We start from the raw sequence: 117113 nt of genomic DNA on the forward strand, positions 1-117113 counted from the left end.
CTTGACAAAGCGGCTCCAACCCTTGGTCATCACGTAGCTCTGGCTGCTGTTCCAGTAGGAGTAGCGGAACCGCCACGGCTTCCCCGTCCGGTCCTCGAAGCTCAACAGCATCCCCTTCCCGTTGGCCGACATGTCGAGCGGGAAGTACTTCTCGGCGTGCTGCTTTGGGATCACCAGCCGGTTGAGCTTGCCGACATCGCTCGGCGTCACCACCTTGTCAAACATGTGCTCCTTCTCTACATAAGGAGCATCGCTGCTGCTCCCCCCTCCGCTCCCCGACGCTCCACCGGACCATCGGAGCACGGTGGAGGAAGAGGAAGGGGAGGAAGAAGAAGAAGAAGAAGGAACAAGAGGTGGGTGCTTGGAATCATCATCCTCACCGTAAAACCTATCTCTTCTTCCATGTGTGAAATCCATCTTGACTTTGAGGTCTGAAAGAGCTGCTGAGGAACCAAAAATAAAAACTAGTGCTGCTTCTGCTACTACTATTACTCACCTGTGGTATGATAGATCTTTCACTTTCTTTTCTTTTCTTTCTATACTTTTCTTCCTTCTCTATTCCTGTTGATGATTTGTCTTGAGAGCGAGAGATCTGATGGGAGGCCAAGGGAGAAAGGATCGGTCGGTGCCTTCAGCTTTGACTGGAAATCAGGGAGGGCAGTAGATTCGGCGGGTTACTGCTGATCCCTTGGGGGAATAGATCGGACGTGGGTGGTTTCCTGGCGCTGCCAACCGATTGCCTCGAAGGTTCCCCGAAGGGCGGGGAGGGTATTTTAGCTTCCAACAAGCCAAATGGGAGGATGGGGAGAAGCACAGGCCGCTAGGGGGGAGGGAGGGAGAGAGACGAAAGATAGGATTGGTACGTTAGCTTTATACCGGAGAGAGGGGAGTGGGGGGCTGAGGGGGGCCCATGAATTATCTGGTTGGGCTCATGTGGAGCTTGTCCCTCTCATCATTTGGGAATTTATATATGGCTCGCGATAAGCCCCAAAAAGCCAGTTATTCTAGGGAACTTGATCTTGAGACTGATTTGCTATTGTGTCAAAAAAAAAATTAACATATATCTATCTACACATGCAATATTATACAGGGCTCATAAACAAAACTATGTGATACCCCAACTAGTATATATATTATGATGGTGTGTTTTATATACAAGGAATATAAAGCTCGTGATTTGTGGAGGGAGCAATAATAGTGGTGTCAGTGTTTTTGTGTCCTGCTTCGGTTTAGGGTTTCTTTGACTTTTGGAAAACTAGGGAGGAGGTCTGCATTGGCCTTGCGTTAGCTTAAAGAGTGTAGAGGGAAAACTGAAGGTACATGAGAGGGTAGGGAGTCTTCTCACACCAACCTGACCCCTTTTAATTTAAATATTAAGCCTCCCTCCCTGCCTCGACGCATGGAGAAAGGAAAGGCAATAGAAACATGTGATCATGCGATGGCCACGACTCCAAGTGCAGAGTTTAATATTATTGACGGAGGAGATCGGCATCCGAGTCCGGTGTAGTAACCCTGGCTCTTCTCTCATCCCGCTTGGATTTGGACGGGAGGGCGTTCTCGCCTTCTCGTCCATGCATGACGTGTCTGATGACATGAACAAGGTCTCAGCTGATAGCTCTGATCAGAGCGACCTTCGGGTGAAATAATAAAATAAGCATTTGGTGGTTCAAAAGATGTGATCTTTCCCCTGTTTTTTATCTTTTTTCTCCGTGAAGAATGGGGTGTGTTTTCTAACCTGAGGGAAACGAGTCCGTACTGGAAACCCAACGCCATCGCCTATCAGGATATTGTGGCTATTTATGGCGCAAATCGTACCAAGCATTCAGAAAATGTTAGAAATTCTATTTGATGTGTGCCACCTTTTCTATTTTCGGAATATGAAGCCGGCACCTCAACCGGTATTGTTTCGAACAAGGATATGTCATCTTGTCATTGGAGCACTGGGCATCTAAATCTGCTCAATTAAATCTTCCATGAATCTTATATATCTCCAAATCCCCAAAACGACCTCAACAACCCCAACTTATTCCACTTGGCAACATATTTGTAATTGAATCTAGTCTTAGTTCAGCAGGCATAATTAGGAAGAGATTTAGGATTCGAACCCTAGTTAAAACACGCCCACTGAGATCTTTTTGGATGAAGTATGAATTTAAATGTAAAATGGTTAATAGATAAGGTATTATTCATTAGGAAACATAATGTTAATTTCAGAGAGCTAGGGGTTCTAATCTCTCAAGATAAGTTGGAACTTCCAATCAGATTTTGACTGGTTATAAATGCTATTCTCAAATGAATTTTAGATATGTCTGTAAAAATTCTATCTTAAAATCTAGATATTTAGATGGATGGCTCCAAGACTATATATATGCGTACAACAAGAGTTCTTAACCTATCTGATATGAAACTATTGTTCCTCGATACCTCCTCTCACATGGGACAAGGGGTGACATATGGATTAGTAAATGAGGACATGGAGGTTTCGATAAGCAAAAAATAGGTGGGCTCTAATACCATATTAAATCTTATCTAAAAATCCGAGCATTTAGATGGATATACCCAAGAGTATATACGTATCATAAGAATTATGAACCTATCTAGCGTAGGATTATTATTCCTCAACATTGTTAACATGATCCTATTTCCCATTCTCCACTGACTTGTTTTCTTTTCTTCAACTTCTTTTTTTTATTATAAATGTGTGAGGATCCGTACGGGCGTGTGTTTAGTCCCACATCAGTTATTCACTGGGTAGATCTTGGGTACTTATACAGGATCAAGGAACCCAAATAATACCTTCCGACTAGCCATTTTAGGTGAGGTCCTGAGTTGTTACAAATGGTATCAGAGCGGACCCGGCCCATAACCTATGTGGACTAGGGGACACTGCAACACGGATCCATTGGGGCTGACCACAGACCAATCGTGGTGTTTGTGATTTGATTTGAATAGATATGAACTCTTAGCCTGACGAGAACGCCAGGACTTGAACGGGGGGAGTATGTGAGGACCCGTGTGGGCGTGTGTTTAATCCCCCATCGGTTATTCGCTGGGTAGATCTTGGGTACTTATACAGGATCAAGGAACCCAAATAATACCTTCCGGCTAGCCATTTTGGGTGAAGTTCTGGGTTGTTACAAAATGCCTCTAAGATGGACATGGTGGATGTGGCAGATTCTAACCCATTCATAGATAAGAAATCAAAGGTACACATGTAGCACCTAACGAAACCCCTCAAAAAAAAAAAAAAACCCGAGGTAAACTATCAATTGGAATCCCGTGCATGCACAAAAACAAAAGCAAAACCCTATAATATAAATCCACATAGTTAAACAAGTAAGCACAAAGAAAATAAAAAACTCAAATCATCAAAGGTGAAAGGACAATAAAGACCATCATTTTAGTAGAAAATCAACTTGAATATCATCTAATCCATCACATGCACAAAGCTTCAACAAGAGACCAAAAAGGCTAAGTTAATTTGAAAAAATAATAAAACAGAAATTAAGTTCCCTCTAGGAGTAAAGAAAGCAAATAAATTTTAGAAACTAATGGCAAAGAATAACTAAGCATACTAAAGGCAAATTAAGAAGACCTAGCAACTGTTTATCTAACCATCAAGACAGCCTTATTTCCATCGAGATCTATCACACTCGTTCAAAGGGCACCATGATCAACAACTCCACCCACTATCTATATTAAAAGAGTTATCCTTACATCAATAAGCCATGGAATGATATTTTTGTAATTATCTCAAACTTTGTCAAGAATACGTCAGCACAACATTCAAGATGGTTGGAAAGCTAACTCAATACCAGATATAATGGCAGTGGCTTGAGCTTTATATCCAATCTACACTGAGCAGAGTGAAGCCATTTTTTTAATTGATGTACATGAAAATATGACTTAACCTAATTAAATATTTGCATGTTAGGTCACCACATGTACTCCCTTTCTCGGTTATCGGGCAAGTCTAAAGGCCATCTCAGAGCTTCGTGACACCGAAGGGTATGGATTCGACCATCGATCTTGTTCCAGCACAATTTTTCATGCATCCCTGACATTTTCCTCTCACTGGATGTGACTGAACTAAGTCTCTAGCTTCCTCCAATGATACCTTCGATCACTAGCTAAATTGGATGCGAGGGAGACCAAGTTCATATTATTAGAGGGTGGTACATTTCGGTCCTGTGTACTTTCATTTGTGGACTCAATGAAACGAATTCGGAGCTGTGTTGCTTTGTTGTTGGAAAGTAGTTTGTACAAAGGCACGTAGTAGAGGTAGTGTTAAAAAATGTTTTTGGTAATTTGAAGAAATTTGGATTTCATTGTGCGCATCATCTTCACGGTTGAGGAGTCGATATTTTCCTCCCATTGTCAGCCGCTCTCCTCCTCCAAAGCAAGTTTATGTTTTTTCCCTAAACTATGTCTACCGAAGGAGGAACTTGGAGGATCTATTTGTCCCTATAAAAGTCTATAATGATGCAACTTAATTGAAATAAAAACCATTCTTCCTCCTAGTTGTTTTATCATTTTTCTAAGAAGAGAAAATTATTTTACATATGAACACAATTCACTTTGTAGGTACTTGCAAAACAGATGACATGTATTGCACACCATAGATGCGGAAGGGATCCATCTAAACTGCATGCCATATATGAATTTAGACATTGCAATTTATGAGATTCTATTTTATAGAGCGAAGATGGAAGGAGGCTTGGCTGAAATTGAGATGACATGCTAAATTAGAATGTAGGTTCACTACAAAAAAAACAAGAACAATCCTAACGCTTTTTAATGCATATACCGACGCTTTAATGCATATTCATCGCAAAAATATCGGCAATGTTAGAGTAGAAATTTTATTTGTTGACGCTTTTGAAAAACGTTGGTAATAATGAAAGCTTTCCTGGCGCTTTTAAGCATTGAAAGTACTTATTCTAATAGAGTTATTTACAAAAATTATTTAAATTTTTTTTTCTAGGGGCCAAAAAAAAATTCTAAATCTAGCTGGAGAGAGAGATTAACAAACATTCTAACCTCGTCTTCTTCTAATAGCACAAGATAAATAATCCCAAAAAGTTTTAAAAAAGAACAAAATTAGAAAAGAAATAACACAAGAGGAACAACAGATGCCCAATTTATTGATGTTTCTTTTACAAATTACAATAGGAAACATATTACAACAAATACCCATTTTATATGATGTTTCTTTTGCTTGTGTCAAATTATCTTTTATAATAGAAATAACACATGAAGCATATTTACAAATTACAAATTAAAAATTATAATAGAAATAACACAGGAAGCATTCCCTAACCCCCAACCCCAACCTCAATCCAACCTCCGCTTTCGACTCCACCGCCCAAGGCCCCGTGGCCGTGCGACGATCCACCTCCTTCCACCGCCTTCGACTCTACTGCCCAAGACTCCACCACTCGGGGCCCCGCGCCACACAGATTTGAGGAGGTAGTGGTCGTTGATGGGGTTGTTGCAAGGGTTGGGCGGCGATCCGATGACGAGGAGGATCTGGGGCTTGCCTCCAGAGACCTGGGACTTAAATTCGGGATTCTCACTCAGCCACCGGCGTCACTGCTTCTCTCTGCTTCTAGTCGAAGATCTTGGGCTGGATCGCCATCAGATAAAGGAAAGGGGGTTAGGATCGGGAAGGAAAAGGGTTGGGCGGCAATCCGGTGATGAGGAGGATCCGGAGCTTGCCTCCGGCAACCTAAGACGAAAATCTAGGGTTCTCACTTAGCTACCGGCGTCGCTACTTCTCTTTGCTTCTAGTCGGAGATCTTGAGCTGGATTGCCATCAAATGAAGGAAAGGGGGTTGGGATCGGGGAGAAAAGGGGGATTGGGATGATGATGGCTGGGTTGGAGGGGGTTGGGATCGGGGAGAAAAGGGGGATCGGGGTTAGGAATTTTGTTGGGGCGGGGTGGGGGGGGGAGGGGATTAGCCTTCGACGATGCTTTCTAAATCATCGTCTTAGAGGGCAATTAGGCCTCCAACAACGTTTTATGAAGCATCGTCTTGGGGGAAGATTAGGCCGGCCTCTGACGACACTTTCTAAAGTGTCATCTTAGGGGGCGATTAGGCCTCCGACGATGCTTTATAAAGTGTCGTCTTGGGGAAGATTAGGTTCGAGACGATTAGGCCCCTGACTCTTTCTAAAACGTCGCGTAAGCGCACTAAGGCTTCCGACGACGCTTTTAAAAAGCGTCGTGTTAGCTTAAGCTTCCAACGATGTTTATAAGCGTCGTCGTAGTTCTACTTCCACTCCTGATGCTTTTAAACGCCGTAATATACCAACGCTATTCACTAGCGTTGGCAAAATTTGGCGCAATGACTAAATTAACAATGCTTCTTTATAGTATCGGCGGATCACCATCAGAAAACCCTCTTTTTTCTGTAATGGTTATGGATATCCAAGATTCAATAACTTTATCGATTAAACTTATTAGCATCCATAGGATAGAGCAATTTATAAAATTTTTGAACTTGTTCTTAGCAAATATGGCATGCACTGTGCAGCTTCTACTTCACATACCATGTCCCTTAATATATAAGTGCTTCAGCTCTTTAGGGCTACAACTTTAAGATCCGCTGCAGGAGTCCCACGAGATCTACTCGTTGGCCCTAGTGTTAAAACTCCAATAAAGCGACATCACAAAAAATTTCACCACATGCAGCTAATCATTATTGGCATTTTTATTGGTTTTAAGAACCGGTCCTTGTTACCTCAAAAAAAAAAAAAAGAAGAAAGACCAGCCCCTGACAACCCAATAATAGTGTGCGTTGGATGGTCCTGACTTGGTCCATCCTAGCCTCCTAGGGCATGATAGCATATGTACGCCAAGCCACTCACTCCCTAATAAAAGTTTCCATGCATACACGTAGATACACACCATAGTTATTTTCATCTAATTTTTCCGTGTCTTCATGATCTGTTCCCAGTTTTCCTGTATCTTCTATTTCCATGACACCCAACTGTCACCATTAATATGCATTAGCTTTGTTAAAACCACATAACCTTGTGCATTATATGAGGAGTGCCAACTTGCTTTAGCAGCATGTAGTGGCTATCGTCAGCACCCAGCGATGGCCCAATACCAAAGCTCAACGCCAACCTCCTTTATTTTATTTTATTTTATTTTTATGTTTTTTGGTAGACTGCTCACCGCCCACCTTTGCCGTCAGATTTTCGACTAGCCTAATAAGCAAGGGATAGGTAATAAATAAATAAACTAAGCTTAGTTGTGCTCTTATAAGTTGGCCATTTTCGCTTGGTATCGAATCTAAGAGCTCATTTGGTTCTCTCTCTAAAAAAAAAAAGGTATGATCAACAAGAAAATAAAGAAACATTTCAAAAAATAGTATTTCCATAAAAATAAGATTCTTATATTTAATTGAAAAAAAAATCCATAAAAAATATGAAAAATCTACTTTTCCACTGATTAGGATTAGAATGTTTTTTTTTTCTCAAAATTACCGTTAAGCTATTCAAATTTATGGATAAAATCTTTTTTTTTATTAAGGATATAATAGACATTTTACACATTTTTTTAGAAAAATAGATGCTCAACTAAAAATACGCCACAATAAAATGGCTACTTTTCTATGGTAAATCAAATATGTCAAAACTATTTTTTCAAATATTATATTTTTAGAAATCAGATTGGCAGAAAAAATATTTCAATAAAAAAACAATCTTTCCATGAAGCAAACAAATTAAGTTGGTGCTAACCTTTGGGTCCCATACAAACACCCACTTTATATAAAATAACTATTTAAAAGGACCACTTCGCAGCCAGCAAACTCAATTGCAATAATATACCACCTCAAGTTGCATAACTTTTCCAAGGTATGGACATGTTATGTGCCATGGAAACATGGATCCTAGATTAGCCACATCACACCCGTTAGCTCCCTTTGTCCTTTGCTCGTTGGTGCATGCATGCCATGCATCCATTCTCCAATGCCTCTAGATGAGGTACTCGAGGGGAACCAACACATCTATTTCCTCGAAATAAACTTGAGAGGTTCATGGAATTGGTTCAAACTTCATGCTTGGGTTATTGCGAGCAAAATCCCGGACCACCAACGTCAGCGGGCCATCTCGGCCTGACGTTGGTTTATGAGAGCAATAAAAGGGCGGGAAGAGGGAGGATTAGTCTAAGATGTGACAACTAACGCTTTCTTGACGTTATAAACAAGAGGGGATCACACGCCCCCATAAAAGCCCAGCGACACCGCCTGCCCCTCACCTAGTTTAAGAAGGCACGGTACTCGTTTATTTATATTACAGAGACCTCGTTGGTCTCGTCCTTGCTTCTTTTTCGGTACAAATTCTTTTTTTATTACTTCACCTTTTAAGTAATATATCTTTAGATACAGTACTGACCAGCCGCCACAGTTTTGGACTCTAATGGGATTGGGGGCAAGTTTTCTACTTCGGCCTTGCAAAATTAGATCTCTTGCCTTTTTTCCTTTCCTAGGAAAAAAATTATTTATATACCTCTTTTTAGGTGTAAATGTTGGAATAGGTCATCCAAGATGAGACATGTATAGTTTTTTTGATGGAACATATAAAACCATTCTCAAAGCATGGAGCTCTCGTTCCAAACCAACTCTTTATAGGGACGGTAGGTGTGAGGGATTTGCAAGCACCAAGGGCTTTCCGTAACATGTATCATTAAAATAAGAGGAATTGTGTTTGCAGCAAGGACTTATGAGTTATGGCAACATTGATATCAGAATCTTTCATTTATGCCTTTCAATCTGAAGGAGTGTTAAATCCCTCCGTACCTATGGATAGCTTTCTTAAAACACTGGTTGAAGGAACGCTAGCTATGAGAATAGGTCTAAGCTCTGACCTCCTTATGCATACCTCAACTCGTGCAAAATCTGTCAGCAACAATATATAGACATGCCAATGATTTTCTATTGGATATTTGATTTATTTATTTGACTGGAACTGTATTTGGCATTATATTGGTTAAGATAGTGGGATAATTTGATTGAAGAATATTTAATAGTCTTAATCATGGCATAAGCACCTTATTAAAAAAAAGTGACATAGCTAATATGCAACTTTCTTATTTATTCTTTCTCTAATGGCTTGTATTGTGTCGCATACAAGCTGTCATAATCAGAAAATTATATATCAAATGAGTAACTTTTACTATAACTTCCGTGCTATCGAAAAATATCTCAAGATGAGATTTTTAAGCGATCGGATGATTAGATGGATAACTCAATACTTGTATACAAAGTAAAACAACAACTTTTGTTCCCTCTATTTACATTTAAACCATCCTTTTTGGATGATACTAGTAGGTCAAATTTCAAATTGTGATAAACTTCATAATTATCTCTATCTATTCCCTCAAAAAAAAATCTAAAATTTTCGAGAGGGATCATTAGTTTCTCTCTTAGGAGGAAACACTCATTTGTAAGCAGATAAATAAGCAAAAAGTTTATACAAACATTATCCCTTCATGGTTTATATGTTTTTATTCAAAAATAGGATTCTCCTAAATCAAATCATGGCTTGTTGTTGTTGTAGAATAAGAAAAATTTACAAAATTACATTTTGACAGGTTTTAGTTGTCCCGAGGCTATGATGAAGGACTTTTTAACAAATTGGAATTTAATGTTAGACAATGACTAGCCATCTGATAAACAACTAGAACCAACAAAGTGGCTTAGATAGATAACAAAGATTCTGATCAAGCAATTCCTCCCCTTTTGTTTTTTCAATGTTGGATAACAAAATAAAACCAGATTATTAAGAAACTCTGAAAAGATAATGATGGAATCTAGTAGTTGACTGGGACCACCATATCCTTATGATGTATTATGAAGCATTTATCCCAGTTATGGCCCTTCTAAGGCTAGTTTAATTTAACTAGAATTAGCCCTACTTTCTTACTCCTACCAATCTTTTCTTGAGTGGGGACCTAGGTCGATCAAATACATTTGTTTTTGAAAAGAGATTGAATGAGATTGATATGGTAAAAATGTCGCACTTCTTTCCATATAGTAACTTGAACAAAACATTACATCATTATTTATTGTCATTTGATATAACTATTAAAGTCATTTGGGCAATTATACATTTTTTGTAGGACTTTGATTACTCATGATGGGTAGATATTTTGAATAATTTGATGCTGTGTTGATAATTTTTACATTTTTCAACTAACTACTAGACTCCAAAAAAATTTACAATACATGTCAAGTTTGACAACCTTCACATATGCGATTTGGTTGACGCAATGGAGGGATAAATAAGTTAAAAGGATTAAAATTAAATAAAAAATTAACTTGGAGAGCATTTGAACTCACATTCTCTTGTAAATCTAAGCTCTAATGCCATATCAAGTAACCTCCAACACCAAAAACATAAATTATTAACCAATGGTTCGAAAATTTATCAATAATATATATTACACTTAACATTTTTGAGTAGACAGTAAGTAATTAAGTGTTTACATGTAAAAAAATAAACAACTAGGTTCATTGGTGTAAGAGAAATATATAATATAATCAAGTAACTTATCTGTTGGATTGTACCATCATTAGCATAATGATATGTAAAGCATGATAAATTTTCTTGAGCAGTGTCTTCTGGGACCAATCAAAAATACTTTATTAGCATCAGCCTGAATAAGTTTTACCCAAATTCTTAACAGGTCTTCATATGCAAACCACGACATATCAACAAGATGTGCAAATGTCATTACTTTCTGGGACGAAGCACTATTTTGGTGGTTACCGATAGAAAATTGATGCCTATGTTTATTGCGACATGCATTAATTTGTGATACTCACAATTGGACCGTAATTTTTCAGACCAATTTCTGTCTACTTCTTATTATTAGCCAACCACCTTTCTTTTTGGTAGATAAGATGCCCCAAATTTTGTTATGATTGTGTTGATGTAATTAAATATTTAGAAAAAAAATACTAAGAGAACTGAGAAAATGTTTTTAGGGTGTTTTGTTTTTTTTTGCAAATTAACCATATTTAAAGTATGGGCTAAAATAGATAAAAGATTTTAATTCATAATGAAGTTTATGAAAAGCAAGAGAAAGGGCAGATGAATTTAGAAAAAAATAAAGAAATATGAGGCTTTAGAGGCCTATTTGATGCCGTACCTTGAGCAATGATGCAGATACTCTACTAATGCCATGAGGAAAGGGCACATGAAATAGGACAAATAAAGAAATATAAAGCTCTGGAGGCTTATTTGAAGTTGTACCTTGAGCAATGATGTTGATACTTTACGGCCATGCATGCAGCTTTCAAAGGCCAACGGCTACTGCAATCAGATGATGCACTCCTCCAACTAAGAAAGGCCAAGGGCATTTCACGTTTGGCTGCCAAACCTATCAAATCCCACCACCCTTCGGTAGGTTACATAACAAAACTGTGCTGGCAAGGCTGATAGAAGTACAAAGAAGATTTGTATCGTTAATATCAACCGGCATTTGGTTTTTATTTCTCTCTTAGGACACTTGGTTCGCATAAAAAAAAAAAAATTCTTATCAAAATATTGTTTCTGAAAAGCCCATTTCTAATAATATGGTGCCTGAAAAAAAAGTTTTTTATATATATTTGATTGGCTACACTTTAGAATTGCTTTAAAAAATTAGGTAAAATATCTATGATATCTTTAATAAAGAAAAAAATGTTATCCATAAATATTGATGACTTAAGAGTAGTTTTGAAAAAAAAAATATTTCTAATTCTCAACCGGTAGGAAAGTATCTTTTCTATATCGCTTTTTTTTATGAAACATAGAAATCTTATTCCCATAGGAATACTACTTTTTCATCTCTGTCATTTGAAAACTCTCACCAAATAAGAGGTCTTTCTTTGTTTTTCATTGACCACACTTTCTCCCCTTCTTTTTCGGCAAATCAAACGAGTCTTTAATGTATGTATCTAAACTTGGCTACATTTGAATAGATCTCCACTCAGATTTGGTCGGGTCTATATACAACAATAAGAACCCTACATTGATGATACAAGCCGTTAAATATGATTTACTATCTCTAAATCACCTATATACTACAAATCATATAATTTAGAGACTCCCAATTTATGCATCAAGTGGTTAAAAAATTAGACAGTCTCAATAAAATTAAATTATATATATATTTTGATCACTTGATGGGCTAGAAATCTCAAAATCAGATGATTATTTATGTATAAGTAGTTTAGAGGTTATAGATCACATCCAACAGCTTGGATTATCGGTTGTGGATCCGATTACATGTTTTCTCATCGAAGGTGGAGGGTAAGTTTATGGCACATGTTTCATGAAATTGTCATCCTAGAAAAATTATTGCTAGGCAATTAGGTATGACTGTTGGGGTAAGTCCAAATTCACTTCTTTATTCCAGATATATATGTCGGTAAATCATGTTTCGTTGGAACGTGATAGACCACTAAGTTTTGAAAGGACAAAAATATCTAATCATTTTATACCTCTTATATAGGTATGATCGATAGCTTGTTATGTCTACAGCATACGTCAAACATATATATAATTGGTCTCTTTGAATAGGACCTCAATCCTTAGAATAGGAAATAAATCAATCATATTCAAGGAATTTGATATTCACTTTACTTTGGAGCATTCTTTGGCAAATGGATTTTTGCATCTATATACAAGGGTTATAAGCTGTCGTATCGGTAGAGATAACTCCAGGTTGCGCATCATATGGCATTGTCTCAAACATTAATTTTTGAATTAGGTTAAGTTTTATGATGCGAATGCTTGGCACAAAAGGTACTGCAAAGAACTGAGCAGGATGATGAATATTTGCTAATGTATTTATTTCATCCATCGCTTGTGTACTATTGTATACTGTTCATTACTGATTTTAATAAAAACAGCACAGTAGCATCGAGACCTTCAGTGAGTAGGATGGTAAACACTGTACTAGTCACTTCATTTCATATTTTAATATCATGTATTAATGACGTATTACCTCAGCAACCATAGCCACAAGTCTACTGCCTATATTAGTTAAAAAGAGGATGGCATGCCGAGCTCGACAGAGATGGAAAATTAAGTAGGCCCAACAACACACTTAAGCATTTACCTGCATGTATTTAAATAGATAGCTAAAGATGGGGTTACACTAATTCGGCAAACGGTGAAAAGGAAGTCATCTTAAACGAAAGCAGTAGACTTTCTTCATCATAGAACTGCATACTGAGGGCTACCTTCCAGCAGAGAATAGAATAAGAGCGTTCCATTTCCATGTAGCTCAGAAGGGACATTACCTAATGCGCGTCTCCTCTTTGACAACTAAACATCCATTCCCCTTCCCAAACTCCGGAAAAGGACTCCTCTCCTACCACCCGCAATCCTTGGGTGTGCTCGTAGAAGACAACAGTACCCATATCTCCTAAGATCTATGTATACGGCAAATGGGAAGCCAAGGGGCTGCGCCACTGCCAGAGATTGCGACAGGCCCTGAGTGAATCTTAGGCATCCCAAGAGACCACTCTAGCTAGGGGCTCACCGTGATGCGTGCCTTCCCTCATGAAGGGGGGGACCTTCTTGGAAGATGACAGCGGGGTTGGAGGAGATGGTGGTACAATGGCACATGTTATCGTAGGGACACCATTGATTAGCTTTAGACCCCATTGCTGCTGGTTAGTGATGATCCTGTGGGACCCGGCTATACACCGAGAGCGAAGTTGGGAGTGATTTCCATAGGGGGCCACCAATCATGGGCAGATGAGGTGCGAGTCTTGCACACGAAACAGGCCTGAGAGCTTCCCGGTAGCTGGGCCGGGATCGATGGCAGTTGCTGGGGATGCCGCTGTTAAAAGGCAGGGCATTTGCCAAGTTATGGACTAGAGGAGACATGGACTTCGGAGCCATGTACGTAAATGCTGCAAGGGGTGATGTTTGCCTGGCCGGTATTGGGAGCCCCATGCCCTTAGCCTGCAGGGTATCTCTGTCGACCAGGATTGCCATGTGGGGGGTGCCACTTGGAATGTCCCCAGAAACAACTCCTATGGAAAGGCATGGAACCAACCCATCACTCTCTTGTAGATGTCTGCATTATGATCGATCCTAGCTAAGCCACTTGAAGAGAGAGAGAGAGAGAGAGAGAGAGAGAGAGAGAGAGAGAGAGAGAGAGAGAGGGAAGGGTCTTCTGAAGTGGACACCTATGACCCAGATGGGCATTGGCCCCAAAGATTAAAAGCTGGCTCGTCATGGGGGGACCTATCTCCTCCTCCACCTCCCGCTACCTCCCTCTCTCTCTCTCTCTCTCCTTTTCCACCTCCTGCTACCTCCCTCTCTCTCTCTCTCTCCTTTTCCACCTCCTGCTACCTCCCTCTCTCTCTCTCTCTCTCTCTCTCTCTCTCTCTCAACCCTCTATCATCATTTATTCAGATGGAAGGGCCTTGTCTTATATATTAGCATGAGTACACGGGCATCATGGTGTGCTTAATTTCGTACTCATTAAATATAAGACACCACTAGCTAGGCCTTGGACCACATCCCCTCCAAAAACAAAAAAAAAAGTTCCAAACTCCATCCTTTTCCCCCCATAATTCTCCTCTCGGCCGTGTTCACTCTCCATTCGATCTGTCAACTTCCCTCTCCTTTTATTCCCCTTCCCCTTCTATAAAGAAGAGTGTTAAAATATTTAAAAAATAATAATAATAATTTTATTTTTTCTCATCATGTCCAGTATATTTTAATAGTTATATATATATATATATATTTGTATACAATGTTCATATAAAAAAATTATATAGACTAATATAGGATCTCACTAACAACGAAAAATATTACTGATTGATACAAGTTGTTATATAATCACTCTAAAGTCACTCTAACATAATTATGCTAACAAAAAAAAGTAATATAAGTTGATACAGAACCGTGCTTATAAAAAATAAAAATTATAGCTGAAATTATGCTAACATAAAAAGATCTTAAATCTCTTATTCCAAGGCTTGCCCATTTAGCCCATACTCACAACCACACACACACATATGAAGTGTCAGCGTCGAATGAGCAGCTAGAAATAAGAGAAATGCCCTTCAAACAAACAGTTATAGCCTAATTATTGTTTGTCCCTCCGCCAGCAGTAGCAGCCCCCACACCCCATACCCCTCCGAATCCGATGGGTAGCTACTTGACATTAGGTAGGATAGGTGGCATCTCGTAATTTAGGAGCGGGGCTGGCCCTTTCACATGTGTACGTAGATGGCTAAATGATTCCTGCCCGTTTCCAGTACGCGCGCGGCAGCCCGCCGGTCAGCTCTCCCCACCCCACCCTTCCTCCCCGTGCGAAAACCGTTGAAGCTTCGCTGTTGGGTCGCTTTCTATCCTCGCGGCTAGCTTGAGAGAGAGAGAGAGAGAAAGAAAGAAATAAAGAAACTCTCCACAGCTAGATTTACTGCTGGGGGAGTTTCAGAGTTACTTTTGTTCATCCAAGCTGTTAGGTAGTGTGGAAAAAGAAGAAGGCAGAAACAAACTGTCTTTGTTGCAGCTGCTGCTGCTGCTGCTGCTGGTTGCAATGCTCTAAAAAGGTACTGGAGATCACCGGCAGCAGCTGCTCAGCTGTTCGCTCTGCCAACGCGCTCCATTTATTAACGCCAACCCACCATTTAAACTACGGATTAAATACCTCTTCCCTCTATTTTAAAACGACGCCTGCTGTTTGCTGGCTATTTTATTATTATATGTACATATATGCATATATACTAACCCCCCTTCTAAATCTTCTTCTTCTTCTTTTGTCCGGTTTGGGCTGGAGTGGCACGCTGTTATCTTAAGGAGTTGTTTGACGTACGGAATGAGACAATTACAGGCATAACATTTTTTATTTGGTCTAAGATAATTCTCTTTGAGCTCCCTTCCCTCGGATGCCGACTATCGATTTGCAGAAGATGCAGGAAATACAATTTTGAGTGCTGTCAGCTCGTATAGATTTCTATCCGCACATGTACCTGGACTTTCTTCGGATTGGTCTGATCGTTTCTGAGTTGAGGGTTGCCTAAGAAGTTTTTGGGATCGGTTGGTTGGGCCAAGAAGTCCAAATCATGGGATTGGTTCGTGGGCGAGGACTTTTCAAAGGTACGGTGCTGGATGACATCTCAGTTCCTGTAATCATCTTTAGTTGGCGGGCGAGATTCGGCGGTGGAGTGTTTGATGTGAAATAATTTGGCAGCCCTTTCCTTTCGGCCCCCACCTTCTTTCGTCGTGGGCCTTCTCAGTGGGCGGAACCCATGGTGGTGGCTTCACAACAGCAGCCCACACTACCGATGTCAAAGGCGTTGCTGTTTGAGGGGACCAAAGTTTTCGGCTTCCCTCGCTATCTCTCGCTCTTCGGTCCTTGCACAGTGGAACTCAACAATCCAAGAATTTGTCATTTCCTACCTAGACATCTAATAATGCGCATCAACTGTACTACGAAAAGCTAACCAATAAACGTTAGCTACAGTTTCAAACTTTCAGTTCATTCCTCGGCTGATTCTTTTTGGTTAACAAGTATCACCATATTAAGGAGAGTGTGATAAAGAGTTCAAAGATGGCAAGACCGGCGAGTTCCATAGTCACATCAATAATGAAAGAGATGGATAAAATTTGGACTCTATGGTATTGATGGAAGCTGTTTGGAGCCCATAACGTTTCATGAAAGCATTCTACAAATATAGTAATAATTTATTACTATTTACCATAACTATTATATGATGTATTTTATTTATTGGATTGATAATAGACCAAATATCGCATCGAGTGGACCTTCTCATATTGTCTCTCCTTTCGTATTCTCTGCATGGAATTAGGGCACTTACCCTTACCTTTTTTTTTTTTTCTTTTAAACCCACCATCAACCAACTCCTACTTTTCTCTGCTGTGAATCCATGGCATCCAATGAAAACCAGAATTATTGAGTTATTAATGACCCAATAGAGCCGGTCAATAAGGAAAGAAATAATCGAAAATTTTGAAATCTGGTCCAACCCACAGCCTAACACCCAAGTCCAACCCGATTCAATCTGGTCCGCAACAATAATAATTGAAAATTATTCATAAAAATCATAAAATTTTTAACAAGAATCGAGTCCGAACATTGTGATTCTTGGATTTGGTTTCACTGGGAAAAAAGGAGGCTTATTTCTATGAAAAAAAATCCGCCAATCCCGATATTCAAAAATTTCTGCTATGCCTGATGATGCGCCCTATGATAGAAAAAATTAACTTTGCTCGATCCATGGGGAAAAGAAGCTGGAATAGATTTGCAGCTAATATTGTCTTCTAACCTGCTGATATGGCCGGAAGGCTGTCTTTGGGCAGCTCTATGTTCCTAGAACCTACTTTTACCTTTATGACATGCTTTATCATTGTTTTCTTGAAACAAAGGATCCAAAATATTGCTGGCCAAAGCTTGTCTTTTGCTTTTTACAGGGGATTCTCTGAATGCTGACTTTGAATTGTTGTTTTGATATACAGTTCAATTTCATCATTGGCATTTGTATCAAGATGCAAGATGCTGGATGCTGGAACTGCTCTTTGGTACTGAACTTCTGCTGCCTTCATTTTCAGACACGCTGTTCTCCTGCATGAAGCTCGAGTCGGCAAGTTTTGCTAGATTTGCTGGGTTCAACTTCAGATACGCTGTTCTTCTGCAGGAAGCTCAAGCCAGCAACCCTTGTCAGCGTGTAATTTTCTGACTCTCTGCCTAGCAGTATTTTTTAATTTTTGCACCACTTGAAGAGTAAGCTGCACAAGGCATCTCTTCTTCCCAAGCAACCTTCAACGTCTACAGAGTGGAGCAGCATAGGATGCTCCCCCAAATTGATAGAGTTAAATTATCAATCCATCCTTTTAGAATTCTGAGTCAGGCCATGACAGAGGAATCAACCTCATCTGCCCTGTACGTCTTTACATCACGAAGCCTACAACTGCTAGGTTCATCTGGAGTATATGCCTACTGATTCTGCTGAAAAAAAGCCAAATCAGAAATCTTTGCTGGCGTAACACCAGCTGTATTTTCACTACTATCTAAATTAATTCTGCACACAGTCTCTTTTGTTTTCAAGCAGCCTCAAGCATCCACAGTCCAGTTTTTCTGGATACTCTTATGCACCGGTAGAGTTTGAAGCATCTACTCGTCCTTTTAACTGTCGAGTCTAGCCATAACAGAGGAATCAACCACATCTGTCTTGTTTGTGGTTACTTCACAGGATTTCAAGTAACTGCTAGGTTCATCATGAGCACATGATTGTTGGTTCTGCTGACTAAACCCCAAATCAGCAAGCTTTGCTGACAGCTAGGTTCTGCTAGGTTCAGTCCAGCGGCAATGGCTGCACAGAGCTTCTTTTGTTCCACCACGACCTCCAACAGTTACGAAATTGATCCGCCCGGTTTGTTTTAACTTCATGAGGTTTCGTACTACTATTTTTGCCTCCATCAGCCCCCCTTGGTTGAAGTATTGCTGCATCGTTTGGTCATCATTCCAGTTAAGGTAGTTCATCGAATTCAAACTTCTAGTTTGGTCAACTGTGAAGGCTTACATTCCACATCTGATGAATCATGAGAATTTGCTGCAATGAGAAGCAAACTTTTGTCAGGGATGGAACATGGAAATCCAATAAATCATCAGTTAATATCAAAGTTTTAATAGTTTTGGTAGCATTTCATTTTCCATCTCAAGCTTCATGTGTGCAAGTTCATACTTACCAAACACAACGCAACTTTGGCCTCAGGCTACTGAGTCTTGTAAAATAGTCTGAAGGTCCTCTTCCTAGTCAAAACCTCCCCTTGAAACCTTATTAAGGCCTGGAGAAAATGAATAGGCATGTATCATACATGCTGATAGGAAGAAAAGATGTCACACGCTCAAGCAGTACCTGGGCCATGTGTGTCCTGGAATCTGTATCAAAACCTTCAAAATTGTTTGACTTTATGATTGTCAACACCAAGCCCACTGACTCTTACACTTCATGCCTTTGGCCCCTGGCACCTTTATTGCTGCTCATTTTCAGACCATTATCAGTCTTTGAAACTTCAAACTGAGGTGGTGCAACCTCAATCCCAAAAACATTAGAACTTTCCCCGGTGAAGTCCTGAGAACAGTCATATGGAGGCAGAATTCATTGCAGTGGATTTGGCGAACATAGCCATGCAAAATGAACATATTTCTGAAGCATCAAATAAAGCAGGCAAAATGCATACCAGATAAAAGAACCATTTTTATTATGTAACCTGTAAAATGAAATTTATATTGAATATTCTCAGCAAAAGATAACAATGTACAAGATTAACCAACACTCGAAAAGAAAAGTAGAGCTCAACAATACAAAACAGACAATGAGATCAAACTTCTCTTTGGTTGTTGGAAGATGTTGTGATAGACCTCCCATGCTTTAATTTTTCATCACATGTAAAAACTGCACAAAAAACAGGACGGATTCATAAACATGGACATATCTGGAATGCTGTAAACAGGATTCAACAGTGCAACCAAGTTCTCTGGTGTAAAAAACAAAAGCACAAAATTAGATTGAGCATGCAGCATATCAAGATTGTGAACATTATAATCAGATTATCCATGAAGATTTTGCAAGTCAAACAAACTCATTAGAAATAAAGACACATGATTCTAACAATAGAAATTAAATAGTTGAGATGAAATAGAACCATCTTATTCTAAAGAAGATTGTTTCCCATGTTTCTGCAACAAATTTTTCACCTTTAAAAGCTAATATAAGTGTTTTGGCATTTATTACATGAACCGCGATAAGCTCTCTATGTTTTGCTATTCATATAATGTCCCTGGTAAAATATTCTTGCTGAAATTTAAAACCCTGCTGTAATTCTTCACTACCATAAATGGATCTAGATTGGATATCCTTTTTTAAGTATTTTGGTTGGAATTATAAGAAAATAACTTGAATGTTTCTCCCAGCAGGCACACCTGAGTCTACTGCACATCTATTATCCTTCATTGCTGAAGCCACCACAATGATAAGGGACGCTAAACTTTGCAGCAACCAAATCTTGCTGCCTCTTACTCCATCCAGCACTTCACCTCCACCAACAGACTATCCCCATCCATCATCAACCATCACCAGGCCCACCATTTCAGCATTCCTATCAAACCCCTGCTACTCCAACATGATGAGGAATTTGTCAAGGGAGATGGGAGGACTAGGCTGATATGGACAACCAACTAGGCCTCCAACCCATATCTTGGCCTCGCCAATATAGAATCAAAATGTCATGCTCAGATGTCACCTTTGTAGATTGAAGGACTTTGCTTGAGGACTCGCAAGCAACATCAATGATGTATTTGTCACCTTAAGCACCCATCTAGCAAGCTAAAGGCCAAGTTCATGAAACATGGAGACAGGATGACTTACCCGGCTATGGAATCATACAAGACCACAATCACTCTAATGGAGAAGGCAGTGGCCTTCCAAGCTCTCACAATCATGGAGCACCCAAGAATTGGGTCCTACACTTAATGAGCTCTTACATAGCAAAGCTGAGAAAGTTGACAATCTCATCGTGGGCGCAATGCTTTGGTGGAGCTAATATATCAAGATTGAGATTTGAGACAGGTGTTTGATCCACTAGTTTGGATAAGATGTGGCAGGAAATATAAGCCCAAATCCCAATTTATCACCTGCAATGAGGAATTCTTGCACACAACTAGACAGCTAAGAAGCACAATGGATCAAGTTCTACATAAAATTCATAAGGTTGGTCAAAACATATTACCAAGAAGATTCAAGAGGATTGGCTCTTAGATAGTTTGCAATCGTAAGTGACTCACAATTTTAAAAGTTCTGTGACCTGTATGCTGAACATTGTCATGGCTATGGTCCAAAAGTAAATTGTATCCTTCTGTTCCCAACCACCAACACTATACATAAGAACAGCTAAGGAGAGCAAGAAAGCTGCTCATAAGAAGCCTCTCATGAAGATCAAAATAAGAATAAGCCATCACTTTCACCATGCTGAGGAACGCAGGGGCATCGAAGACCCAAAGATAGCATTATACAGCAAAATTATAAAAACGCTCCTGTAAGGAAACAAGATCATCTTTTCAAAGGATTTAAGGATTTAGAAAGTGGAAGGAAAGACTTTGGTAAAAGTGCATGGAAGTTGCACAAGAAAATTTGGAAAAGCTTAGAATAATATCAAAAGCAACTTTTGATAGGAATTATTGGAAAATGTGAATTAATAAAGCTAACCCCAAATAACTGAATGAGTCTTATCGGTCATGGTAATGGTTACATGAAGGGGCAATCATAAGATCGAAGGTGGACAATTACTTGAGAAAGATGACACTCATCAACTATGAATCATAGCAAGACAATGCTATCTTGCAGAAAAGATCACTTGAAGACACAATGCATATCTTCTACGATACTAATTGTTCCTTTGATGCAGCTAAGGGTCCCCATATCTGCCAGTCGTCCAAGTTAGAGATTCAGAATCGTATTAAGAGATCTCACTAGAGCAACCCATATAAATGAGGATTGTCAAAGCTTAAAGTTTGTATTTTAAAGTTCATCTCAAACCTCATTAGAAAAGATAATTCAACCACATCGGTCCAAAAGGAAGCTTCACTGACATCAGCAAAATTATTAATTTTCTTATAAGTCACTTCCATAACGTCCGGCTATGAGTTAGCTTTCCAATGCATCTTGGATCATGCAAAACAAGGATCGATGAGGAAGTTATTGATGATAAATCAAACACACATCAATGCCAATGAACTTCTAGAAAATTTAAAAAATGCCATTCCATTGCCTATAATTTATTAGACGATTTTTCTTTTATTTTTCTCCAAATCTCTATACTTCTTTCTTGCAGAAACTAATATTAGATGACTTGGAAGTATATTATGAATTAGGAATCTATTTTTACTATTTATTTAATATTTATCTCTTATTTTCTTTAAGAATTTGTATCCTACCGGAACTAGAAAAGCCTATTGGCTTAAGGGGATCCCACCCATGAACAGGTTGTAGTTGTCCTCTTTTGACATAAGTAATTACAAATAAAGTTTTGAAGCTTTTCTTCAATTTCTTGCTCGGAGTAATTCCTTGCATGTTGGTGTAAAACTGTGATCCCATGAGAGGCGACTGGTGCAAGGTCGGAAACTTCAAGTATTGTCCGGAGAAGTTAGAGTTGCGAGGCCAAAAACCAGCAAAGAGTTGACATGAGGCCATCAACTAACCTATCTTTAGATGTGCTTCCACGGATACCACACTCTCATGCGGACTTACTTGGCTTATCTGCATCAAATATGGTAACGGAACCAAACTTATTACCCTGTTTGTTCCATTACTTCAGCATATTCCTCTTCCACCTTCCCCCTCCTACAGAGCCCCACCCCTGCTTTCACCATCGGACTGGTTTGGTACAGTATGGCATGCCCTGTCTGAAACTCTATCTTTCTATAAATTCCTACCAGTGCACCTCCGGTACCACATACCGGTACCAAACCGATATGGTACGATACACTCCATTCTGCTCGGTTCGGTATGGTATGTCGTACTTTGCCTGAAACCCTATCTTCCTATAAATTCCTACCACCACTAACAAGCCAAACCTCCCACCACCACACCTGCATGCAATCTCCCTTCCCCTTTGATTCAAATTGATAGAAGGCCCTAAATCAGCTCCCAAACGAATCATGGACCATTAAGTACTTGGAAACTCAATCTAAGTTGCAACAAATGCATCATTTCAAGTGAATGGGATTCTTTCAATGATTAAATCTTCTAATCCAATACATGAAGAAGACTAAGCATTATCAAGTACAATATACATGTCATCTCAGTGGGCATTGAATTGCATTTTTGTATTTATAATGGCCTTGGTGAGGGTCGCTTACTATCACCAAGCACCTACACGACCACCCATGAAAACTAGGTAGGTAACCGATTTGCTATCTTGGCCCTATGTAAACACAAGTATAGTTATTATATGCTTCAAAAAAAATTTGACATGTTGTTTTTCAGGCGTGGTATCTTGAAGATGGTGATCTCAAGCAAACAAATAACCAGTTCAAGGAAGAGGATAACATTGATAGATACCATTTGGATTGTGATTTACAACTTAAGGATGGAAAGATGTGTATTCCAAAGAATAGCCAGCGGAGGCTAAGGAAGTTCGTGCCTCTTTATTTGTAGGGCATTTCGGTGTACATAAAATGCCATCAAATTTGCATATGATGCCATTGGCAAACATGCAAAATGATGCAAACTCTAATGCATACAACTGTGTTTGGTGCAACATTAATAAGCTGAATAATTGCAATCTAGTTAGAAAGTTTATGATTAAATCTTTGTGGTCATGGCTGATAGAGTAAGATGGCAATCTGGATTACCTGTAAAACTTTGGATGCCATTAGAGAAGCAGAGTTGTTCTTTATACAGTTTGGATTGTGCAAAAAACATCATTAATGTGATACAGGGTATTTAAGTAGACTTTGATATGCATTATGCAGTACGCTAGACAAAAGGGTATCAAAATGTGCTGGTTTTTTGTCGACAAACAAAAGGGCAAACCAAAGCTGTTAATAAGACCATTATTCAGGTACTTCAGGGGTTTGCTCGCTGAAGAGCTGGGGCAAGAATTTGCGATATGTGTAGTACTTCTACGGCTAGGTTATTCATTGATATGCAAAACAATCTTTATGGAGATATTGCAGGAAAAAAGGTCGCTTCATAATCGTAAACCAAAACGTTTAATGACAATCATCAAATAAACACAATATAGGGTTTTAACCAAAGCAAGCAACGCATTATTTCTCAACAAAAAAAGGAAGAGAGATACCTTCATACAACAAGGAGGACAGTAACTCGAAGAGCGGTCCATCCAAGACAAACTACCGCCAAAACCCTTCTCTCTTCCCCTTTCCTCTCCACGAAAGGGTCCACTCCAAAGGACAGAACCTATCCCCGTGACTCTCAAGACCTGGCAAATGTTGCAGGCCATCATCGCCGGACCCCGGCAAGCCACCGCCAACGGAGCATAACTAGGGTAAATACAGAGTAGCCGATTCGAAGACACTACTGCTTGGCATAGAGCGGAGACCAGGGGTAAGAGAGGAAAGCGGTAATGCCGTGGCGGAGGAGGGAGGCCAGTCGCCGGCGGCGGAGATCGGCTAAGGGAAGGCGGGGTATTGGCTACAGACAGTGAAAGGAGGAGCCAACGGCGATAGGATGGAGGAGGAGGAAGAGGAGGAACGAAGCGGTGACGGTGGTCCGCCGCTGTTGGTCGGCCCACCGCCGCCGATCGGGAGCATCCGAAGTTGGGCGCGGAGGGCCCTCGCGAGGAGGAAGCAAGGATCGAGATTTCAAGAATTCCAGATCAAGAAACGGGGTGGAGAGGGAACCAAGGAAGGACACGTGTGGTGTTTATTGGATTTAACCGTCTTGGACTCACAAAATGGGCCAAGTTGGCCTGTGAGATACTGAATTTTAAAATGCCCAATTCAGATTTTTGGGTTGGACTTGGACCATTTTGTTTACTTTTCCTCTCTTTGATTAATAGTAATTGGTTGGGATGGAGATCGACATAAATGTAATATAGAGCCTGGGTTTTTCTTTCTTTTTTGTTACTGAAAAGCAATTAATTTGCATATTGATGACCAAAACATTCATTTCCTTCTCTATGCTGCTAAGTTGTGAACTAGTTGAGTTAGCAATGTCTCTTACATTGATATGATATAATATATTATATATATATATATATATATATATATATATATATATATATATATATATGTTCGAACAATCTTTACTCTATTATTAGGTCATACTTCAATCTATCCTAGTACTTGAAAAAAATAAATAAATAAATAAATATACCGGCCGAATGTGAAGTCCATTACATGATATTCTTTTTCTTGAGTAGTTGATCCTCACATAAATTATTTTGAGGCCCAAGCTCAAATAAAACCTTCTAAAGCATGTGTATATTTACCGGCCGGAGGGAGGAACATGAGAGAGAGGATCCAATAGATCTAGAGGCCACAGTCCGAGTCCTACTGTTGTGAGACCGGTTTGTGTCAAACAAAGTCGACAAACATAGAACCAATTTGCCTGAATTTGTATTCTTATCACCACTTGTGTGCTTGTGGTAAATTTTCCCTAAAATTTGTATTCTATAGGATGTTTTGAACTCTGAAGGTTTCATGGTGTTTAAAGGATGCTCATTACAAAGATCTCATGAAGATGGAAATTTTCTAATGGATATAACATAGCCCACAACCTTGGCAATTGGGAACTCACGCAGGGCAACATGCGAAACTTAGCAGTGTAACTTCTCGCTATCATTTGTTCTAGCTGAAGCCTTGCAGCAAAATAGATCAAAAAAATTTGAACTTAATTAAAACTTGTGAAGAGCTATCGGATTATATTACAACTTTGGATGTAGACTATGGGCGATTTAACTATAAAATGGTTAGATGACGAGTTCATGGAGGAGAGAGGTTTACATTAACAAGGTCAATCAAGCATTTTCTTTGTTTCCTTTTTTTATGTGACATCTTGCTATTAAATTTAGTGATCCGAATGTTGGTTGGAACATGTATCAAAAAATAGGTTGGTTGGAAGGCAAGGCATTTGTAGTAAAACTTGTTTTTAGTACTATGTACTTTATATAACGAAATAATTTAAATCTTCTCGGGTTTTCCCTATCATCTAACAAAAGACCACACCGTTGCCCAATAAGAAGTCACCTCAACCTTTGTCCAAGTAAAAACTTAGCACTGGATGTTGTTGCATCAATAGAGTATTTGATCTCATTTTTATATGGATATAAAACCCACTTTTGTTCATTGTCATTTGCGAGGTTACTATTATTTTAAATGTGCTATTGAATGTAAATAAAATGTCATGGTCCTTTTATTTTATCTTCAGCAGTTTATTTAATTTTAAAATTATAGTTTAGCTCTATATGCATATAATAATCCAAATTTGCATATGTATCTTCTAACTCTAACCTGAACCAACTTACCTATGTGTCAGGATTTCCACAGACCAACCCAACTTAAATTGGTGTTGTGCTCTACTGGCATGTGTTTGGCTAAGTTGATTAGGTTATGGTTCTCCCATAGTCATATCATTATATATAAATTCTAACCAAGCAAATGAGTGGTTTAGACATTTTCAGGTTGAGGCGAATCTAGATGGAGCCCTAAATTAATACTCTATGTATAATGTAGTAGTTGCAAGCAAATAAGGCCTGCTTCAATGAAGGCATGATATGTAGTTGATCCGATATATCTTAGCACGATATGTGGTCATGATGTGGGAGAATCAACCCGACAATCAAGTTTGGTTGATCATACAAAATCACCTCAACTCTTTTTTTTTTTTTTTGCTGGAAAAAGGGAGGGGGGGGAGGAAACCTCACCCGCGTAGCAGCCTCTACTGGGCCCCTCTGGCCCCCCTTCCACCAGGGAATGTTCGATGTGGGTAGAAATTTTGCTCATACCCTTTCTGACCCGTGGGTCATCCTACGTATGAGTACGTCATCCCAGCGCCACCTCAGTGCTAGCTAGACCAGATAGTATTCCCACCGAGCGTGTCCGGGCGGAGAGCATCCGGTCCTCAACATTTAATCGATGCCCGTGTGTTTCGAACTTGGACCACGCTGGTGGAAGCAAAACCCCGTTCCAACAATGCTACCACCTTGGTGGCACCTCCTCTCTTTTTTTCACTTCAAAAGAACCACAAAAAAAAAAAAAAGAAGAACAAGGCCATGTGCTTGGTTAGCAGGCGATATGCAGAAAATTTAGATGGAACAATCTTAGTTCATAAATATTGTTTGTAGGAGTTGTTAACTCATTTTAGTTATTTAGTATATACCAGTAAAAAAAAAAGATCATGGAAACTACGACAAAAAAAAAAATGCCAAAAAAATGCCTGCGAAATGTAAAAAATGCCACTTAAAGTTACACCGGGAATTATTGTGGTATTTTTGTTAGGCTTTTGTGGCATTATAAGAATACCATGTCTGCAATTTAGGATACTTATAATTATCTTAATTAAGTATAAAATAACTTGCAATCATAACTCATAAGTTGTTTTGAATGGACAATAACCATTCTTTATTTAAACTAATTAAATTTGGTTACAGAAAAGATAAAAAAAAGAGAAATCTTTTTTTTTGATATAACCACGGCCCACACACACTGAGTGCAAATGTGGCCAACAAAATTAAAAAGCAGAAGCCTACATAAAAATCTTGGCACAAACTCACTGTCCATAAGATAAAACTACTGAAGTGGTCGGTCACATATGAAACCATCCAATCAACAGCTATGTTTGTCTTTCTGGGTGAGGCATGATGAGAGCCTAACTTTTCTAGTAATCTGTATATTTTATGGATCAACGGTGAGCTTCATCTCGCCTAATTCGTAAGCAGCATGATAAGCCTACCATAAGGGCCTACAAGTATTTAACAAATCTTGATCGAACCCATATTTGCCCAATGGATACAATCCGCTCATGGTAAGACTTCATATGGGTTCGATGTACTCTTGTTCTTGCTCGAGCCGGATGATGAAAAATTATCATGTCCGGTTTCTTCGGGGGATAGATCTATAAGAATTCACCTATTCCAATAACAAAGAAACCTGATTTGAATGATCGAGGAGAAATACGAACATGGCCGAATCATGATCACTCCGAGCAAACCCTGGGATAACCACTGTGCTGAACTCACATACTCGGTCACCTCCACAGTCAATAGTCCAGGATTCGGCGGAAAATTCTAGCACACAGAATTCGCCAAGCGGTGCCGCATGCCTCCGAATGATAGCCGTTGTTTAATTTGTATTTATCCAGTTTATCAGACTTGTCCTACTCACATGAAGCGCCGGACAAAACGATGGGACGCTGTCTCTTATCTCTTTTTTTTTTTTTTTTTGGTGAAAAAGTCTCCTATCTCTTCATCTGAAGTCCATGAGGGAAACATCGCCCTCTCCTTATCTTTCGTTATACTGTTGTGAGACTTGACCTAAAGACGGAGACTCCATCATATGATCATGACAAATATCCCACGTAATAGAGGATGATTTGATATTGTTTCCAGAAAAAAATCAGCGGCTCTCGCGAAAAGGAGAGGCTTTTACTTCAAAACGACTGCTGCCAAACAAAACAGTGCTGCGGTACGTGACGTGCTGACATTGAAAGTCCAACCTCATGAGTCATCAACATTGATGGCTGAAGGGACATGAATTGGAGGCCGTTACCAGTGACAATTGCTCAATGCCCTAGAAATCCTTCAAGATGTAGGCAGGATGGGCATCCGAGAAAGCTGGAGCTCCAAGGGGACTTTTAAGCCAAAGGCTTATGATGAAAAAAAAAAAAAAAGGTGCCACTTATTCTAAACATAATAAAAATCCAAAATAATCCTGCATAATTTTGGATACCACAGCTGTTGCATATTGCACATATAATTTTAATATATCACCTCAGTGTAATCCCTATAGATTATAAGATCTAAATATTATATTCAAATTTAGTATATATATCAAATTATAAAATTTTACTATTGTATTATAGTGTATCTAGTCTCTAGTATTTTTTTTATAATCATAAAATTTTATTGTTACATTCTACTATATCTGGTCCCCTAAGTCAAAAGGCTCAATTATAAATAAATTAAGCACATGAGTGCCATGAATAGAACAAATAATTTAAATCTTATTTTCAATACAAATTTTTGAAAGCAAGAGCCAAAACTGTAGTGGCCCCATAACGGCGACAAAAAACCAAGAATTTTCAGAGTGCTGAATCAAGCAAACTTGCAACATGATAATCATGAGTTCACCTTGCATGGCAACTGTTGCATGGCAATGAAACTCACAACCTGCAGAGTTTAATTGCACCCTTACATGGCCGAAGAACTTAAGAAGACGGTCTTCAGCCTTGGCAGCACCAAGGCCCCAGGTCCGGATGGTTACTTGATGATATTGTTTCAACATTTGTAGGACTTCTTACAGAAAGACCTCCTCATTCTATTTGATCACTTTCATGAAGGGAAGCTACATGTTTCCTGCCTAAATTATGCATACTTGTGCCCTGTTCCTGGAGGCACTTCAGACCGATAAAGTTTACTGAATGGAGAACAAAGGGCTCGTTTGGTTCGCGGGAAGTATTTTCCCTCCTAGGAATATGATTCCTGGGAATCAGATTCCTAGGAAGAGGATACCTAGGAAAGTACTTTTGGCATGTTTGGTTAACCATGGGAAAATGACAAATTTCCAAAGTGCTTATGTTTGGTTGACCATCCACTTTCCTAGGAAAGTTATGTATAATTCCTATTATGTCCTTAATAAAAATTAGGTCTTTAATGCCTCTTTAATGCTTCTTTAATGCTGAAGGGTCTTTTTGGGAAAAAATAAAAGAGGAGTGATTCCCACCTCATGGGAAAGTAACTTTCCCATGTTTCTCATGGGAAAGACTTTCCCATGAAATGTGGGAATCATATTCCCATGGGAATACAACTTTCCCATCTCTCTCCTTTGAAAACTCCAACCAAACAAGAGGCATTTCATTACTTTCCCGTTGACCACACTTTCCCCCCTCCTTTTCCTGCGAACCAAACGAGCCCAAAAAGTTACCGCCGAAGTTCTCGCTTCTTGGGCGGCCACGCCTCCCTTTCAATCAAAGACCAAAGTTCTCGCTTCTAGAAGGAGAGAGCACATCCAAACCCGATTAATGATGGACAATAAACCTTCATGCAAGGACGTTTTACCTTTGAGAATTTCTCGTCAGTGCATGAAGTTGTGATGCATTGCAAGAACTCTGGCAGAAGCGGGCTCTTTGCGAATTAGATTTTGAGAAAGCGTTTGATAAACTTGACTGGAGATTTCTGCTCAACTTGTTGGCAGCTAGACGCTTTTCTAAACTCTGGATTGATTGGGTTTCTTCTCTGCTCAATTGCCTAGCTAGAAGACATGAGAAGCTCACTCTTAGCAATATGGGCATGGAATTGCCATGTCCATCCTACTATACTAGCAGATTATTGGGACCTAGAGTCAGGAAATCATATGCGAGACTATCTCCTATACGGGGAAAAGCTCTTTTGGAATTGGTAGGCATTCAAAATGGGGGATGGCAAGTGTTGGGGGAAAAACCCCAAGTCATACATCCACGGAGGCGCTCAGCCAAAGAGCGCCGACCGGAAAGCTGCTCGGTCAGAGAGTGCCGACCAGAGAGCTGCTCGGCCGAAGAGCGCCAGCCGGAAAGTTGCTCGGCCAAAGAGTGCCGAACGGAGAGCTGCTCGGCCAAAGATCGCCGACCAGAAAGCTGCTCGGCCAAAGGATGCCGACCAGGAAGGCGCTCGACTAGAAGGCGCCGACCAGAGTGCGCGCCAAGAGGTGCCCAACCAAAATAAGCTGCTCGGTTAGAAAGTGCCGACCAAAGACAGCGCCGAGGCGCTCTGCTAGAAGGTGCTCGCCTAAAGGGCGCCGACCAGGAGTACTCAAAGCAGCCCCGCCACAGGGCGCCCCATTGGGCGATCAGCTCGGCTCGGCACCCTTGCCGAGCCGATGCCTTAACCAAATGTTCAACCTCCGCCTAAAGTCCAAGGGACTTGACAACTCCTACGGCTTGCGACCTGCCACTATCTCCAAGCCATCAAGGCATAAGATCTCCTCAGGCGTTCGGCACGACCTGCCATTAATGCATGAGACTCCCTCAAGTCTCCGATGCACTCAGGCATTTAATGAACACGACCCAAGACGATCTCTGGATCACTGAACCATCAGAACGTATGGCTCTCCCTGACCGCCGGTTCATTCGGTAATAAATGCACTTACCATCCACGGACCCCAGGCCCACCACAGCCGGCGGTTCAACCACTCCAACAGGTCCGATCGACCGTGACAACTCCCTGATTCCGGTCTGATCCGGTCCCGTTCTCCATTACGCCATTAATGGGCCAAATCGTGCCCAATTATTACTAAACAGGACAAACCTCCTGTCACCTCCCAGGTAACAAAAATCCTCCTATAAAAGGAAACCTGGAGGGAAAAGGGAGAGAGGACCAAAAACTAGAGAAAAAATCCGGAGCTGGAGAGAACCCTCCTAGACCGGGGGAAAAAGGAAGAAAACAGCACAGACACAATTGAACACGAGATTCTCTTTGTCTTCTCCACATACTCTCCCCCCCGCTCTCTCCACATATTTGCCCCCTCTGACTTAGGCATCGGAGGGCCGGCGCCGGGGAGCCCGGCCACCGGCTTTTTTGCAGGACAGGACAGGACTGGACGCACCACCCCTCTTCGGACGCTCGCACGTCCCCCGCGGTGGAGGACGCAGCCGGCCGGCGCACCGCCGTCCGCCCCCTGCAGCAGCGGAGCTCCTCCTTCCCCGGCTTCGCGGCGGCCCCCGGGTCCAATTTCCAGCAACAGCAAGTATTCTTCTCTTTTTCAAGTTGTACTTAGTAATTCCTAGGAAGAATGCCGGGGTGTACTCTCAATGGAAATGAAGCAGTTGGAAGCTTGATTTGCCTAACAACCACAACAATGAAGGGGAGAAAGAACCTCAGTAAGCTCACGAGCGCACTGAGGAAGTGCTTGCAAGAAAAGGGTATTTCCTTGTGAAGGTGATACTGAGTCGATTAATCTACTGCTCCACTGCAAGTTCACCAAGTCTATCTGGGTCCCTGCACTCCTTTTGGACTGAATGGATAACATATTCAAACTTAAGATTAGGACTTGGGACCAATTAGTTTTAGCTATTTGCTGGCAAATCTTAAAAGAGAGAAACACAAGGTTGTTCCTGAACAAGAAATCTACAGTTGCAACTATAGTAGCCAGAATAACCAGTCCTTTCCTCAGTTGGGGTTGTTCTGACAAAACAATGGATTCTCTTCTAGACCTCAGCACTACCCTGAGGCCCTCATCTAGTAGCACTGTCTACTGATGCTCTCTAAGATGAGAGAAATCTGGTCATTGGCACTATAACTTCATCTTATATTCCTCACTGTATTCATCATTAGGCCATGCTCTCTCCTTTGCACTATTAAAAAAGACGACCCAGAGGCGAAGGCCAACTTTTTTCTAAGAGGATAACTATATGGAGTATTAATAGGACAAGTCCTATGAGATAACTAATTGAGTCAATTGTTTTCATTAATGTGACATCACCTAATTCATGGGACTCGTTCCAAATAAATTGATCCATTGAACTTTTGTTTTATTTTTTTTTCTTAAGGATAAACTAGTCTCTTACAGAAGAAAGTACCAACTATCTTGTGGTTGCGCAAAAGAGTTCTTCCAAAATACATGGTAGACTTGATAAAGCAATCAATGACTACTGAGCTCCCTACAAAAATTTTGTATGATACTAATTATTGGTTGAATTAGATTGGCCATTCGGCTGCTGGATGAGTCCAATCATGAAGTACCACATATATAAGCATACTTATCGCATATTTTTCTATTTTATTCGGCTTTGTGCATGCTTTCTGGTAGTTAGATTGATTCATTAGCTATTCAATAATTTTAGTACATGATCATTCAACTAAACATATTTATTTTATTTTGTTACATTTCTGACTACTCTGGCATCCAAGAGCGGTTCAACGGCCGAAAAGATTATCCTTGATAGCAAGCGGATCAACACCATGAAAGTATGAAACCCCAGCCTCAGGAAATATAAAACCGCAGCCTAATGCGGTCACGCGAATCCAACTTAAGTACGACCAAGCTAGAGTCACCTTCCCATGAGATTAAGCAAACTCTCACCCCCTCACCCAGCTCCGAGGCTACCAGCCTCAAGGTCCTCAACCGACATACGTGTACGATAGTGGACGGTGATGGGATCTCAGTGATGGGATAAGGCCGAGGACGGGGCTCTGGCTTTTTAACCCTCACCGGTTTTGGCCGGAGCCCACCGGTTTTAAGCTCCCGCGGCCGCCAAACCGCTCTAGACCCTCACGTAATCCCAGGAGCAGAGCCCACCGTAACCCACCCTCTTTTAATCATTCTGTGAATCCCTATAAATACGGATTGCCCCCCAAAAAATCCCTAAGAACGTCCGCCGTAAGGTTTGTGAAGGAGACTATATCTCGCTTTCTGTAACCATCGTCGAGGAGGGTTCGAGTTTGAAGGAAGGAAAGATGATACTGGTGGCGATAGTGGCGGAGCTGCTGCAGGAGTACACGATGCTGGTGGCGAGGGTGCTGGAGCAGCTGCTCAACGACGCCCCCTTCCCCCGCCGGATGCGCTTCCTGATGCTCAGAAGCATCCCCTTCGCCTCCCCGCCCCGCCCCCTCCCTCCGCCCGCCTACGCCCGTCCCGCAGCCGCAGCCCCCCGTTGATCGGTTCGGATGTTAGGGTTAGGGTTCTTCGCGGCCTGGATCGGTATATACATGAGCTTGTCTGTCTTTTTCTTCCACTATATATAATTCTCATCTTTAATGCCTTTCACGGCTAGAATTTTTTTTTCTTCTTCTTGTTCTTTTTATTCTCTTTGTGCTTGTAAATCATGTTATGTGAATGGATTTTGGGCTGCTTGGTCTTATTCTTCTTATGTGTGGATTGATAGCTTTATTTCTGTTAATTAGTCTCTGTTGTCGAATTCGTTAAAAAAGGAGTGAAAAAAGGGGGAAATTTGGCCTGGTGATTTCCTAATTCGAACGAGATGGGGGGGGCAAATGGAGATGGGGGGGACTGTGATGCTTTTCGTGGAAAGGAAGGTTATGATGGGGGTTGGTGGTGAGGGAAATCAAGTCAGCTTTAGTAGCGTTGATTGGGAAAACTAGGAAGGTGCTGTGTGTGAAGACTTTTGGCAGTGGATGGGGTCAACACGCATGTCTATGGTACCAGTATTTCTATTGAAACGAAAAGACTATAAGTAAAATAAAAAAATCTAATGGATGGAGAGGTCGAAGACACTTTAGAATATTGTTAAAATAGATGGTGTCTTGGAGGTTGGGCTTGGGTGGCCACAGCTTAGAGGCCTAGAACAAACTTAATAAATTACTATAGGTTCATATTTGTAATTTTTTTATTTACTTTCTTGATATTAAGTGGTTTCCAAATAGTAAATAATGGGTTTTCATTTGTTTGTAGGCCAAGTATGTTATTTTATTTGGCAGGATTGGAGTTTTTCCTGTTGGATGGAAATTTTGTTTTAGGAAGATATAGGTACTGGGCTGTAACATTCGCTGATCCTTCCCTCCTTTATGTAATTTTGTAAGTAGCTTTTTTTCTCTTCAATAAAAAAATTTCTTGGTGGCTTTTTGCCTCCCTTACGCCTCAAAAAACGTTTTGTTTTTCAAGTTTTAAGCTTGCAGAATATTAAACTTTGGCTGTCTCTTTCTAAGTTAAGAGGTGACGCCTATAACAAATTGACGTGCTTCAGTTATTTGTTTTACTTTAAGCTAACATAAAACAGATGTCCATATTTATGCTGTTCGGTGAATATTAAATCATTCATCAGGTGATTGAGTGCTTCAGTTATTTGTTTTGCTTTACATAACACATCAGCTAACATTAAACAGATATCCATATTGCTGTTGTTCAGTGAATATTAGATAATTCATCAGGTGATCAATCTTGACTTGATTCCTGATTTTTTCAAAGAATAATTAATGTAGCAATTTAGGCTTAGGCCTCGATTGGGAGAAAAAAAGAAGAAGAGACTACTATATCTAAAGTTCATTAGACTTTTTGAGAACCATGACCTAGTAAACCCATTTGTTTTAATCTTAATTCTTAAATCTTTTTTTATAAATTCAGTTATAATTTTAAAATCCAAACCTGATTAATTTTTGTAATCATATTATCAGTGATGATTTACAGGATGATACGATTTAGTCTTGTATGCTTTTCTCTCAAAAGTTTTATGATCAAACAATCAGATTCTAACTCTTAACAGCCTTCAGAATGCCAATTGGCGGGTTGGGTCGGCTAGAGTTTGTATATTGTTTACCAATATATATATATATATATTATATTAAGATCTTTAGATTTGAACTAAACTTGATTTGCTAAGTCAAGGATGCTTAATCTGAAACTGATCCACGCTCAAGCTGGGACTTATTTTATTGACCTAGACCTATTTAGACTTTAATTTATGAATTACATAAATTAAAATATATTTTTTAATATTTTATAATATATGCAAATATATATTTTTAATGATCTGATAGTTTGAGAATTTTGACTCTAAGTCTAATATAATCCGCTGGTTGGCGACCTTAGCACACATTGTCGAGTAGATAAAGTTAACCGAAACTGTATCCTTGTATTTAAAGTTAACCAATCCTGTGTACAAAATATGAAGTTAGGACTGTTGTTTTCCGTGTTGTTCTTTCAATCTCATGGAAACTCGAGCATTCTCTGTCAGGCTCAAAAGAAAAGTGTGTCACGCTATGATGTCATATAAAGATACTTGTACCCCTGAAATTTTGCCTAGCCTGATTGTTCTGAAGGGACTCGGTAGGCTTGATTAAGTTCTGGATCCATGATTAATTTCTGGATCCACTGTACCTGAAGGGATGACCAGCTTCTGTTCCTGCTGACAATGTTCTTTCCATTTTCTTTGGTAGATCGGAAAAAAAATACACCATTCGAGTATAGATCAGCTGTATAATTCTATATAAAATAGATTATTCGAAAATTGAGGCGGTAGATCGGCTGTAGTAGAATCCCATAATATAGTTTCAGTATGGTTGGTTATATAAGATGCCATCGAATATGTTGTATTGTTAGCTTTCTGGTATAACAGTAATTACAAATTCTTTCCTCTATGTCATGGTGGATGAGGGGGTTTGTACTTGCTGGTATTAGGTGATCTGGTGGTAACTCAAGTTTGGATTTTTTGCAGTCTATGCTGCATTACTCTTTTGTATTACTGGATGATGAGTGATGGAACAGTGTTGGGATAGTAGCTGTCCCTTCCAGTCCAACCGCTAGCGGTTATAAAATAGATCTGTTTCCTTAAAAAAAAAAAAAATCTTGCTGTTATATGACATCTTAACTTTTTATAAAATAATATAAAGGTGCACCATAACAATTGCCTCTTTTATTTGAGAAAATCCATCATATGCATTACATAGATGAAGTTCCTAAAAAAAGATTTAGTAGAAGTCTCACCTTTCCTTTTCGACTCATGTTTTTAGTAAATAGAGCTGGATTGCACATCATATGATAAATTTTTAATAAAATTTTTAACATTTTGAAACCAATGATAGGCTATCCAAATTAGAAATACATATTTAATATTGGTCTGCACATCTGAAAATATGTAAAGTTGAAGAAGTTTTGGAGATCTCTAACTCATAGATCAAGTAGATGCCAAGATTAATGAATTCTTAATTTGCATAACTATTTTATATTTTAGTACATTAACAAAATTTTAATGGTTCATTTTTGCACTAACTTGAGATATAGGCATGATGATTTTGGTTTCTAGATATTTATAATAGTATATCATGATTGATGACATAGATTCTAATTTCCATGGCTCATCGTTTGTACTTTTAATTTTTATTTCTTTCACTAATCATTAAACATTACTTTATAATCTAATCCTAATAAATTTACTCCACATAGTTCAATATTTTTTTTTTATAAAAAAAAGATCATGTGCGTTTTCCAAAGCTTGGAATGTGTATATGAATATGTATGAATAAGAAAAATTGAAACAACAAGAAATACAACAATAACAACATCAACAGTGGCATTTGAAGGGCCATCCAACCTCCTTTCGTGTTTGCAGCTGGTACGAGGACGACCATGTGCATGCCAGAATCAAGTAAAAGTGATAGGTGATAACTGAGTCCCTTGCCTTTCCTCTCCAATTTCCTTCTCCACCATCCTGTCTTATTGGAAAGCATTTTTAGGATTACTTAGGGATCCATAAACAGTGATGTCTACCAGGTTTTCTCAATGAACTGTTGGTTATCCAAGCCCTCTTTTACTGACTAAAGCACAAAATTGTCACCTCCATCCAATCCTTGCACCTGCATATATTCCACTTCTTTCTTAATAGCAAAGGAACTCTCAGAAGGGATATAGTTATTCTTTGAAGAGTGCTCTGAAGAATCTAGTAAATTCCTTTCTATCTAAATACAGAGCATCACCTCAGGAAGTTGGTCTGCTTTATGTTCTCTTTGCAGGGCTTGCTTTTATTGAGGATGCGCAAAAAGGTAGCCTATGAGCAAATCAGACCACGTATTAAGCTTCGGTTACTTTTCTTATGAGATACCATGGATAGAAAACAACAATGATCTGGATATAATTTTCAAAATGTTCAGCAGCATGCTTGCTAAGTTCGACAGATCCTGTTCTAATAAATCATGGGGAAAGTTCCTTACTTCCTCCATTTTGCATTCGAAAGAAAAACAAAAAAATGTTCGACAAATCTTTTGCAACATATGATGATGGTAATGTTCCACACCAAATTGTGGGCTATGGTTGCTAAGAGACAATATTCAAAATTTTGCTGTGGTTCTTGGATGTCTAGATCTTTGCTCAAGCCTGTTTTGTACACGCTTATCAGTTCAGGGAACATGGATGACATGATATTCCTGCAGCACAACCAAGGGAACAGGTGGATGGTTTATGGATAAGAAGGAAACAACTAATATTTCAGCATTTTTAACTTCATAACAAGGTTTTTATAATATTTAAGGAAAGCAATAATCTTCATAATTTAGCCATGGATTGGCCTTTTGCAGATCATAACGTCATTTATTATAATAACCGTTATTAGTAATTATGATAAAAGTTAATGTGGAGCATTAACACCTGTAATAACTCTCCAAGATTATTTGAAGTTTGAACATTCAAGAGGGCATGCATATAAGATTTAAACTATGATCAGGTAAACATAGCCTATCTTGGTTGGCATACCACTCTTCAGCACTTGCTTAAAAAAATGATTCCAAAGTCAGATTAGAAATGGTAGCATGTCTACCGTTGTCCTCACCAAGAAAAAGAGAAAAGAAAGAAAGAAAGAAACATCTCTAAAAAATGGAAGGTTGTCAACAGCTTGCTGTACCTCGATTGCTTTATTCTTGCAATCTCTTATCCATGTTTAGTGCAGTTACTTTGGCCTCTTCTTTATCCAAGAATTTTTCAGTATGCATTCTTTTCCTCGACATTAAAATGATTAGTAAATATAAACAAGAAAATAGAAGGTCAGTGTGTGGCATGCAAAATTGAACTTTATTCCTTCTGTTGAGCTGAGAAACAAGTGTCAGGAGCATGCTGCAGTGACAAATTTTATAACAAACACCCTGGTTCCATGTGGAAGCTAAGAATCTCCTCCACTGCCATCAACAATTAACTTGCTCCCAATTTGCTGTTTAAAAATGCAGTGTTTGCCTATTCCATTAAATGAGCCACATAGGTTTCAAAAGGTTCATGGTGGAAGCTAACGTATTGCACCTATATTAGAGTAGAGTGAGCAGCCATTGTACCAAAAAAAAAAAAAAAAAAAGTATATAGATGGTACTTAAAAGAGTACTTTAAAACCTCAAAAAAATTTTTTGCTTTTTCTAAAATATGACTTCAACTCTTTTGATGAAGTTGGCTCTGGCATATCGAGCACTGCTTTTGTCTTTCTATGTGCTCTATATCTTTGAATCAACTTGTAATCCTCTTGGTCTTAGCTTTCCTTTCAGTCTATTTACTACTGCAGGGGATACAGTCCAGAAGCATACAGTATGATTAATTCATTTAAGATAGAATACAGTTTTGATGAATACATAGCTGGTGGAAACAATGGGCATGATTATTTATTTGTTTTTACAATGAACTTGATGACTTCCGTTTTTAAATAAAAAACAATGAGCAAAACCCGAAATAAGAATTTAGTTGCGCCAATGCACTCTTGAATCTTGATTCTAATTTAGGCTTTGAGGATGAGACTTTAATCTGGTAGACCCACTGAGAATTGGATATGGTTGACCTAGGTTCGGTCATGTCCTCATCCTGGTTTTGGCAATGATAGTTCTCGAATAAATAGAATAAATTAAAATTTTATAAAATAAGAAAAATAAAACTCAGCTGGGTTATTTAGCTAAAAATGCTAGGTTTCTTTTATGCTACAAATGAATGGGCAATCCATAGAATCAGAAATGCAGAAGTGCATAATTAAGTGAGGATTAGACTCAAGCAAATGCAACTTATTAATAAATCGGATCCACCATGCAGATCCAAACCGAACCCGCTAATGGCTATGTACTGATTTCCCTGTCAATATTTGCTAGGCACAGCCTTTGATCAAAGTAACAAATAAAGAAGTGCAGCAAGTGGTCGGGCCACCACGCTGCCTCATAATTATCGCGGCCAGCTACAAACTGAGACGAGAACAGAGAAGCGAAGTCCGCAGCCATGTAGCCTGAGACCGGGAGAAGGCATATATAAAGAACACATTACAATACTTTTCCTTCGCATCTAATCTATATAATTTCTCCCAATCCACGCACATTACTGTTTCCCTTTAATTAAAACTATATGTATGTATGTACGTATGTATGTTTGCATGTATCTCTCTTGGTGCTATATATCCATGTCCTTCTGGTCGGGTCTTGACCCACAATTCAAGCATTAAATAGAGGCAAGGGTCTGAGCTAGCATTCCCTTCCCCAAAGGTTAAATTATTTCGAAGGGTGAGGAGAGCCATTCCCCAGGCTCAAAAGAACCTGAGCACGAGGCCGAGAAGAAAGAAGGTGCGGAGGGGAACCAATGGAATATTAGGTAAGAGATTTAATAATGCTATGACAGGAAGCGATGCCTTGGTGGGAATATCTAGTGCTGCCAGCCTTCTAAATCTCTTATCCCATCCAAACCTCCTTATTATATCATGCATCCTGTGAGCCATGGCAACGGCTCTAGGAAGAGCCATCATCTTCTTTCTCTCCACCATCTGTTACGTACCTTTTGGCTATCAGGGCAACGACTGCAGGAGTGGTCTGGCAACACCAACTACTACAGCAGGAGAGCTACATCAGCAAGACGAACATGGCCAAGGGACGACCCCTCTCGCTGCAGGTTCTCCTTCGTCTCATGTTTTATTTACTGCTACCATTACACAATTTTGTTCTTGCGATCTAGAGAATAAAAGAAAACAGAAGAGTCTTCTCTCTTATCTGATCACATATGCACGGTTGCTCCAAACAGAAGTATTACACTTGTTAGATAGAACAATAAACAGAAGGAAGGCATGGCCAGAATAGTTTTGTTGTTGAATCGGAATAATTCTTTTACTGTATCAATAGCTACATGTGGTAACAAATGAAGAAAATCATGGTTCGGGTTTGTCACAAAGATTGCCAACCTTTCGTTAATTTTGAATAAGCATATGCGTACTTGAGTTGGCACGCTCCCCTTCTCGTAGGACATGTCCCACATTTGAGAGAGATGCTGCTGCTTGACTATTATAAATAAATGAATAAATAAATAAAAAGATCAATAAATTATTGCTTTAACTTGGATATGAAAAGAAGTATATTTCTTTCTTTTTCAGAACCTTAAGTTCTATTATGTAATCCAACACAATGATACGAGGTATCATTTCACAAACTTCATGTTAGTCAAAAATTTTCATTTTCCCATTAATTGTTCTTTTGCAGACAGTGGAGCTTAAAGTGAGGATGTGCTGCACAGGCTGCGAGAGAGTTGTCAAAAATGCTCTCTTAAAGCTTAGAGGTAACAAGTATCCTAATTAATTAACAAAGTTTTAACACGGTACCAATTACTACTACCCCTGTATCTAAAATTATGAAATTTATATCATTCTTTGAACACGTCATGTAATCAGAGCAAAAAGAATAGCCAAGTATAACGGAAAAATTCTACATCACAGGGGTTGATTCAGTGGAGGTGGAGTTGGAGTTGGAGAAGGTAACCGTTACAGGGTACGTCGACCGGAACAAGGTGCTCAAGGAGGTGCGGCGGAGCGGCAAGAAGGCAGAGTTCTGGCCTAACCCGGACCTCCCGCTCTACTTCACGTCGGCTGCCAACTATTTCCGGGACGAGGAGTCGTTCCGTGACACCTACAACTACCGGCGGCATGGCTACAACGGGGACAAGCACGGCCATGTCCCGGTGCCCCGTCGAGGCGATGACCGTGTCAGCAACATGTTTAATGACGACGACGTCAATGCATGCCATGTCATGTAACCTCCATTGATAGACTACTTGGTGTGATGATGTTGGTGCATTGCATGCATGAGGTTATTAATTATTTTCATGGGTGCATGGGGTGATCTGTGGCTCTGTGGAGAGTGTACGTGCATGTTTACCAGGTAATAATAGTAGCTGTGCATGTGAAATATAGGCATAAAATGTACGTATATATGTATCACCTGTGATCCGCGTTTGGTTGTAATTAAGGTTCATGATCATCAGTTTAATTATGGTTTGCTAAGCTGCTTTTCCAAGCAAATGAAATGATGAGATTCTAGTGTTTCTATGGACGAAAGTACAAGTAGGTTCTCAGATTTAGCTACTATTTAGACACAGACCTTATTAGGTAGGTTCGTAGTGGGTAAGCAGTCAAGTGACAGGGTAGCGTTTCATGTGGCTCATCACACCATTGGCTTGCTATGGACTTGTAATGTCCACTGTCTAGAACTTAAAAACTGTTTTCTGGCCTTGCCGGATGCGCAGGAATTCTATATATTTGAGCTGCATTTCCATCTGTTATGGTCACATGAAAAAAAAAAGAAAGAAATATAAACATGATATTATTTAGCCAACTAATTGTTTGCAAGCTATAATAATATTTAAAAAATTTAAAAAGCATTGTTGCAAAATCCATGGAGAAGTTAGGCTGCAATGATAAGAACTTTTAGAAACCTTGAAATTAGGATATGGATCGCTTATTAGCTGGAATGAAATTAACATACCCGGTTGCTTTTTAGAGATGATTTCTAGTATCTCCTTATTTGGGGATCGCACAAGCGAAAATTTCCTTCATTAGGAGCATGATAACTGTTGGGGGAGTGCAGCTTTCCCCCTAGTACATGAGAACCTCGTCGTCAGAGGACCGCATGACGGCCGACCTTGGGCGGCCGAGCTCGGCGTCCGACCCCGGAACATCCGACCCGAAGAGCTCCCGACCTCGGAGGTCCGCCCTCGTCGCCCACCTTCCGCGGTTGCGCCTTTCCGAAGTCCGGCCAGGGGCCATACCCTGCCACCGCCTCCAGCATTTAATACGCACGATCTCTGCCAACCCACGGCTTACTCAACAATTAATGCATATCTCCGGCTTACTCAACAATTAATACATATCTCTGACTTACTCAACAATTAATGCATATCTCCGGTTCACTCAACAATTAATGCGCGTGGCTCCTATTACCTACGGATCTTCAGCCTTCTACGGCAAATCGGCTCGGCAACGTCCGGTCGGCCGTGACAACTCTCTGATCCCGGCCTCACCTCCGACATCAAGGCATTAATTCACCTGATCGCGTACCAACTCAAGCAACGTGCTAAGTCGTACGGCGACCTCGCCTTATCACATCATAGGTAATCCGACCCCCCTATAAAAATGGGACCCTTCTATCCCAGAGGGGGTTGGACTCAGAAAAAACTCAGCAAGAATATATCTTCCTCCGCTCTTCTTCTTAAATTAAGCCCCCCCTCTGACTTAAGCATCGGAGGGCCGGCGCCGGAAACCCCGGCCACCGGCTTTTTGCAGGCTCCCCACGGAGGACGCCGCTCGCCGACGGATCGCCGCCCGCTAGTGTTCGCCAGAGCTCCTCCTCCTCAGCCGACGGCCGCCCCCGGGTCCAATTTCCAGCAACAATAACCTCTTCCACTATTTACCATTACTAGTATATTGGCTGGACAACCTTGTTAGAAGAAGAAGAAGAAGAAGATAGTATGTTACAAAGTAGGATCAACATCTGTAACTACAATCAACATTGGAGTTTGGTTCATATCAGCTTTGACCGTGGTACACCATACTGTTTAGATACCACTATTCGCTATGGATGGCGTATCGGCATGTAAAAAAAAAATATATATTATATTGTATTTATATTGTACTAGTATGCATGATACTGGTATAGAGTCTGATATCGAGACAGCGAATCTTGGTTTTGACCGTATTGAACATGCTTTTCAACATTCAATTTTTTTGTTTATTTCATACCCTCTATAAGATTGATGGATTTGCCTATACTCTTTCTAAAAAAGTAATCTTTTTCATCAGTGCTTGGAAAAAAGAAAAGAGAGTCTACTCGAAGTATATCATAGGTATATAGTTTAGAATTGAAGATTAGGCCCTCTTATACATGATATCTAAGGTTTCTGAATTCTTTGGTAGCAAGACTTCCGGCGCATATGCTTTTATAGAATTATATGAGGCTCTCTTGGTTCTCGGTAACATGGGGAAGAAATTGAGAGACTAGCCTCGGGAGTCACGAAAATACTGAGGCTAGGCTCGGGAATCACCTAAATACTCATGCCACTACTGCTTTAGTGGAGTACCGCGTCAACTCAGTCCAGCCCCACTAGTGCTTGCACTGGAAATGGGCTGGCTGCCTGAGGGCCATCGGATCGATTTTAGGACTTTAGGCTGGACTTGGCTAGGCCCAAAAAAAATTCAAACCGAATTTGAGATTAAATATAGAACTCATTTATTTTTTAAATTGGGTTTAAATATATCATTGGTCCGGCCTGAATCCGAACCCAAACTCAAATTCAAATATGAATTCAAGTCCGAGTCAATTTTATTTTGTATGTTGTCATGTAGAGAGAATAATAAAAAAGTAAAAGATAAATTAAAATAAGTTTACCTGAAAATCATACATTATGTGTTATTTAGTTGTATCATAAGAAAGAGCTCAATTTTTAACTAGCTCATTTACCTGTGAAGTAATATTATGAAATATTATCAGATTCGAGTCAGATCTATTTTTGGTCAAAATGGATAATTTGAACCGGTTCAATTGGGTTTGGGTCAGTCTCAGACCTGGATTATCAAGAAAATTTTAAGCCTAAGCCCGAAAAAAAATTAGGCCGCATTCGGGCAGAGGCATGGCCCGACTCAGCCTCACCAACATCTTGGCATTTTTTTGGCATGCATTGCCTCCTTGCATGATCAGACACTCCAAGTTAGCCCCTACCATTTCATGATCCAACATTTTGGCTGCCTCCTTATTGCTCTACCCATCTCTGGGAAGCTCAACTGCTACAAGAACGAATTGAAGATCTTGAATACGCATTGTGGAACATGAACGACAAATTGCGTGGCCAACACTGCTTGGTATTGACGATCTGTCCTTGTATATGATATTTAAAATCAAGCAGATACAAAAATTAAAAACCTGCATTTTGAAGCATTCATATTCTTAAATGAACAACATAAGAGAGAGAGAGAGAGAGAGAGAGAGAGAGAGAGAGAGAGAGAGAGAGAGAGAGAGAGAGAGAGAATCCATCAGTCAAGGTCTCCCATTGGGTTCATTCTAGTTATCATTGGGTTGGCTAAATTTCGAATAGCCCAATCTCTTATGATATATATTTAATTAGTCTCTCTCTCTCCGCGCGCACACGCGCGCGTGAAAAGGAAGGAGAGAACTTGAGTTACTTCGTCATGGAAATGAAGAAGAAACAAGCCGCAGCATCAGCCTCTTCCTCAACTTCCTAAGCTTGTGCATGTTTATAGTTGCACGGTGGGGAGCTTTTTCAGCATCAGCCTCTTCCTCAGCAACCTTGCTCTTAAACTCTGTCTCCATCTGGTCCCAGAAGCAAGCTTCCCTTCTCTTCTTCCTAATGGTGGCAAGCACATCGTATTTATTGCATATCCCCCATACTGTCACCTTTTGAAGGTGGTAATCAACATGCACTGAGTGTATCCCTGCATAATGGAACAATTATTAACGCAATAGAACAATTCGTTAGCCTATTAGCTGGAATACTTATAAATGTTTCAATTAGATCATTAAATTAAAAACCAAGAATATGAGCTAATGTCATTAAGTTTGGCAAATATGAATGTTTTGGAAATGAATATGGTCAGTGAACTGGAAAAAAAAACTTATAGTTAATTTTTTATCAGAAAGGGGAGGACAAGAAATCATGTTGTTGTTGTTTGAAATTTGTCTCCAGTCTCCTGCCAAGTTGTTTATTGTGGTAATGATATCAAAAGAAAGCATAAATTCATAAACAAACCCCCAAAATACCTGTTAAAAATGTAAAAATGCCATATGTTAAAAAGACCCACAAGAAAGGGCATTCTTGCCAATGGCTACTCCAATGGAAGAAGATTATATAGATCCATATTTCATATCCAAATGGACTGAGCTATCTAGAGTTAGAATTTCCAAAACACTCCCAATGAGGAGGAGATATTCTTTGATATTGTGAAGCATGGGTTGGATATCTACCTCGCAAATGTGACAATGCCTTCTTAATCTTCTTCTCGCAGCCATAGGAATAGAGTGGCACCTTCATCTCCACATGCTGGGCCTCTACATGCTTGCCTGCCGGAACAATCTGCAAGTCTGCCATTTAACTAGCCTGCATGCGCCTGTCCCAAGTATTCAAGTGATGACCATCTCTTCATGGGGCTATCTATGCTATATATATATATATATATATAACCTCTGAGAAGCCCTAAAGCAAGAACAAATGGAGTCCCTACCATACCAATAACAAGACAAGGATAGGCATAGGCTTGCGTGGCTTGGTTGCGGTTCCATTCTCCTTTGTCTCTCTTTACTTTGATCTCCTTGCTCTTCTTTTTTGTTTCACTGCTGTTGATGGAGACGTGGTTATGGTAGTTTCAATGTGATGGCTGGTGAGAGTCCAATTCTGTAGGCAGGAAAGGTTTTATTAGTGGAAAAGAGTGATGAGACGTGTCATGATACACTTCAGTGGTTTAAGGTTTTCGTTGCTCTGCTGACACGATGAGGGGTTTGGCTCCCATGTGTGCGGTCGTGTAAAGGGGATCTTAGCTCGGAAAGTTGGGAAGCATGTGGTGGCGGTCGGGTAGGTTGAGGATGAAAGCCTTTAGGAGATCTATTAGTATTCCCTTCTCCTTTTTCTTTCTGTCTTTCTAATATTTTAGATAATTAAATCCGCCAAAGAAAGGTGAGGGTGAAAGTGGGTGACCTTGGATTTGGATAGACTAGGATTCGGTCTTATCTAAACTACTACATTAAGGGAGAGCCTGATACAGTCATGTGTGGTTTTCTATAGTTATGCCATTAGGAGCAGCTCAATGCATTTGGATGCTTTAAGGCGAACTCACTAAGATGGACATTTTTTCTTTCCGTTTTATCTTTGAGACATTTTCTCAAGTGAGCCGACCTAAGTTGAACTTACTAAGGAGGGTTTTTTTCTTTTTGTTTTATTTTTGAGGCCTTACCTGCAGTTGGCCTTCTTTAGGTCGGGGCTTTAAACGACCGCCTCAGTCGCCTAAGGATTGGGTTGGCTCTATATGCCATATGAATCTTCATGCTATGCCTTGAAGGGAAGCACAGAGGTGGGTGGAGTACACCACACCTCTTATTTACGATCCAATGGTGCCTCACATGTAACAGAGCACTGCGGTTAGTTTGAGATGGAGGCACATGGATTGAGATGGAGGAAAACTGCTCAGCCACTAATAACCATACCGTTCTTTGATTAGGTTTTCTACCATTAAGTTGCAAATGGAAAGAAAAAAAATATTTGGTTGTCGAAGTGGTAAAACTTTTTTTTTTTTGTGATGATCGTTGGCTGCATAACATGGTTGGCAGGGGCTAGTAGTGGATATAATGACTGATAGCTCGTTTACTTTTTATGCATTGTATGAACTCATGCGGTGTATCTATAGAGGGTAACAAGAAAAAAAATCCAGATAAGGGGTACAAGGCCTAAGAGTAAGAAAAACTATTTAGCTTTAAATTACCATATTATGATTAGGCTGGGGTGGATCTCGGCTACTATAATTGCGGAAAGGAGAGCAAAGATGACTCGGTTACTTATGAGTGAGAAGGAGAGCAGGACTTGGTTACAATGATCGGCTGGATTCAACGAAATATTCGAACTACTGAATGATCTTGTATGTGGTCAATCATTCTTTGGGTTGGAAAAAAAAGTTGCCCAGAGCATTTCAAAATTTATTATTTTTTAATTTTTTTAATATATTCATACTAAAAATATATTAATTATCCATTGCAGAAAAAAAGGGTAATTGACTTTTCCATCCCTCTAAAGACTCCACTGTAACAAAAAGTCCTTGTTAATTAAATCTAAAACAACCGGTCCAGAAACTTTCCAAACTGTAATTCCCGGTCCCTGAGCCCCTTTTATTTTAAAATAAGATACCGAAAATGCCCCTTCCCTCATGATCTCCCATCCTTCCGAAGAAGAAGAATTTCAGAGACTTTCCAAACTGTAATCTCCCAGCCGCGGCTGCTGCCGACCGCGGCCTGCCCCCTCCCGCGGCCGCCGGCGGCCCGACTCGCCTCCTCCCGAGCCCCCTCCCGCGGCCACGCCGCCGGGAATGCCTCCGCCCCTGCCCCCATGGTGGGAAGGTGCCGAAGAAGAGGAAGAAGGGCGTCGTCCCGCGTCCTGCGGCTGTCGCCGGCCACGGCCCGCCCTCCTCCAGCGTCCGCCGTGGCCCAACCCCTTTCCGGCGCCGCCGGCCTTGCGGGAAGAGAAGAAAGAAGAAGAAGGGAAGAAGAGAAAAAAAAAAGAAAAAGAAAAGAAAAAAGTTTGAACTGGGGTCGACTCCTGCGCTGCTGGGGTCGACTCGTAAGAATCTTGGGTCGACTCGCTCACTTCTACAACAATTTTCTAAGAACACTTAACTGTGTGCACAGTCTTGTTAACTGTATTCGCAGATAACTTAACTGTGTGCCGCCAGCTCGCGGAAGGAGAAAAAAGAAGAAAGAAGAAGAAGGGAAGAAGAGAAGAAAAAAAAGAAGAAAAAAAAGAAAAAATAAAAATAAAGTTAAATAAGCTTGAAACAATTAAATAAGTTTGGAACACACTTAATCTAACATGACACACGGTTAAATAAGCTTGGAACATATTTAAATCATCCCGGAACACACTTATTCTACCCAGAACACAGTTATTTCGACTCTGCACACAGTTAAGTGTTATTAGAAAATTATTGTAGACTAATGCTGAGGTCGACCCCTAAAGAGCTGGGGTCGACCCCTAAAGAGCTGGAGTCGACCCCTGAAATCAGGCAGAAAAACAGCTCTCTGGAAAGCCTGAGAGAGTCGACTCCAGGTTTGTGAACACAGTTAAGTTGTCTGTGAACACAGTTAACTTGTCTAGGAACACAGTTAACTTGTCTAGGAACACAGTTAAGTTGTCTGTGAACACAGTTAAGTTGTCTAGGAACATAGTTGTTTAGGAACACAGTTAAGTTGTTTGGGAACACAGTTAACTTGTCTGGGAACACAGTTAAGTTGTCTAGGAACACAGTTAATTTGTCTAGGAACATAGTTAACTTGTCTAGAAACACAGTTGTTTAGGAACACAGTTAACTTGTCTAGGAACACAGTTAACTTGTCTAGGAACACAGTTGTCTAGGAACACAGTTAAGTTGTCTGTGAACACAGTTAAGTTGTTTAGGAACACAGTTATCTAAGAATACATTTAAGTTGTTTGGGAACACAGTTAACTTGTCTAGGAACACAGTTAATTTGTCTAGGAACACAGTTAAGTTGTTTGGGAACATAGTTAACTTGTCTGGGAACACATTTAAGTTGTTTAGGAACACAGTTAACTTGTCTGGGAACACAGTTAAGTTGTCTAGGAACACAGTTAACTTGTCTAGGAACACAGTTGTTTAGGAACACAGTTAAATTGTTTGGGAACACAGTTAACTTGTCTAGGAACACAGTTAACTTATCTAGGAACACAGTTAAGTTGTCTGTGAACACAGTTAAGTTGTTTAGGAACACAGTTATCTAAGAATACAGTTAAGTTGTTTGGGAACACAGTTAATTTGTTTAGGAACACAGTTGTCTAGGAACACAGTTAAGTTGTTTGGGAACACAGTTAACTTGTCTGGGAACACAGTTAAGTTGTCTAGGAACACAGTTAACTTGTCTGGGAACACAGTTAAGTTGTCTAGGAACACAGTTAACTTGTCTAGGAACACAGTTGTTTAGGAACACAGTTAAATTGTTTGGGAACACAGTTAAATTGTTTGGGAACACAGTTAACTTGTCTATGAACACAGTTGTCTAGGAACACAGTTAAGTTGTCTGTGAACACAGTTAAGTTGTTTAGGAACACAGTTATCTAAGAATACAGTTAAGTTGTTTGGGAACACAGTTAACTTGTCTAGGAACACAGTTAATTTGTCTAGGAACACAGTTAAGTTGTTTGGGAACACAGTTAACTTGTCTGGGAACACAGTTAAGTTGTGTACCCCGGAACATACTTATTCTACCCCAGAACACAGTTATTTCGACTGTGCACACAGTTAACTGTTATTAGAAAATTATTGTAGACTTATGCTGAGGTCGACCCCTGAAGAGCTGGGGTCGACCCCTAAAGAGCTGGAGTCGACCCCTGAAATCAGGCAGAAAAACAGCTCTCTGGAAAGCCTGAGAGAGTCGACTCCAGGTGAGCAGGGGTCGACCCCAGGTCTGTGAACACAGTTAAGTTGTCTAGGAACACAATTAATTTATCTAGGAACACAGTTAACTTGTCTAGGAACACAGTTAAGTTGTCTGTAAACACAGTTAAGTTGTCTAGGAACACAGTTGTTTAGGAACACAGTTAAGTTGTTTGGGAACACAGTTAACTTGTCTGGGAACACAGTTAAGTTGTCTAGGAACACAGTTAATTTGTCTAGGAACACAGTTAACTTGTCTAGAAACACAGTTGTTTAGGAACACAGTTAAATTGTTTGAGAACACAGTTAACTTGTCTGAGAACACAGTTAACTTGTCTAGGAACACAGTTGTCTAGGAACACAGTTAAGTTGTCTGTGAACACAGTTAAGTTATTTAGGAACACAGGTATCTAAGAATACAGTTAAGTTGTTTGAGAACACAGTTAACTTGTCTAGGAACACAGTTAACTTGTCTAGGAACACAGTTGTCTAGGAACACAGTTAAGTTGTTTGGGAACACAATTAACTTGTCTGGGAACACAGTTAAGTTGTCTAGGAACACAGTTAACTTGTTTAGGAACACAGTTGTTTAGGAACACAGTTAAATTGTTTGGAAACACAGTTAACTTGTCTAGGAACACAGTTAACTTGTTTAGGAACACAGTTGTCTTGGAACACAGTTAAGTTGTTTGGGAACACAGTTAACTTGTCTAGGAACACAGTTAACTTGTCTAGGAACACAGTTGTCTAGGAACACAATTAAGTTTTCTTTGAACACAGTTAACTTGTCTAGGAACACAGTTAAGTTGTTTGGGAACAAAGTTAACTTGTCTCGGAACACAGTTAACTTGTCTAGGAACACAGTTGTCTAGGAAAACAGTTCAGTTGTTTGGAAACACAGTTAACTTGTCTAGGAACACAGTTGTCTAGGTACATAGTTAAGTTATTTAGGAACACAATTAACTTGTTTGTGAACACAGTTAACTTGTCTAGGAAAGCCTGAGAGTCGACTCCAGGTGAGCAGGGGTCGACTCGTGCTGTTAAGGGGTCGACTCCAGGTCTGTGAACACAGTTAAGTTGTCTGTGAACACAGTTAACTTGTCTAGGAACACAGTTAACTTTATTTTTATTTTTATTTTATTTTCTTTTCTTCTTTTTCTTTCATTTTCTTTTTTTTCTTTTCTTTTTCTTTTTTTTTTTCCTTCTCTTCTTCCCTTCTCCTTCTTTCTTCTTCCTTCTCCTCTCGCGAGGCCGGCAGCTACGGAAGGGGGTCGGACGGTGGCGGCCGCAGGATGCCACCAGGGGGGGGGGGCAGCGGCTCCTCTTCTTTGGCACCTCCCCACCGTGGGGGCGGAGGTATTTCCGGCGGCGCGGAAGGGGGCAGCGGGTGCGGGAGGGGGCGGGCGGCGGGCGCGGCGGCGGGCGCGGGAGGGGGTGGGCCGTGGCCGGCGGCAGGCGCAGGAGGGGGTGGGCCGTGGCCGGCGGCTGCCTTTTTCTTCTCCTTCTTCGGTGGGAATAGGAGAGGCGGGGGCATTTTTGTCCCATAAAGCAATGTTAAAATATATATGGACCGGTTGTTAAACAACCGGTCAACAGGGATTTAATGTTAAAGTTCGGCCAATAAATGGGCCGCTGAGCAAGTTCCCCAAAAAAAAATAATATAAGAACTCCCTTCTCCCTGTCCATAGGTCTTTTTTCTAATGTGACGTTCACGTAGGGGGCGGCCGCCTTCCTCTTCCCATGTTCTTTAATTCCGTTTAAACGTGTAAAAAAAAAAAACAAAAACAAAAAATCCTGCAAAATTCTGTTTGTAAAGTTGGATCAAAAACGGAAGTTTTCCCGAGCAAAAAAATGAAGCTCTTTAATTCCAGCATTTTTTTTTGTGTGATTCAGTGCAAGTCGAAGCAGCAAAAAACAGAAAAAAAAAAATAAATCTGAGGTAGCGGTTATCTCCAAGGAGAAAATGTGAAGCGGGGAGATGTAGGACAGCCTGGCAGAGGATCTCGCCAATACGGCGAAGAAATTCGCCATCTTATCATGGATCAGAAAGCGAAGGTCAATGGGAAATAAAATTCAGAGGGTAAGCGATTAAACAAAAAAAAAACTACGGTCCCAACTATGATCCGAGAGAAAATGGAAGAGAGAGATGAAAAACAATGGAACTAGTGAGGGTTTTCGATGTTTCCGAGCAGATTGAAGAGGAAAAAAAAGGGGAAAAAATCTATGGTTGTGGCAGTGAACTGAGAGGAAAAACGAGAGAGAGACATGAAAAACAATGGATCCAGCGGGAGACATGGCTATTTTTGAGTAGATCTAAGAAGGAGAATAAAGGAGAGGTGAAGAACATCGACTTTTTATCGTGCTTATCGAAGAGGAGAGGCGGCGTAGAGAAGGAAAAAGAGAAGGAAGAAGATTCGGGCAACTAGCTCGCCAAAATCCAGCGATGCCGGCTCCGAGATGCTGCTGGTCGCAGCCGATATGGTCAGCAATGAAGCGGCTCAGGTTTTTTTTTTTTTTTTTTTCCTTTCTTTTCTTTTTTTTTAAGCTAAACAGATGATTGAATACATCAAAAGGATTAGAAAACAACAAATAACTGAGGCTCTAGACAATTTTTTTTTTTTCCTTAACTCACAGGACACTTCCAGAGTAACTAGATGGGCCACTCAGTCCATAACTCAAATATTTCGAAGCATGTGGTGGCATCCGAATGTAGCTTTGAAAGGGTGGATATTCTTGGAGGATGTTTCTGCCACTCTAATTAAGTAGATCATGTGTGGGCGTACAAGGCCAGATCTACACTCACTGGTCATAAATGTATGCCACCTGCTGGATAGTTTCGACTCATTCTGGGTTGCTCATATATTTCGGAAGACGAATAGTGCAGTTGACTTGGTCGCTTCCTTCACAGCTCATCACTCCGAGGCTTTTTTTATTAGATGACACTGGCTTTATTCCGCAGGGCCTAGCTCATGTTTTGTCTTCTGATTGCTTGTGGCGTACTCACAACTGTGTGGAGTGTGGCACCGGTGCACCAAAAAACAAAGGGTGGATTGGCGGAAAATCACCGCCGTCCAGCCTCTGTCTCAACTGAGGAATAAAGGGGAAAAAGGGATTGCTCTGGTTCCAAAGGAATCTTTTAGGGCTTCGGGTTTCCAGCGAAGGGCCCAAACGCTCTTCTACATGTTGAGAGTTACCATCCAGTGAGGCCCGAGAGTGGGGCCACCTTCCACCGTGTGCGTTCTGGGTTGTTGCCACGTCATCGAGCCGTTTCCTCCACGACTGCTGTTGTACACGTCGTCCTACGTACGTACTGATGAAGGCCAGAGGAGTTCTGATGGGACTTGGTGCAATTGTGCTAACAATAATTTTTCATTTGTTAGGTTTATAAAAAAATTCTTCCTTATAGTTATATTTTTGGTTGTTTAGTTATCTATGGGTCTCCTGCCAGGGCTTTCAAGGGAAATGAGCTTCCAAGTTACATCATTTTCTTTTACTGAAGCTTTGACCCTTGCTCGATTCGCAAGTTACACCCTGTTCTGATTGTAGTGCACTTCAGGCTTCTAGGACAACCACTTCCGGGTTTCTTGTAGTATAGTTGCATCTTGGTACTGAACAACCAAAAAGGGTAGAATGAAGTTTGTTTTGAGAGAAAAACCATCCATAGTATGAGTGTATGACTTGAACCAAGTAATACAAATATCGAGAAGTATGATGTTCAAAGGAAAAATTGATCGACTCCCCTTGTTAATTAGTTTTTTCATGTATACAACTAAAGTTTAGGCTCGCAATGAGCAATCAAGACATGAGCAAATATTTCAAATGCATATAAGGAAATATTATCAACATTTGTAAAGAAAATAGAAGATGTTTACCCAAGAATAAAAAGAAAATAGGAAAAAAAAGGCATATCCGGCCTCAGTGCTCCTATCACAATGCTTTTTTTTATTTTTTATTTTTACTTTTTTTTTCAGCCTAAAGGCTAACTCATGGTTATCAATTTTCTCTATGATACAAAATCTATATACAATACACTGATAAAATTTGCAAAGCCTTTGTTAATTATCACTTTTGCTCCTCCGCATCAATATTCTATGCCACTTTGTCGTATTTTCAACATCTTTTGCTAACTGACAGTGTCACAATGAATTCCAACATCCAAATTAGGGAGTAACAGGTTAGAAACAAGAGGAAGAAGCAAGAAACAAATGAAAGGGAGCCATATATAACTCCTTGGTCTATAGATAAAGAAAGTCAACACCAACGTTAATTATATGATGAACTGGGGCTTGTTCTAATGATCGCACCTCTCTACTTAACAATCAAATGTTTCAGGATCAATGGGACATACCTAAGTATTTCAGCCTTGGTAATTAAAGGGTGGGTGGATATATCTATAATATGCTTCAAACCATGTGCTTGTGTGCACATATATTCATGGTATATCATTGAACACAAAAATATAGTGCTTTGACTTGGAAATTCTAATCTCATAGGATTTCATTATAGCCTACTGAGTCTTAGCTCTCTACATTGATCTTTAAGGAAATATAAGCTATTCCAAGGAGTATGTCTTTCATGCCTCAATATTGGTCTTCTAGTTATATTTCTTTGCTTCTTAGAGTACTCCATTCATTCTTATTTTCCTTTTTCTTTTTGATGATAAAGGGAGGCTAAAAGGAGCCACCTGACTTTTATTAAAATAGATAAACTAAATGACAACTTGAAAGAGAGAAAAAGATCAACTAGAAAAAAAAAGGAAAAAATATTGGAACTCAAATGAAAAATCAAACAATTGGAAGAGAATCAGAAATATCATTGATTTTGCTCTAAATTCTCCCCAAAAGCTGTCACGAAAGATATTCCCATCTTTTGAAACCAAAACTGGCTCTCTCTCTCTCTCTCTCTCTCTCTCTCTCTCTCTCTCTCTCTCTCTCTCTTATGCCACCACTCAGTTATCGATTTTGCAACTACAAGCTGATATCGCAATCAAAACTTCTATTTGCACACCCATTTGCAGTGCATTATTTCCAAATCTTTGTTGTCTAATTGACAATGTCGTTTTCATTCTAATATTGGTATAATTAATTAGGGATCGGCAAACTAGAAACGTAAGGAAGAACACAGTAACAAAAGAAAGGAAGCCTTATATGACATCCTGGCGTAAAACTAACGCCACAATTCCTCGTTTTCTTTCAGTTGCAGGCACAAATATTCCCTTCCAAGCCCTATACGATGCCTTCTATCAATGTAAATTTCAACATGCAAAAAATAAAATGGGTTCTTTAATTTCCTAAAAAAAAATTCTTTCGCTTAAAGCATGATGATGTGGAGTAACAACATACCACAATCAATCACTCGTGTTTGAATGCTTCAAGAATGCATCAAGTTATATGTATGATCTTCTACCTCCATGCTCTCACGTAAAAAGTTCCCCGAAGGTAAAGTAAGCCACCCTTTGCATGCAGCCAGAAAAGCAATGTTCCTTTTGGGAAAAGGTAATCCCCCCATTGCATCACACACATTGATCCCTCTCCCCTTTCCTCATCTATATAAAGCGCTCTAGCTCTCATAACTCCTAGGACACCATGTTCCGTTTCCAACGGCAGCGGACCTCATCGTCCAATGCCTTGACCGTAAGTATCTCAGCAACACATATCTAAGCTCATAGTTAACACTCTTCTCATTCTAAACACTCGCGAAAGCCCATTTAATTTCCTTGAATTTCTTTTTCATTGTTTGTTCTAATTAATGTACTCTTTATCTTCTCCTCCGGTGCACGCTTGAGATTGTGGAGCTTAATGTCCACATGGACTGTGAAGGATGCGAGAAGAGAATACGGAAAGCAATCTCCAAGTTGGATGGTAAGATTAGCCAAACTCCATCAACTAAAAGTTATCATTAGGTTCTAGTCCAGGTGACTAGATGAAAATTTTCTTACAGGGGTTGATACTGTGGACATAGACATGGATAAACAGAAGGTGACTGTCACTGGATATGTGGATCAGAGGAAGGTCCTCAAGGCGGTGAGGCGGACGGGAAGGAAGGCCGAATTCTGGCCGTACCCTTATGACTCTCAGTACTACCCATTTGCCATTCAATATCTCGAGGACTCGACGTACACGTCAACTTATAATTACTACCGGCATGGATATAACTCAAGTGTGCTTGGATATTTTCCTGACCCAGCTTACTCTGTGATAGTTGATGATCAGATGGCTGCAGTCTTTAATGACGACAATGTTCATGCATGCGTGATCATGTGAAGATGGCGCTTGTGTTTTTCTAATGTTTAGTTAGTATGATAATACAAAGAAAGACAAGTGGATTTCTCTAGTGGTTCTACCTATGAAAAAGATTCATGTATGTTTCTCTCACAGAATATATTCTTGCGCTACAGCGAGGCAACAAAAAAAAAGACAAAAGAAAATAAAAATAAAGGGTAACTAATAGATGGAATAGAATATGTAGGGTTCTTTATGGACCCACTATCTGGCAAATTATGTGCAATTTTGTGCTGCAGGCTACCTTGGAAACATGGTAAAGAAATCAGGCTTATATATCTGAGAAACTCGTAGGTAGCTTTCATATTGCTATAGCAATGATAATAACAAAAAACTATACATATTTTCTGAGAAAACAACAATAGATGACTTCTTTGCACAATATTTCATCATAAGTTCCTTTTGCAAAGAAAGAAAATAATTAATGTACACCAGTTCATTACAAGAATAGTACAGACAGAAAGGTCTCAAAAAGGCCAAAACAAATGTTACAATGATACTTGACTGCTAAAAGTGAATTGACAGTAACCCAATATTTGCTCCCCGAGCTACCCAAGGTTCTCGGTTCAGAACTTGGAAAAGTTCTTTCTTGAGCAACTGGACTCGGATGACTCCAGGCAAAGAGTTTTCCCTCTTCCTTTTCCCAAAAACAAAATTAATACTAGCACTCGATGCGAAAAATACTCACAAGCCCCCAAATCACAGGTGGAATAAAACATCATAACAGTTTTTGTTTTCCATAGGATTACCATCCTTCATCTGCACGGGACCATATCCATAGTTTCTCTTGGGGGCAATGCCATCTCTCTGGTACATTCCCTTTTTTAAAGAAAAACTCCATCATCCTTGTTGAACCTTGAGGTCTTAAAGTAAGTTTGGCAGAAGTTCAGCTTATTAAGCTGATCAGGGGACTGGTATTATTGCATGAAATTAACTAGAAAGAAGAAGTAAACCAATACTCCAGAACAAGCTCAGGAGGTGGTGATCTAGTCCTGTTTCTGCAAATAAACCATGCCATTGCTACGTCTGCAAATGCTTCTGACTGAGCTGAGTCTAACGTAGGCTTGACCTGATCCAGAATTTAGACCAAGTACGGGCAAAAAAATTGGCTGGATTGTAGAATCGACTGTCGGAACCATGACAAAATTGTTCTTGGTTCTCTCATGTTCAATGTAACCTACATGACTCATGAGATCAGAAACTGCAGAAATTATGTCGATCAGAAAAGTATGGAGTTAATTTTGTCATCTATATTTTGGCAGTACAAAAACCAACTCCAGCCTTCGCCAGCAAAACTAAAAGCTGTCAAGCCTGTAACAATGTTTGATCTGTCTTGTTTCAATGGCAGTAAGCCAGAAATTAATTAACTTGGGAACAAAAATAAAACTTCATAATGCGACCTTTCCACATAACCAAGTATATAAAGCTCTTTTTGATTTGCCACAAGATGCCAAGGTCCATATCCTTCTGGCGCTTAGATGAGCAATGATAGGCCAAGTTGTGCGTAAGAGCATATTGGTGCATAAAACTCCTCCTTCGTCGAACAATTGGAGGCATCTTCTTTTCATTCATTTAGATTGGCATTCACATGGCTCAAAACCTGATTGCCATCCATTTTCCATCTAATGGTTTTTTCCAAATGCTTTGTCCACCATCTTCCTCGGTTCTAAAAGGACAGTACAACCATGCAGCATTTCAGACAACCAATGGATGCAGAGGACATAGGGAGCTGAGAGAGACGCTACCACCCTAGCTGATGCTTTTTGAGGGGTGGTGGAGAATGCAAGACCAAATCACAGGATAAGAGCATATATATTTGCCAAGTGGTCCCATTTTACGAGAATCTCGTGCCCTTTCTTATAGATGATCTGATGATAGGAACTGTTTGACATCACAAAGTACAAGAGATTACATACAAATCAGAGTCCGTAGATGGGAAATCAATGCAAAAAATTATGCTCTCGTCATTTGGGTAGTTGATGTTTCCATGATTCCTTGTCCTGCCGATGCAATGAGAAGAAGAATCTGAGGGAAGAAGTAAAGAAGAGTCCTTGACAGCAGACACAAAGGGAAGCACATTTACTGTGTTCCAACTCAAGTGAAGGATCTTGTGAGAGCTGATCGCCAAGGATGTATCTTTACGGACCCTATAACTTCTTATATCCACCAAAAAAAAGAAGGTTATGTTTTATTTGTACTTCTTAATGATCAGTTTGAGAAAATTGGTTTAGGTGGTAAAGTCACTTGGGGTTGGGTATTAGTCACCTAGAAGGTCGTCTCGCCTCCACCGCAATCCATGATCTCAATAGGCTCCTGGCTCATCTTCTTTTGGCAAAAAAAGATTCAATTTAGAATACTTTATATAATTTTCTTTTGCACTCGGAGGCCACAAATTAATTGAACTATTAATTAGACTTAATAATAGCATCAAATAGCTCACCATGCATGCAGCATGACTCTTTTATAAGTATATTAACTTCCTAAGGCAGCCTTACAAAATATGCTAGGCCCGAAAAACTTATTACGATCTCAATATCTATGAACAAAAAATCATAATAAATAACAAATTTGTACAAAATTACCATATTCATTCATCCAACCGAAAATGCTCTATCTATTCATCCCTTCCACCTGTGATATCAACCATAGCCAGGTATTATGCAATTTGCAATTCTGAAAAAAATTGCAAAGAAAAATATGAGCTTTTTTTAACCCAGTAAAAATTTCTAGCTGTTATAGAAAAATAATCAAATAAACAATACTATGTAAAATGAATACCATATCAATACTCAGAAAGCTTATACAAATTACATGCACATAAACCCTCATTATCATCTTATCAAAGAAGCAAATATATATAGATACACACACACAGAGACACACACACACACACAAACACACACACACACATATATATATATGTATGTATGTATGTATGTATATCAAATTTAACCAATCATTCAACAATAATTTCTTATGTCATGTCATTCATTTTTCATTAACTTGATTTTCAGATTTTATAGCAATATTTTTTCGGTTTTAGACTAACCAATAGTCATCCAAGACTAATAAAATCTTATGCGTAAGCCTGTAGACGTTATTCCACGCATAAACTCGTGAAGGCTATCTCATGTGTAAGCCGATGGATGCTATTATATGCGTAAGCTCGTGGAGGCTATCCCACGCATAAACCCGTAGAGGCTATCCCATGCGTAAGCATATAAGCATTATCCCATGCATAAGCTCGTAGAGGCTATTCCATGAATAAGCCCATGGACAAAATCCCACGGGTAAGCCTGTGGAGGCTATCCTACGCATAAATTCGTGGAGGCTATTCCATGTGCAAGCCCATAGACACTATCCGACACATAAGCCTATGAAGGCTATTCCATGATAAGGTTAGTCCAAACCATATTTACCTGTTTGATTTATATGTTACTCTTGCCAAATCATTTTCCACTTACGCAGTACATTTCTCTCAAATTCAAGATAATATTATTCATATATTCATGTTTTCAAAATCTGATATATATATACTATCATGCAAGTATATTTATACCGAAAATTATATAAAACATACAGTTACATGTCAAAACAAATTTGTTAATATAAAACTCGTGATGCAAATCCAGCAGTGCAAATCAATAAATATGTATATATATTTATGTTGGTGACTACGTACAAAGATTCTTGCCTCAACTGAAGACTGACTAAATAGAGCACCCACTTCATGATCTATGAACTAGGGAGTAGAGTATCCCGATCAAAACCTATTTGCATAGATAACTCTGCTTCTACAAAATCAAACTCGATCATCAGAAGAAAATCAAACAGTTGACTAGTAACCTAGATTGCCTATTGGCGTCCATCAAGGTCAATCACTAGGCCTCTTCTACCAATTACCCAGGTCAAATAGAGCAGACACTAGAAGAGAGAAACTAGAGATAGAATAGAGAGAGGAGAGAGAAAGAAGGAGACTCTCTTCCTCTTTCCAAAACAGGGGAGAGCCCGTCTCTCCCTTTCCTCTTCAGACAGATTTAGGGGCAGCCATGGTGGCCAACACCGCCGACGGTAGCCACCACCGGCCTCAGCCACGGTCATTGCCGACGGCGGCGGCCACTGTGACGGTGACCGGAGAACAGGTAAAATAAAAGCAAACGAAGAGAGAAAACTCGGGGGTTGCATGGCCCGAGTTCGAGTCCCCATGAAGAGGTGCGACGAGGGAAAGGAATTCCAAGGGCGGTGTGGGTTGCCGGCAAGGTGGCCGCAGCCCGTGCTGCGCGAACCCTGCGGCGAGGCGGCCGTGGCCTCCCATGCCGCTGTTCCCCAATCGGGCACAGAACCGAGCAATGGAAGAGGGGCAGCGCCCCATGCAGCCTCGGTGGCAGTTCCTCAGCCACAACGCTCGGCGAAGCTCGACCAAATACGACGACAGGCGGCAATGCAATTCGGAAGAAATGGGGCCGAAACAGGGCACCCCTGTTTCGGATAGTATTGCGGCGATTTGCCAACCCAAACCCAAGCAAAGATGGAAACGAAACTAGGAAAAGAAAGAGAGGAAAGCGATCAATGCTTACCTCAGTCCGGCGAGGCGCTCTGGCAGCTCTTTCCGGCGACGAATCGAGGGAGGAACTCGGGAAGAAGCGATTGAAACCGGTGGCACTCTTCGAGGTTTTGCGATGGTTTCAACATAGGAGGAAGCGATCTTTAATTAGAGAGATCCCAGCCTTATCCGGCCGGTGGTTGGATTACCTCGGACTCTCTCGGGGTCCGGCACGATCGGGGAGGTTGGAGTCATCGTCTCCAGCACTCCAGGATCGGTCGACCACGTCGCCCGCGATCAAAGGGCGGATGGGCCTGGCCTCTTTAGGCCGGCCCAATATCCAAGAGAACTGGGCTATTACAATTTTAGAGGAAGCATGTATAACAATTGAAAATAGTTTTTCTCTTGTTAAATATATTCTGTTTTTTTGGGCTGGTTTACATTTTTCTATATTTTAAGATGACGAAGAGTTTAATAAGATGTTGAAAATCATGTGTAAGGCATAGTCCCATGTAGAATAATTGGTGAGAGGGAAAATGAATGATGTAAAATGATTGGGCTCAAAATTAATGGTTTGAGTTTTTAGGTTTGAGTTGGATCTCAACATACATATCAAGTCTTCATACCATCTAATAGGATATAAAGTCATGATCCTCTCAAGGAGTTTGCATTATAAACAATAAAAATTTCTTGCAACATGCCTTCCAATTTATTTTTATATTGATTAATGTACTTTATGAGCCCAAGTGACAGTTTTGGCAATCACTTCCAAGCATCATTATCAGTTATACAAAAATTGGTGATTTGCTAGAAATTTTAGATGTTTCAGCGCAGTACTTTCGTTAGAGCTCAAAGAAACTTGAACCAATGTACATTTTTGAGAGAGTCGCCTAAAGTCAGGGCAGTTCAACATTGTGACAAGGATGACACAGACCTAATCTAGTTTCCTTTCAAGGGACAATTTTAGACTTGATCCAACCCTTGGCTAAGCATATTTAGCCATGCTTGTAAACTTTATTCAGATCCCCCACTAAGGTCATTCAGGGTGTGTCAAGTTCAACGTGACCTAACTTGAGCTTTAATTTAGTGGCCCACCCCCTCCTCGCTTCAAGCAAGGGGTCAGAGTTTTGAATCTTGAATTGTATTATCCCTTAAGATTTTAATCCTGCTGGGAATTTCTTGCGTAAAAAACCTGGATTCCAGGGTAAAAATCTTTTACAAACCTAGATATCTTATCCTATGAGGTGGGACATCGGGAGGGGTTCATCAATGAGTGAAATTTCATGCCGAAAGCCTCGGTTACTAATCTCAACTTGGCAGTTCAGACCTTTTCCCTTCTTTCCCTCTGCAAAAGATCCTGCAGAAAACCACTTAATTTTCTCTTCTCTTCTCCAAGTTGCTCCTATATATATGACGGAGTCAGATATTTAGAAGCCCGTTAAGGGATCAGGATTTGCTGGTTCAAGATGAGAAACTGAACCCTATGGCCCAGTTAGTCCTGAAAAAATGGATGCAAATTGTTAGAGCAGGAAAGTAACTGCGTCCCAGCACAAGGTATTGTCCGTTTTGGACGTGTCGTGCGCTACCCTTTGGGGGTCCGCGTAGGTGCTAACCCTTTGGACTCGTTGTGTGCTACCCTCACGGTTTTGTCTAAAAGGCACCTTACAGATGGAGAGTGCTGGAGCGCTCAACCAGAGCAAGGTATTGTCCACTTTGGGAGAGTACGCAGATGCTTTACATCGTGCGCAGCTTGTGCACGACAATTTTTCCTTCACAACTTTATCCCACAAAAGGCGCCTTGCGAGAAAAGGGGTGGCTCCTTCTTATAAGGCACAATCATTTCCGCTACTCTTCCAATGTGGGACTAAAGTTCTGAGCTCTCCTCCGGCCCCCAACACTAGCTCCCCTAACGGGAAGAATTTGTGCGAGGAAGTTTCGAAGGATCCCTTCCTCTAGCACCATCTGTTAGAGCGGAAAAGTGACTGCATCCCAGCGCAGGTATTGTCCGCTTTGGGCGCGTCGTGCGCTACCCTTTGGGGGTCCACATACGTGCTAGCCGCTTGGGCGCGTCGTGCGCTACCCTCACGGTTTTGTCCAAAAGGCGCCTTATAGATGAAGAGTGCTGGAGCAGCTCAGCCAGAGTAAGGTATTGTCCGCTTTAGGAGAATACGCACGTGCTTTACATCGTGCGCAGCTTGTGCACGGCAATTTATGCCTCACGGCTTTGTCCCACCAGGGGCACCTTGCGACAGAAGGGGTGGCCCCTCCTTATAAGGCACTATCCTTTCCGCTACTTTTCCGATGTGGGACTAAATCCCGAGCTCTCCTCTGCCCCCCAACACAAATGTTTTTGGGTGGTCAGTTTAGGTGTCTCGAAAAGTGACTGCGGGATCAAGGTTTGTGAGAGCTTTTGGAAGAAACAAACAATAACCATACCTAACCCACTGTAGTTGGGTCTAGGTCAAGTCGGATCAAGGTTTAGATCTAAAGAAATATTAAAAAGCATATTATTAATTAAACATTAAGAAATAATAATTTATGGATACAAGTAGAATTATACAAGGAATAAAAAGAAAAGAGAGCATATATGCGGTTTTCTAATACTAATATCATTAATGATGACATGGTTTAACCATAGCCAAATCTTAAACCTGCAAATAACAGCTTTGATATCTAACCTACAAATATAAATGTAACAACCCAGGACCTCACCCAAAATGGCTAGCCGGAAGGTATTATTTAGGTTCTTTGATCCTGTATAAGTACCCAAGATCTACCCAGCAAATAACCGATGTGGGACTAAACACACGTCCGCACGGATCCTCACATACTCCCCTCGTTCAAGCCCAGACGTCCTCGTCAGGCTAAGAGTTCAAATCTATTTAAATCTAATCACAAACACCACGATTGGCTCATGGTTAGCCCCAATGGATCCGTGCTGCAGTGTCCCCTAGTCCACATAGGTTATGGGCCAGATCTGCTCTGATACCATTTGTAACAACCCAGGATCTCACCCAAAAAGGCTAGCCGGAAGTTATTATTTAGGTTCTTTGATCCTGTATAAGTACCCAAGATCTACCCAGCAAATAACCGATGTGGGACTAAACACACGCCCGCACGGATCCTCACAATAAATATGGCAAATGGGTAAGTCATAGGGTGTGGGTTGAGTTGGATCAGGTCTGGTAACTCCTTTAGCATGGTGTCTCTATTTGATATACATAGGATATGGATACTTGATGGACACAGTTAGCATATACGTAGGATATTTATTATGTATCCCATTTTTCCATTAAAAAGAGACTCCAGATGTTTCCCGGATATACCCAGGATGCCAGATAGCGCTGGTGATAGAGGTGGACTTTCTTTCTTTCTTTTATTTTTACAACTTCATTTGCTTTTCTAAAGATATGCTTAACCTTTTATCATTTGCTTTTCTAAAAACATGATTAGCCTGAAAGGTTGTCCATATTTCTTTACCTAAGTTGATGGAATCCCACGACCAACTTTAGCACCAGCCCAAACCCTCTAAAGCATGTTTATCCGTTTCTCCATGCGCAAAAGAAGCAGCAGCAGAAGAAAAAAAAAGCAAAAGGTTGTGCCCTACCATCCTTTCCTCCTATTTCTCGTCAGACTCCTGTGTCTTCTCAAAACGCAGAAAGTTACTCTTACATCCCATCCAATGTCCTGTACGTGTGTCATAATTCAAAAAAGATATCCAACTCTTTTTTTCCTGCTTCTGAAAGTTGGCGACGATCCTCGAGGGCAGTTGAACAAGGCAATTCATCTTTCCCCATTCCACTTCATTCTTTCCCGAAGGGCCCAATCCTTCTCTGGATCATTCCAACCGCCCATGCCTTCCTCATGTTTTCTTGTGGCTGATGCTTGTAGCACCTGTTGTGAAAATAAAGAGTCCGAATTTAGTCCCAAATTAACTAGATAGCGAAAATATCTGTTTCTTAATTGGAGGGGGACAACTCCTTTCTCTCCAGAGACATTTTTTACGGAGCAAAACTGCTACTTCTCCTCAGATATATTGTTCTTTTTGAAGGAAATTTGCATAGTTTCTTCCTAACGCACGATTTTGCTCCAAAAAAATGCCTTTGAAGAGAAAGAGATAGCTTCCTTCTATTTAAGAAATAGATCTATCTGCTATCTAGTCGATGTGGAATTAAGTTTGAATCTTTTATTTTCGCAACAACGTCTGTATCAAAACTACTTCCATGACTCAATAATTATGCTTGTGATGCCGGTAAACAGTTTGTCTCTAGTAGGGTTTTCCAGAGTCCAAATTAGATATGAGTGGGTGATGTGGATGTCGGGAAAAGAAACCTTGGCCTTTTTGGCCTTTCCTCAATTATGACGGTTGTTGAAGCTAACCTCTGAGTGGTTGCCTTCATTTGGTACCTTGGCTGACTCACCTCCACGTGGCCGCAGTAGGGAAAAGACAACCACAGCTGCTGCTCGCTTTCGGTGCGAATTTTAAACAGCTTTCGGCCCGACCGGAACCGGAAGGCAATTCTGAAGAGATTTGGAGGATGCGAAACAAATGTCCGTGCAAATGTGTTCACTCATGTCTGTAATTTTAGTATGCTCGTGTTGCATGTAATTATGTCGAAGCTTTCATATTATTATAATTCATAGGGGAATCTTAATTTATAAATTGTAACGTATTTAGGTGCCGTAGATTGCTTTTTCTAGTTGAAGGTCTTCTATTCCAAAGCAAAAAAAAAAAAAAAATCGGGTCAGGTATGATAGAGTTTTCCAACCACCCAAAACTATTCCTTTCCATTCCTCTTTTATAAGATTAGGTTAAATCGGGTCGGCTCATTTACTACAAGAAACTTGGACATTAGCGACGCTTTTTTAGGCTATTAGCGACGCTTTTAAGCGTCGGTAGAAACCATCCCGACGCTTTCCAAAGCGTCGGTAAAGCGTCGCCTATGCTACGGTGGAAAAAATATTTTCCGACGCTTTTAAAAGCGTCGCTAATTTCAATTTAGCGACGCTCTTTTTCGACGTTTTAAAGCGTCGCTCTTTTCCGACGCTTTAAAAAAATTACCATTTGCGGTCTGCATCTTCTCCTCCATTCAGAAATACAAACAACCTTCCCGATCGGTACCTTCATTCCATCCGTGCGGAGTGGTTGGGTTTGACTATATAAACAGTTATTTTTTTCAGATCCGCCGATGTGGGACGAAAATGAGGTGGTTTTTTTGGCTTCCGACGACGCTTTTAAGCGTCGTTATTTAACCACGTTAAAAAGCGTTCTCAATTACATATTAACTTCGACGACGCTTTTAAGCGTCGTCATTAGCCGACGCTTTTAAAAAGCGTTGGTAAATGTTGACGGGAAAAAATTTTTGCCGACGCTTGGAATAAGCGTCGGTAAATAAGAGTCGGTAATTTTTTTTTTTGTGTAGTGATTATAGGCACCCAACTATGATCCAATTCCAGCAAATATGCTCATGATTCTAATGAACCTACACCTATATATATATATATATATATATATATATATATATATATATATATATATGCGCGCGCGCATGCGCTCTCCTGATAGAGTATATTCTTATCCAATGATAAAGAAAGCCTAGCACAATCTTTTATCAATAAATTACTTAGCTTGAAAGGCTGCAATGGGCTTTGTACTGAGGTGATTTTCACAAGAAGGGATTGGCTAGTTCACTTTGGGTAGATAAATTAGCTGATCTCTCAAACTTCTATTGCATGCAAGATGTAATTTGTACAGCATGGAGTTCGGGTACTTTTAATTCTTTCGCTTAATATGTAGCCCGTCTTACATATTTGGAGTTTATGGTATAGGCCTCAACATTCAATTTAATCACCCTCTAAGCTGTATTTTTGACTAACATGGTAACATTATCTGTGAATTTCTACTTCTTAATGGTTGAAGGATTTTCCATGTGATTATTGTTAGAAGGCTCATTTAATGAATGTGAAAACAACAAATTGATGGACTTCATTCGAAGCCATAGAACCAACATCACATACTTCGCTATCACAAGCCTCTAGTACATTTAAAGGAATAAGAAATTCATTTTTCAGCCACTAAATTACTATCTGATTTAAGCCTTTCATTTCCTCCTTAATTCTTTTATCCTATTGTCTAGTTAAACCATCTTCAAATGGATATTGTAGCAATGCTCTTCTGTTTTACTTTAGGAATCAATCCAAACTCCATTCCAGGACGAGCACCGAGGGGAGTGGTGCCGATCGACATACCAAAGTCCTGCTGGTAATTATGCTTCTCTTATAGACTCCATTATTTGTTCTCTATACCATGAGTTCTTAATGCAACTCTTGCCTTTTTCTCAAAATAAAATAAGGAATTGGCCAAGGGTTGGAGACACTTCAAAGAATCTTGAGGACAGAGGCATTGCCAAAGGTTTCTTGTCCTCAGGCTAATAGGCAAGGGAGGAGAATTAGGCTACTTTCAAGCTTAATATTAGTTTGTACAAACCAATCATAGTAAGTTGCTGTTTATTTGGGGGATGATGACCCCAGTCCACTCATCTTTATTCGAAGTTTTCCTATTCTTTTAACTCATTAATCTAAACTTCCAATTCTTTTAACTCCAGAACGGCAGGATAGCCGTATCATAATCATGTGAAACCATGAATAATCTATAATGCACCGGACCCCACCCTATAGATCCCCCTGCAGTCCCCACCTTTGCATTCTTATTGGTCCAAATGGCAATCATGAGAGAGAGACGGTAAGCGGTCCTTAGTAAACAAGAATTAGTTAGCCAGCAAGAATCATCTCAGTCTCACCATCTCGCCGAAGCAACTATGATAGACCCCATGTCTAAGAAAAAAAAGCTAGCTAAAAAATATTATTTAGATTCTTGATCATGTATGAGTATCCAAGATCTACCCAGCGAATAATCGATGTGGGAGTAAAACACACGCCCGCATGAATCATCGCATACTCCCCTCGCTTAAGTCCTAGCATCCTCGCCAGGCTAAAGATCCAAATCTATTCAAATCAAATACAAATACGACGATCGGCTTGTGGTCAGCTCAAATATACCTGTGTTAGTAGTATCTCCTAGTCCATATAGATTCATGTTGGGACTGTTTACATCCAAAAATAAACCATTAATTATCAATCAATTATAATATATAAGTTGAACCTAGTCTTTTTTATTATTATTTTTTTTATTAGAAATAATAAAAAATAATTAATTTCCTATTTGAAATTTAGTCTTTTTTACTAAGGTAAGTTGAACGTAATCTCCGGATCAACCTGTTTCTATTAATTGACCTAATAAATTTGGCATATCAGCAACAAAATCATTCTTTAGAATAGTTCTGAGAAATATTTTTTTAGCATGTCTGGTGGGACCTAATAGGATAAAATGCCATATAAAAGTACTAAGGTGGTAAGCCAAGGCAAATCCTTCCAAAGAAATGATCATATGAAAAATATTGATGTCATAATCAGTAAGGCTAATGATCATCTTAATCAAGATGATTTTTTTGTTAGTTGAAGAAACAATGGTAAGAAAGAAACTTCTAATGTCCTTGACTAGCAACCGAAGGGTTACTAAAACAAGAAACTATCTGAAAATGGTAGTTATTGTTGGAACTGCCAATCTACAGTATAAAAAGAGAAAGAAGGCTTCATTCACTCTCTCTCACATTACGTACATAAACCACCGACTATTCCAACATGGATATAACTTCTACGCCTCTCCTATGTATCACAATAGAAGCTTCTGCATCCCTTATCCTAGTCTAAAGTTTTCCACCACGAAATCTCATTTCATCTTGAAAAAGATCAATTGAGCATCGAGAGAATTCTATACCTTTGGCCCTCGTCAGCATAGCTATATCTTCGACATGACAATCATTCCACTCTAGAGAATATTTATTTTTGTACTTTTTTTCTTATGTATATAAATCTTTATTGGTTAATTTCTTTAGCTGTGCGCTGTTATTCCTTTGGTTGTTTTATTTCTTTGTACTATTCTCCTCCTTTGCAATATTCTCTTTCTATTAGATATTTTGTTTACTTTTGTTAAGCCAAGTTGAATGGTCTCCAGAATTACCTGATCGATGTGGCAGGCCAACAACTCAATTGATCAACATTAGAATGTTTTGGGTTCGGGATGTATCATTCGTACAAAAAAAATGATCGGTCTTCTTTCACGACAATGATCCTTGAATTGTGCCCTACACCAATTTCAAAGCACTCCGAACTCCTACATTCCTCTAAGAGATCATTGTGCGATCTAATAGTGGATTCACACAAAAAAAGGTGAATACTTCTTTCGTGCAAAAGATACAATCCTTGCCCGAATATTTTTTAGGAAACAAGTACATGGGGATTATCAGAAAAATAATATTCCAAGCTGTACATAGTATTACTCTGTCACAACTCAAATCTCACTCAAAAAGGATAGCTGAAAGATATTCTTAGGATTTCTTGACTCTGTATAAATATTTAAGATCTATCCAGTACATAGTTAATATGGGAGTAAACATATGCCTGCACGAATTCTCATATACTCATTCTTCTTCCTGGTGATAGAATCATAATCATTGGAAATGCATTTTTCTTGGAGCTTTTATCATAACTAAGATCTGGTTTCTCAATCATTCTTTTTCATGTTTTTCACATCAGTTTTCCTTACAATAATGTCAAATTTTTGCCTTATGTGAAGGATCCTACATACGTATCAGTTGCTTATATCCCCTTCCATAAGTAACAATGTTAGATGGACAAGGGGTTCGGTAGAACAAAAGAAGACAATTTGATCTGACAAGATGCATAAAAGAATGGTAATGTAAGGCCCGAAAGTTACGAAAGCAGTTTATTCTACTTCAGAATTTTTCACTTCCAACCGATCGTCCTTGCTTGCTCTCATATTTTGAATGAGCGTTACCATAACCTAAAAAAGCTAGGTTACCATACGAGGCTTATTGGTTACGGTTAACATAATTAGGTGAATGGTTTTGAAAAACACCAGCACTCTTCAAAAAGATGAGGGCTACTCTTCTAGCTATACTCACACTAGAGCTGTGTCAAACGCCATCGTACTAAAAAAAGAAAAAAGAAAAGAAAAGAAGCAAACATCAACACCATATCAAAGTAATATAAATCTAATACGGGATCTTCGACATCTAATGCAAATCTTTTCTAACACAACCATCAACTAATGCAATCTATCTTATGCTATCATGTCCTTTTAAGGTCATATAATTTCATGTTCTGTTTGGATCTGACAAATATCAAACATCTCATGGATGAAGAAGGATTATTTGTCCTATCATGATGTAACAAATCCTCCATCAAATAATATAACCCACTTGGTAGCTCCCACCTTTACCATCACCTAAAAACTGGTGGTAAAAAGAGTTTCCCATGGAGTGTGGTCGAGCATTCTCGTTCAACTTTCACGTAATGCCATAAGAATGGGCCTCACTCTTCCCCAGAAGGTTAAGATAAGATAAAGAGCCGGGTTTTCCAAAGTTGCACCCAACCCAACCATGTGATATCCTCTTTCTTTTAATGCATGCATCCTCCTGTCCTCACCGAAATTCTCGTCGCTTTCTTCTGAACCCATAAACCTGTCAACCGAAAAGGAAAGGAAATGCATCAAAAGCTACTACATTCCCCTCTTTTTAATTAAAGTTTTTTAATTTTTCAAATAATTTCTTTTGCTTTTTGCCACCCTCCCATTCCCTCTATAAATCTCCCTACCCTCCCCACTTGATGCCTTCCCCTTCTCCATCGATCTCCTTTTTGCGAGGGAAAAAGAGAGTATCAAAATTAAACAATCCCATGGTTCTTTAACCTAGCTAACTTGGTCGAGTGGCCTTGCATGTGCCTAGGAATAATTTGTTGTTGTTGTTGTAAACTTATTTCTACAAGAATTTCCATCACCTTCTACTCTTTATTTTTCTCCTTCTGAGCCGGATCTTTATAAGAGAGTCTACTGCTAAGTTGAGAACCTCCCCTTGCCTTCTTTTCTTCCTAGTGAGAGTTCTCTCGAGGTTGTTGGTCTCTGAATGGGTGAAGCTACGCAGGTATCCAATTGCTCATATGCTTTTGAGCAGTGTGTCCTTCTTGTGATGTAGATTTTTTATTTTTGCTGTATTTGTTATGGAGTGTGTGTTTTTCCTTAATTTCCATGGCAGGAAGAAGCTAAGGTGGAGGCCAAGCCAGAAGAGAAGAAAGAAGAGAAAAAAGAGGAGAAGCAAGAGGAAAAGAAGGAAGAGAAGGCAGAGAAGAAAGAGGAAGCAAAGCCCTCCCCTCCCCCTCCCATCGTCTTGTTTGTGGACTTGCATTGCGTTGGATGCGCCAAGAAAATTGAGAAGTCCGTTCTCAAGTGCAGAGGTCTCCTCTCTCTCTCTCTCTCACACACACACACACATACATAACATTGTATGCTAACCTTTTCTAAGGGGTAATCCACATCAGGGGTTGAAGAGGTTGAGGTGGACATGGTGCAGAACCAGCTCACAGTTAAAGGAATGGTGGACCCTCAAGCTTTGTGCTCTAGAATTCAGAAAAAGACCCTCAAAAGAGCAAGAGTCCTCTCCCCACTGCCACCAGCCGAAGGGGAGTCCAAACAGGAAGTGGTTCCATCACAGGTTTAATCCCTTTTCTTGCCTATAGACTAATACAAATGCATGCATATAACGTCTATGTGTACTTGTATTCATCTACGTCAGAGTTGCACCACCAGTCCAACTTTATTCAGAGAATCATCAGGACACACTTGGATATGTAAGACCTCCGTCACATCCAATGGCTGGGAATGCACAGGACGTACAAATGGGAAATAATTTACTTGAGACAGTCATATTTCCTCGCAAAAAATATGATTTAGGAGTAGCTCACAATGTATGGCAGCACATGTGATTCCTATGTGGGGTCCTTCATCTGCTTGAGCTCTATGTATTGGCTATATGAATATAGAACTTGGTTAATAGCCTGTGTAACACATTAAATGTTTTCTTAGGTTCTCTTTGAATGCCGAAATGTCTTCTCGGACTGATAAAATTTTCCAGGGAGTCTTTCGACTATGAAAGCTAATGGAAGCTGGGTAATTGGAAGAGATCAAAGCAGCCAGAATGGACTAGTAATTCCTACTTTTCAGGGATTATCCATAAAAAAAAATAAGGAATTAGTATACCCCTCAATCTGTTTGAAGTTCCCTGTTTCTTGGGGAAGATGTTATCGATCAAAATCCAAACAGATGATTAGTGTGTTATGTTATATATAACGAATTTATGTTTGTGTTTTATGTACTGATTGACAGTGTTTGCATATTTGTGCCTGCTAAATCTGATCAAATTGTTTGTCTTTTGTTTCTTTGGAAACAGGTGAGTGGGATAACCACAGTTGAGCTGCATGCGAACATGCACTGTGAAGCCTGTGCGCAGCAGCTGAGGCGAAAGATACTAAAGATGAGAGGTATCTTTCAGCCTTTGCCTTCTCTCTGTGTCTGTTCTTGCTTCATCAATTCTCACGCTACAGAGCAATGCTTGCCTTTCAAGATCCCTTGTAGCCATGACATGGTCTCGGATCAAAAGATACACTAAAGTTTGCATATTCACATGCCATTCTCGCTAGCATGAGAAGATCGGATACCATCTATAAACATTCTAACAAGTTAATCCATAGTGTCCAAATGGCATCTATGATGCACTAACTTATCAAAACTCTCCTGTGAGGTTCCTACAGGGGTGCAAACTGCCGAGACTGAGCTGAGCACTGGGAAGGTGACGGTGACCGGAACCATGAACGGAGAGAAGCTCGTAGAGTACATTTACCGCAGAACAGGGAAGCTTGCGACGATTGTCCCCCAGCCCCCAAAGGAAGAAGAGAAGAAAGAGGAAGCAGAGAAGAAAGCTGAGGAGAAGCCTCCCGAGGCAGAGAAAGCAGAGGAGAAGAAAGAGGAGAAAGCAGAGGAGAAGAAAGAAGAAGAGAAAGCAACGCAAGAAGAAAGTGCTGAGGGTAACAATAAGGATGGTGGTGGAAAGGAAGAGAAGGGAGGTGGCGAGGAGCAAAAGAAGGAAGGGGAAGGGGAAGGGGAAGGGGAAGGACCAACCAAGGTGGACGTTCCTAACGAGGCAGACATGGTGAAGAGGATGGTGTATTGGAATGGTAGCATCATCAGCGAAGAGGAGATGACAAGGAGAATGATGATGCATTGGATGCCGGTCTATGTCATCGAACGGCCGCCGCCGCCACCTCAAATTTTCAGTGATGAGAACCCAAACGCTTGTTGCATCTCATAAAACTCTATGAAAAATAAATATCGTTAGCAATTTGAATTGCATGTAATATAGAATAACATGGCCATGGTCATATTAGCATATGAAGAAATCATTATAATAACAGCATAATCGTTGTATGCTGCTGTATGTAAACATTAGTTGCCCAGTATAAGAACATGCACTTCTACTATGGTGTCATTTTGGCTTCTCATGTTTTAGCCACTATGTTATTCATTAACATGACAAATCTAGTAATCATAATCTACAAAATAAGAGATCCAATGGCCCTGCATAGTTTAGGTGATAAGGCCATTTTTTCTTGATTTATACCCATGCATGGAAGGCTTTAACATATGATGAATCATGATGACATTATCATCATGATCATCCTTCGATTTTCTCAGATCATTAAAAATAATTATTTTCATCCTATGATGCATGTCACATGGGTAGGGAATTCTAACTTTGTTTATCCACATGGCATGGGCTCTCTCTCTCTCTCTCTATCTCTATCTCTATCTATCTATTTATCTATCTATCTATCTATGGTGGACAAACCTATAGGTCCTTGGGATTAATTAAGATATACTTTCCCGTTCTTTATAATAAAATTAATTCTTTTTGGACTTTTATGATGTCTTACAATGTCATATTGATGAAAAGAAAATGTCACATGGGTATTTGGTTGAATTATATTTAGAAGCTTTCATTTCACCTACTAATTAATTGATGTTGCTGAAGAAGCAGGGAAAGAAATATTATGGTATGGGAATAAAAAAATAACAAGAGTTAGAGAAAATTAAACTAAAGAAGAATGAAATTTTTTTATAGAAGATGATGTAGAAAGACTGTCATATAGAATGTCGAAGCAGGATTAAGTTTGGAATGTGCAAATAAGGATCAGAGGAAATGTGTCTTAGATGGGTATCCTGTATGAGCAACAGTTTTGTAAACCATGTTATCTACATGGAGCACCCTTTTTGATGCATGGGCTGGTGATCCTTGTGTCTGGAAGGATGTAGCACTGCTTGTGGTATCAAGATGCTTTATAAGCAGATGACTTCTGATGTCACAAGGTAATGGTGCAGCCTTTAAGGAATTTGTCAGTATTTGAGATAATTTTATTTCTTTAGCAAGAGAGACTTTTAAAAGGAATTTGTCATTTTGAATACAGGAAAAGTGGTGTCATTTACAGGAAATAATATTAAATATATGAATTGTTTATGGAACCAAGCATGGTTTTGATATCTACTTTTATGATGCCGGTGATGGGGTTTTCTGTCCACTGATTTCCTGGTAAAATAGATATAGACAAAATATTTTTTTCAGGTTATGATGATCTGTTACTGTAAGAAAGATCATTCCTTGTTATCATGTTTCTCTTAACTCCATTTAGAATGCAAGAAATTTGGTCATCGCTTAGCCAGCCCCATGTAGAGACATTTCATGTTTTCTGATGGAATACAAAGAAAGGGATGAAGAGAACTGAGAGTTATTTTACCCTCGCAGAAGGCAGCAATGGATCATGATATATAAATAACTTAATTTGAGTCTGATAAATGTATTTTCACACTCTCCTTCCATCAAATAGAATTTGAATCTGACCAAAATTTTTCAGTGTGGTGGCATGAGGTACGTGGGTCCGATCTGACTTAATAATCATATTTTTTAGAAAAATAGATTCAAATTCACAAATACATGAAAGATCTCTCTGAATTCAGGATGATACAAAATTTTATTAAATTCTTACAGGTCAATGTAGGATGCAATCATATGGACATGTTTATGACTCTGAACTCTGTCGATCTGAGCTGACAATCAATGAAGCATATCATGGGACAGGAATCTCTGAGGAATCCACAGCATGAGAGCAGTGGATTTTCTCGCTTTTCCTTTTTCCCATTTGTGCTGCAAGGTTAGAGGAGGTCAGATGAAATGTAAGCAATACCTTTAAATGACATACGAAATATTAAAGACTAAGCAGGTCAGATGAAATGGAAGTGGAGCAGAAAACAGCTCTGTAGAAATTGCTACAGAGATGAACGGGATCATAGGAGAGCCAACAAGGATTAAGAAGACTACACGTGTTGTCGAGAAATCAGAAATCAACAGTCAAGAAGGTTTGAAGATAGACTTCCTCAAATTGTTAATAATAGCACCAAGAGAAGTAGTGTCTCTGAACTTAACCACACATACCCAAAAGTTCTCATAAACTGAAGACAAAATCACAAAAATCTTTTAACTTTGGGACAATGAAGTAATGGAGTTTCCAAGATCATGCACCACTGGCCGCCCCAAGGCCAGGAATAGCACCTACTTAAGTATTAGTCAACGGCACTGTGAGAACCTCAATGTGTTAGTATTCAGCATCATGAGTCTTTTGGGACCATATATGTTAGAATTATCTTCTAACAACCTCTCCTTCGGCAAGTGGTAGAATTGGGATTACAATCTTCAATGAGGAGGAGCCCGATGAAGGCTGTAGATAACAGATACTTAGAACATTCAGTGAGACTCTAACTGATGAAGGCCCAAGACATCATTCCCCTTGATTCAATTTAACAAAACTTGAACGAATCCAATAAGATTCTTCCATTTCCTCCTTGATCTAATTTTATGAAACTTGTTGAACTTACTGTTCTAATTTATCCAATAAGATGCTCACTTATGAGGGTTATAGCCCAGAACATACATGTAACTCATGCATGAAATATTTCAAATATATGAGCAGAAATTGTGTGAAAGCACAATTTATCGATGCCACTGGCATCGTCAACTAGCATACAGATCATTATCAAAATCTCATATACCAACATAGTTGAACAGAATATATAATATATCTTCAAGTTCAGCAGAAAAACTATAATGAATAAGATACTAGTATGGTACGCCATACCTGTCGGTACCAGTACATACTGGATATACTATACCGTACAACATGTACCGAACCAGAAACAATACAAGAAGCATTCCAAGTGTCAGTGCGCCAAACTGACTTCCAAATCGGACATATGCCAATATTGTACCAAAATGTTACTGGTATGGGATCTAGTACCAAGATAACAAGCCTTGACCAATAATCATAATACAACAATTGGACTAGTCAGTTTGCAGTGTTGACAAGTTTGTGAGAACAATTTTTAACAATTTGATTCTTCAGTTGAAAGTCACTATGTACCGGTGTGGAAAGAATAAGTAGAAATTTAATATAATTTTGTCAATTACAGACTACTTTCAAGGCATCTATCAGCCAAAGTTAAAAGCCATTTAATATGAAGAGAATTTGCAAACAAATATCACAGATAAAATGTTTATATATGCTCGTATAATGCCAAACTGGTATGCAGAAGAACAAGATAATTTTATGTTGTAATATCCTTGAAAACACCTTAAGTTTCTGTACACTGCAGAACAAATAAAAAGTTCACCTCGTAATATCACCCTGAGAACATACTGTTTGATGAAATCATAATGCAGACACAAGCAATTCAGAAGAAAATAAATACTATGTTAACATAAGTAATTAAAGGGTCAAATACAGTCTAACATAAAACACTACTATCTATCTAAAACATTACTATATATGGGTCAGAATTTTCCATTAATCCCTAATTCCTACATATCAAGAAAAACACATAATAACAAGCTTTCTGGTCCATATTTGCTTCACAATTTCAAGACTGGCAATTCCTGGCCTTTGGCACTGTCATATATTTCCTTTTCTCTTTACTTCCATCTTCAAATTCCACCAGACAATCTTGCAGACAGGTCTAGCAATAAGAAAGATGCATATATAGTTCATGTGGTCAGTTTTTAATTACCACTGTCAGTAACTAATACTCATGTTGTGCCAGATAGAAATCTGCCAAATAATTTATAGTCTAAATCTCCAAAATGTTTTAAGAATCAGTTTAATCCACACTCGAGGAACAGTTGATAGGCCTGTCTCAGGGTTGGATTGAGCTAAGAAGGATAATCTAAAATACAGTGACCTAAGAAACCTCCAAAAGAAGTTGGCACCTTGGATCATTATACAATATGCTGTTCTTTAATGAAATAACTTATAACACATTCCCCCTTTCATTTTAGCATTCACACAATATTTGTAATATCTTTGCAGCATCACCCTCCAAAAATCAATCAAGTTGGACAAATATTTTTCAACAGATATAGATTTATCTATCAGAAGATAAATCCTTATCATCACCTGAACTGTTGCGCTCATTTAGATACAATTCTGCAATTGCAGTGTGTAAAGCTGCTCCAGTTGGAAGAACATCCTCATCGATAAAGAACTGAGGAGAGTGAGCAGGGTGGACAGAACCAGCTTTCTCATTTCTTATCCCAACAGCAAAAATGACTCCTGGAATTAACTCTTGATAGAACGCAAAATCTTCACCTGCCATGACCTTCTTCCCCATCTTCACATTATCTGGGCCAAGCAGAATTCCACCAACCCTTTCAACATGATGATGCAAACTTCCATCATTAACAACAGCAGGATAAAATGGGTATTCCTCATATTTCATGCTGATAAATGCCTTGCATCTATGTACAGCTGCCTGGATTTCTATTACCTGAAAACATCAACATCCATTAATAGTAACATGTTGTTCATTCCTACAATAGTTGGCTAATTTTTTAATGGCAAAAAGTATATCTTTGATGTCATAGCAAACCAAACCTAATTCACGTATACCGAAGAGATGCTTCATGGTCATTTAAAAAAAAATTGAAATTTCATGATAACAGACCTCTTCCACCCGTCTCTGTAACCTGTGCAAGCCTTCAGTTGTAAGACTCCTTAAAGTGCCCCCAAATTCAACGAAGGAAGGTGTAAAATCAAATGCCGCACCACCCTTGACATAAGTAACAGAAAGTACCTTCCACAGGAGAAGTAAAAAAGCATTATGTATAAAAAGCATATGCCACTACCTACCAACTCCAACTTAAACATTGCATAACAAATACAACTTTAGAAGGTTTCAAAGATAGACTTGTATTACCCAAGAAAAAGTTGCCTTAATTATCCAACTTGTTTAGGGTCACAAAAACCTTAATTATTGACAATAAAAGTAATTCAACCACTATTATGTATTAAAGAAATTAACTCTCATGATGGTATGATTCATATTTCATAGCATTTTTGTACTTTTTAAGAACCAAACAGAAATAGCAGTCAAAACACTACAATAGTTGTTCTGGACATGCTTCAGTACATCACAGATGACAATGTGCAGTTTAGTCTGAGGTAATAAAGTTTTGATGATTCACGACTGTGGAGGTCATAAAGCAGAATCAAAATAGCCAGTACAAGGCTTGAAGTCATGGTTGTGGTTATGGTAATCAAATTTTTAATGATTCCTGGGTTTTGCTGAATACTGACAAAACAAAAGCTGTAGATAAGTGGGTCCTCATAGCTCCAAACTCCAAAGATTGCAGATAAAAACTCTTTTTTTGCTCAACAATCCCTTTTCTCTTCTGGGCAAGCTGTATTTTTACCTTATATTTTATAGACTCCTCTAGACTACACAGTCATTTGACCTTCTTCAGTCTCGAAATTCGAAAATTCCAAAGCCATTTTACATATCCACTGTATTAAACAGTGATTATGAGGTCATGGAGATACAGATTTTTCTCTCGATATTTCCATTTCAATATGCTGACCTGAAAAATGGGCAAATGTGGTATATTTTCACTTTGTATGCTTGTTAAACATTTTGTGCAGTATCACTAGCCCATCCAATAGGTATCTTATTTCATTTTTCTTTCAGAGATAGCATACAGCTTAAGCTGAATAACATTTTTTTCCCATGCTTGGATGGATTTGTTCGCCACAAGGTCTATATTCCACTATCTTGCTAGATTAATTTTTTCATCATTTCTACCTAGTTCAGGGTTATCCGGATCCATTTCAATCATTGTTCAGAAGATTATTTCACCTGCACCTAAAAGCTCTCCATCCTCTATTTCTCTCTAGAATTGGTGGTAAACCTTTTCTGGTGCCAACACCAAGATTCTCTTTTTGGACATCTCTGGCTCTCACTTGCAATCATGACCATCTTGTGTCTTTATAAGCTAAACCTCGTGAAATCTATAGAGACTCAGGAAGTAAGTAGACTATGGTGGAGATATTGTCCTTAAAGAAATTGATCTAAAAGGTGATGAACTAAAAAAAATATATTAGTAGAGAGAAGGAACAAAGGAAGAAAATCTAAATAACTTAGAATCCAAAGTTGAAACCAGTAGTTGTTGACAATCTAAAAAAAATGAATAAATTTGTAAATCTTCTATCCTTAGGAGAGGCATCTCTTCCACATTAATAGCCAAACCAACTTACTTTAACCCAAGTAACACAAGAGCCTATGTAAGCTCTTAGTCTCTTATAAAGTAGTTATATGCTTTTGTGACACAAAAGCAACCTAAGACCACCTTATTAGAACTCCAAGATGATCTTGTTCTTGTAATACTCTTAGAATAAACCAACAGTGAATGAGGTATCAAAAATAAAAAGCTCAATAGTTCACCCCTTCCATGATCGCATAAGTTCATAGCATAACACAATTTAAGGTTGTGCGAAAAGTAGCAGCTACTATTTTTTCCTCCCTTTCTTGGTTATATCATTTTATTCTTCAAAAAGATACATCTATCAAACTCCGATATTATTACTGCAACCCTTAGTCGGATTGCAAGCGATGGGCCAAAGACAAAGTACAACGGGAGGAAGAAGACAGAGAGAATAATGATAAAATTAAATGCACCAAGGATGCAAACGCTCTGAGTCTACATAGCAATGTGAGTAACTTGTTCGTAAATCTTTACTCACTTCAATTTAGAAAGAATAATATCAATACAAACTATCAACTTAATCAAACTCTTGTAAGTTTTCATATCAACCCCCAACCTCCATCTCCCCCCCCCCAACTCCCCCTTCTCAGGGAAAAAGAAAAGAAAAAAAGAAAAAAGAAAATTAGGGTTGTTATCCTGACATAATATAAATTTAGTACAGAAATAAAATGAAGACCAATGACAAAAGCAAAATACCAAATTATGACCTCCAAAAACGTTCTGGATGGTTGCCTATGACAGGATTTGGATGCAACTTTAAGTTGCACTGGAATAAATATTCCTACATCAAAAGTACCATTGAAATAACAAGAGAAGCTAAGATGCACACAGCTAATTCCGTATAACAAATAGTTCTTAGGCCTGGACAGCAATAGCTCTTTTCACCTTGATAATTGCCCAGACTACATCACATATGCTGGACAAAAATTAGGGTCTAGTGGAGATAGTAGCACGCATGTCATTGTAGGACCAAAACTTGCAACATCCAAAGAATGTACTGAATTCTGATGTCTACTTCTGGCAAAAATCCTAGTATAAGTAATCATATTTAGGAACAATTTCGGCAGAGTGAATGTATAAACTAGGGGGGGCCAGTGACAGCAATCCCAAAAGAATATGAAGAAGTGCAGAAAGTCATGAATAACTATATGGTTGAAAGGATGATTCAAGAACGTATAAGTCCAACCCTCTTGTGCCAAATGAAGATCGCATATGGCACATTTGCATGGATAGTCAGGCCATAAAAAAATTATTGTAAAATTTTGGTTCTCCATCCCATAACTAGATGATATGCTTGATCAGTTATCCAATTCTCAAGTCTTATCCAAGTTGGATTTGAGATGTGGATACCACCATATTTGGATATGACCAGGGGATGAATATTCAAAACAAGGGATAGCTTATAATAATGGCTAGTCATGTCACTCGACTCTCTAATGCACCAACTACATTCATAAAACTAATGAATCAAGCCTCCAAGGCTTCCATTGGACAGTTTGTGGCAGTCTATTTCGATGACATTCTACTTTATAGCCACAACCATTAATGACAAGTTGATCATCTTGATCAACTTTTGAAGTGTCCTTCCAAATGAAACATTATAACTCAACCCAAAAATGCGAAATCAAGATAGATAGCTTTGTATTCCTCAGTCTATGTTGTATCATCAAAAGACATCCAAGTTTTTCCCAAAAAAAGGTAGAAGCTGTGAGGTGTTTTCATGAGCTAGCAAGCTTCTAGTGAAGATTCATTCTAGAATTTGCATTACTCTCCTCCCTTCCTAACTGCCTTAGGGGTAGAGTTTTTACTTGGACAAAAAAACCCAGGAGAGCTTGGAGCTTATTTAAAGAAAAAAATAACCAAAGCACCTCTTCTGACTTTGCCTAATCTTTAGAAGTTATTTCAATATGGTTATTCTTAATGTTGTCAGAGAGGGTAGGCCTATAGGTTTCTTCAGTGAAAAGCTAAGTGAAAGTCACAAGCACTACCTATGATAAAGTATTTGATGCAATGGTTCAGATCATTGAAGAGTTGGCAACACTACCTTTTAAAATAAGCAAATGTTCTCTATTTAGATCATGGGGTGCTAAAATATATGAATGATCACGAAAATATTACTAATGAGAGGCATGCTAAATGGGTTGAGTTCTTCAATATTTCCATTACACTATATGTCACAAATCAGAGAATGTTAATTAAGTGGAGGAAGCTCTCAGTCAGAGGCATTCTTTGTTAGCTACTTTGCATGAGAAGATATTTAGATTTAAGATCCTGCACAAATTATGTCTAAATGATTAAGATTTGGCAAGCTATGAGCTGAATTTCAAAAGGACATAAAACAAGGTTCGCAATCTCAATATTGGATCCCATACTAGTACCATCTTGGTATAGTGTTGGTACACCTGTTAAGAGAATTAGTTCAGCATACTAACACTCGATATGCCCCCGGTACATCATACTAGTTTGGTATAGCATGGTATGGTACATCGCCAAGTGCGCATCCCTACAGATCGGAACAGTGTACCATAAGCCTAAATGAAGACTTCATTCTTCAAAATAGATACCTTAAGGCATTGTCTTGCATATTGCTAAATCTACTCTTCAAGAAGCTTAACAAAATTCATGATGGTGGCCTTGGGAGGCATTTTGGATTAAAAAAACACTACCTCTCTCATTAAGGATCATATCTATTGGCCAAAGATGATCAAATACATAATTCATCACATAGAATGGCGTTAGATTTGTAATATAAATCAAGATCAGAAAGGAGGGTGGGGGAGAGAGAGAGGAGGTGGCTGGTTATGAGTAAAGGAAGAGAGAGCAGAGGGTGGGAGAGGAGGGGTGGGGATAGAGAGGAGATGCATGACAGGTGCATGCCAAAGAGAGATAGAGAGAGGAGGGAGGGGGAAATGGGGTTGGGGTGAAGGGGAGAGGCAACATCTGCTGAGAGGTGGGGGGGGGGGGGGGGGGGGTTATTAGTTTTAGGGTTTCTTCCCCCTTTCCTCTTTCTTATTATTTTCACATTTTAAAAATATATACAGTATTGATACATATATAAAGGATTCAGGCCGGATTGTGTTAAAAAAATAACTACCCGAGCCTGGCCAGATTTTATTCAGTTTTGGAGAATTAAGGCCCACCTGACGCGATGGGCTGAAAACCTGGGCTCAAGACTAGCAAAAAATAGGCCGGGTGAACTGATTTTGTCCAAGTCTAATACTTATTCAAAGACTTCTAATGCATCTCAAATAGCTTATCTCTATTTTTAAGAGATTGTGAAGCTCCATGGCATTCCAATAACTATAAGTATGATCATGATCCAAAGTTTGTTGAGCATCGAATAAATGACATATCTTTAATCCAAATCCTCTTATCATTGACAAATGGATGAATGAAGTTATAATTGAAGACTAGATAATCTGCAAAAGAAGCATTTTTGACAGCACTAAGCATCAATAAAATCAAGTTTTTCCTCAAAAAACATAATTTGGCTACAACCAATCAACCAGCCTAGCAATGGGGATGGCTCCATTTAAAGTAGTTTGTGGTGCTAGCTGCTAACCCTATTAGTCCACTGGATTTGGCAACTCTTCCTTTTTCGAATAGATTTGGTGGGGATGCAAATGAACAAGCCAAGAATGTCAAGGAATGTATGAACAAGTGAAACAGGAGATTGAGAGGAGCAATGAAATGTGCAAAGAAGTGACAAAAACAAGCATCAACATGTGGCGGCCATCAAAGAGGGAGATTTGCTTTGAGTTCATCTTCAAAAAGGATCAATTTCCACCAAGATGTAAGGGCAAGCTACAGGAACAGGTTAATGGTCCCTTCCACATCACATCTTGGATTGGAGATGATGAATACATAGTGGATCTACCCGAGGAGTATAACATGTCAACTACCTTCAAATCGAAGATCATTGACATCCTTGACAATATTTTTGGTGAGGACCCCAGGTTCCAGAACTTGAGGGCGAGTTCTTCCCAACTGGGAAGCCTGATGAAAGAGCAATATGTACCAGCTGAACTTACTTGATGATGTGGTTAATGATGTGACAAAGAAAATACCATGGGTAGATAAACAAACTTTCTAGAATGCTAGTTAAGCTTCTGCTTGGCATTCTCCACTATTATAGCTTGTATTATCATGGTTTATTACTATATTAATGAGATCGATATCCAAGCTTACCGAATCTCCATGGCTAATTGGCTTCAAGTCTAAGTTTGGGCCAATTTACTCTATTGCATCAGGTTAGAATTTTTCTTTCCTAATCTCCTGCTCCGAATTAATTACTTAAAAAGTGTGACTTTCATTAATGTAATGAAGCAAAACTCCAGACCATATAAAATATTCATTTTTTGATATTTTACTTGGCTGAATATTTTAAAAATATTTGTGAAATCATTTCAGACTACACATCATTTCACAGATGGATGAAAATGAGCTTCATTTTGGCTTGTCATTACAAAATCATTTGTTGCAGATTTCATCATCATGAATTTGATATTTTCAATACGATCGTCTCATCTTCAAATAAACATATCCCCTCACCCCCCACCCCACCCACCCCCCCCCAAAAAAAAAACAAAGAATATAAAAGAAAAATAATGGAGAATTCCTAGATCTTCCTCTAGAAAAGATGAACAATCGTTTAGAAGCTAATATACTATCTACCATAATTCATGTGCGGGGTAACTCAATTAGTTTCGTCTTCTATCTTCAATCAATTTATAATAGAAGAGTAAATTTGGAGTGAGCATTGCTTCAATTTTCACAATTTGCAACTGCAACATAACTCAAAAGTAATAACAGGGGAAAAAAAACTAAAACCAAATTGACAAAGATAATAACCTACTTGGCTATGGAGGGGGTCATTTTCTCTGGAGATGAGCTGTTGCATTGCCAGAATGGTAAATGATGCAGCAACTACTGGATCAACACTCAAATGAGGATTTGCAGCTTCTCCTCCTTTGCCTTCTATTTTTGCTCCAAAGAAGCATACAGCAGCTTGTGCGGGCCCTGGATGGGATGCTATGCTTCCTGTGGGTAATTCATAGTTAACATGCATGCCAAAGATTGCTTCTGCACCATCAAGAGCACCTTCATTTATCATGTGAAATGCGCCTGCACCACCTTCCTCTGCGGGTTGAAAAAGAAGTCTCACAGTTCCCTTTGACATAAATCATGAAAAAGATCATTTAGAAACTGCTTTCATCCAATAATAAAATTAAGATCTGAAATTTGAAACTGAAACTCATGTTGTAATTGAAGTGCAATAAGAACCAAGATATTTAACTTCAGAAAATTGATTTGCTGGATCTGGGACAAATAGGAAGATCAAAGCAAGCTCAGAAGGTCGAATAAATTGATGCCAACACTACCAATCTATGATTTTCCAGGAAAACACTCTAGCAAGAATGTGGGATGCCCAACATAAGTTTTTTCCCAGAGATAAAAGGAGGTACAAATAGCAATTATTCCATGGTCTATGATCATTAGATTACCGATCATCCTGGATCATTTGGATGAAAAAGAAAAGATAGGTATCAAATTGAATTAAAGTTGGGTTATGTGGCCGATCAAGGGTCAACAGCTCTCTAAGGATAATTCATGACCTGACTAGTGGTGCTGATGATAAAAAGAGTTTCCGTTGTCCAATGCGGAAAATGATACTATTTTTGTAAAACTGAGGAGGTCGCAGCTAAATGTATCAAAATCCTAGTACTCTTATTTCAGGGCTCTTTAGTGTTAAAACTAACTGAGAAATCTCTTTTTCTTATTTGATATAGTGCTATAGGTGAGATCTAGGAAAAATAATTAAATTGGATGTTGAGTAGCTTCTGTTTAAATATTTAAGGTCCACAAACTATAATGGTAACCTTAATTAGACAGATTGGTAAGTGTAGCAGACACATGGAAAAGAAGCAGGTCAGATGGAGAGTTATATATTTGTTTTTGAGTGGATCATTGATCATAGATAGCTGCACTGCCTGTCCATTCCTTTATATGTTACATAATTTTACAAGCTTCAGAGTAGGTGGTTAATAGATAAAATAAAAAGATAGAAAAATACTTTTCAGAGCGGGGATGAAGGAAGAAGAGGAGGCTATCATTTAATAATTTCAGTCTTTAAATATAAATCATAGGGCTGTTTGTCAATTGTTATAAAAAAAAATCTTGCTGAGTGGAGTTAGTTTAAAGTTGCTTAATTTAGAAATATCTATTTTTCGGTTTTCAGAATGAAATCCTCAAAGAGAAATTTTTATGTTTTTTGGTGAAAAGGTAACTAAAAGACTTAAATCATGGCCTTGCACAGATCCTTTTCACTGGTATGAGCCTGAGCTTCAGCCTTGACAAGCGACCAGCAGCAAGTCATGATACGGTAACATGGCAGCCTGTGATTATCATGATTGTAGCATGTGGTGTTTTAATCATTGATTCCTAATCTTGCAACATTACCTGAGATAGAGCTACATTAGCCAAGTCTTGAATTAGATTTTTTAATACGAGATGGCTTGGGAGCAAAAATTTCAACGAGATTAACCTCCTTTTCCAGGATGCTTCTTGCTTGATTTGGAACAAGAGTTTATCCTTGTTAAGGCCTCATGGGAACATGCACTTTCTCCTTGCTAACCATTCAACAAGGCCCTTGCCATGGATGGTGTGAAGAGAGGTTGGTGCATTAAGCCCATGTTTAACTTCCTGGTCATTTGTCCTAGCTGATTAGTCATATTCTTATTCACTATCCAATTGGCATACGTATGTGTAACATTACAGACGCCATGTACGAGTGAGGCTCTTCTATATACAAACTAGAGAAAGAAAAAATTGCCACAAATGATCCAGCAAAATTACGACTTTCTTACTGTTGGACTGTTTTTAAGATGTTTGGATCATAAAAGAACAACAGAACTTTTACAATCACCTGAATATCAAGCAAAAAGTGAGTTACCTTGAGATTGTGCTTGCGCTTATTGAGCAATTTTGCAGCTCCAAGGAGCATTGCGACATGAGCATCATGCCCGCAAGCATGCATGACCCCATCTACCTTGCTCCTGTGCTCCCACTCCACCATTTCCTGAACCATGATCACAAAGATGAAATCTTTATTCAAAATTCGTAGCAGACTTTCAATCCAACACCCATCAGAGATGGAAAGAAACCAAATGGAAGCCAGAATTGCAACATGAGACACTCCAAGAAAAGATAATAAAGAAGTGGATGAGACCGTGGAGGTCATAGAGAAGGGGGAGAGGGGCTTCGTTCGGTACCTGGAGCGGAAGTGCGTCCATGTCAGCGCGGAGGGCAACGACGGGGGGAGCGCCGGAGCCCACCTGGGCGACCACGCCGGTGCCGGCGAAGGGAAAGGAGTAGGGGATGCCGAGGCGGTCGAGGTGCGAGCGGATGAGGGCGCTGGTGTTGCGCTCCTGGAAGCGGAGCTCCGGGTGCTCGTGGATCCGCCGCCGGACGTCCACCAGCCACCCCTTCTCCTCCTCCGCAAGCCGGAGCAGCTCCGCGGCGTCGTACCCATCGTAGCTTTGTTTAGGAGAAGAGAGGACAGGCTGTGGACTTAGTAGAACGAGAAGCAGAAGAGACGGCAAGAAGAGAAAGAAGAAGGGGAGATGGGGAAGAGGAAGAGAAGGAGGGTCCATAGGGTGGCAAGAGGAATGGAACGCATACGTTAGAAGCAGAGCAGATTGTTTTAACCGCACAAATGGTAGGATGAGGAGGGCAGATGCTCGGCTGCGTGCGACCTCCCAGATTAGTGACATCAGAAGGGGAAGCGCTTTGACTTGAGGGAGACCAACGAGTACACGACGACCGGCAGTGACAGTATAGAAATAAAAAAATTTTAAAAAATAGTGAATGCATTGTGATTTTTTTTTTTTTTTTTGACCTGTATAGAGAGAGATTAGTTGACTAAGCAAGAAAAACCAAAAGTCCAATCATAATTATCGGCTTGGCAACGTCCAAACTTTGCCAGCCAATCTCTCTATCTCTCTCTATATATATATATATACATATAATATACATGTATGAAGAGCCTATAAAGGTGTATTTATATCCTGCATAAAGAGCTAATTCAAGAGATTCTCTTCTTTTATTGTATAATCTGCACAAGATTAAGAGAATCACACTCAAAAACCTTCTCTTAGATGTTGGCATCTCGGAAGTGATATATATTTTAGAAAAATTGCTAAGCGAATGAATATGTAATTATATATATATTTTTAAAAAAAGTACTATCTTTTAAAAAATAATCAAATATCTAAGAAAAACTTGGCTTATTATTTTCTCAATGTTTTCCTTCTATTAAGTATTTTTTTTTCTTTCTTTCTTTGTCTTCTCTACAGTACGTAACATTTGATTAGGAGGTTCAAAATGAGTGCAGATAGGGTAATATGGGCCTCCTCAACTTTGGAGGCAGACATTGGCTCCTTATGATTGTGGATGTAAATATCTTTCCCCAAACAAAAAAAGAAAAAAAATGTTTTTTAAGAGAATATAAGTTGGAATGCGTACTCAAGGCATCCTTGAAAATTTATTTCTCGTCTTTCACACCCCAACATTTAGTTTCAATTTTCCTTTTCTAATTGTTTTTGCCAAGGGTTGTTGGTTGCCAATGTTCCGCATTAACGTTGAATCCCATGACTGGGATAAGTGTTTCCTAGCCACTTGGGAGAGGTCTACATCTCCAAAAATAATCTTTCTCCGGTTATCTTGATTTTATTGGTCTATATATGCACGCTAAAAGAGTTACAAAAGAATATTCAAAAATATATAATCATTGGAAGAGAAGATATAATAATAAAATGAGATTCTAAAGCCATAGTCAAGACCAGTTATAGTCAGGAACTAGATGATATTAATGAAACAGTAGCAAGGATCTTTTTTTTTTTAGTGAAAATAATGGTTGAGGCGCCCTCCTTTCTGAGTCAAACTTGGAACATTACAATAATGCTACTTATAATAGATTGTTTGAAGTAATACAAACATAACTAATCCAAATTTTGGTAGATAAAATGGCAGAGTCAAAGCCTCGACTTGCTACCTTAATACTTAAGATTTTCTTAGCTAGTTTCCTATCTCCTTAACATCACCATGCATCTTTCACCATTGCTTTAGATGAAAGAACACTACATTATCCAGTCAGAGACGAGTCAAACTAATGAAGACAACTTAACTTGCATGCCGTGGGCATATCAAGAAAGCAAAAAGAAGGTAATTCTAACGAGTCCAGAAAGCAGTTCACGAACCACTAAACCTGTGAATACTTGCATATTTACAAAGATTACAGGACCTTACACACCTTAAGTCTATTCTGCACAAGCTTCAAAACACTCTGGCATTCAGACAGCATCCTTCATTTTTTTTTCTATTTCAACAAGCATTTATATCATTATAAGTCAACGGTCATAGACTAAGATGTCATCTATTCATGCAACAGTTGGTATAGCGAAGATGCATTCTGCAAATGCTGTGAACCTGCGACAAATGATACAATAGAACTAAGAATACCAAATAGTCCTACAACTAAAGGCAAGCCTGTCATACAGTAGATCCTTCAAGATCATTTAACCGTGGGGAAAGAAATTTGATGATGAACAACCTCCTTTACCCATCTCACCGGCCTGTGCAGTCCTTCAGTCAACAAATGGAGGTCTAATCAAGACTCATCAAAGTCAACAATACATATACCAAGCATTGGTAGGCAAGAACGTACGTAATTATGTGCTCCTGCAGCGGACCTCCGGACGGCCACCAGCCACCCCTTCTCCAGCTCTGCAAGCCGGAGCAGCTCCGCGGCATTGCACCTATCCTAGGTTTGTTTAGGAGAAGAGAGTAGAGGTTGTGGGCTTAGTGGTAGGAGATGGCAAGAAGAGAAAGGAGAAGGGCTAATGGAGAAGAGTAGAAGTATGGAGGAGGAACAAATTATTAGGGTGAAAGATGATAGTACTATGGATCAAGATTCGTCATATCGGTATTGGACACTGTACCAATACCACTCTAGCATAGTATACATATGGTACAGTACGCGATACGCCAGGCATACCGAGTGTCGATATGCTATCTGTACTAAATCAATATGTTATGCTCGGTGTACTTATTGCAGTGTTGAATAGTAGGACCAGCAAGGAAGTATTGTTTATATGAAAAGATCAACACACTCACGCACGGGGTGGTGGCGCAGTTGGCTAGCGCGTAGGTCTCATAGCTTAGCGAGTGATCCTGAGGTCGAGAGTTCGAGCCTCTCTCACCCCAACTCTTTTCTTTTATGTTTCAACAGAAACGAAAAGGAGAATGTCTGCGTATGCTGAGTATTGGAATCATTTATTCTGGTTAGAGAGTAATCACGGATAAAGTAGTCATTCACCATCCCTGGTAAGCTTAATCCAAAGCCTTTTTGATTTATTCGAACGATGGCAAGCTAACAAAACGAGCAGTTTACAAATAAATTAACATTACCAAGCTAGATTTGTAAATATGGATGAGGAGAGCTGTTACATATAATTTTAATAAAATCTTAGAAATGATGTGCATAAAAACCCTTTTGAAGATTTCAAAAGCAGCTTTTTGGGTAACATTAGCTACTAATATTATTATGAATCCACGAATGCACTGCAACACCATCCACTGCTCCGTGACATTTGGGCTATGGTGAGTGACAGTGGGGCCTTTCAGGCGAAGCATATTTATCGTGAAGCTAATGGTGCTGCGGATTGTGTGGCTGCATATGTGGCTTGTCACTCCGGAGGCACCTGTGGACTAGTGATGGGGAGTTGCCCTTGGCACTCCAAGGTATCCTATTTTTTGACTTTATTGGGTGTATCCATAGCCGTCAGGTATGATCCATCCGTCCTAACAAAAAAAAAAAAAAAAAAAAGCAAGCACTGCAACAGGTGCAGAAGATGGCAAACCAATAAAAAATGTATCCCAGTAAACACATCCAGTCCAGTATGAAACCCACAGAATAATAAAGTAGATGCGTAAGAATAAAAGGAAGTCTCCCTTACATCAGTAGGTAGTCAGCAGTGTTTGTCAAGTATATCCAGTATAGTAGAAAAATGTCCACCATATCCAACAGAGTTATAAGCTGCAGCTTACCATGTCTTCCACTGTGTCGTATAGAATGCTAAAATGAAAAAAAGAGGAGGAGGATTTTGAAAAATCATCACCAGCAATTGGAATACTAAAAGCTCCACTGACAGTTTCGGTGTCGTAGTTTAATTTTTTTAATCAAACAATTGATCCCTTCTCCCGCCATCACCATGATTCAAAGCAACAAATTGTCTAGAGGGATCAAACAAAGTTTTGCCTTTAAACAGAAGTGAGCATTTTTCAGTAGGAACCAGTCAAAACTAGTCAAGACTACTTACACAAACATTGAACAACAGAGCAAGAAATTTACTCATAACTTTAATGAAGCTGAGAAGCTGCTGCACACTATACACATTAGGACTTGTTTTGTAAACATGTCAATAGCTTAAATACCAACTTATCACAACAGATATTAGCAGAAGGACTGCCAACAGAACCACAATCATTCTAGTAATGGAAACTGAACCAGTACCAGGTGACTCTGCGTGCAGAGACAGGACTTCGAGTTTATCACTATTCTCGTGAGCACCTCTTCTCCTTCGCCTCAGCACAGATTTAGGTTCATGGGAGATCTCTGAGAAGGCAGTCCTTGCCTCAGTAGAGGTTGTATCATCTGCATGACAAGCAAGCATGATTAGCATTGTGAAGGGCTGTGCTGCAGTCAGGTCAGGTCTGGGTCCAGCTTGACATAGATCCGACCTGAACTTTGTGTATATGGTTTCGATCCAGAGCCAACCCATTCATATTGTAGGCCAAGGCAGGATCTCTTAGCATCATATATAAACTTTAAAGTTTTAAGGTTTCAGAGCCACATTTTTGAACTAATTTTTACTGCAACCTAATTAGGCCAATTAGGACAATTACTCCACATCGACTTAAGTGGCATAAAAAGCCAACCAGATTAACCAGATTATCCGACCCAGGGATCTGAACCTCATATTATTGGTCAGGTTCTAAAGCAGATCAGATACAAGAGCCAGATCTAGGTTTATTTGACCCACTTACAGCCCTAACAGTGGGTGAAGCCCGATGGACTCAATGCTTTCTGGTAACAGAAAGTTTTGCTGTTCATTACCATGATCAGAGGTGCTGTCAACATCGTCAAGGAAGATAGACCCTGAAACTTCTGTATCTTCAGCAATCTGGTGCTCAGCACATTCTCCAGACTGCAGACATTAGTTCAAGCGCACTTAATTTCAGATATAGAGGCAAATGATCGAATAATTATTACAGTAACAATTAGCTAAAATATCTCACCTCAGTTATCACTGATTTGACCTCATTGTCATCTTTCTTACTGCTTAATTCTCTATCTGTGCCGGAAATTGATCCTGTGTGATTTATCTTTTGCAAGAGCAACCTTCTAAATGCTAAGCCCTGCTCTTCCATTAAGTCATCCAAGCTTGGCGGATCCTGACGAGTCCTGATCTCAATTCCTGTCCCACTGGTACTGGCCTGACAGGTTGGCCTCTCTGTACTATTAAACAAATTATTGGAGAGTCCATCTTTGATGAACTCCAGTTTCCTGGTTGATTCCTGATCCCAGAAATTTGCAGCAGAGCCCATTGAAGAAACATTTTGCCTCAAACTCCGATTCCTTAAAGGCAGACCTGTCTTTGCTTCTTCCAGAAGCAGGCTATCCTGGTCAAGTCTTGTTACATGATATGCCTTATTGTTATCCGTATGTGAAGAACCACTAGCCAGAAAGGCTGACTCATAGGAACATGCAGAAGCATCAAATTCTAGGCCATCCTGGAGTCCACAAGAAAAGAAGACAAAAGATTTTTAAAACTTATTAATCTTTGTCAATTTAATAGATGAATGGATAAAAACCAAATTGCTGTAGTTGCAATGACATTTTATCAAAGTTTTTCGTGCCTTCTGACCTGTATAATTGCAGCTACAGTATCAACATCACTGCCTGACCCACTCTCCTTGCCCGATGCAGAATCCCACAGAGAATCTTCTTCTATCATGCAAAAATGATCATCCGACACAATCCTGGGGACTGAATCTTTCTGAGTATCTGTTACCTCAAGGGAATCTTCATCCTGGTTACTGAGCACCTCATCCAATAATTCACTAACAGAGTAATCTGCAAGAACAAGATTCTTCTTATGTAACCCCTGGTCAACTATGTCAGAGATGGAATATTCCATGGAAAGTGGCATTTGGGAACTGATGTTTGGAAAATCATCCAAATCAAGTTGCTCATATTCTGGGCCTAAGAATTGAGAACCAACCTGCAATAATACAGAGGGAAAAAATAACTTTTCTTGACATTCATGATTGCAGCACTGAGTTTATGAGATATTAAAAGGGCATATATTGTGCAGGCAATATGCTCATACCAAATGTTTAAATGACTCAACATATATAGTAAAATATATTTAAGTAGGTATAATCTCCAATAAATACAAGGATGGAAGTGATGTACAAATTGACTGAATTAAGTAGCCCAAATATGCATATGGAGTATCTACTTACCTCTGCACCTACGTCAGCCACGTGATTACTTATAACCGAAGCTCCATTGCCACTAAAATGGCTCTCTTCAGGTCTTAAAGCATATGTCATTGCACGACCTCCTCTCTCTGTCGACCAACTTTCAATGCCTGTCGTTTGCGTGTCTGAAGTGTTGAGCAAAGTCTGCAAGTTTTCTTGCATATCTGGCTCTGGAAGCTCTTGGTTCAGATGTGCTGCCAATTCTTCCGAGGTATCTGTTCCATGCTGGGTTTCACCAGGTGAAGACCTAATTGGAGTAGGGGATAAGCCACTTGACTCCATCTTACCAACATTTCTCTCTACTCCATCAACATTAGAACTTGCACTGCTCTCTTCAGGCTTCTTGAATAAGCGACAAAGAACAAAGCTACCCTGTACAATATGTGAAATATGAACAGGTGAACAAGCATGGAAACGCTTCCAATAATATCGCATTGTTAGAGGAGTAGCCACCTAATTTTCAATAAACATAACATGTAAGGAAGCTACATATCAGCTGATCCCAAACACTAGCAAAGGTTGTCATCCATGTCATGTTAATAAACATCTCATTTACACAAAAGAACAATTCACCCACTGGTTCCCTTGATGAATCTCTTTATAAATGTTTTTCTTCACTTTTTTCCTTTATTCCTCCACCATCTTGACATTGCATCAGGATCTACTCAACTTACACTTGGTTGAGAACAAGCAGAAAATCCTAATCAAAAGTTTTACATAATACACCTCATTTCATTTGCTACTGTAAGTCTGTAATTGTCTCATCCCATAATGTGATGTCTACTCAATCTACAAAAGCCTAAAACTAAAATATATCAAAATGTATGTTGCTGATGGAAATGTTCATATCAGCATATTATGGTCCATGTACAGCTTCTTTGATCACAATAGTGATTGGAATTTCCAAGAGTTGTTCACCACATGAATGCCAACATGAATACACCAATTTTTGATTCCTGTGCTACTAGAAAAATCAGGCATTCAAGCTAATTAAAGAACCCATGTTTCATACATCAAAAAGCGGGCAGCTCTACTATCTAACAAGCTACGTTCCTCTAGCTGGCATCAACCCCCATCAAAATTCCTCGAATTTAATACAGCATTAAAGACAATATCTTAATCTTAAACCACCAACACAAACAAAGAAACGTGAAAGACCCATTCTAAAGAACAAGCTTCGCGTTCATCTTATTGGTGTCAATGCCCATAAAAACCACTTCAAATATCATGTACCCATGTCAAGAAGTATCTCCTTATTGCATCGATTATGTCAGCTCAAGTCCAAAGTCTAAACGTCCGAATGGTGGGGGAAAAAATCCTTTTTTCTTAACAAAACAAGAATTAGGGAATCGGAGTGATCAGGAAATCAAAAGTAAGCAGGAGCTGACCTGTTCACCGGAGTCGAACTCCGACTCGGAGGTGCGATACTCGTGCATGATCCAATTGGAGCGGACGCCGTTCGGCGCCCGGCCGCGGTAGAAGACGAGGGTCTTCTTCATGCCGATTAGGCTCGGGCCCGGAGGCTTGGTCTTGATCATCCGGTCCTTTCCGGTGGCCTTCCAGTACCCAGCTTCCGTCGCCCGGTTGGCCCGGTGCCCGTTGGGGTACTTCCGGTCCCTCGGCGTGAAGAAGAACCACTCCGGGTCATCCGATCTGATCAACGACTTATCTATCACCACCCATCAAAGAAAACCCCCGCAATTCCACATAAAAACCGATTTTTTATGCCAGAAAAAAGAACGAACCAAAACCAGAAGGGAGGGGGAGTACCGGGTAGGTCCCAGGGCTCGCACTTGCAGACGTCGACCTCGGGGATGACGACGACCTCGGAGTTGATCCTGCCGTTGATCTTTCCCTTAAGGTAGTGGTTCACGAGCTCCTCGTCCGTCGGACGGAACCGGAACCCCAGCGGCAGCGATTCCGGTGGCAGCACAGCCATTTCCTCCTAACAACAACAGCTTCTACGACGATTAACGAAAGAATACAGCTAGGGTTTCCAAAACCCTCGAAGCAGATCATTCGCCCCCCCAAAAACCCTAGAAAAAAAAAATTCTCCGCTCGGCAGCGATCTTTCAGAGTCAGAGAGAAAGAGAGAGAGATCGGTCTATCCCCTCCCGATGGTCGGGGTTTATAGAGCGGAGAAGCGAAGCGTACGCCGCGTCGGCGTCAATGGTTTCGTAGGGCCGCGTGGGAATTCATGGGACGGCTATATGACGAAAATACCCCTGTTCACTTTCTTTCGACGGCGCTGTTGGCCGATGAGAGGTCCTTGATGGGGGCTCTTGGGTAATTTTACTAAGGGGAGGGACCCCCTATCATGACATGGAGCGTGATTTTGACACGTGGAAGAGCGATTATTGCCGTTGGATGGTGATCCGATGGTTCTGTATATTTAACGGTATTTTGGTAAGCGTATCTGGATTTAACGATTGAAAAGAGATTGACCATCAATTTGTATGTGTTGAATTAAATGAGCGTTGTTTAATCAACTAATCAAAGGAGATTATCAAGTCTAAGTCAATTTATTGATGTCATAAATATCAGGTTACCTGAGATATTTTGAGGGGAAAAAACGCAACAGTTATAATTAAATATTGTCTGTTCTTGAGCATTTAATAACAAAAATAGATTTCAATTTTTTAAAAGAAAAGAAAAGAAAAGCAAAGGAAAGATGACAACAGGGTCAACGGCAACCTACAATGCATTGTATCTATTGTACGTATTTAATATACACATCACGTTTTGATTGATGAAATGAAAGAGATGATAACTCATTTATTCTACATATTTAAAGCTTCTAAAACTAGACTGCTCCACAATATGAACGAATTCAAGTTGAAGAATCTTACTAAGCTGCACTGAATGATGATCAATAATGCAAATAAAATAATTAGTTGCCTAAGTGGATTCGCTATTGGATAAAATTTTCAGGAATAACTCCAAACATTTTAACTCATAATCTAAGATGCGTATTGTCATCACTTTACCACTTATAAATTAATCACCTGCAAGTTTAATATATATTTTTTTAACATATTTTGCAGTGACTAATGTGTTCGATGTACCTAAGCTTAAAGAAAGAAAAAAATAAATATATTGTTATGAAACTACTATAGCGTTACGAAACTATCAGGAGTTCTGCCATAGCTTTTTAGTGAGCTTCTATTTCTCAATTTTGTTGGCCGCATTTCCATTCGTTAGGTTTGAGCCATTGCTGTACCAAAAAAAGAAAAAATTATTTGGAGTACATCAAAACCAGCATCTAATTGCTTAACCCGATTCAAGGCGCATAAAATTGAAAATTGTTTATCCCTCACCATGGAGCAGCCTGCAAGTAAAGATTCATAATCTAAGCCAAATAACTTAACCTGCAAAGATCTTGGAAACATGCATACTTGATCTAACCTAACTCGATTCACCCAAATGTCCCATAATTTTTCTTTTTCTTTTTTCTCCTGGGAGGCTGCGCCCCATTTTTCCCATTTTGAGACCGAACCCAAGGCTTTCTTCAGCTAAAACAAAAAGGAACGTTTGGTCGGTGGGCCTTTTCCGTCTACTCATGATTGTATCTGTCAAGTCGATTCATTGATTGGTTCATGTCACGTGCTTCCTTCTTACCTGGAAGCATCCAATCATGTTCCTTCGAGGTTTTCTTGCAAGCCAAGCATAAGCACCATGCCATTATGATCAGGTGTAACTTAAGAATATTTTTTTAATATATATTCAAATGGTTGGGCTAAAAATTATATAAAATTTATCTAAAAAATTATAAAATTACAAACTAAGCTAGATTTATATTTATAAATATTTATAAATAGTTTTAGAGTGAGACTGTAGAAAGAAAAAAAATCTATGAACTAGTTTAAATTCTATAAAAAAAATTAAGATTTTTTTAGCTCTGCTTATAATCTTATAATTTTATTGTTTGTACTGGTCTAATTATGAATTTCATAAAATTTTGAGCTCAACTATACTACCAGACTCTTAATAAACTACATAATTCGAGAAAATAGAGAATTTTGGAAACAAAAAAGAAAGTAATATAAAATTTGAACCCAAACTTTTGGTATAATTATGAAAAGTTTTTATCTGTTAAAATGTTGTTGTCATTATTTTACTTTTCAAAAAATCCCCTCCAACTACAGCCCGTCTCTCTCCACCTAATCGGGCTTCCTGTCGGACCAATTCCACGCACACGGAGCCGGGATCTTCCACCGGGCGTCAAAAAGAGGACGAAATTACGTAACTCTCGCCCTCGTATACATACGAGAGGGTGTACCATCGAGCTAAATGCTCTGGTACGTTGTTACATGCTTTTGATAACCTAACAACCATTGAGTTATTCTCGGATGAAAACGGGTTCGGATGAGAACGGTCTCAAATAATTACCATTATGGTGGAGTTGGTATGATCCAAATAGGTAGGGCTGCAAATGAGTCAGATCGACTTGTAACCTGACTCGACTCGATCCGAATTTTAGTACCCGTGGAGCCGGGCCGGGTCCTAAATTTGGATCCGTTCTATTTTCGGATTGGGTCGGGTCCACCCAATTTTAATTCGGATCCGGACTCGATCCGATCCATTTTTTTTAGATCAGTATTTTACTATTATATAGTAAAACTTTGAATATAAAAATACATAGATCCGGATCCAACCCGAATGACCCATTGGATCAAAATTTGTAGGCATGGACCCGATCCGACCCGATTTTCAATTGAGTCGGGTCTAGATCCAAAATTAGAATCCGAACAAGAAATTGGATCAGATCGAGATCACTCAGGACCCAACCTGATCCGGCCAATTTACAGCCCTACAAATAGATTTTTAGAGTACAGAAAGACGTGTTAGAAGTAGGTTTTGTTCCAAAAGCAATGCAGTTTGATACAATTCAAATAACTTCGGCCACGCTAACTGGTGGGCCTACAAGTGCTATTTAAAAAGATAATCTTTTGAATTGAATCTATTAAGATCTTAAAAGACCACCATCATTATCCATAGAAGAAAAATGATATAGTAATGAACAACTCTTAGAAAAAAGCCCTTTAGGAATACGGTATCCATTTTAATAGGCAGAAGTTTTGAGGTGCCAAACAATGCTCACTGCTTCTTCAGGGATAAGCGAGAGACGTTTGTTATTTTAGCATACAATGGCAAAACGTATCCCTGAAACCTCACTTGGACAAAAGTTCCTACAATAGATGGCTTATACACTATCCTATGGTGGTCTTTTGATTCAACTCTACTAAAACAAGTGAAGTTGTTTATTGGCATAAAGTTGAACACCGTGCAAGCTAAAGCATTTTGATGCATCAACATGGTCTGATGATATACCATTGCTACGTCTCTTCAGTCATGGGTGAATCCCTCGATCAGTAGGTGCACCACCACCAACCGCTGGGATCAATAATTTGCGAGCCTTGATCATTCTTCAAAGGCATCAGAAATAATTTGAAGAAGTTATGAGTAACCGCTGCGGCCCTCGTTGACCTGATGATAAGAATTACTCGGAGAATCGTTCGCACAATAAAAAAACTCATGAACAATTCAAGGGATTTTCAGTAACTGGGAGAATACCGCTACTAATGATCTCAGGTGCTAATCTGCTGAATTCAAGCACATAAGGGTGGTCGTGTTTCCAATACCTGTCGTAGAAAAACACAAACTGCAGACTTGGAAAAGGCAATCTCAGGCTTGAGCTATAAATCAGTCAGTATAAACCAAATATACATTATGAACTATACAACAGTCAAGGGCAACCAAGTTTCTGTTTCAGGTATACACGACTCTAATTAGTTCAAAACACTTGAAACATGCATGCGCATATAATAATTTGTTTCCTCCTGGTATAAGAAAAGCTAAAGAACTTAATTTATGTAAAGTCAGAAAAACTTGTTACTTAAAACATGCAATTCTTGGGTATAAGAAGAGCTCGAGAGCTGCAGAGTGTGTAGCTCGGAAGAACTTTGTTGCTTAACATAGGTCAGAGTGCATTCCAATGGAACTTCAAGAACAGATGATCACCCACAATTGTCCCTTAAATTGAGCAATCACCTGCAAAACATAATAGAAGTAGTTGCAGTAAGCATGTGTCATAACAAAAATGAACAGGAACCATCTTTTACATCAGAAAACAAAGTCGCAACAAAGATGAAACTCACTAGCAAAGAAAGAAAATGAAAAAGAGACCAAGTCAAATCAGGAGACAGCAGATACTTGCACCATAGCACTGATGACGCATACCATAAGACAGTTTTTTCTTAAATAGATAAGCATGGTACCTCAAGGTCAAGCCGCAACAGAAATCAAGAATAAAAGATTGGAATGAAATCCTCCTGGCTAATTTGATCAACCCACAAGGAAGCGAAACTGAACTGCACATTGCCTTGAGCGTATCAGCCAGCCAGTCAGCTGGACCATTCCCCTTTGCATATATATGGGAAAGATTTCATCTCTGAATGCAAGAGATCATCATGTGTGAGTCCTCAAAAAGTAGTGGGTTGTGTTTGCCTTACCCCATTATTAAGGGAGACTTTTTGGAGAAACCCCCTAGATCTTTAAGGCCTGGCAAAGAGTAATCCCCTTCAGAAAACATCTACTCCATCTGTGGAGTAAATTCTGATCTATGATGTATATGACCAGCATATACTTTATGCATAACAAATTATAGCTCAGTCATATCCACTTCCCCATTAAAGTTCAGTTTTAAGATTTAGCGAATTCATGTGGGGAATCCCCATCAAGAAAATACCTCTCCCATCATTTTGCTCTTCAATTACATTCGAAGATTTCATTAACCCAGGCAACAGACTTGAAGTGGACCACAAGTGTATGGGACAAAGAGATAGTGAGGCCCCTTACTTATGCAACTAACAAGAAGCCTGGCCAAGCCAAAATATTGCATGCCTTAACATCTCAAGCATCTGACAGCGTCAGCATTGAAATTCTACTGAAATATCCTATGACCTTGTAGATCATAGCTATCAATATCTAGAGTAAGTCCCTCTGTTCCAATGATTTGAAAAAACTTATTGCAAGAGTTTTGGACAATACCCCTTCTTATCAACCATTATGGCTTTATGGGCTTCATCATAACAGATTTTCTGCACTTGAAATGCATGGTGCCTATTTCGGATCCCCATTGGTTGCCTTTAATCCCATAATGATGGGTTGTATGGGGTGGAGAACCTAGATCGAAACCTCGCAAAGAATGTTCCTTACCAACAGAACTGAGATATCTCTCAAAAACCACTTCAAGTTCACTTTACGTTCAACTGATCAAGTTCAATATTATCAATTTTGATGTTTGATGGTACGCAAAATATATCATCGTTGACAATTTTCATCCCTACTACTCTCTAAATATCCCACTATAGGCAGTACAGTCAAAATTCGTAAGCCACTTCCCACCTATTGTTTAACCATTAAAATAGGAAGGATTGATGAAGGCAGAAAGCACGCTAATTGCAATATTAAAATATAAGAGAAATTGAGAGTTTCTATAAGGTATCTGAGATTACTGTGGATGTTTATCATGATTGAGTCAAGGATGGTTTGTTCAGTACAATCCAATTTAGATGACACAGTAACTGTGCCACTGTTAGATACAATCAGTTATAAAATCCTTTATGTCTAAATCAAACGAGTGATAAAAGATAATGAACTCAATCACTATTCTCAGTTTAGAATTGAACAGTTAGATCTTCCATCATGTGCTCCTGTTGCAGGCCTTCAATGGTCCAAGCTCTAACATTCTTGATTTGGGCATGGTCAAATCCACCACTATTGGATAATAATAATAATTTGATCTCTAACAACTGGACTCTTCTGTCAGAGTTGCGCAATCTGGATTGCTACTCTTAGCACTTGTTTCTTCAACCAACCCATGAAAAGCAAGTTGCTATTGGCCCAAAATTACTTATAAAACTAAGTAAAATAGAGCCATGCAAATTTTCCTGTAATCATGAAAATTACCTGGTTATGCATCAAATTTCCATTTTCTAGATTCAAGCAGCCAATTCCACATCCAGTTTCAGTTTTCTATAATTGTGTCATCCTTTACTTAAAAATTGCAATCGTAGTTACCCATTCATTGCTTGGGAATTGACGACTCATGTTACGCCAAAAGAAAACACCACACAAACCTATAACTTTTCTACAGGGAGATAAATAAAAAGAGACAGTCAGGATAACACAATATAACAGCCGTAAGTTACCCAATTCACGTGCCTTGACTCAAAGCACAAAAATTAATTTCAATATGACTCCCAATTCAAGTAGCTGAACTTGAACTAGTTTATGGACTGAAATAGAAATATAAAAAACTTAATTTCCAACAAAGGAAAATTAATTCACGACAAGGATCTACATTGATCACATTGAAATGATCTGCCATGTCATCCCTGTAATATAAATGGACAAGTCAACAACATCATCTCTCTCCCAGTGCTCTTATATAGGAAAGAGAAAGAAACACTAGTGTATGTAACTATAGGCCACAAGAGCCCTGAGGAAAGTATAAAGTTCATTATAAAGTGAAAAAACAAAAGCAAGTTCAGATAAAAAGCCACCCATCTTTGATTCAAAATTGAAAAATATAAGGAAAATATAGGGCATTTTACTGCAGATAAAGTACAAACAAAAGTTTCATAACAAATATGACGATGTTAGAATATTGATACCTTTGGTCTTGATCACCTTTCTACTAAATAAATGACCAACTTCCTACTGACCATAACGAGAACACTCTAGTGTAAGTACTACTTTAGAGAAGTCACAATTTGGTCAGCAATCATTTATACTGCAATTTAATACTTGGGTCCAACAAGAGACTGAATTTCAATGAACAGTAAAGATTATTCTGTTTAACATCAATTTCTTTTTCCAATAATTTTCCTTCCATCTTTCCCTTGATATATTTCCTTTCCCTTACTATGTATGTATGTACAGACGATCATAACCCACATCAAAAAGATAGACTAATCAAGAAAAGGTAGAAAATTTGCACCTGTGAACATCCTGGCAAGACAGCAGATAAGGAAATCACTCTAGCACCACCTCTATCGACAATGACAATTGCATCTCTATGACCAAAGCCTGGTCCACATATTGAAAACATAATCAGGTTGACTAATGATATCTAACAATGAGACATTTCTTGTCAGAACAGAAACTGTCAGTTAATAATCAGAATGGCCTTCTCACTGGAACAAGCTCGCCATGTCCTATCTGTGACCATCTAGGATTTTCTCTAAGTGTAATATATGGATAAAAGCTAAACAAAGTTAAAACATGATTTTAACTTGTTAAAGCAAATCTATCAGTGTGATCAAACTCCTCCTTCCATCAGAAAACACAAAAATATTACCCAACTACCAGATCTGGATTACACTTGTAAGTCATAATTAATATTTCAAAATCAAAACCGCTCCATCATACTTACAGAGTTTAATTTACTTCTGAGGAACTGCTTCCTTTATGGAAATACAATGGCCATCGGTGAGGACGAATATATTGATCTAAGAAGATGACTTAATGGTGATGGGCCCTTGTGTTTAATGCAAAGAGAAGAAACACATGGACCCACCATAGAAATCATATAATGAAATAAGCGAACTTTAGCAACCATCCCATACCCTCAACGAAGAGCTTAAGAGTTAAAAATGAAGGATCACAAAGTGCGAGTGATAAACCTACACACAGGTCTCTGGATTTTACCTACACAGCACATATGCCCAATTTTCTGTGCGGCTTCTACTTGATGACTACCAGAACAACTTTTCAAAAGAGGAAAAAAAAACAAACAGGAAAAGACAAAACAGCCAAGTATAACGAAATTTATAGTTCTGCAGGTTAATGAACCATCATATAAAGACCTCTAGTAGCCAAAAAGCATGGTCCTCTGATCTTTCCTGTGATAGTAACAAATCGTTTGTTGGTTCCCCATCCATGGACCTAAACCAGGCCCACTTCACAGAAACCAACTTCATAATCCACTCAACTGAACTCCACTTTGATTTTCGATGATAGAAACATTACAAGCAAAATCACTCCCAATGTCTAACTACAATTCAAGAAGCAAATATAAGCAACCAACTTCAGAATTCATATGCTATTTATCAAAAATTACAAATCACACAACCAAATCTATGATGTTCCAAAACCCCTCTAAATGATACTATAGACTAGTTTTTTCTTCACAGCCTTGCCAATTCTATAAACTAAAATTCTTTTTCACTACTTTACACGCAGCTTTGATCATCAATTTGCCCAAGATACCAACTTTTTGCTAGAAATTCATCACTTATCACTTAGTAGGTCCCCACCAGCACCTTTTTTTTCACTTTTTTCTATAAATTTAAAATAACAAGAAAAGGAGAGAGACAAATCAATCTGGAGGCAATCATCGTTATATCAAAACCCCTATTCTATGCTTTCAATTATCAAATTAATGGGTAAGACTTTTTCATTCACAAACCGATACTGAAACCTCCCTCAATCCACCTCTGATTCCAAACACAAGTTCTGCATAGATTTTAAATAAAATTACTTCTAGAAACGATTGAAATCCACAAATACATACCTTCAGGAGAGCATTTCTCCATAGCTCACGCATGGAACTGGAAGACGAGATCCATCGACGATCGCCGGCGGTCCATGGGATGCACGGACGAGAGCTCCTCCCCCTGATCGGCATCCCGCCCGAGGGACCACGAGGGGGACACCTGACGCTTCCTCCGCTTGCTCGGGAGGACGAGCTCTCTCACCCCTTCCTCCATCTCGTCGATGATGCGCGACCCATCGCCGCCGTCCCCTTCCTCCTCCCCCTCCCGCCGATCGAACATCGGCTCGTCCTCGTCGCCAGCGGGAAGCCGGGAATCGAGCTGGGCGAGGAAGGAGCCGATCAGCTGATGCGCGTTCCGGAGGGATGCAGCGGCAGCGGCGTCGGAGGAGGTGGAGAGGACCTTGGCGGCTTGGTTGAGGGCGGAGGCGAGGTCGGTTAACGGCGTCGGGGTTTCGTTGGGGCCGGTGACGGCGCCGTTGGGCTGGTGGTGGTGGGGTTGGGGGACGGCGAAAACCAGCTCCATTCGGCGTTCGCCTTCCAGGCTTCCAGCTTCAGAGACAGAGAGAGAGAGAGAGAGAGAGGAATCTCAAACCGGCGGCTTAGCTGGTTTTTATTCGGTGCGCTAACCGTACGGTTGAGCATCGGGCACTGCTCGATACACCTACTTTCGATTCACCGCACACTCACGCACTCGCCCTTCTCGATCAGAGCAGGGAAGATACAGGGGTCACTTCTCTGGAATTGGTCATTTTACTGCTCCAGCGTGGCAGTTGATGATTGGTGAAATGGTTCCTGCGTGACACCATCTGCCTCCCCTGCATCGCAAGAGGATTTTTTTTTTTTTTTGCTAAAGCAACAAAAATTTTTCAAGGACGGCCAAATTACATGGCACGGTCCTTCTTTTTTATTGTTTTTCCTCCCCTCTAAAATTAGATTGGATACTGGTTGCACATTTTTAATAGAGATATATATATATATATATATATATATATATATATATATATATATATATATATATAAAATATAAATCAAATAATTAAATTTTATAAATATAGAATTAAAAATTTTACTAAATAGATAGTAAACCAAGTTAATAATATTTTAATATAATTATATATTTTTTAAAAAATAGGTGCTATATAAAATAAAATAGAATTACAAATAAAATCGGATGATCGGATACGAATCACATATTCTAATAAATTAATACACAATTTTTCAAATATTGTGTTTATCAGTATATGGTACACGTCCAAACCGTACACACTCGACAGATTTCTGATATATATTTTAACCTTTTTCGATACATACCTAATCCGCTATGTACCTCTAGGTAAATTGATACATAGTTTTTAGAATATCATATTCACTGGTATAAAGTTTATGTCTAAATAATATACACACGATAGATTTTAAACATGTATTCATCAGTATAAAGTTTATATTCAAGTGGTACGTATCCAACAAATTTCTGATACATATTTTAAGCATTTTTTATACATACCTAGTAATGCTCCAATATATAGTTTTTCAGAATATAATGTTATCCAGTATATAGTTCATGCAATATACATTTGGAAAGAATGCCTTAATGAGAAAAAAAATTTGGAAGAGAAAAAGCTAGGAAGAGAAGGAGGATAGCCTCACGAACTAACGAAGAAAAAAGAATAATTTAATGAGGAAGAAAAAAGAGATACAAATGGATGACCTTATGAATGATATTTTTTTTTTAAGTCACAGAATGTATTTCTGCTAGCAAAAGAAGTTTATCCCATTTTGACTCTTCAGTTCATCAACTGCCATGTCAGAGCATTCTGATGATGCATTCGATGCAGAGAACAGCACTGCATGCCATTGCGCTCCACTGGATCTCTTTTGACTTCTCTAATGTTGAAAATTTTGTTAAATAGAAGCATACTCGATATTATAGGATTTTTGTACTTCTTTCTCTACAAATAAACAAAATACTGTATAGGGATTGCGTTGGAAAAATATTTACACCAAACTTTTATTATTTTTTTCTATTTTCATTTTTTTAAAGCAACAAATCTTTATTACTGAAAATTCTAAAAACTTTATTGCCAATTTAGAAAACAAAAGAGTTCCACCGCATGTTATTCAGTCTAAGTCATCTTTCAAAACAAAAACCAAAAAACAAGTACAATACCAAACATGCCCTTGAAATTATTGGAAGATCAAACAAGATGTGACCAATTTATGCATCCATTCCGTCGAAAAGAAGCCTAACCTTCAAGACAAAAAGTGCCTACAAAACCAACTCCAACAATATTTTTTTTTTCGGTAGATCACTCCCACAATAATTTTTTTATATGAACTTGACTTCCATTAATGGAGAAGCCAGCCTTTTGACTGCAATTGCCCATGGAAGCAAGACAACCACACCAATCAACCTCATTCATTATCTCGGATACTAAATTGATCATAACTTTAAAAAATCAGAAAACCGCATGCGATCTCCTCTCATTACTTGTACTAGTAAAAGAAAAGGCCAGCCAACGTGACTTTTTTTTGATAAAACATCATTCCTTTTTTGTTTTGGTAAACGCATTTTTTACCACTTTGGAATTCAAGTATTCAAGCCCATCACAAACAAAAGGAAACTGATCCGTTCCGATAAGAGCACAACACATAAAATTAGAATTTTTGGGCCGAGCCCCTACCTTGCCTAAAGACCCGTTTGGTTCGCAGAAAAATAAAAAAAATAATCAACAAAAAAAAATCTCTCATTTAGTTGGAGTTTTTTTTTTAAAAAATAATATTTCTACGTAAATAAAATTTTTATGAAAAAAATAGAAGATATGAAAAAGTTACTTCCTCACTAATTGAAAATTAATTTTTTTAAAAATATTTTTAAGCCATCAAAATCTATGAATAAGATCTTTCTCGTTAATAAAAATATAATAAATATACCAAACATAAGCTACTCTAAAATATGCCACTGTTTCCTGATTAATTAAATATACCAAAATTATTTTTTCATGCGAAAAAATTCACGGGCTCTAAAAAAACCAAACAATATGAACCAGTGATAGTTTGAATTAATTTACCCATCAAGCATAATCTCATTACAAGCATATTCAGATACTTATCATATTCCAATCGTATTTTTAGGAATCATTTTTCTAAAAAAAATATTTGAGTGAGAAAAAATTCATGAGTCCTAAAAATACTAAAGGATATGAACCAATGATAGTCCGAATTAATTTACCCATCAAAAATAATCTCATTACAAGCACATCCGGATACTTATCATATTCCCATCATGTTTCAAAGAACCATCTTTTCGAAAAAATTATCCGGATGAGAAAAAATTCACAAGTCCTAAAAATATCGAAGGATATGAACCAATGATGGTCAGAATTATTTTGCCCATCAAGCATAATCTCATTATAGGTACATCCAGATACTTATCATTTTCCCATCATATTTCTAAAAATCATCTTTCCAAAAAAAATATTCGGATGAGAAAAAATTCACAAGTCCTAAAAATACCGAAGGATATGAACCAGTGATAGTCCGAATAATTTACCCATCAAGCATAATCTTATTACAAGCACAACCAGATACTAATCATATTCCCATCATGTTTCAAAGAATCATCTTTTCGAAAAAATTATCCGAATGAGAAAAAATTCACAAGTCCTAAAAATACCAAAGGATATGAACCAATGATGGTCCGAATTAATTTGCCCATCAAGCATAATCTCATTACATGCACATCCAGATACTTATCATTTTCCCATCATATTTCTAAAAATCATCTTTCCAAAAAAAATATTCGGATGAGAAAAAACTCACGAGTCCTAAACATACCGAAGGATATGAACCAGTGATAGTCCGAATTAATTTACCCATCAAGCATAATCTCATTACAGGCACATCCAGATACTGATCATACATCGTAAGGCCCAAGGCCTCTTTTGCTGAAACGAAAATCCCAAAGTAGTAAACATCCAACAGTATCAGCTCTTTAAGAAAGGGCAGTAACTGCAGCAAAACCCTTTAGATGCAAAATCATTTCAAAAGGGTTCAGTTATACTGCATCTTGAACACACCAAGCTCTGCTGAAACCTAGTTGACAAACCCCATGATCCTCCCTTAAATAAGGCCTGACAGAAGAAATGAAATACTCTTTATCTCCTACATTTTCAGCGACAGGCTCCTCTGGTCAAGACATGAGTGGACGTGGATCCCCCACCATAGACCCTCCAACCGCATCTAGCGGAAAAAAAATAACTTTAGCTGATCCTGTGGCAGCCATCTCATGCTCCTATTAGAACCTCCACCAAGAGATTAAGTTCCTTAGTCCTATTAGACCAAAACCCATTAATTCTTGTCCCAGAAGAAGACTTCATGCTCACCAACAAAATCTGAACTAATAATAGTGACATCCAGGATCGAATTCTCAAAAGCCCCAACTCCTAAATGACGACATAAAACAATTGAATGGAATATACTAGTTTCTAGATGTCATAAGACTTAACTTTATGATACATAATACATCCATAAACATGCTAAAATCATAAAAATAGAGAGAGAGAGAGAAGGTAATTAATGAGAACTGAAAGGTAGAAGTATGTAACCAACTAAGTATGTGCAGAAGTGTTTTCGGAGCCAATGGAAAGTCATGTGTAACAATGTAACCAACTAGGTTATTAAGAAAATATTATAGGATTGCAATTGCAATTACCATAAAATGTCATAAGGCTACAACCAAAACTGATAGCTAGCAGACAATGTGAAATAACTCTTTTTTGAACTTACATCTAATAAAAAAGGAAAGAGGAGCTATAAGGATTAATGTGGTAGTTCTAAGATTATGAACAAGCATTTCCATGAGATCATGTTGAGATTATGAACATGCATTTCCATGAGATCACATGATCTCATAGCAACTACATATGATATTATTAGAAAGTTGTAGTAAGACAACCAAACGTTTTGTCGAAGAAGAGGATTATGCAACTTAGACATTACACAAAAATGGGAGCAAAAGTAGTGATGTCACTACTCTGTAAGAGTATTCAATGTCAACAAAGAACAGAGCATGACAAGTTCAATGACATGAGAAATGAAAATGGAAAAACAAAATAAATTGGTTAGTCAATCACAACAAATGGCAGAAAGAGTTGTCTAGTGGTTATGCTAGCATCCTAAACTAAATTAATAAGACAGAGACCTAAAAGAGTTAGAGATAGATGCAGCAAACAATAGAGAATATACAGATCAATTTTCAACTAGTAAATTAATAGCAAAATAAGATTCACGAATTAAATGCCAGTTCATGTAAAAGAGACCATCAATTCACGGTCAGGATTTTGTTAGGTCATTATGGTTGTGATTATGATATCATTAGAATAACAAGGCAAGACAGATACTTCAGAACACAATTGCAATTAATATAAGCTATGACACGAATTTTTTAAGGCTTGCAGCATCAATTGGAAGATTGAAATTATGTTAAAAGAGGAAAAATCATATTGATGACAATCAGCTGATGAATTCTTGTCAAAAATGGAATTAAAAAAACAAAGTGCACATTACTATGTAGAAGAAATTGGTTGGGTTAAAAATTTAGTAACCATTAATTGATAGCACATACAATGACCGATCGTGCAATCATCTAACAGACTATTTCATCCACAGGTTAGTCCAACAGGTAACCGAGACTTAGAAACAGCATCTACATTGAATGATTTGATCATATCATACAAAGTTGATGGTAAGAGCCAACAAAAGCACAGCAAATGTTATACTGTATCCACGAAAACACTTGACAGTTTAATGTGTTTCTCAGTCACAGTGCTACAACCCAATATACAAAACTATATCAGAAATCAATGCCAAGCTTAAATATATCTGGGGGCAAACCACAAAGATGGCGTGTGTACCAAAAAAAATTAAAGCATGCAGATAACCAATTGCATCAATAAGGCTAATGGACCCAAGACAGTTTGCTCGAAATTTGATGACTAACATTCCCATGTCATCAAATGGAGCAGCCAAGAGCAATCAGAAATACGCAGTACAAAGCTCATCATCCAAACTTTATATATGAAGAAGCCGGCAACTAGTCTTAGCATCTAACCGAATAAGCTTCCAAAGTATTCCTATATAGCATCCTTTTAGGTTCAATGGTTTAGGATATCACATAGACTGAGCATGTTATAGATCAACATTCACGCCAGAACAGTAACATTAAAAAAAAAGAACACATCAAAACAATACAGAACATAACCTTCAAAGAATTAGACGGAGTCCTAACAATTACAAATAATAGCAAATCCAAATTTATCCAAACAGTCGTCAAACTGTTATCTGTCCATTCAATTCGAAAACTTAAAGCAAAACTGATAAAGGAAACATCAATACCAAGTTCAGAAGTTCGAAGATATACTGAAGGAAAAGAGGGAAAGAGAGAGACTTTTACCAAGACCTCCCTCCCTCATACCCTCTCCACCTAAATCAACTATTAAAACTCGGAAATTTAGAGCCTCCGGCCTCCGTAGCCGCCGGGGCGGCCAGAGTAAACCGGGACGGCGGGGGCATCGGCCTGCTTCTCGACGCCGGGGAGGTCGGCCATGCCGAGGGATGTGAGCATCTCTATGGTCTCCTTGTCAACCTCGATGTGATCGACCTTGATAGCGGATTCGTCGGGGACGAAGTCCATGCGGCGCTCGCGCTCCTCCTCCTGGAGTTTGAGGGAGATGCCGCGCACGGGGCCGCGCTGGATCCGGCGCATCAGGTGGGTCGAGAACCCGGCGATCTTGTTCCGGAGCCGCTTCGAGGGGATGATCGCCACCTCCTCAAGAATCTTCTTGTTGGTGTGGAAGTCCAGGGTCATCCGCGAGTAGTACCTCTCGATCACCTGGCGAGAGGATTTCTTCACGGTCTTCGTCCTGACGCGCCCCATCTCCGATCTCTCCGACGACGACGAGGACGGCGCCGCTGCTCCCCGGTGGCTAGGGTTAGGGTTTGGGCTCCCGAGCTCGTTCGCTCTCCTGGATACGACTAGGGTTTTGTATCGCACGGCGCAAGGGGGCTTTTAGTGGGGAGCGCGTGAGCGGGTTACTGGGGACGTTAGGGTTTCAGAACGGTTTCAAGCAGCGTTGGGAGTATCTAACGGCGGCTGGTGAATTGGGTGGTGAGTGTACGTAGAAGGTTCGACACTGGCCCAACACGGGCCCAAAGTTTCTCTTAAAAGGCCGTTTACCGCACTGCTACTTTTATGCGAGGGCCTGCAAGTCCAATCAAACCCAATATGCTTGCAAAAAATCTAATTGAAGAATATGGTTGCAAAAATAGGATAATATCAAGGGTATATATATATAAATGGTGATTTTTCAAGAGTAATATGTAATAAACTATATTCATAGGTTTGTATATGTAAAAATTTTCTAAACTATATGTACTTGTATATTTATAAGCAATTATATATCCATTTAGAGACCTGTTAAAATCTATCAATAGTTAGCATTAGATGACATGAAGTTGACGAATAATGCATGCTTCTTAAAGATTGAATCCTTAGGACTTATAAGCAATTTAACAGTCAATAAATTGTTGTTTTCTTAAATCGGGGCAGTGGAAATCCCAGCCCCATTACTGCCACTTGGACTGACATTGGTATTTCACCTAACACAGTTGTGGAAGCAGGAGATCTTTGGAAGGTATTTAAAATTCCAGGTCTTGAGCATTCTCTTACATGTGGATCTCTATATCTAGAGGTGTTTCACAGTCTAGTTTTTGCACAAACACCAAGAAATCACGAAGCTAGATCAACAAGTAGCTGCCTTCTCAAATATTTATCAATGGATGTCTTTATTTTTGAATCGTTTCTTTTGTCAATTTGTAGTGTAGCTGCTTGAATTAGATAAGCTAGCATCTCTTTGGAAAGTCCTCCTGTTTTCTCCAAATTCAAATGAATAATCTCATATTATCCATTTAGGTGGAAAATTAAGAACTAACTGCATATTTCTTTGATCGTCTGCAGCATGAGACACTACAATGGAGATATAAGAACAAGCTGACAGTTACTGTACGCCCCCATTCATGCATGGCCTTTTTGTTACAGCCAGTATCTTGATCAACATTGAAGAAAAAGATGCTTCCTTTCACTTGTGAATTCATAGTCTTTCAACCAGTGCTAGATGGTGGGTGTCTTTAAATATATATCAGTATTATTTGAATGTAGATCATATGAGCAAGATAAATATGAATCAATGTTGAGCAAAATGTTTAAAATGTGGTGTTTGTGGTTTCCAATGTTATTTGATCCAGTAGGTCGAGTTTCAAAAGCTTACTATTTCCTTCAACATCCTGTGTTTTGGGACATGCATATATTTCAGGATTATAGATAGATTCTTAGTTTTGCTTGGCATCGCGACATTCTTAGCTTTTCTTTTTCGGTTCCGAATCATTCTATATGCAGAAAATGAAGATGCTGCATTGTTAAGGATATGAAGAAGTCTGTGCATGTAAACAAGGCTCTTTGCTAATTGCCTCCATGCAGTGTGCGATATAAAAAAAGTTCAGTGGAGAATTTTAGGAACAATATTGATGAATTACTGATTCTGCTTGCTTTCTTTTTATCAGAATGGATCATTGAACCCCACACTGATATGCTAACTAATAAAAGATTTTCCATATCAGCTATCTCATGAATTGTTCTATGAAAAGGTTCATCTATCATTGCTCATGTACAGTGAACTCCAAGGCACGTCCTCAGCCTCAGGTTGTTGCTCCTAAAATATGGAGTCCGATATACTAATGTAGAAGAGATATTGGATAAGAAAATAATAAACCTAATCCTTGGATTATAAATGGTTGTCATATCGTTCAACATAGAAAAAAATTTGCTGTTAACATCAAGTGATAAATGTGCTCATATTATTTCTAAATGCAACTTTTATATTTCACCTTATGAGAGGTAGATACCTAAATCAAGAGGCTGCATTATAAGAGATACTGAGGCCTATGGGAGCAGAGTTTTAGTTGTAGAAAAACTATTCGCAAGGACAAAGAAATACCTTATTAAAAGTACTTCTATGAATAGATCACATTGGAGTCCAATCTTTAGCACTGGGTTTTGAAGCTTATCAGAAGTTTTTCAAACTTCAGAAAAAAGGGGAACTGATTTTATTGCTTTCTAGACTGCCTAAACCCTCTCGCTGCAAGGTGTGATGCCTGTTTGGTAACTCGATGCTTGCAGTGTATTCTGAACTAAAACTTTCTTTGGGTTCTTAAACCGTGGGAGGGAGTTATATGTAGGTGTGTAACTGAGCCGAGATAGCCTAGGTCTGATCAAGCTTGGTTGGAAGGAGCTTGAAAGTTGAGATCAAGGTCGATTTGTTTATCATCATTTCAAGCTTTATTTAAGCTTGATTTCAAATTGAGCCAAATGCAAGTCCAATTGAGCAGCTTGGAAAATCCTAAAACGAGTTAGAAATCAATTCAAACTCGAACCAAGCTTAATTTTCAAGCTTGAATTAAAGCTTGATTCAAGATGAGATCAAAATCTTAATTAATATCTAATAAGTCCAAAAATTAAATAAACATTCCAGCTTGAAACGATCTAGTGGATGTGATTAAATGGACTGATGAATCTTAATCAAGTCAAACTGTGCATCTTGTTTGAAATTCAGTCGGATCTAAATTAGATGATGAGATTCCCATATCAATGATCCAAGCCATTGGATGCGATCGACTACCTCTAAATTATTTATATATAAAAAGTATATGATTCAAAGATCTTTAGTTCATGCATCAGGTGGTCAAAAAATTAGATAATTTAAAGAAATATGAAGCAATACATTTTTTCTTGACCATCTAATGCACCAGCTATAGATCTCCAAATTATATAATTTTTGTTATGTAAAGTTTACAAGTAGCAGATCATATCCAACTGCTTAGATTATCGATATGAGATTTTTATCCTCCAATCTAAGCTTGAGTAAATTTGAATGAAGATCCACTCAAGTATAGTAAAATCAATAGCTCTCTCTATATTTGTATATATGTGTGTGTGTATGTATGTTTCTATGTATATGTATATTGAACCATGCTTAGTTCAAACTTAACATAAAGCTTGATTCAAACTTGATTGAAATCCTAATGAGTTCAAAATTAAACAAACATTTCAACTCGAAATGATTCTAAATACTGCGGACCGGTAGATGTTAGATCTGTTGACTACTATATATGTCTGATTATATGCCGAGTTGCTAAGCCCCTAATTGGAAGGTGTCATGCCTAGCAAAGCCAAGATCTATATTTGGCTCGTGATTCACAATAAGCTATTAGCTATCGACAATCTCAGGGAGGGAGGGAGGGAGTGTCTCTTCCTTGACGGTATTTTGGCTCGGACCTTGTGGAAGGTCAAAGAGACTCCCTGTGATGGACTTACTCGGAGCGCTCCGGAAATTGCTATCTTGTGACTTTCTTGGGTGTATCCATATCCGCCATGTATGATACATCCGCTTTAGCAAAAAAAAAAAAAAAAAAAAAGGACTCTCTGATGTTTATTCGATTAATAGATGAATCGAGCTTATGCTTCACTTAAGGTTTGAACAGCTAAGTTTCTATTAGATGAAGATAAACACTTGCTTTGTAATGAAGCCTTCTTCGACTCAAGCGCAAAAAGGTCCTTTCACTATATTTCAGTAATAGAATTCTTGTACTCCACTAGAAAAAAAAAAGAAAAAAAAAGAGGAAAATTCTTGCAAGCCCACTTCATAATACTGATTTGAGTCGACTGCTCTATTAGAGGATTCACAATGACATATACTTTCTTGCACGTTCGTCGAACTTGCCAAATATTTCTAAACTATGGCTGGAGAGAAGTGAACGGATTGTCTGAGAACTTTGCTGAGAAAGCTTTATTTTTTTGTAAAGTTCCTTGTTTTCCCCTTATCAGTCTTGGTTCCAAGCTTTTATTTAACCAAACCTACGCTAAAACTAGTATGTTTTGGACCTATTTGAGACAAGCAAATACAAATAATGACTGTAACAATCTATAACCTCACCTAAAAAAGCTAGCCGGAAGGTATTATTTAAGTTCCTTGATCATATATAAGTATCCAAGATCTACCTAGTAAATAACCGATATGAGACTAAACACACATCCGTACGGATCCTCACATACTTTCCCCATTCAAGCCCTGGTGTCCTCGTCATGCTAAGAGTTCAAATCCATTCAAATTTAATTACAAACACCACGATCGGGCCCGAGGTCAGCCCCAATGAATCTGTGCTGCAGTGTCTCCTAGTCCACATAGGTTATGAGTTAGGTCTGCTCTAATACCATTTATAACAACTTAGGATCTCACCCAAAATGGCTAGCCAAAAGGTATTATTTGGGTTTCTTGATCTTGTATAAATACCCAGGATCTATCCAGCGAATAACCGATGCGGAACTAAACATACGCCCGTATGGGTTCTCACATGATTTTAATTTGTAACAACCCAGGACTTCACCCAAAATAGCTAGCCGGAAGGTATTATTTGAGTTCCTTGATCCTGTATAAGTACCCAAAATCTATCCAGCGAATAATCTATGTTGGACTAAATACACGCCCGTAAGGGTCCCCACATACTCCCTCCATTCAAGTCCTGACGTCCTCGTCAGGCTAAGAGTTTAAATCCATTCAAATCTAATTACAAACACCACGATCGGGCCGTGGTCAGCCCCAATGGATATATGCTGCAGTGTTTCCTAGTTCACATAGGTCATGGGTCAGGTCTGCTTTGATACCATTTGTAACAACCCAAGACTTCACCCAAAATGGCTAGCCGAAAGGTATTATTTAGATTTTTTTGATCTTATATAAGTACCCAATATCTACTCAACGAATAATCGATGCGCAAATAAACATACACCTGTTGTAATGACAATGCTAAGACTTCTCACTTTCAGCAATTCTGCCCGTGGCAAGATCCTCAATGTCTACGACTCACCAATTTACACGAAGACATGGATGACGTGGTCTCATGACAAGGATACTTCGATCTATATAAATTCATACTAATTAATTTGAAAACCACAGCTGGTTGGCCGAGGTGGCACCTTTGGTTGTCTTGACCACCTCTCACTTTGGACGTATCTGACGTTTGGCATGGGAAAATTCCATCCCCTTGCCCCACCCATTTGCGCAACTGCAAGATTATCTTTCATCTATAATTAAAGGCGTGCATGGTTGAATTCCATTAATTTAAAGTTAAATCTGAAATCGAATCAATTTAAATTAATTTTTTAAAATTGAAATCAAAATTGACCTAACCATTTGAAACCAATCCAAAAAATACAGTTCGCACGATTCATTTTATAAAATTGATATTTAATAGATTGGGCTATATTTAAATATAAAAAATTTCATTCCGTATAAAATTATTATTCAATGGACCGAACTGAATAGACTAGGCTAAAATTTAAATATAATTTTTTTTGATATAAAAAGATATAAGAAAGTTTATAAAATTAAAATTAAAATATATAGATTGGTTCGAATCGGAAAGGATCGGTTTGAATATTTATATTTGTATAATATCGGTTGGATGGTGGGATCAGTTTGAATAGATTTTATGAGAATTGAGACTAACAAAATTTTTTGGTTCAATATATATATATATATATATATATATATATATATATATATATATATATATATATATATATATAAAGAGCATTCTTTAATGATTTGACGGCCTCCGGGGCTTTATTGATCAAATCGCATTAGTTAAAAAATTTAAAACATGAATGAGTGGCCGTGTCCATCAATCTCAACTATTCTTTCGGCACTTTTTCCCTTTAGACTGGTCATCTAAGTTGCACAAGTTGAATGCGAGTAGTCTTTGTCATTGAGAATCTTTCCATACTTTTTTGATATTGGACTTTTGTTGATCAGTTCATATTAATAAAACGAATGGTCGTGAATGAAGAGGAGCCTCGATGTGAATACAAGACATGCTTTCGAAGAAGCACATAAAAGTTGGCCAACTAGGGAGATTAAGCTGAATGAAAAGATGATTGGGCCTCAGCAGCACAATGCCAAGGGCAAAGGGAACTTGTGTTTGTTTATAGACTTCTATTTAAGGGCCAAGTTTCCATCAAGAACATATACTTTCTGATGGGAAAAATACTAAACACCCTGACCTCGGACCCGACCGACCTCCCTATCCTCAGATGTAAACCAAGATTAACGATTTTAGCTCCGACTAAGAAGTTGCCAGCCGCAGAGAATAATTGACACACGTCGATAAGGATTGACAGCTCCACATTGTACCTTCTTCATGGGATCTCCAATCAAAGGAGTTAAGTATCCATTGTCGGTGACCAAATAGTGGGCTTAAGCCTCATCCCCCTCGATGAATCTAGGACTTCACTCCAAGACGAACCCTTGGTTAATTCATCTGCCAAGTTTTTCTCATATTTGACAAATTCCAAGAAAATGATATTACTCTTTTTAAGTCGTCTTATAAATTTATGACGAATCTGAATTTGCCGGTTTATCTTTTTATTAGTACTCTTTTGATTTGTAAGATTTTGAGATAAATGCAATAAAGAACAATAATATTAATAAAATTAAATAACCATACTAATAAATATAACAAATAATGTAACTTTATAATTTTTGCACGTTTTTCAAAGCATCTGTATATATTTTGAGAATAACTAAAAATATGCACAGTTTTTAAAAGCAACAGTAATTTCTACACAGCTTTTAAAAGTGCAAAAGTTTTCTGCACAGATTTTAAATATACAGAAAATTCTACACAAAAAATAAAGATTGCAGAAAATAGATTACACAGAATTTAAAACTTTAGAAAATATACACAGATTTTAAAGCTGCAATAATTTTTTACACAAATTTTTTATCTGCAGAAAATTTCTGCACTATTTTCAAAGATGTAAAAAAT

General features: G+C 39.0%; 9 protein-coding genes, 2 long non-coding RNA genes and 2 other non-coding genes across 15 annotated transcripts in view; 5 read left to right on the forward strand and 8 right to left on the reverse strand.

Annotated features, from left to right (window-relative positions):
• Positions 1–835, reverse strand: part of LOC103702894 (B3 domain-containing protein Os02g0683500-like) — a 7495-nt gene extending 6660 nt beyond the window's left edge. Inside the window, exon 1 of the mRNA XM_017841739.3 lies at positions 1–835. This exon is cut by the window's left edge and continues 1146 nt beyond it. Coding sequence (XP_017697228.1) covers positions 1–417 — 417 coding nt within the window. The 5' untranslated portion in view covers positions 418–835.
• A 16564-nt stretch (positions 836–17399) lies between these two features.
• LOC103702766 lies at positions 17400–24411 on the reverse strand. Of its 2 annotated transcripts, XR_603356.3 has the most exons (6): positions 23851–24409; positions 19365–19445; positions 19231–19260; positions 18906–19121; positions 18736–18834; positions 17400–18599 (listed from the first exon to the last, which is right to left on the reverse strand). It is a non-coding gene; the product is annotated as an uncharacterized LOC103702766 (long non-coding RNA). The 2 variants fall into 2 exon arrangements; XR_003384804.2 differs by having other exon boundaries at positions 18906–19445; positions 23851–24411.
• Positions 24412–32819: 8408 nt separating this feature from the next.
• On the forward strand, positions 32820–37507 carry LOC103702767. Its single transcript, XR_005511965.1, has 2 exons — positions 32820–33403; positions 37168–37507. It is a non-coding gene; the product is annotated as an uncharacterized LOC103702767 (transcript).
• A 1065-nt stretch (positions 37508–38572) lies between these two features.
• Positions 38573–41370, forward strand: LOC103702895 (heavy metal-associated isoprenylated plant protein 44-like). The gene is made up of 3 exons (XM_008785534.3): positions 38573–40048; positions 40630–40705; positions 40863–41370. The coding sequence occupies exons 1-3, from the start codon at positions 40019–40021 to the stop codon at positions 41177–41179; spliced, it is 423 nt and encodes a 140-aa protein (XP_008783756.2). The 5' UTR covers positions 38573–40018; the 3' UTR covers positions 41180–41370.
• Positions 41371–44434: 3064 nt separating this feature from the next.
• On the reverse strand, positions 44435–45589 carry LOC120110844 (heavy metal-associated isoprenylated plant protein 30-like). Its single transcript, XM_039126695.1, has 2 exons — positions 45397–45589; positions 44435–44867 (listed from the first exon to the last, which is right to left on the reverse strand). Exons 1-2 carry the CDS (start codon positions 45518–45520, stop codon positions 44602–44604), a joined length of 390 nt encoding a protein of 129 aa, XP_038982623.1. The 5' UTR covers positions 45521–45589; the 3' UTR covers positions 44435–44601.
• A 9456-nt stretch (positions 45590–55045) lies between these two features.
• Positions 55046–56111, forward strand: LOC103702768 (heavy metal-associated isoprenylated plant protein 45). Its single transcript, XM_008785327.3, has 3 exons — positions 55046–55213; positions 55366–55441; positions 55521–56111. Exons 1-3 carry the CDS (start codon positions 55166–55168, stop codon positions 55841–55843), a joined length of 447 nt encoding a protein of 148 aa, XP_008783549.1. The 5' UTR covers positions 55046–55165; the 3' UTR covers positions 55844–56111.
• Positions 56112–56234: 123 nt separating this feature from the next.
• On the reverse strand, positions 56235–58530 carry LOC120110741. Its single transcript, XR_005511872.1, has 2 exons — positions 58444–58530; positions 56235–57742 (listed from the first exon to the last, which is right to left on the reverse strand). It is a non-coding gene; the product is annotated as an uncharacterized LOC120110741 (long non-coding RNA).
• Positions 58531–70114: 11584 nt separating this feature from the next.
• LOC103702769 (heavy metal-associated isoprenylated plant protein 9-like) lies at positions 70115–72870 on the forward strand. The gene is made up of 5 exons (XM_008785328.4): positions 70115–70465; positions 70577–70775; positions 70860–71032; positions 71768–71858; positions 72129–72870. Exons 1-5 carry the CDS (start codon positions 70448–70450, stop codon positions 72683–72685), a joined length of 1038 nt encoding a protein of 345 aa, XP_008783550.2. The 5' UTR covers positions 70115–70447; the 3' UTR covers positions 72686–72870.
• Positions 72871–76514: 3644 nt separating this feature from the next.
• Positions 76515–86777, reverse strand: LOC103702770 (IAA-amino acid hydrolase ILR1-like 5). Its single transcript, XM_008785329.4, has 5 exons — positions 86284–86777; positions 85965–86090; positions 83868–84182; positions 77419–77547; positions 76515–77241 (listed from the first exon to the last, which is right to left on the reverse strand). The coding sequence occupies exons 1-5, from the start codon at positions 86662–86664 to the stop codon at positions 76840–76842; spliced, it is 1353 nt and encodes a 450-aa protein (XP_008783551.1). The 5' UTR covers positions 86665–86777; the 3' UTR covers positions 76515–76839.
• A 2412-nt stretch (positions 86778–89189) lies between these two features.
• Positions 89190–89275, forward strand: TRNAM-CAU. Its single transcript is given in 2 exon segments — positions 89190–89227; positions 89240–89275. It is a non-coding gene; the product is annotated as a tRNA-Met (tRNA).
• A 1122-nt stretch (positions 89276–90397) lies between these two features.
• LOC103702771 (protein NTM1-like 9) lies at positions 90398–94756 on the reverse strand. 2 transcript variants are annotated; one of them, XM_008785330.3, is made up of 7 exons: positions 94388–94756; positions 94006–94286; positions 92600–92989; positions 91999–92355; positions 91370–91864; positions 91188–91278; positions 90398–90725 (listed from the first exon to the last, which is right to left on the reverse strand). In XM_008785330.3, the coding sequence occupies exons 1-7, from the start codon at positions 94554–94556 to the stop codon at positions 90490–90492; spliced, it is 2019 nt and encodes a 672-aa protein (XP_008783552.2). In that variant the 5' UTR covers positions 94557–94756; the 3' UTR covers positions 90398–90489. The 2 variants fall into 2 exon arrangements, with proteins under 2 accessions (XP_008783552.2, XP_038982624.1); XM_039126696.1 differs by having other exon boundaries at positions 94006–94270; positions 94388–94508.
• Positions 94757–98308: 3552 nt separating this feature from the next.
• Positions 98309–103864, reverse strand: LOC103702772. The gene is made up of 2 exons (XM_008785331.4): positions 103197–103864; positions 98309–98668 (listed from the first exon to the last, which is right to left on the reverse strand). The coding sequence occupies exon 1, from the start codon at positions 103699–103701 to the stop codon at positions 103222–103224; it is 480 nt and encodes a 159-aa protein (XP_008783553.2). The 5' UTR covers positions 103702–103864; the 3' UTR covers positions 98309–98668; positions 103197–103221.
• A 5551-nt stretch (positions 103865–109415) lies between these two features.
• LOC103702773 (40S ribosomal protein S17-like) lies at positions 109416–110283 on the reverse strand. The gene has a single exon (XM_008785332.4). The coding sequence runs from the start codon at positions 110110–110112 to the stop codon at positions 109687–109689; it is 426 nt and encodes a 141-aa protein (XP_008783554.1). The 5' UTR covers positions 110113–110283; the 3' UTR covers positions 109416–109686.
• Between the last annotated feature and the right edge of the window lie 6830 nt (positions 110284–117113).

This window comes from Phoenix dactylifera, chromosome 5 (assembly GCF_009389715.1).
Source record: "Phoenix dactylifera cultivar Barhee BC4 chromosome 5, palm_55x_up_171113_PBpolish2nd_filt_p, whole genome shotgun sequence".
NCBI lineage: Eukaryota > Viridiplantae > Streptophyta > Magnoliopsida > Arecales > Arecaceae > Phoenix > Phoenix dactylifera.

Bases quoted from the DNA above. Each gene is read 5' to 3' on its own strand.
- LOC103702895 (XM_008785534.3), top strand. From the start codon at position 40,019: ATGGCCAAGGGACGACCCCTCTCGCTGCAG. The intron at 40,049-40,629 runs GTTCTCCTTCGT...GTTCTTTTGCAG, and splicing joins GACGACCCCTCTCGCTGCAG to ACAGTGGAGCTTAAAGTGAG. The intron at 40,706-40,862 runs GTAACAAGTATC...TCTACATCACAG, and splicing joins TGCTCTCTTAAAGCTTAGAG to GGGTTGATTCAGTGGAGGTG.
- LOC120110844 (XM_039126695.1), bottom strand. From the start codon at position 45,520: ATGGCAGACTTGCAGATTGTTCCGGCAGGCAAGCATGTAGAGGCCCAG. The intron at 44,868-45,396 runs GTAGATATCCAA...TCCATTATGCAG, and splicing joins GGCATTGTCACATTTGCGAG to GGATACACTCAGTGCATGTT.
- LOC103702768 (XM_008785327.3), top strand. From the start codon at position 55,166: ATGTTCCGTTTCCAACGGCAGCGGACCTCATCGTCCAATGCCTTGACC. The intron at 55,214-55,365 runs GTAAGTATCTCA...TGCACGCTTGAG, and splicing joins CATCGTCCAATGCCTTGACC to ATTGTGGAGCTTAATGTCCA. The intron at 55,442-55,520 runs GTAAGATTAGCC...ATTTTCTTACAG, and splicing joins AGCAATCTCCAAGTTGGATG to GGGTTGATACTGTGGACATA.
- LOC103702769 (XM_008785328.4), top strand. The intron at 71,033-71,767 runs GTTTAATCCCTT...CTTTGGAAACAG, and splicing joins AGGAAGTGGTTCCATCACAG to GTGAGTGGGATAACCACAGT. The intron at 71,859-72,128 runs GTATCTTTCAGC...AGGTTCCTACAG, and splicing joins AAAGATACTAAAGATGAGAG to GGGTGCAAACTGCCGAGACT.
- LOC103702770 (XM_008785329.4), bottom strand. From the start codon at position 86,664: ATGGACCCTCCTTCTCTTCCTCTTCCCCATCTCCCCTTCTTCTTTCTC. The intron at 77,548-83,867 runs GTAGGTTATTAT...CTCCTGTGGAAG, and splicing joins ATGACCCCCTCCATAGCCAA to GTACTTTCTGTTACTTATGT. The intron at 77,242-77,418 runs GTCTGTTATCAT...TGATGTTTTCAG, and splicing joins TACAGAGACGGGTGGAAGAG to GTAATAGAAATCCAGGCAGC.
- LOC103702771 (XM_008785330.3), bottom strand. From the start codon at position 94,556: ATGGCTGTGCTGCCACCGGAATCGCTGCCGCTGGGGTTCCGGTTCCGT. The intron at 92,990-94,005 runs GTCAGCTCCTGC...CATATTGTACAG, and splicing joins AGTTCGACTCCGGTGAACAG to GGTAGCTTTGTTCTTTGTCG. The intron at 90,726-91,187 runs GTAATGAACAGC...CTTGTCATGCAG, and splicing joins TGACAGCACCTCTGATCATG to ATGATACAACCTCTACTGAG.
- LOC103702772 (XM_008785331.4), bottom strand. From the start codon at position 103,701: ATGGAGCTGGTTTTCGCCGTCCCCCAACCCCACCACCACCAGCCCAAC.
- LOC103702773 (XM_008785332.4), bottom strand. From the start codon at position 110,112: ATGGGGCGCGTCAGGACGAAGACCGTGAAGAAATCCTCTCGCCAGGTG.